General features: G+C 47.7%; 1 protein-coding gene and 1 long non-coding RNA gene across 2 annotated transcripts; both read left to right on the top strand.

Moving 5' to 3' along the window:
* The first annotated feature begins 21,027 nt into the window (after positions 1–21,027).
* THBS2 (thrombospondin 2) lies at positions 21,028–60,663 on the top strand. Its single transcript, XM_005551410.4, has 23 exons — positions 21,028–21,109; positions 21,203–21,375; positions 24,571–24,644; positions 26,086–26,642; positions 29,075–29,159; positions 32,852–33,048; positions 34,138–34,278; positions 35,041–35,137; positions 36,938–37,108; positions 37,387–37,563; positions 40,454–40,627; positions 42,222–42,349; positions 42,424–42,576; positions 43,046–43,264; positions 45,777–45,884; positions 47,138–47,297; positions 49,267–49,385; positions 50,483–50,717; positions 52,428–52,655; positions 53,559–53,830; positions 54,577–54,674; positions 55,805–55,944; positions 58,637–60,663. The coding sequence occupies exons 3-23, from the start codon at positions 24,593–24,595 to the stop codon at positions 58,642–58,644; spliced, it is 3,519 nt and encodes a 1,172-aa protein (XP_005551467.3). The 5' UTR covers positions 21,028–21,109; positions 21,203–21,375; positions 24,571–24,592; the 3' UTR covers positions 58,645–60,663.
* A 34,483-nt stretch (positions 60,664–95,146) lies between these two features.
* On the top strand, positions 95,147–101,185 carry LOC135970379 (uncharacterized). The gene is made up of 3 exons (XR_010586057.1): positions 95,147–95,203; positions 97,017–97,135; positions 100,820–101,185. It is a non-coding gene; the product is annotated as an uncharacterized lncRNA (long non-coding RNA).
* Positions 101,186–144,179: the final 42,994 nt, after the last annotated feature.

Below are 144,179 nucleotides of genomic sequence, written 5' to 3' on the forward strand. Positions count from 1 at the left end.
TCTAGCAAACTATTTCCTTGGTATTTAATTACTTTTTGTCCTGCTTGAGTTAATAGTTTTATAAACCAGTCACTCTTTTCATTAGAGTTCTGGGAATTAGAAATTCTTACCCAGTCTAAGCAATTATGAGTCTAAAGTAAGTTATCAGAAACTTGTATTTAAGAGTGCTTGTTAACATCCTTTCCATCCTTTCCATGAATTCCTTTGAATCTTACTTGCTAAAGAGCTTTCAGAAAATGCATCAGAATTAAGCAATTAACTGTGAAGAAGACTTAATATGGTCATAGTTAAAAATGCAGCTGACAAAAAAATCTGGTGATTTCTGTGGCCTGTAATAATCATAATTGTGACTAATAATATCTGCACAACATATCAGAATTTTAGGAATCTCCTATAATTTTGGGACACATATTAACATATCCATAAAACATATAATTTTTTGTGTGTATTGATCTGGTGCCCTAAAACCTTGCTAAACTCATTATTTTCAGTAGGCTTTTTTGGATAGGTTATTAGATTTTCTACATAGATGATCATGGTGTCTTCAAATAAAGACACAGTTTTACTTCTACCTTTCCAACCTGGACGTTCTTTTTTTCTTGCCTGTTTCACTGGCTAAAACTTCCAGCATGATGTTGAATAGAACTGATAGGAGCAGACATTTATGTCTGGTTCCGCACATAAACGTTCTGCATTTATATCTTTGTTTTGCCAACCAAACAAAGTTCTATTTGGGTGTATGCTATATCTTCAATGCATGTACTTAACCTTGTAAACATATGAAGCACTGTTATAAAAACTGTTTTAATGTCATTTTATGCTCATTCTAAAATCTGTGTTAATTCTGGGGCAGTTTCACTGGACTGAATTTTCTTCTCATTTTACATTCTGTATTCCAACATCATTGCATACTTGGTAATCTATGATTAGAAAACAAGATATTGTGAGTTTTGCAATGTGGAATGCTGGATTTTTTTAACCTCTATACATATTCTTGTATTTTATTTTAGGGTTCATCTAAACTAAGAACAATTTAAGCCTTTCAGGATTAAACTTAGAATTAATCCTTTCAGGATTAAACTTAGAATTCAGACTTTTATTACCAAGTATTATATTAGATAGAAGATTTTTATAGGTTCCCCTTTTCACATTGAGAAAGTTCCCTATATTTTTGGTTTCTTTCTAGCTGACAGACTTTCTTTGAGTGCAAGTCTGCTGGTGTTGAATCCTTTCCACTTTTGCATGTCTGAAAAAGTCTGTGATTTGCTTTTGTTTTTGAAAAATATTTTTGCTGGGTATAGAATTCTAGGCTGAAATGTTTTTAAAAAATTCTCCATGCTTTCAAGATGGGATTCTATTGTCTTCTTATTTACTTTGATAGTTTCGTAGAGAAAAGTCTTGTCTTAGCTTTGTTCTTTCGTACAGGATGCATTTTTTCTCTGATTCCTTTTAAGATTTTCTCTTTACCACTCATTGTAGACAATTCAGTTATTATGTATGTTGGTGTAGTTTTCTTAATTTTACTTATGGTTAGGGTTGATTCAGCTTCATCAATATGTTGCATAATGCTCAACAAACTGTGGACATTTTTTGCATTATTGTTTTCTTGTCCCCTTTCTTTTGCAACTCCAATGACATGTATATGTCTGCTTGAAGTTATCCTGTAGCTTGTTAATGCTCTGTTTATTTTTCTTAAATGCTTTGTTCTCCCTGTGTTTTCTTATGGATAGTGGCTGTTGCTAGGTTTCTAAGTTCACTAAACTTTCTGCAATGTCTAATCTACACACATGTATTTTTTGTCTTACACATTGTAGTTTTCATCTCTAGAAGTTCTATTTGGGTGTATGCTATATCTTCAGTGCATGTACTTAACCTTTTAAACATATGAAATACAGTTATAAAAACTGTTTTAATGTCATTTTATGCTAATTCTAAACTCTGTGTTAATTCTGGGGCAGTTTCACTGAACTGAATTTTCTTCTCATTTTACATTCCATATTCCAACATCATTGCATATTTGGTAATCTATGATTAGAAAACAAGATATTGTGAGTTTTGCGATGTGGAATGCTGGATTTTTTAACCTCTATACATATTCTTGTATTTTATTTTAGGGTTCATCTAAACTACTAAAGAACAGTATAATCCTTTCAGGTCTTGCTTTTAAGATTCATGAGGTGGAATAAGTGCAGTATAATATAGTTTAGGGCCAATTATTCCTCATGACAGGCAAGAGCTTTCCAAGTACTTTCCTCAGTCCTATGAAACAAAGCTTTTCACTCAGGCCAGTGAGGCAGGGATGACTCCAGTGCTGTGTGATCATGGGGCACCCTCTCCCACGGGGCGTGGTTTCTGCACAGGAATGCCCTGATGCTTCAGATCTCTGCAATTCTCTCTGCTTAGCTCTGTCTTCTAAAGACCTCTCTCCTGTGAGTCCTCACTTCTCCATGTCCCCAGGCTCTCACTTTTGTTGGCTCAATGCAGGGAGCCCACTGGGATTTCCCTGTCGCCTTCCTCCTGTGGGGCCTGGAGACAATCTCCAGGAGAAAATCCAGGTGATCACAGGGCCCAGCTCACTTGTTCCTCATCCCAATGGCTTCACTCCACTTAGTTGTACATATGTAGTATCTGGAAATTTGCTTCTTTACATATTTTGTTGAATATATTTTATACAGTCTTTTTTTGGGGGGAGGACGCTTCAGGTGGAAGGGCAAATCTCATTGCTGCTATTTAATCTTCCCTGGATGTAAAAGAGACCCTCCTATTTGTTGGTTTTTCTATTAGTGATTGGCCTTGGTGGAAGAATGATACTTTGTCAGGCACTATCTTGTGCGTAAAGAAGAAATAGTTCTAAAAAACAAGAATGAAAGGACAAAATGTTTTTGGTATGTGTTTTTCTAGTCCACTCTGGACTCAGAGGAGTTGGGATGTATAACCAAGTGGCTTCACTATACGTTCTACCTCTTAGGAATTGCCTAGCAGTGACTTTTTATCCCAGCCTGGAAATATGGGATGGAATTTTGCACAGATTTAGGAGGAATAAATCTATTAAGAAAATGTTTTTTTCTGCCTTATACAGTGTTATAAAGTTGAATGGGCTAATGATTATAAAGCACTTTGAAAGTCATTGAGTTGAACTCTGAAATATTTGAAGGGATTTATCTTGAGCCAAATATGAGTGAGCACGGCCCATGACACAGCCTTCAGGAGGTCCTGAGAACATGTGCCCAAGGTGGTCGGGGTGCAACTTGGTTTTATACATCTTAGAGAGGCATGAGACATCAATAAAATACATTTAAGAAATACATTGGTTAGGTCCAGAAAGGTCGAACAACTCAAAGGTGGGGCTTCCAGACTACAAGTGAATTAAAAATTTTCTGGTTGACAATTGGTTGAGTTTGTCTAAAGACCTGGGATAGATAGGGAATGTTCGGGTTAAGATAAAGATTGTGGAGATCAAAATCCTTTTGAAGTCTTATAGTGACTGCCCTTAGAGACAATAGGTGGCAAATGTTTCCTATTCATATCTTAGTTAATCTCTTTAGAATTAGGAGAGTCTGGAAGAAAAAGATCCAGCTATGTTAATAGAGATTCTTTACAGATGCAAATTTTCCCCCACAAAGAACAGCTTTGCAGGGCCATTTCAGAATATGACAAAGAAACATGTTTTGGGGTAAAATATTTGGATTTTCTTCTTTGTCTCATAATGTTATGCCAGAGTCAGATTGAAAGTAAAATTCATGAGAGGGCATGACTCCCCAGTCCCCTTAGATAGGAATTTGGGCAAGATAAAAACACCAGAGTTTAGCCCCCAGTTTCTTGTACGGACAAGTCTAATGCAAGTGAGATGTAGGTTGGTAAAGTCAGGTATTATTTTATTATTTGATATACACATTCACCTGCATTGTTCTACAATTTCCTATGAGACCTCGGCACATCATTCTGAGGAAGAGACGCTGGACTGCTTCTGGGACAGCAGAGATAAAACAGGGTTTAGAGATACTGAATCCCTTGTCTCAGGGCACATGGTCTGTAATGTTTGAATGAGGAACTGACTCATAGAGTTTGCTTCCAGTTTCATCTCTCTTACAACCACAGCAGTTTCCAAATTTTAACTTCTTTTCTAAGTTCAGCTACTTATTCTGGGATTTCTCTGTGCTGTCAACTCCCACATCACGAGCAGAAGGCTTTTTCCAACTTCTGCTCCAGCTGACGTACTCTTGTCCAGCTTACTTCCCACTTATTATAGTAAACAGGGGCCAGAGCCCCACCTGCCTCTGTCATTGCAAAACAACTGAGCTGGAACATGCATGAACAAATCTTGGAATTCACTTATTTTGTTAAATTTTATCTCTACTTTTATGGCAGGCAATGAAATGAACTTTACTCTCGGCAATGACAGCAACAAGGGTGTGTGGCTCCACGCAGGGTCTCGGCAATGATAGCAACAAGGGTGTGTGGCTCCATGCAGGGGCTTGGCAATGACAGCAACAAGGGTGTGTGGCTCCATGCAGGGTCAGTATCCCACAACCCATCTCTTCCATCCTTGGTTCCTGCACCAGCAGTTCTTAGCCCCTGGTTTGAGGAGTTGAGCCTGGACTTACAGTGAGAAAGGCAGCAATATTCTGGCCTTCCAGGCTCATTTTGCAGAGGGCATTAAAATCCCTGGGTTTCTGTGATTTCTCTACAGTTAATGATCTACTGTACAGGTCAGATGCAAAGACCAGAATAAGAACGTCATGGGAAAAATCACTGCTGCTACTTATTCTATGCCAGGCACTATTCTAGGCCCTGGAAGAAAAGAGACTAAAAATCTATGTTCTCATGGAGCTTTTGTTCTAGGGCAGCAGTTCTTTATAAACTCCAAAATTCCAGGTACCTATAGGCAGTAACATTTAATCCAATTAGAGACACGGACCTTTCTGTAGTATAATTGAAATCCGTAGACCTTCTCCCCAGAGAAACATCCACGTATCCACACCTAAATTTTCATTAAATCTCAGCAGTTTTAGTTGTTCAAACATTGATTCTACCCTAAAAGCCTCTCAGCATCTAACTGCTCTTCTAAATGAGTGAAATAAAATATTTGATGACAATCTGAGAAATTTCCATCTTTTCCATTTTTTATATCTTCAAAAATTAGAAGCACACAAAATGCATGTGATAGGAAGCACTTTCAGAACCAAAGATTTAAACGAAGAGGGTTCCTTTTAAATCCCTCCTGCTTTGGCTCATTTTTTATCCCCCCTCCCTTCCCTGTAGCTTTAAGGCAGTTGCTGGAGGAGTGAGTGTGCTCTCCATGAGTGTCATTGCCTGGCTCATGGCTGACCTGTGCTCACTGGGAAACCCCACTCAACAGAGGCCATTCGTTTGCTTTCTCTTCTTTTAGCTTTTAATTTTTGCTCATGTAAGGTGTGAAGGTTAATTTTTTGTGTCAACTTGACTGGGCCATGTGGTGCCCAGATATTTGGTTGAACGCTACTTCTGGGGTATCTGTAAGGATGCTCTGTATGAGATGAACCTTTGAATTGGAACACTGAGTAGAGCAGATGGTCCTCCCCAGTGTGGGTGAGCCTTGTCCAATCAGCTGAAGGCCTGAACAGAACAAAAAGGTTCACCCTCCTCCAAATAAGAGAACTCCTGCCTGATTGCCTTTGAGCTGAGACATCAGCCTTTTTCCTTCTTTGGGGCTGGAATCAAAGTATTGGTTCCTCCTAGGTATTGAGCCTGTCAGCCTCCAGACAAGAACTACATCACCAGCTCCCCTAGGTCAACAGTTTGCTGACTGCAGATCTTAGGGTCTTGTCAGCCTCCCTAATCATGTGATCTCATTCTTCACAATAGATCTCTTTCTCTCTCTCTACACACACATACACACACACACACACACTCTCTCTCTCTCTATTGGTTCTGTTTCTCTGGAGAGCCCTGGATAATACACAAGGTTTGCTAAGCACTTTTCAAAACCACCCAAAACTGAGTAGAAAATGAAAGACCTGAGGCCTCTTTATGAGGTCATACAGTTTAGGGGATCTTGCAAAATTTGGCCTTATCACTAACTTGCAATGACATTGAAAAGAAAGATGCTCTAAACTCTTTCCATGATTGCCTTTTGCAAAAGGTTAAGCTTGCTCAATATTGGGAGTCATATTTACCTCTGTCATGCCAGCTAGAGATTTTATAATCACTGAAATTCTTCTGCCCTTTTTGACTAAATAATAAATTCCACAGTAATAAAGCGCGCACATGCACACAGCAAGTGAGTGGCGAGCACACAGGGGATGGCTGAGCATCCTCAACTTGGTCTCCATGCTCAAATTCCTGGCTAATTACAAAAATATTGTGCAAATGTCAGTCACATGAATCTGTTTGTGAAAACCCCATGGCCATGTGTGCATCCTCCCAGGACACCACACAGAGGGTGACTCAGGACCAATGTATTTCCCTGCAGAAGACAAATGTTGAGAAAACGCCCCTGAAGTTATGCAAATGAGGACAGAATCCTGCTGAAACGCGACATGAATGTTCATGCTTCCTATCACATATGATGATAAGAAATAGACCCAACTGTGTCTAAAATCCATCCCCATTCCCAGATCTGGTTGGTGTGGCAGAACCTGGTTTTCTCTATATTATGGCCAATAGGATGACAGCCTTTAGGATTTGTAAACAGTAAAAGCACCGGGAATCTCTACCAAGTTAAACAACATGAACGCATGCAAGTGGACCCTTGTCGAAGACGTGATGCAAACCCTTTATTCTCACTGAACGAGGCTGCTGCTCTGCAGGTTCAACAGCGGATGAGACCTTATGAGTGTGAGCAGAGATGGCCCAGCCTGGGTTCTGCATGGAACAGAGATGGCTGCAGCCACCCCCGGAGGATCTCTCAGCCGACCCCTGTGTATGGGGAGTGACAGCACACTCCCTGCGCCACCCCCGGGGGACCTGGGACGCATGAGCTCCCACGCCGGAGAGAAGGGTACTGGCTTGTTCGTAAGAGGAAGAGGCTGCTCCCTTACTAACAACCAGCATAAGATCCAGTCACAGGAAATGCCCCTCATCTCTCTTCATTCTGGCTTATTCTTCCATCCCTGTGTTTCCTGTATTCTCCCAATTCAAGAAACTTCTAGAAATGGGGCCACCCTAAGCCCAGCCCTCCCCTTCTGCAATGGGTCCATCCTGACCAGGCCAGAAGTAGGTCTGCAAACCCAGCCCCAACATCTCCCAGTACCGGGGCAACGCTTCTGCACACCCAAACTCCATGCACGAGCCCACCTTGGATTTTCTCTCTTGAACTTGGCGTCCTCACTAAGCCAGAACCCTTTTAGAACCTGTGCTGGCTCCCGCAAGATCCTGGCCCTCAGCTGGGCCTGTTTCTCACTCCCTTCGTCAGAGGAGCAGGATTGCATTCCTGGTCTCTCCCCAAATGTTGCTGCCAGGGCCCAGGTGACCTCAAGATTTTACTGTGGCCTCAACGTCCTCCACTGCCCAGGAGACTTGCAGAATTAAAGAACCCAACACCAGGGTTTGCCTCCAGGAAGCCTGTATGCATTGGAGCCAGGTTGCCATGGGGCGTGGGCACCTGCCTTTCTGTCTCTAAGGCCAGGCCAATGTCTCCAGCTTCATCTGTTCAGTTTCAGCTGCTCCTCCTCTGCCCCTCCTCCCGGTCTCCTCCTTCCATGGCCTGTTTAGCTGAGGCCTCGTGTGTGGCCCCTGAGCCCACACTGTTATGAGACAACATCACAGAGTGATCACGGCTCAGAGATGGGAAGTGAGGAGCTGGGAGAGGCCCGGGTGGTGGAGAGACACTGCCCGGTGCCTGATGAGAACTCAGCCCTTCCCGAGGGCGCTGGCTGCTCCCCTGCTTCCCACAGAAGAACTCGACTTGAGACTCGCTCCCCTGTCCCTGCTGCTTTCCAACACACTGTCTGCACTCGCGGGGCCATAGGCACCTGTCTGGATTCTAAGGCTTTTCCTTTGGGTGCCTTCACACTCTGCCCTGTATGCCATCCCGAGCCAGGATTGGCCCCTCCCCTCAGACAGGGGCTAATGTTATGTGTGTGGACGCTGCACCTGAAGGTCTGATTCCTGCCACTTCATAGACAGGGCTTTCCCCGCACTTCCTTCTTCAAGTGCTTTCTCTGCTTCTGGCTGGATCCTCTCCCGGAGCCTGATCTACTCTTGTGGCACTGACGTCTGCTTCTGTGGATGTTGCTATCGGTCAGCCCATCCTAACTGCAAAGCTCAGCCCATCCTAGTTGCAAAGCAGTCCCCCCCAACCCGCCTTTGTGCCAGCTTCAGGAGTAGGGCACATGAAGGGACCCCCGCACCCTCAGGAAACGCACTGGGGGATCTCGGGGACACATTTGAAAATGGGTTTCCAGCCCTCCTATTCCTCTGAGGCCCATGCTGTGTTTTCCGTGGCATGGTGGGCACTCAACCTGGCATCTTCGCTAGTATTTCTAAGAACTCCGAACACCACAGTGATATTTGGGGACAGGCATGGGGCAGGGCAGGGGCAGAGACTGGTGCAGGTCCAGCAGATGCCAGCGGGCTCTTCCACCCTTGGCCTGAGCACATTACTTAGCGTCTTTGATTCTCAGTTTCTGTAAAATGCAGCCAATGATGCTCACTGCTTGTGAGGATCAGAGGAGATGCATTGAATGGAGGGCACAGCCCATCCCTGGACCTGTGCTCCTGTACCCACCCCTGTGAAACAGTGTCCACGGCACAGGAACAGACCCTCTGCTCCCTCTGCCATCCTCAGAGCCCCTGCCCGGTTCTCTCCCACCAGGCTGAGCAGCTGCCTTCTGGGGCCCCCCAGGAGTGGGGGTTCTGAGCCTGTGACAGTGAAACTTCTGTGGCGCCAGCGACGCTCACGAGATTTCCAGTGGCAGAAGCCGTCCTTCTTAATTCCAGAAAGCAGGAGCTCAGCTCTTTTCCTTAGATTTGAGATTGACATCTCAGATAAAGAACTCTAAGAAGCAGCCCCGAAACTCATCATTGCATTGGATTCTCCCTCCACAAAAGCAGGGTGCTGAGTGCTACGTTCATAGCTGGCACCTGCTCAGGGTGCTGTGTGCTACGTCCACAGCCGGCGCCTGCTCAGGGTGCTGTGTGCTACGTCCACAGCCGGCGCCTGCTCAGGGTGCTGTGTGCTACGTCCACAGCCGGCGCCTGCTCAGGGTGCTGAGTGCTACGTCCACAGCCGGCGCCTGCTCAGGGTGCTGAGTGCTACGTCCACAGCCGGCGCCTGCTCAGGGTGCTGAGTGCTACGTTCACAGCCGGCGCCTGCTCAGCGTGCTGTGTGCTGTGTTCACAGCTGGTTCATGCTCATTGACTAGCAGAGTCCCGGGTTTATGGTATTTAGTAAATTTATGATTGACTTAACAAATGAACAAAGATATTAGTTCATTCATTTCTGTGCGAAAACCAGAGTTTCTTCTCCTCTGACGGCATGTGGTGAGCACCAGTCAGATTCTGGTCGGATCAGTTTGGCTACTTTCCATCTCTCTCCGCTAAACATCAACACCAGGCTCACAGCCAAGAGTGGGCCCATCCCCGTCCACAGAGAGGCTCATGCCCTGAGTCAGTGTCCATTGCTGGCTCTGTGCTGCGCTCTGCTCCTGGTAGGGGATGCAGAGCAGCCAGGAGAGGAAGGTTGGGTGCTGGTCCCCGAGATTCTCTTCTAGAAGAGCTCATGCTGGTGGGCAAGAAGCCGGATGTGTGTGTTAGATGGCCAGCAAGTTGACCTCAGAGAGAGCCAGCTGACAGATGCTAAGGAAAAAGTGAAATGACCCAGAAAGGGACTGGGATGCAGAGTGGGGTATTTGGGGCCCCAGAGTGGTCAGAGAAGACCCTTGGAGGAGGATTTGGGCCTGGGGTCTGGGTGACTAAAGACCCAGCCTCTGAAGATGTGATGGGAGAAGGACAGTGAGCTCAAGGACAGCGTCTGAGGCACAGAAAGGCAGCCAGGAGGGAGGGGAAGCCTGGAAAGGCAGGACCAGACTGTGGTAGGAAGCTGTGAGAGTCGGCTCTTACTAAGTGCACTGGGAGGCCCCTGGGGGTTTTTTCCAGTGGGGTCTCCGTTACACATGTCCCTGTGGTCACTATGTGGGGAGGGGCTGGCAGGAGGGTGTGTGCAGGGACGGAGGATTGGGATGCCTGGCACTAGTGAGCCACTGACCTGTCTCTGCTGTTAGGCTGGGACCTGTTCTGAGCTTCCTGTGGGACGTGGCCTCAGCTCCCTAGGAGAGGGCCCCAGGCTCATCCCCATTTTATTATGATTGTGCCGGCACAGAAGGTGGCTAGGTGGCTTCCTGAGGACCCTGAGTGAGGATGTCTGCTGACCAATCCCATGGCCAGGATCCAGAGGGAGAAGATGGTGGAAGCCTGGCTTTGCCATAGTGGCCTTGGGTGCAGGAGGCTTGGGGGGCCTGGTGGAAATCTGGGTTTGCAGTAGTGGCTGCAGGTGAAAGAGGCTCGGAGGGTCCTGGTGGAACCCTGGGTTTGCAATAGTGGCCGCGGGTGCAGGAGGCTCGAGGGGGCCTGGGTCAGGGCTGTGCTCTTGGGACTTGCAGATGGATTGGACCCCAGTTCCAGGGAGAAATAAGAAGCAGAGGTGAAGCAGAGGTCTTGCCTTGTGATGAGGTGATCAGGACACTTGCTGGTTTGGAGGAGGTTGGGGTGGGGTCACCTCCGTTCCTGGGGAGCGGGGAGGAGTTTTACATCAGATGGGCATATTTCAGTGGAAGCCGGATGGATGAGTCTAAAGCCTGGGCGATCCTTTATTTGATGTGATGTTTAAACCCAGGGGCAGGAGACGTGTGAGGCCTCTGGAAAGAGGGCGTGGGGGAGGGGCAGACGGAGCCCAGGGCATGGGCCTCTGGCTGGAGCTGAACCACAGGTGTGGTAAGGGTGAGGGCTCCCCTCTCCCCCGGACACTCCTGTCCCTGACCATGGTTTCCGCTGTCCAGTTGTGCATAGACTGCATCAGAAAGAGCAAATCCTGGTGTGGCTCTGTCCCTTTCACAGTGACACAGAGGGGTTGAAAAGCAAGCGGACACATTGAATGGGCAGAGGCCTGAGCTGAAGAAAAGAGCACAGGCTGGGGACCAGGGCCAGGCACACTCGTCACAGCCCTTCTGACTCAGAGGTTTTTATATCACCTCCCCTTGCTCTTCTCTCTGGCCTGAACCTGCTTCCCAAGCACCCCAGGGTGATCTGGGGATACTTGCCGGATGGGCGCTGCTTGGAGCTTGTTAAAATTATCAAAAGAGCAAGCAGATGGACTTTCCCTGCACGACTTCTCCAGCTGAAATGCGCACACAGGACAGTGGGCCTGGCCCAAAGGCAGATTCTGACTCAGTAGGTGTAGGGTTGGGGAATCTGATGGTGGGTTTTGAACAAGCTCCCCTACTCCAAGATAACGCTTGGAGCAGCAAGACTTGAGTGACTGGAACTCACCAGGGCACTGTTATCCGGGCCACCACCCATTCTACAGAGGAGAAAGCAAAGGTTCCTGGCTCTGGCCTTGCCTTGCCGACCCTGGGATCCTCAGGACCAGGATCCTCCCGTGGAGAGGGGCCCAGAATTCCCAGGGCCAGGGCTGAGGCCAGTCCTTCCAGCTTTGATTCCACCCAAGCTGCACTGACTTGGAGCACACACAGGAAAAGGAACGGGGGACACGCTGTCAATTTGTTTAAGGCTCCGTTTCCTCATCCATTTGTTCAGAAAATACTCATTGAGTACCTGTGGCACCTAACACGTCCCAGACACTGCAAACAGCACAGTACGCATGAGGTGTAAACAGGTCCCTGCCCTTTGGGGCTCCTATGTAGCCCGGCCTGCTGCCTAATTGAATTCCCACCAAGCCTCGTGGAACTCTGGTCATCGGCTGGTGCTCTGTGTCTCGTGTGACTGCAGCCTCCTGCCTCACAGATGGCTGTTAAGGGGTGAGCAGGAATCTTCTGCTCATTTCTGTTGTGCATAAATTCTAATTATGTCCCAGAAACCACAGATTCCCTTTTCCAGGTGTTGTGCGAGCATTCCAAGGCAGTGGTAGGGCCTTCTAGGACATTTGCATGGCCTGCTTCTTCACCTGCCCGGCCATCACTCCTCTGGTAAACCCAGCATAGACCTGAGCCCATGTGCTCTACATCAGGGGGCCCAAGGGCTGTGTTCATGGCCCAGGCTTCCTGTGGGCACAGCCCACGCCCCCTCCCCCTGTCCCCTGCCCTGGAGTGGAGGTCATGCCTGGAGTGGAGGTCATGCCTGGAGTGGAGGTCATCCCTGGGGTGGAGGTCATCCCTGGAGTGGAGGTCATGCCTGGAGAGGAGGTCATGCCTGGAGTGGAGGTCATGCCTGGAGTGGAGGTCATGCCTGGAGGGGAGGTCATCCCTGGAGTGGAGGTCATCCCTGGAGAGGAGGTCATCCCTGGAGTGGAGGTCATCCCTGGAGTGGAGGTCATGCCTGGAGAGGAGGTCATGCCTGGAGTGGAGGTCGTCCCTGGAGTGGAGGTCATCCCTGGAGAGGAGGTCATCCCTGGAGGGGAGGTCATCCCTGGAGAGGAGGTCATGCCTGGAGTGGAGGTCGTCCCTGGAGTGGAGGTCATCCCTGGAGGGGAGGTCATCCCTGGAGTGAAGGTCATCCCTGGAGAGGAGGTCATCCCTGGAGTGGAGGTGATGCCTGGAGTGGAGGTCATCCCTGGAGTGGAGGTCATCCCTGGAGGGGAGGTCATCCCTGGAGTGGAGGTCGTCCCTGGAGTGGAGGTGATGCCTGGAGAGGAGGTCATCCCTGGAGAGGAGGTCATCCCTGGAGTGGAGGTCATCCCTGGAGTGGAGGTCATCCCTGGGGTGGAGGTCATCCCTGGGGTGGAGGTCGTCCCTGGAGTGGAGGTCATCCCTGGAGTGGAGGTCATCCCTGGAGTGGAGGTCATCCCTGGAGGGGAGGTCATCCCTGGAGTGGAGGTCATGCCTGGAGAGGAGGTCATGCCTGGAGTGGAGGTCGTCCCTGGAGTGGAGGTCATCCCTGGAGAGGAGGTCATCCCTGGAGGGGAGGTCATCCCTGGAGAGGAGGTCATCCCTGGAGTGGAGGTCATGCCTGGAGAGGAGGTCATGCCTGGGGTGGAGGTCATCCCTGGGGTGGAGGTCATCCCTGGAGTGGAGGTCGTCCCTGGAGTGGAGGTCATGCCTGGAGAGGAGGTCATGCCTGGAGAGGAGGTCATCCCTGGAGAGGAGGTCATCCCTGGAGTGGAGGTCGTCCCTGGAGTGGAGGTCATGCCTGGAGAGGAGGTCATGCCTGGGGTGGAGGTCATCCCTGGGGTGGAGGTCATCCCTGGAGTGGAGGTCATCCCTGGAGAGGAGGTCATGCCTGGAGAGGAGGTCATGCCTGGAGTGGAGGTCGTCCCTGGAGTGGAGGTCATCCCTGGAGAGGAGGTCATCCCTGGAGGGGAGGTCATCCCTGGAGAGGAGGTCATCCCTGGAGTGGAGGTCATGCCTGGAGAGGAGGTCATGCCTGGGGTGGAGGTCATCCCTGGGGTGGAGGTCATCCCTGGAGTGGAGGTCATCCCTGGAGAGGAGGTCATCCCTGGAGTGGAGGTCATGCCTGGAGAGGAGGTCATCCCTGGAGGGGAGGTCATCCCTGGAGTGGAGGTCGTCCCTGGAGTGGAGGTCATCCCTGGAGGGGAGGTCATCCCTGGAGGGGAGGTCATCCCTGGAGAGGAGGTCATCCCTGGAGGGGAGGTCATCCCTGGAGAGGAGGTCATCCCTGGAGGGGAGGTCGTCCCTGGAGTGGAGGTCATCCCTGGGGTGGAGGTCATCCCTGGGGTGGAGGTCGTCCCTGGAGTGGAGGTCATCCCTGGAGTGGAGGTCATCCCTGGAGTGGAGGTCAGCCCTGGGGTGGAGGTCAGCCCTGGAGTGGAGGTCATCCCTGGAGTGGAGGTCATCCCTGGAGGGGAGGTCATCCCTGGGGTGGAGGTCGTCCCTGGAGGGGAGGTCATCCCTGGGGTGGAGGTCATCCCTGGAGGGGAGGTCATCCCTGGGGTGGAGGTGATGCCTGGAGAGGAGGTCATCCCTGGAGAGGAGGTCATCCCTGGAGGGGAGGTCATCCCTGGAGAGGAGGTCATCCCTGGAGGGGAGGTCATCCCTGGAGAGGAGGTCATCTCTGGAGGGGAGGTCATCCCTGGAGAGGAGGTCATCCCTGGAGGGGAGGTCATGCCTGGAGAGGAGGTCATGCCTGGGGTGGAGGTCATCCCTGGAGTGGAGGTCATCCCTGGAGAGGAGGTCGTCCCTGGAGGGGAGGTCATCCCTGGAGGGGAGGTCATCCCTGGAGAGGAGGTCATGCCTGGAGAGGAGGTCATCCCTGGAGAGGAGGTCATCCCTGGAGTGGAGGTCAGCCCTGGAGAGGAGGTCATCTCTGGAGGGGAGGTCATCCCTGGAGAGGAGGTCATCCCTGGAGGGGAGGTCATGCCTGGAGAGGAGGTCATGCCTGGGGTGGAGGTCATCCCTGGAGTGGAGGTCATCCCTGGAGAGGAGGTCGTCCCTGGAGGGGAGGTCATCCCTGGAGGGGAGGTCATCCCTGGAGAGGAGGTCATGCCTGGAGAGGAGGTCATCCCTGGAGAGGAGGTCATCCCTGGAGTGGAGGTCAGCCCTGGAGTGGAGGTCATCCCTGGAGTGGAGGTCATCCCTGGGGTGGAGGTCAGCCCTGGAGTGGAGGTCATCCCTGGGGTGGAGGTCATGCCTGGAGTGGAGGTCATGCCTGGAGTAGAGGGAGGTCATCCCTGGAGTAGAGGGAGGTCATCCCTGGAGTAGAGGGAGGTCGTCCCTGGAGTAGAGGGAGGTTGTCCCTGGAGTGGAGGTCGTCCTTGGAGCAGAGGTGCCGGCGTTGCAGATGTTGAATGTCTCCCTCAGTTCCCCTCTTTGCCTCCCAGCCCCTGCATTAAGGTGCCTTCCATTTGGGGAGTTTGGTTTCCAGATTCTGGAGACTTTGATCTGGCCCAGTCTGGTGCCCCTGGAAGGTAAGCTTCCTCCTGTTCTGCATGGGCCATTCGGATGACTATCTTGGGCCGCCTTTTCCGCCTGCTGAGACGTTTTGCTCCTTCGTTATACACACGGACCTTGCCTCCAGGGCTGCCACAGATGCGAGTTTGCTTGCTGTCTCCTCTGCGGCACCGGTCACTGATGGCAATGCTCATGGCCAGGGCTGTGCACAGAGCCCACGATCCTCCTCATGCCGTTCTCAAATCACCGTCCTCTGTCTGCCTTCCCTCCTCCCTACGTTATCAGCACCACAGGCACCTGCTCCCTGGACTCAGAGTCTGTCTCTTATCACAGGGCTCAGAATGCTCTATCTCTTTTAGGGACTCCCACTGTAATGGGGGATCTTTGGGACTGCATGACCACTTTAGAAACATCTGGAATAATGGAAGTTTCAGGCAATGTATCTGCATGGATACTGCGTCTTTACAAACTGAAGGTCTGTGGCAAGTCTGCAGGTTTGATTTCTCCAGCAACAAGTGCTCACTTCATGGCTCTGTGTCATGCTTTGTAATTTTTATGATATTTCACGTTTTTTATTATTATTCTGTCTGTGCTGGTGATCTGGGATCAGTGACCTTCACTGTTAACTACCTTAATTGTTTTGGGCCATCAACAATTGCACCCATGTAAGATGGCGAACAAAATCAATGAGGATTGTGTGTGCTCTGACTTCCCTACCGACGGCCGGTCCATTTCTCTCCCTCTCTTTGGGCCTCCCTGTTCCCTGAGATGCAACAATATTGAAATTAAGCCAATTAATTACCTACAATGGCCTCTAAGAGTTCAAGTGAAAGGAAGAGTTTTGATTTCTCACTGCAAATAAAAACTTATTAAGTTTAGAGAGGAAGGCGTATCAAAAGCTGAGACAGGCTGAAAGCTAGGCCTCTTGCACCGGTTAGCCAAGTTGCAAATACAAAGGCAAAGTTCTTAAAGGGAAAGTGCTCCTCCAGTGAACACACAATTGATAAGAGAGCAGAACAGCCTTATCGCTGATTGACAGGGAGAAAGTTTGAGTGTCCTGGAGAGAAAATCAAACCAGCCACAACATTCTCTGAAGCCAAAGCCTAATCTAAGCAAGGCTCTAACTCTCTCCAATTCTGTGAAGGCTGAGAGAGATGAGGAAGCTGCAGAAGAAAAATTCGAAGCTGGCAGAGATTGGTTCATGAAGTTTAGGGAAGAAGTCATCTCCGTAAGATAAAAATGTGAGGTGAATCAGCAAGTGCTGATGGAGAAGCTTCAGCAAGTGATGCAAAAGATCTAGCTAAAATCATTGTTGAGGTGGCTACACTCAACAGCCGATTTTCAATGAAGATGAAACAGTCTTCTCTTAGAAGAAGAGGCCATGTCTAGCTGTCATAGCTTCAGAGGAGAAGTCAATACCTGGCTTCAAAAACTCAAAAGCCAGGCTGTCTCTTCTATGAGAGGCTAATGCAGCCAGTGACTTCAAGTTGAAGCCTGTGATCATTTACCAATCTGGAAATCTTCAGGCCCTTTAGCTATGCTAAATGTATTACTCTTGTGCTCTTTAAATGTAACAGCAAAGTCTAGATGACAGCAAATCTGTTCTCAGCATGGCTTACTAAATATTTCAAGCCCACTGTTGAGACCTACTGCTCAAAAAACTATCTATTTTAGAGTATTACTGCTCTTGGTCAATGCACCTAGCCACCCAAGAGCTCTGAGGGAGATGCTCAGTGAGACTAAGGTTGTTTTCATGCTTACTAACACAATATCCATTCTGCAGCCCATGGGTCAAGAGGTCATTTGGACTTCCAAGTCTTACTATTCAAGAAATACATTTCATGAGGCTATAGCTGCCATAGACAGTGATTCCTCTGATGAATCTGGGCAAAGTCAGCTGAAAACCTTCTGGAAAGGATTCACCGTTCTAGATGCCACTAGGACATTCATGAGTCCTGGGAGAGGGAAAAGTATCAACAGTGACAGGAGTTTGGAAGAAGCTGATTCCCATCAAGAGGGATGACTGTGAGGGTTCAAGGCTTCAGTGGAGGAAGTCACTGAAGATGTGACGAAATGAGGGAGAGAGGTGGCGTTAGAAGCTGGGCCTGAGGATGGGACTGAATTGCTGTACTCTCATGATAAAACTTGAATGGATCAGGAGTTATTTCTTGTGGATGAGCAAAGAAAATGATTTCTTCAGATGAAATGTACTCCCAGTGAAGATGTTGTGAAATGCTTCACTCCTAGGGAAGATGTTGAGATGGCAACAAATAATTTAGAATATTACATAAGCTTAGTTGAAAAAGCAGCAGCAGCGTTTCAGAGAATAGACACCAATTGTGAAACAGGTTCTTGTGTGGGTAAACTGCTATCAAAAAGCATGACATGCTACAGAGAAACGTTTTATAAAAGAGTCAATAGATGCAGCAAACTTCATTGTGGTCTTACTTTAAGAACGTGCCACAGACACTCCAACCTTCAGCAACCACCACCCTGATCAGTAAGCAGCTGTCAGCATTGAGGCAAGACTCTCCACCAGCAAAATAGGACGACTCATTGAAGCCTCAGATGACCATTAGTAGTTTTGAGCAATGAAATGTTTTAGAATTAAGATATACACCATTGTTCTCCTAGACATAATGCTACTGCACCCTTAATAGACTATAGTGGAATGTAAACGTCCTTTTTATATGCACTGGGAAAGCATAAATCCACGCAACTGACTTTATTGCAGAGGTGTGGAACCAAGCCTGCGGTATCTCCAAGGTGTGCCTGTGTTAGTTCCCTGGGCCTGCTGCAATGAAGTATCACAAACAACACATGTATTGTCCCGCAGCTCTGGAGTCCAGCAGTTTTAAGCGCAGCGGGTGGCAGGGCTGCACGTCCTTGGAATGCTCTGGCAGAAGCCCCTTCCCCATCTCCCACAGTTCTGGTGTTTCTGGCAGCCCTTGGTGACCTTGGCTCGTGTTTGCATCACCGCGTTCTCTGGTCCTTCATCAAGCGGTGCTTGTCCTGTGTCTCCATCTTCATATTCTCTATTCTTATTAGAACGCTAGCCATTAGATTTGGAGGTTGCCCTATGTCAGTTCGACGATGTCTACACTTGGTTTCATCCACAAACACTGTGGTATTTCCAGTAAGCTCATTCACAGGTTCAGGGTGGAGGTGAACTTGCGGGGGGGCATGATTCCACCTGCTGCGTGTCTGTCCCTCGTCCTCCCGCGCTCACACGCGATGATGCTTCCCTCAGCATCGCTGGCTTTCCCGCCGAGGCCTCTGACTGCTTTTTGTTTCATCCTCACATCTCCCTTCCTGCTCACCCCCAGGGGGCCCAGGGAATATGCTGACCAGGCGCTGTCCCCTGTACTCCCCCTCTAGCCCCCTGCACAGTGGGGCTGCAAAGTCCCGCCTCACCCTGCCAGGCACCTCTCTGTGACTTCCACCACCTATGAAGCCCTTTCCATGCATCTGGGCCTGGGTGCTGCTCCAGGAACCTGCTGTTCTCTGCACCATGAACACCTACCCACTCTCTCTGCCTGACATACTTTCTCAACCGGGGACGCCCCATTCATGGGCCATGTTCCAGTCGGTTTACCTTCTGTCTCCTCTAAACAGACTTCCCTGATTATGGGCTGCTAGATTCTACAGAAGGAGGCCCGTCTTCTCTGCACCCACCCATCGGCACATGGAGGGTCATTACCACATTCCTTCCTCCTCCCCAGTGAGTGTCACGGTCTTCACCGCATGCTCCCGAAGTGCTGAGCAGCAGAGCTGTGTGTCTTCACCTTTAATCAGGAAACATGCGTTCCGTGGACTGAGGAAGAGGGGAGGCTGTGGCACGCGGATGCCACCCTCCACATTCCGGCCCCAGGAAAAACTGACCTGGAGGCAGGAAAACTCAAACCGATGAATGGATAATTATCCACTGAAAATTCTTTAAGGGGAACTGGGTTATACTTTTCTTGAATTTGAGATAACATTAACCTATTTAAACTACTTTTTAATTCAAATGATGACTTTGTCCCCAATAGCTTAAAAAAGCAAAATAACGTACCTTAAACATGACACATACACTCTTGGAGTCTAGTCTCTTGTCTGTGCGTGTGTCAGAAACTGATATTTACCAAGTGATAAACAAACAAGTGCCATTAGGAAAAACAGAGGTTTTCGCAAATGAAAGCTCCTTCCCTCTCCCACACCTGCTCACATATCCTCCCTGAAGACAGAGGTAAGAAAGCGAGGCTTGATCTTCATGACGCCTGCCGACCTCTGCGGCGCTGGACCTCTGTGGGGGAAGGCCAGGAGGCTTAAGAGATGCTCCCCTGCCGCAGAGACAGTGAAAGCTGTGTCCATAGAAATTCTCTTTAATGTTCTCTAAGACTTGACAGGTCCATGGCCAGGCTGACAACTCCACACACACGTGAAGGAACCCAACAGGCAGGTGCCGACAGGAAGCAGGTGCAGGTGGCTCTGGGCAAAGCAGCACCTCCCCAGTCACCATTCACCCCACCTGGAACAAGTAGAACCTCCCCCATCCAAGGTCCACCCTAACCTGGGAGAAGCAGCAGCTCACCTGTCTGCCATTAACCCTGACCTGGGAGAAACAGCCCCTCCACCATCCACCTTTCACACTGTCCCGGAAGAAACAGCCCCTCCACCATCCACCTTTCACACTGTCCCGGAAGAAACAGCCCCTCCACCATCCACCTTTCACACTGTCCCGGAAGAAACAGCCCCTCCACCATCCACCCTTCACACTGTCCCGGAAGAAACAGCCCCTCCACCATCCACCTTTCACACTGTCCCGGAAGAAACAGCCCCTCCACCATCCACCTTTCACACTGTCCCGGAAGAAACAGCCCCTCCACCATCCACCTTTCACACTGTCCTGGGAGAAGTGGCACCTCCCCCATCCACCTTTCACACTGTCCTGGAAGAAACAGCCCCTCCACCATCCACCTTTCACACTGTCCTGGGAGAAACAGCCCCTCCACCATCCACCTTTCACACTGTCCCGGAAGAAACAGCCCCTCCACCATCCACCTTTCACACTGTCCCGGAAGAAACAGCCCCTCCACCATCCACCTTTCACACTGTCCCGGAAGAAACAGCCCCTCCACCATCCACCCTTCACACTGTCCTGGGAGAAGTGGCACCTCCCCCATCCACTGTCCAGCCCAAATTGGGAGAAGCAGACCCTCCCCCACTTACCATCTACCCCAACCTAGGAGAAGCAGCAGCTCCCTTTCCACCATGTACCCTGACTTGGGAGAAGCAGACCCTCCCCCATGTACCATCAACCTCCGCCTTGGAACAGCAGCTCCCCTTTCCACCATCCACCCTGACCCGGGAGGAGCAGCCCCTCCCCATGCATGGTTCCCCCTGACCTCTGAGAAGCGGCCCCTCCCACCCGCATGCAGAGTGCACCCTGATTGGCAGGTGTGGGAGGGGCGGGGGTTCGCTGCTGCCACTGCTTCTGGTTCTGAGTCCTTGCTCTGTGCGGCTGCACATCAGGCTGTTGCTGCGATGGGACCATGTGAAAGTGTGCACCGAGGGGACTTGGTCGGGTATTGCATGTCACTGGGAGACGTCCTTGTAGGGGATCTTCACTGAGCAGATGAAGCAGAATTTGGGTTAAAATGAATTTTCCCAAAGCTGCAGTACAGTTTTTCAGTCCTCTAACTGCCTGAGATAAATGTTGGCAACTTCCTTTGACATTACACTTCACTTTTGTCACATAATAAACTTGGTTATTGACCATAATAACTTTATTAATATACAGACTAATTATTGATACTCACCGATGTATTTTATGTGTTATTAAGAGTCAGTCATTTGGTTTAGAAAGACCAATATCACATTGAATAATTCGAAACATATTTAAGGCATAGAACTTGCATTTTTTTCTCTTAAGCAAAATGAGGAGTTCTAGCCAATCTTGCTAGTGTTATTTATAGCATCTTATTTCCTGAGAGAAGACAGGAAAAGTGAGTCCCTGCCTTCCCTCTCTCTCTGTCTGGCTCCTCCCAGGCCTGTCTGGCAGGGGCCGGGGTGCAGGAGGAGGAGGCGGCCTCCAGTGCAGAGGGGCTGGACTTGGACCCCTGCAGCAGGTACTCGGAGCAAATGGTGAGATCAGAAGGGGGATGATGTCATTCCTTCGAAGGAATGAATTAAACGTGCTTCCTCGTGTGTCTGATTGACAGCACTGCACAGGAGAAGCGGCATATAAAGCCGCACTGCCCGGGAGCCGCTCGGCCACGTCCACCGGAGCGTCCTGCACGGCGGGGCCGGTCTCTCGCTCCGGCAGAGCCTGAGCCTTTCTGACCCAGTCCGGAACACTGAAATCAGTCATCACTGCATCTTTTTAGCAAACCAGGTACGATTATTTCTTAAACTCAATTATTTCATCGTGCTCCAATTTTAAGAAATTAGAGCTCTTGAACCGTAAGCAGGGGAGAAGAAAAAAGAGCTATGGAGATTCTGAAGGTGGGTGGTGCGTCTATGAACACTAAACGGCAAGCCTTTCTTCACGTGGAGTTTTTACTGCCCACTGGAAGAGCAAGGCACGTGGCCGCCGCTAAGCTTTTCCTCCGGCTCCTTTCGCCGGCTGGCCCGGCACCCCTTCCTCTCTGAGGGTTGTGGTTGTTGCTATTGTAATGCATGTACCTACCTGGGAACCCGGTAAAGGCTTTATGTTTTCACCTTCAGAATAAGAAGATTCCACATGAGAGTTTGTTATTGAGGAGGGAATTAGAAACCACTCCCGGAGTATCTGAAAAGTAACCGAGATTAGAGAGAGACTCTAATTGTTAACATTATTAGTAGATTAGAGAGAGACTCTGATCTCTGATGAACATTATTAGTGGATTAGAGAGAGACTCTGATCTCTGATGAACATTATTAGTAGATTAGAGACTCTGATTGTTAACTTTATTAGTAGATTAAAGAGAGACTCTGATTGTTAACATTATTAGTAGATTAGAGAGAGACTCTGATTGTTAACTTTATTAGTAGATTAGAGAGAGACTCTGATTGTTAACATTATTAGTAGATTAGAGAGAGACTCTGATTGTTAACTTTATTAGTAGATTAGAGAGAGACTCTGATCTCTGATTAACATTATTAGTGGATTAGAGAGAGACTCTGATTGTTAACATCATTATTAGTAGATGACAGAGAGACTGATTGTTTACATTATTCGTAGCTGAAAAGTGTTTTGAACCTAACTAGAGAATATTTGTGGTAAGTCTATGCAAAGTCCTGTGACTGCCGGGACACACAGCGACTTTTAACAGTTTTGCGGCAGTTTGCATATGAAAAGCCAGCTGGCGGGTTGCCTGGCTACCACTTAAGGAAGGTGGGTTTGGCCTCCCAGGGCTGGGGGCTGAGCACCCAGGAGTCTGCTGTTTCATCAGACTGCTCTTGGTGGGGGATGGCCGGTAAACAATTAGCTCTCTGCAAAGTTATCTTTTACTTTGATTGTTCAACTGAAAAGAGTTTTCAAAGACCTTTGCAAATTCAAACTGTGTTCTGCTGCCGAGAGGCACTGACATCTTTCTTTTGGAGAGACACAAGCATAAACGTGGGTGCGTGGCGTGCAGAGGCTGGGGCAGGGGTGAGCGGCACTGGCTCGTCCGTGGCTCCATCCCTGCCCGGTGTCCCTGGATGGGCTGAGGCCAGGCAGCCCGGCTGCTCATCCTTCCTGTGGCATGGAGCCTCACTGTCCTTTGACAATCCTCAGCGGCGGATGCTTTGTTAGACTCCTGCTCCTGTAAGAATCCACCTCAAGGCAGAGACAGTAGGATGTGGTTTTGTCAGAGGAGTTTGCTTTACTTTTTCCAACCTGTCCTTATGAAGCTGGGCATCCAGAACTTTCGCGTTTGCCATCCTGTTCTTGGCTGGCCTCTGCAGGGCCAGCCCCACAGAGCTGTCCTTAGGGGACTTCAATGTGTCCGGCAGTGTGGGCTAATAAGGTGGAGAGGTGGGAAGAGCCTGCCAAGGCTGTACCTGAGCTGCGTAATTCTAACACCTCTCTGTGGTGCTTACTGTGTGCAGGCATTGTTCTAAGCTCATGGTCAAGTGTTCACTCATGTCATTAAACCCTCTTAAGAGCTCCATAGAAAGGTCCTGTCAGCACTACCATTATTACTGTGGCTGCCTCGGGCATTTACAGTAGAAAGTGCCCCAGACCCAGAGGCACATTCTGCTCCTGTAACCCATGTCTGTGGCTTGCTTGGCTAAGTCAGCCCCTGGTAAAGATTCGTTTGCTGAATTCATCTCTCATAACAACCCGATGAGGTGGGCGTTTTATATGAGGCTATGTTTCTACAGATGAGGAAACTGAGACAGAGAGGTTAAGTAAGTTTTCCTAGGTTGCACAGCTGGTGTTCAGCATTGCTCAGCCTGGTGCTGGCCTCCGCCGGCCCGCGGCCGTGCTGCTTCCGGAGCCAGGACAGATGAAACAATCACCAAGGACCCGGGGGGTGGCACTGGGGGCAGCAGATGGGTTGCCGGGGGGGGCGGGGAGCAGATGAGTTGGGGGGTGGTTCAGGGAGCAGATGGGTGCGGGGTCTGGAGGTGCTGCCAAGCATTTCTTCTGGGGAACGTTTCTCTATTTCTGGAAGGTGAGGATTTCCAGGTTACCAAATGTTGTTTCTGGAGAGGGAGAGTCCTTGGTTTAACAATGAGAAGTTAACAGCCTTTGCTATTCGAAATATGGGAAGAATTGGGGTCTCAGTCTTTGCTTCAACCTGGAGCAGGGTATGACCAATTGCTGGAAGGGACTTGGGGAGCCCCGGGACCCGCAGGCTCATGCTCCTTCGGGAGAGGAGAAGCTGAGACCCACAGGGTTAATTGTGCAGCAGGGCATTGGGCCATGTCTCCTGACTCCGGGTCCAGCCTCCACTGAGCTGTGCCAACTTAAAATCCCCAAGAATGGAAAAACAGGCCTGCAGGAAAATAAAAAGGCAGGGTCAAAATGATGGCTAAGTCAAGTGTTCTGTTTTTTTGTAAGTATAATTCACCAAATTAAGTTTATTTCTAACTTTTTTTACAGTTAGTATTTATTCTGTTTAATTAGGTTATGTGTAACTGTTTTTTTTCTGGATATTTACACAAAATGCTTTCACAGATTATTTTTGTCAGGCTGGATATTTTTCTAAATTCAAACTTTCCAGATCTAAGTCCTGTCTACGAGTCATATGAACAGAATTACTCCTGGCAAGCGCTGACCTTGCCCATCGTCCATTTGCTCATCTGTAAAACGGGGACAATTAGACCACCACTTACCTCCTCGGCTATTATGAAGATGAAATAATAGGAATATTTAGAACGTGATGAGCACAGTGCTTGCCGGTGAATGCCAGCCTAACAAATCTTAGTTATAGTTAGAAGAATCCTGCTTGAAAAGTAAATTTCCTCCTTAGCTCTTAGTTTCCCACAAATCCAGTTGGTGCTGAGTTTTATATGCAAACTGTTTTTCAATGGTCATGTGAGTCACTGGGCCAGTCTCCCTCATAGGCAGGGTTGCAGCTGTGGACTCATCACTAACAAGGGTTTCCTGTATCCCCAGGAGCTACACTGCAGGAGGCAGGATGGTCTGGGGGCTGGTCCTGCTGGCTCTGTGGGTGTGGCCCAGCACACAAGGTGAGTGTCCTCAGAGCCCGTGGTCTCTTGGGCTTGTGAGATGTGGCTTAGCTGCAAGGCGAGAGACGACAAAATAAAGTGTGTAGTAGGACAATTTTACCCGTGAGGACCTTCTAGCTCCTTAATAGTAACTTACTTCAGAGCCAATATGACATGAGAGAATTTATCTTTGGAAAATTCAGGTGTTAGAGAAAAATGCCATTCCACTTAGAGTTGCACAGTTTATCCTTTTTTTTCTGTAGAGGATGTTCACAGCACTGCAAGCATTTGGTGTTTGTTGAATTATTTTTGCTCCACTTTCTTCCTCCTTTAAATATTTTCCCACGTGTTTACTTTTCTACAGTATGATTTTTAACGACCACGTAATATTTCATCACAGATGAAGTTTGATCTTTTTCAATCAATTCCCACTTAGATTGGTTTATTTTCATTAGCATAAACGGTGACACAAAAAATACTGACGTGGATAAATCTTAAGTAGCATTTGTGATTATGTCCTTTGGATAGGTTACAAAATTAGAATTGTTGAATCAAAGCTTTTAATTCTTGCCAAGTAACTCTATGGAAAGTGGTCCCATGCCCACTTCTATCAGCAACACTGTGTATTATACTGTTCTAATTTGCCAAATATTACATGAAAAGGAAGGCTTTGTTTAAACTTTCCGTTCAGTGTATTACTTCGAATTATTTAAACTGTTATGATTTTGGTGAGGTCTGATCACTTTTCTTGCCAATAGCTTAGGTGGTGAGTTACAACCATTTGTTTCTATACTGGACACTGATCACTCTTTCAGATCCTTACCCACAGGGTGCATTAAGAGCTGGAGAATACATTTTTACAAAATAACAACCTGCTAACGTAACGGGTTTTAGGCAGTTGATCTCAACAAGAAAGCAACATACGAGTGAGCCGCTTTCAGACACTTTATCAATAGCAAGGCTAAAGATCCATGTCTTTCCTAGTTTATTCATTCATTTATTTCCTGAGCAATCAACTGGTAGAGAGGACGGCTGCTTTTCAGCCTCAGATCTGAGATGGAAGAGCCAGACAGAGTCACTTGGGACATGTGCCAGAATGTCAGTCGAGGCCCGGATTCCCTCACCACGAAGGTCGGGCTATGCAAAGGGCCAGGTGAAGGGACAGGGCGCTGCCTGGCCCCACCGATTTACCTTCTGGCACACGCTCCTCGGCCAGCCAGGGACAGAAGCTGACCCCACAGACCCGCAGCTGCGTTGGCACCACACTCTGAGTAGCAGCACTGGCAGTGGCTTTTCATCAGAGAGGGCTCTAGCACTCCTATAAAAGAGGGAGAGAAGTTGTGGGATATTGGGAGGCCTCGTTAATTTCCTTACACGCGAGGTTCTGGTTTGTCACCCTGGGTCTGGCCAACCTCGCCCTCTTCCCCTACGTCACCCTTCTGCACTGCGGTTCCCTTTGCAGCTGGTCACCAGGACAAAGGCACGACCTTCGACCTTTTCAGTATCAGCAACATCAACCGCAAGACCATTGGCGCCAAGCAGTTCCGCGGGCCCGACCCCGGCGTGCCGGCTTACCGCTTCGTGCGCTTCGACTACATCCCGCCGGTGAACGCAGAGGACCTCAGCAAGATCACCAGGAGCATGCGGCAGAAGGAGGGCTTCTTCCTCACGGCCCAGCTCAAGCAGGACGGCAAGTCCAGGGGCACGCTGCTGGCTCTGGAGGGCCCCGGTCTCTCCCAGAGGCAGTTCGAGATCGTCTCCAATGGCCCTGCGGACACGCTGGACCTCATCTACTGGATCGACGGCACCCGGCACGTGGTCTCCCTGGAGGACGTGGGCCTGGCTGACTCGCAGTGGAAGAACGTCACCGTGCAGGTGGCTGGAGAGACCTACAGCCTGCACGTGGGCTGCGACCTCATAGACAGCTTCGCTCTGGACGAGCCCTTCTACGAGCACCTGCAGGCGGAAAAGAGCCGGATGTACGTGGCCAAAGGCTCAGCCAGAGAGAGTCACTTCAGGGTACGCTCTGCAGGGAGGCGGCCACGGTGAGGGAGGAAAGAGCTTTGCTGGGAACTGACCCGCGAGTGCGTCTGGTGATGCGATGCTTAAGCAGGCGGAGCCTGGCCTTAGAGAAGCACACTGCACCTCCACACACGTGCTCACATGCACACATGCACACACTGCACACCACATGCAACCACAGGCATGTGCACACGTGCACATGCACCACACACCCATGAACACGCATGCACACAAACACATGAACACACATCCAAAGACATATGCACAAACACTGCATATGCACTCACACTCGCATGTGTATATACATCACACATGCACACACATGAACACACATCCAGAGACATATACACAAACACTGCATATGCACTCACACTTGTATATGTATATACATCACACATGCACACATTACACACACATGCGAACACACATGCACACAAACACACGAACACACATCCAGAGACATATACACAAACACTGCATATGCACTCACACTCGCATATGTATATACATCACACATGCACACACCACACACATATGTGAACACACATGCACACAAACACATGAACACACATCGAGACATATACACAAACACTGCATATGTACTCACACTCGCATATGTATATACATCACACATGTACACACACCACACAACACATGCACAGACACATACCTCACCACATACACATGCATGTGAACACACCCTCACATATGCATGCCCGTGTGCAAACACTGTACATGCGCATGCACATGCAGACCCACATAAACACCATTCACACACTCATGTGCATGCATGCACACCACAGACATGCATGTGAACACACACATGCACACACGTGCACACACCCTACATGGGCATACATGCACATACACAAATAAACACCATGCATACACTCACATTCACACAGATGTGTGCACGTGCCACACATGCACACACACACCACACACACATGTGAACATACTCTCACACATGCACATGTGGACACAACCATATATAGGCACTTATACAGACATGTGGACAAAACAGGTGTGCACACACCACACAAAGTCATTCAATGCACACACATCATACACATGTGAACACACACATACATGTGCACAAAAGCACCATACACAGTCACACACATGCACACACCTCCACACATAAACACACCATACATACACTCACATTCACTCACATCCCACACACACACACAAAAACACATATAGATGCACACACAGAACCACAGATGTACAGACGCATGAACACACATGCACACACACTCATACACACGTATACACACACAAACTCCACATGTGAACTCATGCATACACATACATCCACCATGCATGTGTACACACACAGGCACACATGCACACACAGGCACACATGCACACACAACACATGCAGAGCCACAGGCAGTTGTCAGCACATACATACTTTCACACATGCACTCACCCTTTCATGTGCAAACACCGCCCACAAGCGCGCACACACACACAATGCACGCCTTTCTAAGTCATGATTAATCAGAGAGGGCCGCCCCAGCTGTGCTTTCCTAACTGCACTAATAACCATCAGTTGTGATTGAGGGCTGGTTTGATGATCAGGGAATCAATCCTATTCCAATGTTTCTAGCAATCCCAGACTCTTTTGATCACGACCAAAACCACTCCTAAATGTTTGCTTTAGCAGCGAAATGATGGGAGAGCAAAGTAGCAGGTGCCCTTTTCCAAGGGAAAGGGCTACTGATTTATGAGGGAATGGTTTCATGTCCATTTTGGTGAAAATATGTTTGGAAATGAATCTTCCTTAAACTGCAGGTGTTTAGAATCACAACAGGGTGTGGTACCTTGCTCCCTCCCAGTCATGTAGGGCCTTGGAAATAAGTACATGCTTAAACTCAGTAATTTGAGTAAAAGGCCTAGAGATGCATAGCTTGTTTTTGAGTTAATCTCTCGTGGGTGCCCGGGAATTCCATACTATATAGGATTGGCCCAGCCCCACCGTAACTCAGCTGCGGGAGGCGCTCAGAGTCTGTGTCTCTGAGTAGACCAGTGGGCCTCTGTGAGCTCCTTTGCCCAATGCAGAAACTCGCTAATCATGGTGACTTGCAAGGAAAGAATGGCCTTGAACGTCCATGGGAACATGCCCAGAACCACACAGCAGGCCACACCTCTCCAAGGGCCATCTCACTCATTTGTGAAACATTTCCTTCTAGGTAGATTTCTTACATTACACTTCCATTTCTTGTGTCATGCTCAAAAGCAAAATTTCAAAAGTCCTATATATAGAAAATCTGATTATAAAGAGACTGCAAATCTGCTACGTAGAAGGAAATACTTTCACTACTTGAAGATTACATCTTGTGTTTTTAGAATGTCAGTGAGCTTGGCATCAAACGTTGGATGTTTATCTGTTGCTCTATTTTTCTGCTTGTATGTATTTACAGGGTTTGCTTCAGAATGTCCACCTCGTGTTTGAAAACTCTGTGGAAGATATTCTAAGCAAGAAGGGTTGCCAGCAAGGCCAGGGAGGTAGGTGTGTTTTCAAAAATGCATTTGATTTACTGGCTTGGATGGGTTTCTATTGTGACATGATGTATGTGTGTGTGTGTATGTATGTGCATGCATGCTTGTAAAAATTCAAGTAAAAATATTTGGAACTACCACTATTCTCTTTGAGTGAGTTAGCTGGTCACCTTAGACATGTCGATATCTGAAAATAATAAATTGATTAAACAGTTAATTTTAAGCAGATTTTAATAATCCAAACAATTTTATTATAGAAGATGAAATATAAATAGCTGGTACTTTAATATGACTTTAAATATAGGCGACTTTTCCAGCATATTAATGTGTGATGCTTGTCTGCCTAAGGAAAGTCATAGATATTTGTTGAACTTGACTTATAGAAGTTTTTTGTTTGTTTGTTTTGTTTTTTGAGACGGAGTCTCGCTCTGTCCCCCAGGCTGGAGTGCAGTGGCACGATCTCGACTCACTGCAAGCTCCGCCTTCTGGGTTCACACCATTCTCCTGCCTCAGCCTCCCGAGTAGCTGGAACTATGGGCGCCGCCACCTCGCCTGGCTAATTTTTTGTATTTTTAGTAGAGAAGGGATTTCAGTGTTAGCCAGGATGGTCTCGATCTCCTGACCTTGTGATCCACCGCCTTGGCCTCCCAAAGTGCTAGGATTACAGGCGTGAGCCACTGCTCTTGGCCTAGAAGTTTTCTTATACTGTTCATAGTTGTTATCTCCATCATATGATGGAAATCTATGCTACTTAAATCATTGACAGATGATCTCACCTTTTTTGTTAGTTACAGCTGTGAATGGTATTTCCAAGCATACTTTCCAATATTTTCTTGAGCATTTCATTCCGAAGGTTGCTACGACAGGTTCATTAAATGCCATACATCATTTAATCTTCAGAGTCACTACGTGAGATGCCTACTTTCACTTTCTTCATTTTACAAAGAGGAAGTCTGGCGCCCAAGGGGGTGCTGTGTGGCTGCCGTGTTCAGCTCCCCAGAGAGCAGGCAGCAGGGCTGCTGCCGGGGTCTGACAGCCTCAAAGCGGAGCTCACGTCTGCCACACGGTGTGGCTGTGTGCGCATGAAGGCCAGGCCATTTCAATTCCAAATTATGACAAGTGTAAATTGTTATGTCGTCAGGAAGATGTGGGATTTGGTATCTTTGATGCACAATGACTCTGTGATCCCATCGGCTACTTCAGAACTGGGGTGCATAGCCCACTCCTCAGTTACACGTTGCAGGTCCTGATTGCTGTGCATGTCCTGTGGGGAAAGAGAACAGGGAGACATTTGATCATCAGTGCAGGGAGAAGGGTGTTCTAAGACCAACCCTCATCCCAGCTCCGACTTTCACCCCGCCATGACCCTCGCTGTGCCTGTGACCTGAGGGGTAATTTGCAGCACAGGCAGCGTTATCTTGGCTCCAGCACTCCGAGTGCCAGGGCCTCAGCTTCATGAGGCAGTGCTCTTCCCCGGGCTCCTGGGGTGCAGGTGGCTGTGGGGCTTTTGGGTACTTTTTGTTGCAATAATGTTTTCAGTCTGATATATTTATATGTATATATGCAGGTGTGTGTGTCTGTGTGTGTGTATTTTCACTAATATAGAAAAATATTGTTTTTATAAACAAAACATATATGCAAATATTATTTGTATGAAAGAAAATATACCCTTTGTGGTGTTCCTAATCACACGTTCGTACCATAATTTCACGTGGGTTCAGTTAAACTAGAGCACAGGTTATCTATGGCATGTTGAATTCGTTGTCATAATGGTTAGGGAGTAAAACTAACCTACTATGACAAACACGACTTACAACTCTATGTAAGCAAACACCCTGTGTGTGTGTGTGTGTGTGTGTGTGTGTTACCAGCATACGCCCTAGCAGGTGCAGTCTCCTTCAGCAGGTATTTCCTAGTCTCATAGGTACCAGTGAATAATCCCTGGAACTATTAAAAGCAAACCTTTAAAACTTATGGGAAACTCTTAGATCTTCCAAAAAAAAAAAAAACAAAAAAACCCCCAGACTTACAGAGAAATCTAGATCTGTTATCTCCAGATGTAGAATAAGTATGGATCTCTATACATGTATCTACCTACCATATGTGGCAATCAGCCCTGAGTTAGTCTACTCAAAGCCAGGTGGATGCCGACGTCCCATTTGGAGATCTTTGCCAGCGAAGACTTCTTCACTGGTTAGGTCAGATTTGAGGAAAATGGGTCTTTATAGAAATAGCTACTTCATGGAGTGGTGCTTGGTAATGACACTCCCTTCTTCACTGTTTGTTAAAAGTGAGAGTAACCTTGTGAAGAGGCTGAGCCATTATTATTTTACAACTGAGAATATTGGCAGAAGCCTGGAGAAATACAAGCTAGTTGGAAGGTTTTACTACAAAGTAAAACTACATTCCTGTCAGAGCCGGAGCAGAAGCAAAGATATATGTGGTCTTTTGTTTAACTTTTAAAGGAATGAAAAGCAAATACCCTAGGTTAGCTAAAGATCAGTGTGCTGGGTAAAATCCACTCAGGGTGGTTTCTCTCTCTCTGCTTATACATTGATATTGACCTGATTGTACATGGTTATGGGCATGATGAATCTGAGGGGAAGCTTCTGAGCTTAATGTGAATTGCAGCACAGTTTATAACCAAGTGACAAAAACTCGATCACGGAATGCCTGACAGTGCTGTAAAATGTGTAAGTCATTCCTCAATAATGGACTGTCTGAGAGAAGTCAGGCATTTCAAAGACGGGATCCTCACCCCCAAAAGGGAGCAGAGTCCTAGATGGGGGTGAGGTGAGCTCCGGCGTAGAGCCTGGGCCCCTACTGCATCCGTGCAGGCCCCACTGAACCTGAGAACGGGACCTGCCTCCGACCCCAACTTGCCTTGGGTCAATTTGTAAATTACGTGCCATACCCATCCAGGTCCCACGATATAGGGTTTCAGACGGAGCGGTGGGAAGGTAGGAAGGTGGAAGTGGGGATAAGGTGGGAAGTTGGCAAGGTAGGAGTGGTGGAAACGTGGGAAGGTGGGAGCAGTGGGAAGGTGGGAGCGGGGGGAAGTGGGAAGGTAGGAGTAGTGGGAAGGTGGGAAGGTGGGAAGGTGGGAAGGAGGGAGCGGGGGGGAAGGTGGGAAGATGGGAAGGTGGGAAGGTGGGAGTGGGGGGGAAGGTAGGAAGATGGGAAGGTGGGAAGGTGGGAAGGCCGGGACCAGCAAGGCACAGTCTCGAGGGGACCGGCTGTTTCAGCAAGAGGATGAGTGAATTTTCTTTAAAGCAGAGCAAGGAGCCATAAGAAAGGGTGTTTGGGGATGAAAATAAAAAAGGATGAAGAGTCTAGAGGAGCTGTCAGAACTTGTAGGGGATGTGTTGTTCAAGAAGCAGATTTGTGGTCGGAAGCTTTGGAAAGAGGGGACCTGGGTCTGAGTGACATGCGTGGCTGCTCCTGCTTCTGCGTTTGGACCGTGTGGGCCTGTCCTATACTTCTGTGTCTCCCCACTCCTAAGCTAACCACGGCTCTGCTCCTTCTGTGACGCGTGGCAGTGTGGGAAACAGCCGCTGTCCCCTGTCCCTGCTGTTCCTGGTGTCACCCAGCACCAGGCCTCTCTGGGAACCAGGGCAGGTCATCCTCCCTGTGGTTCCGGCCCCTGCTGCTGGCCACGTCCTCCGTGACGCTCACGGCCCTTCTGTGCTTCCCCTCAGCTGAGATCAACGCCATCAGTGAGAACACGGAGACACTGCGCCTGGGTCCGCATGTCACCACCGAGTACGTGGGCCCCAGCTCGGAGAGGAGGCCTGAGGTGTGCGAACGCTCCTGCGAGGAGCTGGGGAACATGGTCCAGGAGCTTTCCGGGCTCCACGTCCTCGTGAACCAGCTCAGCGAGAACCTCAAGAGAGTGGTGGGTGCCCGCGCGGGGCTGCAGGGGTCACAGGGCACGGGCAGCTCCGCCACTGGCCCATCTCGGCGGATCTTAACACTCCTTGGCCTGGCAGTGCCTGGTGCTCGATTAAAAACCTACAGTTCTCAGGGGAGGCGTCTGCTGGGACCCTTGCTCAATATTCAGCCTTGTTAGAGGGAAGTTGGGTAGATCTAGGGAAGTATTCCCAAGGAAAACAGTCCTGGGCACAGTCTCCAAAGTACATTCTTAATTTGGGGAAATTTACCTCCTCGGTAAATCTGTAGGTACGAGTGTACACACACACACACACACCTGCAGAGGAAAATACTTTTATTTAAAGGACTGCATGTTGGAGTAGCTGAAGAAGCAGGATGAGAAGTCCCTGTGAGGCTGGCAGGAGTGAAATGGGTTTTAGCAGCACAGCGTGGCCAGGAAGAGTGAGGGATGCCTGCGGGGCTCAGGACGGGCAGCTCGCAGTTTAGAGAAAGGGACTGAACATAATGAGGTGCTCTGGGCCACGGTGCCCCACGATGTCCACATGGCTAACCAGGCTGCAGTGATGCTGACTTGTACCTAGAGGACACGAAGTAAATGATGCCAGGAGATGGAACCCGGGGCAAGGAGGGCCGCGAGGGCAGGAGCCCAGGTCAGGGAGGGTGGCGAGGGCAGGAGCCTGGGGCAGGGAAGGCGGCGAGGGCAAGAGGTTGGCTGTATCCCTGCCTGTCCTTATGGCTGCTGCCTGGGGACCTTGTTCCCACCCGCAGTCCCACCTTGGGTTCCCATTTGAAGGAGTCCCAGCATTGCTCTGCACTGACCCCGGTGTGATGTGAGCCGCGCAGTTTCCCCTCCCCTGGAAGGCAGGTGGATGGGTCGCCGCAGAAGCCCAGGCAGTGACAAGCTGTGGCACTGGCTCAGAAAGCTCCCTGAGGATGGAGGGCAGCTTCTGGGACTTCCTCCCAGGGATAAGTCAAGTCCTACTAGACTTTAGAGCTTTTTAATGAAGGAGGAACTTTGTTTTTCATCCACAAGCATGATGACTAAATATGTAGTTTTCTTGTCTGTACTTAAATATTTCACTTGATTTTCCAGTCGAACGATAACCAGTTTCTCTGGGAGCTCATTGGTGGCCCTCCTAAGACAAGGAACATGTCAGCTTGCTGGCAGGATGGCCGGTTCTTTGCGGAAAATGAGACGTGGGTGGTGGACAGCTGCACCACGTGTACCTGCAAGGTGAGGCCCCAGAACACGGCTCTGGGGGGGGAGGAGGCCACCACTGGACACTCGGCAGAGCTTGACTGCCTGGAAATGCCAGCATTCAGTGCGGATGTATAAAACCTGTTCAGCTATGTGAGGAAATCCGAGTGTAAGAACCACAGACGGGCCAGGAACCATATTTATGACTCGAATCAACCTTTTTGTTTGCACATAAAGAACCAGAGCCCAGATTGCGGGGAGCGACCTGGCCAGCATCACCAGTGGGTTAGAAACAGGAGGAACAGAGAAGCCAGACATGGCCCTAGACTCTACATTTAATTCCATTCGGTTCTGACAGAGCCTGAGGCTCAGCAGAAACATTTGGGGGAAATACAAGCCACTGCCTGAAGTCTTATAGACAGACAATTTAGCTTTTAGTGTTACTCTATTTCTGTAACAATGGCCTCAGAGTTGCCCTAGATAACGGGAGTTCCTGCTGCCTGTCTTTTCTTCCCTCCTTCCAGGAAACGTGGGGCTCTCTATTGCTTCCTTGCTGCTCAGTGAAGGGAGAAAGGAACGGAATGGATGCAAAGAGCCATCTGGGGGCCCTGTTGTTGTCAGGCTCTGAGCACTAATGGGAGAAAAAGATGCCCTTATTTTCACATCTCTGTTTGTAACGTACGGTCCATAGGATGGAAAACATTCAGCCATTCTGTCGACTCCTTCTAGTCTCAGCCCTTGTACCAATGTCGCCTGCTTTTAAATGAGTGTTTCATGCATGCCTTTCTTCACTTGTAGAAATTTAAAACCATTTGCCACCAAATCACCTGCCCGCCCGCGACCTGCGCCAGCCCGTCCTTCGTGGAAGGCGAATGCTGCCCCTCCTGCCTCCACTGTGAGTATCGCCAGCCGGCGAGCGCATCCTGCATTTTTAGGACGTCCATGCTTGTTTGTTTATTGATTCATTGGTTGGTTTTGGCGGAGAAGAGTGAGGTTCAGCCCCATGAGGACAGGTGAGGGAATCAGGGGGCCACCCTAGGCCACTGGTCGTCCGCTGAGGACTGACTCGTGGCCAGAAAGGAGTGTGGAAGCCCTGGGAACGTGGGGGTGGGAAGGCCTGTCCTGATGCTTCTCAGACGAGGAAGCTGAGCCCAGGGGTCATGCAGGTGAGCCCAGAACAGGCCTTGATGGGGCCCCAGCTCAGTCAGAGAACACACGTAGATCTGTGACTGTGTTACGGCGGCGAGTGATGACTGTACACACACTTCTGGATAAGAACCATAGGAAATCAGACAAACAAAAACCAAAGACTGTTACCCAAGGAATATGTTCTAAGTGATAGAAATACGTTCCAAGGAACAGAACCTGAGACAGAGAGGAACCATGCGTGGACACCCTGGGGGTCCCGGGCCACCCTGGAAACTCAGTGCACGTTCAGAGACTGAGTTGACCCCAACGCTGCCCTCGGGTCTCTGTGCTGCCTCCCACCCCTGCCCCAAGTTCCCTTCCCAAGTTGGCTCTGCTGACCCCACCCAGAGCTCCTGAGCCATCCATGGCTCCCCAGTGCCTTGCTATCCAGGCAAGGTGCTTCAGGTCCACCCCGCAAGTTGCTGCTGCACTAAGAGCAGGCAACGCTTCTCCCAAACTAAAAGTCACCATCCCCCAAACATTCCCAGAATGTTCCTGTGGCCCCAGAGCTCTGTCATCCTCAGGACACCTTAACTCTGATGCGGACAGAGAATGAAGGGACTCAGAGCTCACGCTCTGCCACTCTGTGATTTTGAATACAATGGGATTTTTCTGAGTTTCAGATTTATTGCCTGTAAAATGCAGAAAATATATCCCCTATATGGTTAGTCTTATAATGAAAATCAACAATTCAGTACGCATAAAAGTGCCTGTTAGGTATTCACAAAGCCAGATTGCTCCTGGCACAGCATAAAAATATAATCTTGATAATTAAATGGCCCACATTAGACTAGAAGGAGATATCTTATGTTACCAAGAGCATCATAACCAGGAAAAGATCGCCTTGACCATTTTTCTTTTCTTTTCTTTCCCTGCTTTCTGGAACTCTGAGTCATGGCACATTCATTGGGTTTCTCTCCTTACGGGAATGATTTCTTGCATCAGGTTGCTCTTTCTTTCCATTTGGGGGCTGTGATTACCTGTGAGGAATTTCTTTACAGGGAATCTCCTTTTTATTAGCTTGTTTCAGTTTACTTGGAAATAAGTGACCTGTAATTTTCACCAATAATTGAAATGTTTCACTACATTACGTAAATCAGTGAACAGAGGTTAAATGGAAATACATTAAGTCTTTATAACTTTAATGAAACCTCAGGTAGAAAAGATTCAGCAATGTCTTTGGCAAGCTATTTTATAAAATGGATTAGAAGACTTTCCTGGACACACACGGATTTAGCTCCCCGCGGCACCCAACAGTAGACCCAGAAATGCATTTCTGCTCTTCCCTTGAAAGGCAGCCCCTGAAGTCCTGTGCTGGTCACAGACTTGGGTCCCACAGAGCCACAGCCCAGCCACCGGGACGTCCACCTGCCCCAGCCAGGCAGTGGCTCCTCAGACTCCTGGATGCATGAACTGCGGCCCCACGCCAGCTGCCCTGTGCCTGTTCTGTTCTGTGGCACGTCTGCAAGGCAGGGCCTGATTCCACTGTGTTTGCTTCCTCTGGCAGCGGTGGACGGTGAGGAGGGCTGGTCTCCGTGGGCAGAGTGGACCGAGTGCTCGGTGACGTGTGGCTCTGGGACGCAGCAGAGAGGCCGGTCCTGTGACGTCACCAGCAACACCTGCTTGGGGCCCTCCATCCAGACACGGGCTTGCAGCCTGAGCAAGTGTGACACCCGCAGTGAGTGTTGGGCGTGTGACACCCGCATGCCTGTGGGGGTGGGGCTGGGCTTCCCTCAGCCTTTGAGACCTTTGCAAGGGACAAAGCTGTCCTCAGGAGGCGCTGGGCCTTTGCAAGGATTCTGGCCAGGCGAGGCTTTTCCTCCCGGCTGATGGGAGGGGTTCTCCTTCCCTCTCCTCGGCAGCTGTGAGATGCTTCTCAGTTAATAAGGCACATGGTTTATAGGCAAACGCCCCTCTACGCGGCACAGCCTGATCTCCCTGTGCTTCTTGTGTTAGTCCGGCAGGATGGCGGCTGGAGCCACTGGTCACCTTGGTCTTCATGCTCTGTGACCTGTGGAGTCGGCAACATCACACGCATTCGTCTCTGCAACTCCCCAGTGCCCCAGATGGGGGGCAAGAATTGCAAAGGGAGTGGTCGGGAGACCAAAGCCTGCCAGGGTGCCCCATGCCCAAGTAAGTGTGGTGAAGACGCGGCCCTGGGTAGGTGGGTTCGCAGGCGGCTCACAGTGATCCGGGGTGCCAGGGTCTGTTCCAGTCCAGTCCAGCTGAGCAGCAAAGGGGGCTGCTATCCCAGGCCTGGCTCAGTACTGGACCCATCCTTTGTGATTAATTCTGCTCACCTGTGCTCAACGCCAACCTCCTCTGAGATAGTCCCGTTTCATCCTGGTTCAGAAGAGACTCTAATTAAAAGAAGAATGAGCCAGCACTGCAGCTGTGTCATGGGAGTGAGTGTGGATGGGGAGTGACTGTGGATGGAAGTGAGTGAGTGTGGACGGGGGACTGAGTGTGGACAGGGAGGGAGTGTGGATGGAGGAGTGAGTGTGGATGGGGTGTGAGTGTGGATGGGGAGTGAATGTGGATGGAGAGTGAGTGTGGACGGGGAAGTGAGTGTGGATGGAGAGTGAGTGTGGATGGAGAGTGAGTGTGGATGGGGAAGTGAGTGTGGACGGGGGAGTGAGTGTGGATGGAGAGTGAGTGTGGATGGGGGAATGAGTGTGGATGGGGGAGTGAGTGTGGATGGGGAGTGAGTGTGGATGGGGAGTGAGTGTGGACGGGGAAGTGAGTGTGGATGGAGAGTGAGTGTGGATGGGGGAGTGAGTGTGGACGGGGGAGTGAGTGTGGATGGGGAGTGAGTGTGGACGGGGGAGTGAGTGTGGATGGAGAGTGAGTGTGGATGGGGAGTGAGTGTGGATGGGGAGTGAGTGCGGATGGGGGAGGGAGTGTGGATGGGGAAGTGAGTGTGGATGGAGAGTGAGTGTGGATGGGGGAGTGAGTGTGGACGGGGGAGTGAGTGTGGATGGGGAGTGAGTGTGGACGGGGGAGTGAGTGTGGATGGAGAGTGAGTGTGGATGGGGAGTGAGTGTGGATGGGGAGTGAGTGCGGATGGGGGAGGGAGTGTGGATGGGGAGTGAGTGTGGATGGGGGAGGGAGTGTGGATGGGGAGTGACTGTGGATGGGGAGTGAGTGTGGATGGGGGAGGGAGTGTGGATGGGGAGTGAGTGTGGATGGGGAGTGAGTGTGGACGGGGAAGTGAGTGTGGACGGAAGTGAGTGTGGACGGGGGAGTGAGTGTAGATGGGGGAGTGAGTGTGGATGGGGAGGGAGTGTGGATGGGGGAGGGAGTGTGGATGGGGGAGTGAGAATGGATGGGGAGTGAGTGTGGATGGGGGAGTGAGTGTGGACGGGGAAGTGAGTGTGGATGGAAGTGAGTGTGGACAGGGGAGTGAGTGTGGACGGGGGAGTGAGTGTGGATGGGGAGTGAGTGTGGATGGGGGAGTGAGTGTGGATGGGGAGTGAGTGTGGATGGGGGAGGGAGTGTGGATGGGGAGTGACTGTGGATGGGGAGTGAGTGTGGATGGGGGAGGGAGTGTGGATGGGGAGTGAGTGTGGATGGGGAGTGAGTGTGGACGGGGAAGTGAGTGTGGACGGAAGTGAGTGTGGACAGGGGAGTGAGTGTGGATGGGGGAGTGAGTGTGGATGGGGAGTGAGTGTGGATGGGGGAGTGAGTGTGGATGGGGGAGTGAGAATGGATGGGGAGTGAGTGTGGATGGGGGAGTGAGTGTGGATGGGGAAGTGAGTGTGGATGGAAGTGAGTGTGGACAGGGGAGTGAGTGTGGACGGGGGAGTGAGTGTGGATGGGGAGTGAGTGTGGATGGGGGAGTGAGTGTGGATGGGGGAGTGAGTGTGGATGGGGAGGGAGTGTGGACGGGGAGTGAGTGTGGATGGGGAGTGAGTGTGGATGGGGGAGTGAGTGTGGATGGGGGAGTGAGTGTGGATGGGGAGTGAGTGTGGACGGGGAAGTGAGTGTGGATGGAAGTGAGTGTGGACAGGGGAGTGAGTGTGGACGGGGGACTGAGTGTGGATGGGGGAGTGAGTGTGGACGGGGAGTGAGTGTGGATGGGGGAGTGAGTGTGGATGGGGGAGTGAGTGTGGACGGGGAGTGAATGTGGACGGGGAGTGAGTGTGGATGGGGAGTGAGTGTGGATGGGGAAGTGAGTGTGGATGGGGAGTGAGTGTGGATGGGGGAGTGAGTGTGGACAGGGAGTGAGTGTGGATGGGGGAGTGAGTGTGGACAGGTAAGGAGTGTAGATGGGAGTGAGTGTGGACAGAGGATACCGCAGATGCACAGAACTGTGTCTCTCTGAAATAGCCTTTCCCTGCGCCTGTGCAGACTGGGGTGGGGTGGGAGTTACAGAGCACTTGGTCCAAAGCATCAAGGGCTTCCCCAGGGAGACCTGGCTCAGGAAGTGCATGGACATGCTGAGAACAAAAGGGTGTGCAGGGATTGCTTTCAGCGGTGCTCACGCCTCGTGGATACTGCTTATGAGGACATCGAGTGTCACACCAGGCTTCTGAGTTGAGGTCACCCTCCATGACAGAGGGATACCTTGGCGAGGAGTTCTGAGCTTCTCAGTGTAAATGGTGGTGTGGGGCCGGGCACGGTGGCTCACGCCTGTAATTCCAGCACCGTGGGAGGCTGAGGCAGGAGGATTGCTTGAGGCCAGGAGTTTGAGAGCAGCCTGGGCAACATAGCGAGACCCTCTCTATTAAAAAAATTCTTTTATTAAAAAGAGGAGGTGGTATGATTTGTCTTCTGGAGGCCAAGAGATTGCAGCAAAACCACTGGAAACGCTGTCATCTGCACCACTCCTGGAATACACCGTTGCAGCAGGCTTAGTGGTGCGATCACGCTCTGACCTGTAGTCAGCCAACCCGGGGAGAAACCAGTTTGTGAGGCTGTATAGGGAACACCACGTCCCACCTGCTTTTCCCTCTCACTCAGCCAGCTCGTGTTCTCCACCCCGGGCCTTGCTCTGAGCTCTCCACGTTGGTTTTCCCCACAGTCGATGGCCGCTGGAGCCCCTGGTCCCCATGGTCGGCCTGCACTGTCACCTGTGCCGGTGGGATCCGGGAGCGCACCCGGGTCTGCAACAGCCCTGAGCCTCAGTACGGAGGGAAGGCCTGCGTGGGGGACGTGCAGGAACGCCAGATGTGCAACAAGAGGAGCTGCCCCGTGGGTGAGTGAGGGGTGGCAGTGGGGGCACTGAAACCGGCTTCCGTTCTGATGACAAATGCAAACGCTTTGGGAAACTAGATGAAAAACACAGAAAAGAAAAATCCATTTTAGTTGCACATGAGAAGATAACTGCTTTTCACATCTGTATTTCAGTCCTCCTGTATTTCTAATGTAAAAACAGAAAAGATGCCACGTGGCGTGACCTGTGGAATGCAGGTAGTTGTGTGGTGTAGAATGCGGTGTGTGAGTAATTGTGTGGCGTGGCCTGTGGAATGTGGGTAGTTGTGCGGTGTGGCCTGTGGAATGTGGGTAGTTGTGTAGTGTGGAATGCGGTGTGTGGGTAATTGTGTGGTGTGGACTGTGGAATGTGAGTAGTTGTGCGGTGTGGCCTGTGGAATGCAGGTAGTTGTGTGGTGTGGAATGCGGTGTGTGAGTAATTGTGTGGAGTGGCCTGTGGAATGTGGGTAGTTGTGCGGTGTGGCCTGTGGAATGTGGGTAGTTGTATGGTGTGGTCTGTGGAATGTGGGTAGTTGTGTAGTGTGGAATGTGGTGTGTGGGTAGTTGTGTGGTGTGGCCTGTGGAATGTGGGTAGTTGTGTGGTGTGGCCTGTGGAATGTGGGTAGTTGTGTGGCCTGTGGAAAGTGGGTAGTTGTGTGGTGTAGACTGTGGCATTTGGGTAGCTGTGTGGCTGGGAACATAGCATGTAGATAGTTATGTGGTATGGAACATGGTGTGTGGGTAGTTGCATGGTATGGAATGTGGCACATGGATAGTTGTGTGGTCTGGGATGTGGCATCTGGATAGTTGTATGGTCTGGAACATGGCATGTAGGTAGTTGTTCAGTGTAGAACATGGCACATGGGTAGTTGTGTGGTCTGGAATGTGGTATGTAGGTAGTTCTATGGTCTGGAACATGGCACGTAGGTTGTTCAGTGTGTAATGTGGCATGTGGGTAGTTATGTGGTGTGAAACACGGCATGTAAACTGTGATATGATCCGGAGCGGGGCATGTGGGTTGTGAAACATGGCATGTGGGTAGCTGTGCAGTGTGGAACGTGGCACATGGATAGATGTGTGGTCTGGAATGTAATATGTAGTTGTGTAGTGTGAAACGTGACATGTGAGTAGCTGTGTGTTGTGAAACGTGGTGTGTAGGTAATTGCGTGGTGTGGAACATGGTGTGTGGGTCGCGGTGTGGTGTGAAATGTGACACATGGTAGTTGTGTGGTCTGGAATGTGGCATGTAGGTAGTTGTGCGGTGTGGAAGGTGGCATGTGGGTAGATGTGTGGTCCGGAATGTGGCACGTAGGTAGTTGGGTGGTGTGGAAGGTGGCGTGTGGGTAGCTGTGTGGTGTGGCCCGTGGCGTGTAGTCATAGTGTGCGTGTGCTTCTGTAACCCACTGCACTGTGTCCAGCTGAGCAATGCATTCTTGGAAATGGCGCCCCTAGATGCTCATCCAGAATCACACCGCAGTATTCCTGACTACACAGTTTGATGACAAGGACATCCAGAGTGTTTGACAGCACGCAGGGCGGCCTTCCCTCTGTGCTGTGCAGGGTGCGTGGTTAACTCTGCTGTACCTTCTCCCACCCAGATGGCTGTTTATCCAACCCCTGCTTCCCGGGAGCCCAGTGCAGCAGCTTCCCCGACGGGTCCTGGTCCTGCGGCTCCTGCCCCGTGGGCTTCTTGGGTAATGGCACCCACTGTGAGGACCTGGACGAGGTGGGTGACCCCGCCCTGGGCTGTGGGCGCCCTGGAGGTCGGGAGTGGCCTCTCACGTCTGCTTGTCCCCACAGTGTGCCCTGGTCCCCGACATCTGCTTCTCCACCAGCAAGGTGCCTCGCTGTGTCAACACTCAGCCCGGCTTCCACTGCCTGCCCTGCCCACCCCGATACAGAGGGAGCCAGCCCACTGGGGTTGGCCTGGAGGCAGCCAAGACGGAAAAGCAAGTACGCAAGGCCGGCCTTCCTTGTGTGTTGTGGAGGCTTTGGAAAAATCAAATGAGTTCGCAAAAGAAGCAGGAGGAAGGAGAGGAAGGGGTGGTGTGGCCCAGGAGAGACATGGGAGGGGCTGGCCCGGGGAAGCTGAGCACCGACACGGCTTGGCGGCTCCTCTCAGCACGGGGTGAAGGGCTGAGTGCTCAGGTGAGGCCTGTGAAGGTCAGGCCACAACCTCTCAGCTATTAGCGGCATCCCTTGGTGAGCTGCAGCCGAGGCTCAGAAACGATGACTGAGTCACTCACAGAGCCTCAGGAACAAACAGCACCTGCAGTGCACGTCCAGAAAGCCCTTCCCACGTCAGGACTTGGGTCTGCTTGGGACGGGGCCTGCTGGGGGCCACGGTGCCCGACCTCCTGCCTCGATGCCTCCAGAGCCATCATCCTGCCTGTCACTAACCACACAGCCCTTCTCCCCTTAGGTGTGTGAGCCCGAAAACCCATGTAAGGACAAGACACACAACTGCCACAAGCACGCAGAGTGCATCTACCTGGGCCACTTCAGCGACCCCATGTACAAATGCGAGTGCCAGACAGGCTACGCGGGCGACGGGCTCATCTGCGGGGAGGACTCGGACCTGGACGGCTGGCCCAACCTCAACCTGGTCTGCGCCACCAACGCCACCTACCACTGCATCAAGGTGAGGCGCGGGGCTTGCAGGGCACCCAGGGCCATGGCGGTCAGCCCTCCTCCTGGTGCCAGGGACGCTACGTCGAGGAGGGGAGCACAGCGAATTTCGAAGCCTGGTGAATTTGGAGGGAGCGTCTCCAAGGCCTCTTGCCTGATCACCAGGTTGAATGCGTCCTCCCGGTCCCCTTTCTGGGGGTCCTTAGTAGACACATCCACACTCTGGCGCTGCCCGCTGCTGGGCACCAGAGAACAGCAGGCACCTTGGCCCATATTTGCAGCTGTGTGCATCGCATCACCCGAAAGTGTGAGTAGAGGGAGGACGCCGCCAGCTCCACGCTCAGCTCCAGGCTGTGCCGAGGCCGTTGTGTCTCAGGCAGGTCTGGCCAGGCTTTGTCACTTGGAAAGAGTTAGGACGTGGTTTTCTTCCCAAAGCCCAGGCGTGTTGCGGTATAAGGAGCAGCTCAGCTGGCTGGGAGAAGGAGCTCCTTCGGGGCCCATCACAGGCTGGACCGCTTTCCTGTGGCCACCGGAACGAACACCACGGTCCAGGAGGCTCAGAACAACAAAAATCTGTTACCTCGCAGCTCTGGAGGCCAGAAACACGACGTCATGGTGCTAGCGGGGCCATGCTCCCTCTGCTTCTCCCAGCTTCTCTGGCTCAGCCGTCGCTGGGCTTCTGGGGCTGGTGGCTGCATCACCCTGACCTCTGGTCTGTCTTCATACCACTTTCTCCAGTGCCTTTCTCTCCCGAAGCTTCCTCTGCCTCTCTCTGATAAGAACACCTGTGCTTGTGTTTAGGGCCCACCCAGATAATCCAGGACGAGCCTCTCTGTTCAAAGTCCTTAACCTAATTGCACTTGTTACCATATAAGATGAAATTCACTTCAGCCATGTCAGGTGACATTCCCAGGCTCCAGACATTACGACGTGGACATCCACAGTGGGGACCACTACTCAGTCCACCGCACAGGGTGCCCCAAAATGTGTTACTGCAGTTTTATGCCTTAAGAAAGTCAGACATGGAAATGCCACAAACTGACACAAAATACCACTTGAAAATATAACTATATTCATTTTTATTTAACATTTAATCACACTTGTGAATTTGTGTTAATTTTCCCTTTCAGTCCCTCTTGACTAAAGATGGCAAATACTGACTGAAATTTCTCTTTCAGTCCCTCTTGACTAAAGATGGCAAATACTGACTGAAAATACTGAAACAAAATATGAATATGTTTTAAAATCAATGAGGCACTGATCCCAACCTATGTTACACCCCTTGCCTACCCAGCCTACACTTCCTGAAGCCCCTGATTTCAGAAAGTCAGCTGTAGCTGAGACCATGCTGCTGGAAGATAGCCCGATTATTCTTTCCATTGTTGTGGAATTTTAGATGGAAATTTAATAATTTTGAAAATGGTACATAATTTACAAAGTTACGTGTGTGTGTGTGTGTGTGTGTGTGTATGGGACTGCCCAGAGTGTGCTGCCAGAAATGTTTTGAATAATTTTATCTATTTTAACTGCACAAAAATATATAAATATATACACACACGCACACACACACACACACACTCACACACACAAAATAATTTAAAAGAGAGACTTGACAAGGGACCCCGTGCCTGTTCCCATATTCACCTGACACACAGGTGCTGGATCCTCCCCATTGCCAGGGGCCCCCATCTGGGATCCATGTCCTCCATGACAAGCAACATGCTGTCCTTTCTTGATCTGTGAGTGCTGAAACTCTGGGCTCCAGGACAAGACTCCACATTCTGTTTTCTGATTCAATGAGTGATGCACTTTGAGCCACGGGGAGGAGACACCCGTTGGGGCTCTTGTACACGTGTTCAGGAAACTGAAACAGATGCTCTACTCTCTACCTTTTCCTAGATTTCCAGTTCCCTCGAGTTGTTAGTGTCTGTACAACTCAGCTTTAAATTATGGTATAATTGGGCTGAAATGAAATGAGTTTTTTGCCCTATTACATGCATTACCCACTCATCGTGAAGAGCTGAGTTAGCAGATAATTTCAAGTTCTCAGCCCTGGTTTCTGAACATATCACATACATATTTGAAAGACTGTTTTCTTTGAGATCTTTTGGCTGGTGAGGGTTAAATGTTTATAAGCTTTGGCATTTTGATTTATGAGCTGAAGTCTGTGGGAAGGAAAGCGCCACTAAAGCCTCTTTTCTCTCCCATGTTCTCTCAGAGCAATACCTTGTCATTCTCTTCTTGTTTCTGCCGTTGTTTGGCAACCTCACTGGGATCCTGGGCTCCGAACACTAGTTTCTTTTGTCTCCCTCATGAGTAGTGGTGACGTCATTTCCAGGGCAGGAGTTGAGAAGAAATCCATGTGCCTCTGGCCTCTTGGCTCCTCTCTTAGCTCCCACTCAAGATCGAGGACAGACGGGGGACGCTTCCTTCCTCAGAGCCAAGCTGGTTTCATTTCACCTGCATTCCTGAAAGAGGCGCTTTCCTGAATGTTTTTCCAAGTATTCTTCCTTCTCTAATTGCAGGATAACTGCCCCCATCTGCCGAATTCTGGGCAGGAAGACTTTGACAAGGACGGGATTGGCGATGCCTGTGATGATGACGACGACAATGATGGTGTGACCGATGAGAAGGTAGGATCGGCTCGTGCCGCGTACCTGTCCTGGGTTCCAGGAGCAGTGAGGTCCGCAGGAGGCTGCTTTATACCAAACAGCCCTTATCAACGTAACTGCCATTGTCTTGCAAGCGTTTGTGCATAAGCAGTTCCCAAAGGTCACTGTAAAGTCAGTCACTTGCAAAAGCGGATTACCTCAGTGCATGGGACTGCCCAGAGTGTGCTGCCGGAAATGTTTTGAATAATTTTTCTATTTTAACTGCACAAAAATAGAAGACCTCCTCTCCTTCTGCGGAGGAGCCAGTGATGGGCAAGGCTGACACCACCACGAGTGACAGACTTGCCTTTATGGCAACCTTTAAAATATTATCATTTTTCTGAGAAAATTGCTGCAAACACAAATGGTTTAACGTATTTGCACACAAAGCAGCTCTAGCAAGAATAGATTACGTTTTTACTCACTGCTTTCTTACATCTGACTTTGATGGAGACATTGACTCACTAATCCATTCATTTATTTGATATTTACATCTCTCCTCACCATGAAGTGTATGTTATACTGTTTTTGCCTCAGCAATCTCCGAATTTTCAACAGAAATGATGATAAAATTATTTTATATTGAAAAAGTGTTTGGCGAGGGCTAACCGGCTTTTTTTTTGTTTTGACGGAGTTTCAATTTTGTCACCCAGGCTGGAGTACAATGGCATGATCTTGGTTCACTGCAATCTCCATCTTCTGAGTTCAAGCGATTCTCCTGCCTCATCTCCCGAGTAGCTGGGATTACAGGCGCACACCACCAAGCCTGGCTAATTTTTGTATTTTTAGTAGAGATGGGGTTTCACCATGTTGGCCAGGCTGGTCTCGAACTCCTGACCTCAGGTGATCTGCCTGCCTCAGCCTCCCAAAGTGCTGGGATTAAAGGTGTGAGCCACCTCGCCTGGCCCTAACTGGCTTTTTGAAGTGCTGGGATTAAAGGCGTGAGCCACTGAGCCCAGCCCTGGTCTCGAACTCCTGACCTCAGGTGACCTGCCCGCCTCAGCTTCCCATAGTGCTGGGATTAAAGGTGTGAGCCCCCGCGCCCGGCCCTAACTGACTTTTTGGTGTGCTGGGATTACAGGTGTGAGCCACTGTCCAGCCCTAACTGGCTTTTGTGTTTGTTTGATTTCTATATTGATTTTCATCAGTTTTTAGTACATAACTTATAAGTGCTAAACGGCTTGACACACATTCCTATGATCTTCGTTAAAGTCTTCCCTTTCTTGTTTTTCCAGGACAACTGCCAGCTCCTCTTCAATCCCCGCCAGGCTGACTACGACAAGGATGAGGTTGGGGACCGCTGTGACAACTGTCCTTACGTGCACAACCCCGCCCAGATCGACACAGACAGCAACGGAGAGGGTGACGCCTGCTCCGTGGACATTGACGGGGACGGTGAGTGCTTCTGCTCCTTCCAACACATGCAGTTTTTTTTTTTTATTTTTTATTTTTTGAGACGGAGTTTCACTGTTGTTGCCCAGGCTGGAGTGCAATGGCACCATCTTGGCTCACTGCGATCTCCACCTACTGGGTTCGAGCGATTCTCCTGTTTCAGCCTCCTGAGTAGCTGGGATCATAGGCACGCACCACCACACTCAACTAATTTGGTATTTTTAGGAGAGACGGGGTTTCACCATGTTGGCCAGGCTGGTCTCAGACTCCTGACCTCAAGTGATCTGCCTGCCTTGGCCTCCCAAAGTGCCGGGATGACAGGCGTGAGCCACTGCACCCGGCCCAATGCATGCGTTTTAAGGGTCACAGTTGGAGGCATTTGCAAGCTTCATGTTTTATTCTGAATTTTGATAAGCTCCTCTCATTTTTACACTACTATAAGATTAAATGATTCGTTCAGTTATTCCCATAGGGGCCCATGCTTATTCTGCCTTGCCTTTTCCTGAGGGTCGGGGACACCGGCCACAGGACCGCCCTAGAGAAAGCTATGCATTTGGTATCCTCCTCTCTCTGACCCCCGCCTCGCAGTCCTGGGCCTCATGCTTCTTCATGGCATCTTTTCTAAAGTTCACCCTTCATTCAAAAATTCCAAGAAGCCATTACATGTTTTCATCAAACTGAGCTTCCAGGAGCCGTGGGTCTCTCCTGTGCCCCCATCCTGGGACATCTGTCTCTGCGCCCTTATTTCTAAATATGTATTGGAAAGCTCCTCCCACAGGGCTCAGTTAGAATAACATGGGTGTATTGTGGCTACCTCTGCCACTGCTCCCGGCTGATGCTTTACCTGGAGAGCTTTGCTGGTCTCGGTAAGCGAGCTCTGCAACCCAGTGCCACAGTCACCGCACGGCGAGCGAGCTCTGCAACCCAGTGCCACTGTCACCGCACGGCCGCTCCTTCTCTCGGGGGCCTGGAGACCAGGCGAGCGCTTCTGTAGAACCAGCAAGAGCTTGGGGCAGGCTCACGTCCACGCCGAGGTTTGACCCCAGCTCCTCCACACTGGGCCTCATGGGGTCCTCTTCCCAGCCCGGCGCCAGCCACACCCCTTCTGAGCCACCCCAACCTGCTGTTCGGTCTCACGGCAGGGTTCTCAATCTAATCTTTTCCCCTGATTTCTGCCTCCACCCTCTTCTCGGTCTCGGGAATGTGGTGGGTTGCTGTCTAAGGGCTCGTGGTGGCCAGGGGGCTCCTCGGCTCTCATCCAGGGTGGCGTCTGTGATGTGCTGGATGCAGATCTCAAGCTCCCAGTCCCTTCCGTTTTTATTTTTTAGGGGCTCCTTACTTCCCTTCTCCAGACCTCACCTGACCAAAGCAAGGCGAGCGTCTCAGCTCAGTTCTGGCTCTTCCTGTGGACTCGCTGCCGTGTCACGTTTTGCTCTGTCATTTGTGACACTGTCGCTGATGGGATTGTTTAGTTCAATGCTAGTTATATTTTTATAACTTCAGTATCAATGCAACTCATCATTTTCAGATTTCTTAAAATAAGATATGACATCGAAAAACCCTGCCACTGTCTGCCATTGTTTTTTCCTACTCATGTGCATGGATGATAAGCTCCTAGGAACTCAACGCGTACTTTCTGAGTGGGTATTAGGGAGAAAGAAGCAATTTAGCAAGCTCAGATTTACACGGCGACAGCACATTCAGCTGCCCCTCCTGCAACATTGCCCAGAAGTCTCCAAAAGTTGGTTCTATTTCAAATGAAAGGAATTTGAGTTGTAATGAAATACGTCGTATGTTCTTCTAAAATCTAATAGTCTTTATATTTTACTATATTCTTAGGCTTCTTTTTATTATCATTAAATAAAAGTGTGGCTGTAAGCAATTTCACGTGATAGGAACCCAGTGAGCTTCTCCTAAACTCACCTGTCCTTGTGGTTTGTTTTTGTTTTTTTCCCCCTTTGAACACCAACAGATGTCTTCAATGAACGAGACAATTGTCCCTACGTCTACAACACTGACCAAAGGGACACGGACGGTGACGGTGTGGGGGATCACTGTGACAACTGCCCCCTGGTGCACAACCCCGACCAGGTGAGGGCAACCGTGAACAGGCAGGGTTGGTGGGGTTGGGGGTCCTCATCAGAGGGACTTGGATGGTGACAGTATGGGGGGTCACTGTGACAACTGCCCCCGGTGCACAACCCCGACCAGGTGAGGGCAGCTGCGGGCAGGCGGGGTTGGGGGTCCTCATCAGAGGGACTTGGATGGTGACGGTGTGGGGGGTCACTGTGACAACTGCCCCCGGTGCACAACCCCGACCAGGTGAGGGCAGCTGTGGGCAGGCGGGCTTGGGGGTCCTCGTCAGAGGGATGTGGATGGTGACGGTGTGGGGGGTCACTGTGACAACTGCCCCCGGTGCATAACCCTGACCAGTTGAGGGCAGCTGCGGGCAGGCGGGGTTGGGGGTCCTCATCAGAGGGACTTGGATGGTGACAGTGTGGGGGGTCACTGTGACAACTGCCCCCTGGTGCACAACCCCGACCAGTTGAGGGCAGCCGTGGACGGGCGAGTCTCAGGTCCTCATCAGTCCCCTCCACGGGGCCTTGGCAGTCTTCCATGAGCTCCGCCAAGACAGGATAACATGGAGTTTTCAATGATTTCAATCAAACACATTTACTCAACTCAAATCGCAGCACAATTCTTGTATCTCAGTGGCCATAGGCCAAATGAATAAATGCCTTCGCCTCATCAGCTGGAGCGAGGTTGCATCTTCACAGAATTCTCTCCCCATTTTCCTGATGCCAACTAGAAACTGGCTTTATTCCCAGGTTTGCGTTTGAAAGAGACAAGGGAAGACAATCATCTTGATGCAGCCCATAGGACATATTCTAGCAAATGATGTAAAAAAAAGACATGATTACTTGGTAGTTCGTGCTTGTCTAGTGAAGAAGCACAACGTCTTCCTTTAGTGAATTACTGTGGAGAGGTGGCAGAGGGTGGAGAGGTTCCTGGCCCCAGTGCTGGTCCTGACGTCAGGGTCGGTGTGACCTTAGACCAGCTGCCCTTGCGTGACCCGGGGCTTGTGCTGCAGGACGAGGAGGCGGCTCTCAGGCTTGCGTCCTGCTGGTTCCTCTCCACCTCCTCAAATTGGCACTCCTCTGCTGTTTCCCTCACGCCCCATCCCCTAGACTGACATGGACAACGACCTCGTCGGGGACCAGTGTGACAACAACGAGGACATAGATGACGACGGCCACCAGAACAACCAGGACAACTGCCCCTACATCTCCAACGCCAACCAGGCCGACCACGACAACGACGGCCAAGGCGACGCCTGCGATCACGATGATGACAACGATGGCGTCCCCGACGACAGGGACAACTGCCGGCTTGTGTTCAACCCAGACCAGGAGGACTTGGACGGTGGGTGCTCTCCCAGCTCATCGGGTGTGGAGGAAAACGGCTTCTGAGCAACCCACTAGGGCAGAGACATGTATACACAGAGATCAGCTTAAATCTGCTGCTGGAAAAAAGGCAGTTACTTTGGGCCTCTTAAAGCTATGGGTCCACGAAATATGAGTTTCCTCTGCCCTGACACTCAGCACATTCTTGACTGTGTGTACCCTTCAGCAGGTGTGCTGCCTCAAGTGTGTGTGCGCGTTGGGAGGAGGAGAAATCCCTGCCCCCATGTCACTGCTAGATCATTGATGATCTCCTAGAAACAAAGCCAGTTATAAACATAGGATGAATTGGAGATTTGGCACATGGGGCCAGGCAGAGGACAGGGAGGATTTTTTTAAGAGCATTTTTTTAAGAGCAAAACAAACAAAAGTGGCACGAGTGTGAAGCGTGAGAGGAAGAGCTGCTTTGCTCAGGGGTGAGCATAAATAGGTAGCCCATAGGCACGGGGGGTGCTGAGGAAGGAGCTGGATGGGCTGCAGTCCTCAAAGTCAGAGTCCCTGAGTAATAAACAAGGGCACAGCTGTGCTCTGGGGATTCCTGGGTGGCTGTGAGAAAGTGGTCCTCACTCGGAGTTGGGCTCTGGCTGACACAGGCTCTTTTTGGAAGCTGTGTCCTTGACAGATGGAGATAAGGACTTGAGGGGCATCTGAGACAGCATGACTCAGAAGTACGTGGGAGACGCTGGGATCAGAAGGGCAGCTCCCGGGTTCTCCCTGAGCAGCATGAAGGGATGGAGTGAGCACAGGAAGCCTCATCTGGACTCCGTGCTCTGGTGGGCAGGGGCTTGCTCCCCAGGCAGCCTTTCCACAGAGAGGGCCTGGGATGGAGAGAAGCTGACAGGGAGAGCAGCATTTCAGCATTTCAGAGTGCCCTGATAGCAACTATGTGCCTGCCACACGGTAGGTGGAGTATGTTCTTGAACAGAACGGAAACTAGTTGAAGAATATGATGAGATATTCAATCCAACTTACCTTTCCTCCTAAAACAGCAGGCAACGTGAAAGCTAATTCAGTACGTTGCTATCTGCCTGTCAGGTTATCGTCATTGCCGTAGGCTGACTGGACACATGTGGCAAATTCGTGGTCCCCCCTGTTTGCACCAGGCCCACCTCATCCCCACTCCCCACTATGCCACAACCCTGTTGAAAACTTGACAAGGACCTCCTAAACAGCAGAAGTCCATGTCTCCCTAGGAAAAACCATTTTAGTGTGAGTTCCGCTTTGATGCCCAATAGACTATAAAAGGCAGGGATGACTAAGAAAAGTAATAACAGACATTCAGAAAACTATCCAAAAAGAAAGCTGGAAATGCAGGTTGATATTACTTGACAGCCATTCAGGTTTTATACCCTCAGCGTTGAGTTTGGAACACGGTGAGAAATGGCTTTATGTGAATTTGCTGTGCTGGCCTTTGCTGTGTATTTATCACAAAAATGTTGTGAAAAGAGTTGAGGCTCCTCACAGCAGTGAAGTCAAATGTTTTGGAGATTGCAGAGCATGAATCCACAAAACACTGCAAAGCACTCAGTCTTAGATGTTCGGGGAATGACACACTCATGTTTCTCAGACATAGAAAAGCAAATGGCAAACCACCAACTTTGCTTCTTTGTTTCGTGTGTGTGTGTTTTAGTTATTTTTATTTTTTATTTTTTGGCTTGTTCTTTGTGCATAGGTGATGGACGGGGTGATATTTGTAAAGATGATTTTGACAATGACAACGTCCCAGATATTGATGATGTGTGTCCTGAAAACAATGCCATCAGTGAGACAGACTTCAGGAACTTCCAGATGGTCCCCTTGGATCCCAAAGGGACCACCCAAATTGATCCCAACTGGGTCATTCGCCATCAAGGCAAGGAGCTGGTTCAGACGGCCAACTCGGACCCTGGCATCGCTGTAGGTGAGTCTCTGAGTCACGGCGGTGGTGCAATTGCTCTGGGGGAGGCACCCACAGAGGATGCAGACTGTGCTTTAAGATCATGCAGGTGGGATGCTGTGTGGTCTTTCCGGAAGCCCCCAGCCTTCCATGGTCTGTGAAACTGTCTGCCTAGATAAGCTTGACAGGCACATGCACCTGCCGCTCTGAAGTCTCTGAAATGTCAGTAAACCATTTTATTTTATAGACTTGGTCTATGAAATGGGACCTCATAACCCCCTCAGAACTCTTGTAAGTTGACTCTTAAATCCCTTCAATTCCAATAATCTCATGGTAAAAGAGCCCACTGGGTATGAAGAGGGGAGCCCGCCCCGCCCGCTGGGCATCCATTCTCAGATGGTCACAGGGCCAAGGATTGCCTGAAACCTGTTTCTTTTTTTCTTTTCTTTTTCTCTCTCTCTTTCTTTCTTTCTTTTCTTTTCTTTTCTTTCTTTCTTTCTTTCTTTCTTTCTTTCTTTCTTTCTTTCTTTCTTTCTTTCTTTCTTTCTTTCTTTCCTTCCTTTCTTTCTTTCTGAAATCTGTTTTTTTCTTTTCTTTTTCTCTTTCTTTCTTTCTTCTTTTTTTTTTTTTTTTTGAGATGGAGTCTTGCTCTTGTCGCCCAGGCTGGAGTATAGTGGTACAATCTCAGTTCACTGCAACCTTTGTTCCCGGGTTCAAGTGATTCTCCATTACAGGTGCCCACCACCATGCCCGGCTAATTTTTGTATTTTTAGTAGAGACGAGGTTTTGCCATGACTGGTCTCAAACTCTTGACCTCAGGTGTTCTGCCCGCCTCAGCCTCTCAAAGTGCTGGGATTACAGGCATGAGCCACCGCTCCCGGCCACCTGAAAGGTGTTTCTAACAAAACCTTATGGCATTGCATCCAGGTTTTGACGAGTTTGGGTCCGTGGACTTCAGTGGCACGTTCTATGTAAACACTGACCGGGATGACGACTATGCCGGCTTCGTCTTTGGGTACCAGTCAAGCAGCCGCTTCTACGTGGTGATGTGGAAGCAGGTGACGCAGACCTACTGGGAGGACCAGCCGACACGGGCCTATGGCTACTCCGGCGTGTCCCTCAAGGTGGTGAACTCCACCACGGGGACGGGCGAGCACCTGAGGAACGCGCTGTGGCACACGGGGAACACACCGGGGCAGGTGAGGATGGCCGGCCGGGCCCGTGCATCTCCTGTGTGCCACTGTGGCTGCGGGTGTTTCAGCAGGACTAGCCCAACCCCACTGTGGCTGCGGGTGTTTCAGCAGGACTAGCCCAACCCCACTGTGGCTGCGGGTGTTTCAGCAGGACCAGTCCAACCCCGAGACCCCAATTTTGTTTTTATCAATTTTAACTCCAGGCACAGTTATTTTAATAATCTTACTTTATTATAGACACTGTGCCTGGGGTTACAACTCAACACATTTGATTATTACCCGTTAAACACAGTTGCTAATCCCCTTACAAATTAAACCTCTTTTACCTTCCTCTGGAGAACAGGAGTGAGCACAGGACATAACGATCAGATATAATATGAAAAACATTTTTTAAAATTGGAGATAGGTAGAACTGAATATCAAAACTTTAAGTATTTTGCCCGACATCCCGTATCAAGGAAAGAGAAGATCCAGACATGAACCCAGGAATCTAGGGTCAGGTGCCTGGGCTCTTCAATCCAGGAATCTGAGGGTCAGGTGCCTGGGCTGTCAGCCCTGAGTCACACTCTCTGTCCATGGGCTTCAATCTACAGTAGAGATTTGGATGATAAACACATCAGAGAGAGATGGAGCACCATGAGCCTTAAATGTGAACTTTCAGAGTCATGTTTTTGCTTCCTGCTTGGTGTTACGGGGCTGTGGTTAAGGTCCTGGGTGCCCATGGCACTCAAGAGTGCTGTGTTCTTCCTCAGGTGCGAACCTTATGGCATGACCCCAGGAACATTGGCTGGAAGGACTACACAGCCTACAGGTGGCACCTGACTCACAGGCCCAAGACTGGCTACATCAGGTGAGGGCAGGTCAGCACAGCTGCATTTCTTCCAAGGGGCTTCCCATCGGATGGCACATTATATAATGTTTGAACATTAGTAGACAAATAAGCTCAAGTGAATTCTAACTTTTTGTTTTACTCTAGATTTTTCAGCATTAACTGCCTTCTCTTTTCTATCCTGCATCTCTACTAAATATTACATAGTTTTAAAAAACGGTTGAAAAGGAGAACATACAATCTGCTTTGTTTTTAAAATGACTTTTGGGATGATAACCGTATTTTCTCCTAATGAATAGCCTAGGCAGGGGAGAACACCTGCAATTAGAATAACTGCATCTTTACAGAATTAGCATGTGCTTTATTGGAGACTAGATTTGTACCTGTTTCTGATGATGTAGATGGCTGAATTTAAAACACGGTTGTATGAAGTTTTGACACGGTTAGCCCAACAGAATCTTTTCCCTTGGCTTAACAGCTTTTGTAATTGATTTTTATTGAAACAAAATGTGGTCAATTTAAAATCAAGGTATTTTCGTTTTTGTTTCTTCAAAGTTAATAAGCACCAAGATCAGGCCAGACTCTGTACAGATGCCAGGAGTGTGTGAGTCCCTGGCAATAGTGGGCAGATCTGTGTGGGTGAAGTGCAGGCTCATGGCCTGGCTGGAACGTCTCCCTAGAGGGCCTCCCATTTATTCACACTTACGCCCCATCCTCCCGTTGGGGGCTTGGTGTATCTGGTCCTGCTCCCACACAGCTTCTACAGTGGGGAGGAAAGTCAGTGAGCTCATGATTTTAGCACATGGTGAAGTAGGGAGAGTCCAGTGTGGCTTCCCAGGAAGTGGGAAGTTTCCTCCTCACCCCACCAAAGGCAGAGTCTCCTCTAAAGCCCTTGCCCGGGTAACTGTAAGTGAACTCACAGATTGTGACAATGGTGTGGTTGCAAGAAGGGAGGCGTGCCCTGGATCAGTGCTGCACCAGGGGTGGCTGGAGCTCCAAAGGAGAAAGCCAGTGATGCCCCCTGGGGCACTGAAGCCCTGGGCAGGGTATCCACAGCTTGTGTCGGGAGCCGACCTGCCACCACTGGTGAATGCTTCATGGAGTTCATGTTTTCTTTCTTTCCTCTTCTTCTTTTTACAAACCATTTTTAGAGTCTTAGTGCATGAAGGAAAACAGGTCATGGCAGACTCAGGACCTATCTATGACCAAACCTACGCTGGCGGGCGGCTGGGTCTATTTGTCTTCTCTCAAGAAATGGTCTATTTCTCAGACCTCAAGTACGAATGCAGAGGTGAGTGTGAGTGCTTCAGGTTAGTGGGGAAGGCATGTGGCACCCAGAAAGGGAAAGTGCACTTTTCCACTTACAAAAGCTGTACATCAGGGCAATAAACCTAATGCACGATACCACATGAGACCCTCGCACATTCCAAGCAGCCATTTCATTTGGTCAGCTTGGATTGTTGTTTGTGGTAATTGCATTTGGATGCCTCTGGTAGAACACTTTCCAATTATTTACAGGTCCCACCCATCCTCATTGTGCCATATCCTAGAGTTTCCTAGATTTCCTCCACCTTCCAGGCTCCTGACGCCATTTTAGATTGGTACCCTTGCATTAACAATGGCAGGCAGGCAGGAAGGAAGGAAGGAAAGAAGGAAGGGGTTTCTCTATAGTTATCTCACTACAAGTATATTTGAATCAAAATATTATAGACCTGGAAGATAACTTGAATCCCATCTGCTCTAATTCCATGACTTCACGTGCACATTACCCTTCCACAGATGCGGGAAATAAGGCTCAGGCTGCTTCTCAAAAATTACACATTGAAAATCATGTGTTTGGCTGGGGGCAGTGGCTCATGCCTGTAATCCTAGCCCTTTGGGAGGCCAAGGCGGGTGGATTCCCTGAAGTCAGCAGTTCAAGACCAGTCTGGCCAACAGGGCAAAACCCTGCTGGGGTTGATTTCTCTGTTTGTTCTGTGGAAGTTTTCTTCTTATGTTAGGATGACTTTCAAGGCATCTCATTTCCTCCCATCCATCCATATCATTCATCCACCCACCCATATATCTCATCCATCCACCCATCCATCCATCCATCCATCCACCCATCCACCCATCCATCTCATCCATTCACCCAACCATTCACCTCATCCATCCATCCATTCATTCATCCATCCACCCACCCACACACCCACCCATCTCATCCATCCATCCATCCATCCATCCACCCATCTCATCCATCCATCCATCCATCTATCCATCCATCCATCCATCCATCCATCCATCCATCCATCCACCCATCCATCTATCCATGTAATCCATCCACCCACCCACCCACCCACTCATCCATCTCATCCATCCATCTACCCACCCATCCACACAACCATTTCATCCACCCCCACCCACTCATTATCCCATCCATCCTTCCATCTCATCCACTCACCCACCTACTCACCCATCCATCCACCCACATATCCATCCATCTCATCCATCCATCCATCCATCCATCCATCTCATCCATTTACCCACCCACTCATCATCCATCCATCCAGCCACCACTCATCCATCTATCTTATCCATCCATCCATCTCAGTCACCCACCCACCCACTCACTCATTCATCTCATCCATCCACCCACCCATCTATCTCATCCATCCATCCATCCGTCTCATCCACCAACCCATTCATCCATCCATCCATCCACCCACCCACCCATCCATCCATCCATCTCATTCACCCACCCACCTATCTCATCCATCCATCCATCCACCTATCTCATCCATCCATGTCATCCATCCATCCATTCATCTCATCCATCTCATCCATCCATCCATCCATCCATCCATCCATCCATCCATTCATCCACCCATCCGCCCATCCATCTCATCCATTCACCCAACCATCCATCTCATCCATCCATCCATTCATTCATCCATCCACCCAACCCACACACCCACCCATCTCATCCATCCATCCATCCATCCATCCATTCACCCAACCACCCATCCACCTATCCATCTAATCCATCCACCCATCCACCTCATCCATCCATCCATCCACCCACTCACCCATCCACCTCATCCATCCATCCACCCACCCACCCATCCACCCATCCATTTCATCAACCCCCACCCACTCATCTATCCCATCCATCCATCCATCCATCTCATCCACTCACCCACCTACTCATCCATCCAGCCAGCCACCTATCCATCCATCCATCCATCCATTTCATCCACCCACCTATCTCATCCATCCATCCATCCATCCATCCATCTCATCCATCCATCTCATCCATCCATCCACCCATCCACCCATTCATTTCATCCACCCCCACCCACTCATCTATCCCATCTCATCCACTCATCTATTTCATCCACTCGCCCACCTACTCATCCATCCATGCACCCACCTATCCATCCATCCATCCATCCATCCATCCATCCATCCATCCATCCATCCATCCATCTCAGCCACCCACCCATCCATCCATCCATCCATCCATCCATCCATCCATCCATCCATCCATCTCAGCCACCCACCCATCCACTCATCCATCCACCAATCTAGCCACCCATCCATCTAATCCCCCACCCACCTATCTATCCCATCCATCCATCCATCCATCTCATCCACCCACCCATCTCATCCATCCATCCACCTATCTCATCCATCCATCTCATCCATCCATCTATCTCATCCATCCATCCATCCATCCATCCATCCATCCATCCATCCACCCATCCATCTCATCCATCCACCCATCCATCCATCTCATCCAGCCACCCACCCACCTCATCATCCATCCACCCATCCATCCACCCATCCATTTCATCCATCCACCCATCCATCCATCCATCCATCCATATGGTAGCTCTCATTTTTAATTAAAGTAGTTATATTTCAGGTTCTAGGTGAAACAAAATAAAACACTACCCATGGCCCAGTCATCCTAACTCTGTTTATTGCTTTTTTTCTTTTTGTAGATGTTTAAACAAGATTTGCTGCATTTCCGGCAATGCCCCGTGCATGCCATGGTCCCCAGACACCTCAGTTCATCGTGGTCCTTGCGGCTTCTCTCTCCAGCAGCACCTCCTGTCCTTTGACCTTAACTCTGATGGTTCCTCACCTCTTGCCAGCAAACCCAAACCCAAGTGCCTTCAGAGGATAAATATCAGTGGAACTTAGAGATGAACATCTAACCCACTAGAGGAAACCAGTTTGGTGATATACGAGACTTTATGTGGAGTGAAAATTGGGCATGCCATTACATTGCTTTTTCTTGTTTGTTTAAAAAGAATGACGTTTACATATAAAATGTAATTACTTATTGTATTTATGTGTATATGGAGTTGAAGGGAATATTGTGCATAAGCCATTATGATAAATTAAGCATGAAAAATATTGCTGAACTACTTTTGGTGCTTAAAGTTGTCACTATTCTTGAATTAGAGCTGCTCTACAATGACACACAAATCCCATTAAATCAATTATAAAGAAGGTTCAATTCAAATTTGAAGTAATGTTATAATAAGGAGAGATTAGAAGACAACAGGCATAGCAAATGACATAAGCTACCAATTAACTAATTGGAACATGTAAAATAGTTATAAAAATAAACGAACTCTCCTCTTGTCCTACAATGAAAGCCCTCATGTGCAGTAGAGATGCAGTTTCATCAAAGAACAAATATCCTTGCAAAATGGGTGTGACGCGGTTCCAGATGTGGATTTGGCAAAACCTCATTTAAGTAAAAGGTTAGCAGAGCAAAGTGCTGCGCTTCAGCTGCTGCTTGTGCCGCTGTGGTGTCGGGGAGGCTCCTGCCTGAGCCTCCTTCCCCAGCTTTGCTGCCTGAGAGGAGGCAGAGCAGACGCACAGGCCGGAAAATGCACATCTAACTCGTATCTAGGCTTCGGTAACTGCAGACAAGTTGCTTTTACCTAATTTGATAATACATTTCATTAAGGTTCCAGTTATAAATGTTTTGTTAATATTTATTAAATGAATATAGAATGCAGCTCCATTTACCAATAACTTATTTTAAATATGCCTAGTAACACATATGTAGCATAATTTCTAGAAACAAACATCTAACAAGTATATAATCCTGTGAAAATATGAGGCTTTATAATATTAGGTTGTCATGATGAAGCATGCTAGAAGCTGTAACAGAATAAATAGAGAATAATGAGGAGTTTATGACGGAACCTTAATATATAATGTTGCCAGTGATTTTAGTTCAATATTTGTTACTGTTATCTATCTGCTGTATATGGAATTCTTTTAATTCAAATGCTGAAAACGAATCAGTATTTAGTCTTGCCAGGCACACCCAGTAATCAGTCATGTGTAATATGCACAAGTTTGTTTTTGTTTTTTGTTTGTTGGTTTTTTTTTGCTTTAAGTTGCATGATCTTTCTGCAGGAAATAGTCGCTCATCCCACTCCACGTAAGGGGTTTAGTAAGAGAAGTCTGTCTATCTGATAGGGAGCAAATCTTTTTCCCCTTTCTGTTAATAGTCATCACATTTCTATGCCAAATGGGAACGATCCATAACTTTAGTCTTAATGTACACATTGCATTTTGATAAAATTATTTTTGTTGTTTCCTTTGAGGTTGATCGTTGTATTGTTGTTTTGCTGCACTTTTTACTTTTTTGTGTGGAGCTGTATTCCCGAGACCAACGAAGCGTTGGGAGACTTCATTAAATGTAGCGACTGTCAACAGCGTGCAGGTTTTCTGTTTCCGTGTTGTGGGGTCAACCGTACAATGGTGTGGGAATGATGATGATGTGAATATTTAGAATGTACCATATTTTTTGTAAGTTATTTATGTTTTTCTAAACAAATTTATCCTATAGGTTGATGAAACGTCATGTGTTTTGCCAAAGACTGTAAATATTTATTTATGTGTTCACATGGTCAAAATTTCACCACTGAAACCCTACACTTAGCTAGAACCTCATTTTTAAAGATTAACAACAGGAAATAAATTGTAAAAAAGGTTTTCTATACATGATCTCTCTCCCTTTTTTAAAAAGAATTAGCAGGGTTTCTACTGGGGGGAAAGGGGTAAAAGGAATTGGCATTTTGCCTCCTCTAATGTAAGCAGGCCTGCGGTGTGATCACGGGCTATCTCCTCACAAGTCACAGGTTAAAATGCAGGCTGAAGGGCCTGGTGGAGAAGGAAGCCCTGCTTGACACAGGTCTCTGTTCTGCTGAGCCTCCCAGCGCGGTGTGGGATACAACCATTTAGCAATTCATCTCTCCTGCCTCTGCTCATTGTCAAACGAGGGAACAGAACTTTGTAGGGAATTTGGCAAACATGATTGAAATGATTCAGAAAAAGGCAACAGCACAAGGGACCCTCTCCCTAATACTAAATGTTCTTCCCTCTTGACTCATTCTTCTGAGTCAGGCGGAGGGAAGTAGCAGACCCCAGAGGAAGGGCCCATTTCCAACCATAGCACTGTCTAAAAACGGGCCAATCAGGCTCACCAGTTGGAGGAGGCAACGGCAGCAGCACAGGATGCTGGGGTTTCTTTAGCAGTTCCAGCTGTTCTTGTTGGGATTTCTGAGTAGTATGGAGCCAGACACAGGAAAGACACAGAGAAGAAAAACAGGGAGAGAGGGAGAGAGGGCATCCAGAGAGAAAGGGGAAGAGAGGGAGGGACTGGGGAGAGAAAAAGAGACAAAGAGACAGAGGGGGAGTGTGGGGGAGGGAGGAAAAGAGAGCGAGATGAATAAAAACAAGTATATTTGGCTGAAACACGCTGGAGTGAGTCAGACAGTGAAGCAATAAGATATAGGAAAGGCCATCTGAGGCAACAGGCTGTGAACTGAAGGCCCTGGCTTTGAGTTGTGAAATGGGTGAGTTTCATTTCATCAATATGGAGGAAAGAGCTAGATCTACATGTGTAAATGAAAAGTTTAGAAACAAAATAATGATGGCAGTGATAGTGGCTGGTGTATGGACAGCTATTGGAGGAAGCTCAATGCACATTTTACTCATGAAACAAAAAATACATAAACTGTATTCAATAAGGATGCTTAGAAGTCAGGCATTAAATTAGATACATTTCTCGTGCATTCAGGTTTTGTTGTCATTTATCAAAAAGTTGAGGTTTGCTGACAGCCATATTCCCTGTCGATGGCCTTAGACACATCAGAATGGTTGTCTCCAGGGATTAATCTCTGGTGCCTTTGTGAGCTGACCTGGGAGGAAGGTGTCCCTGGACCTCAATGACTCCGTGCGAGGGCCTGCTCTGTGCCCCTCCATCTCCCTTCTGCGAGCGGCTGCCAGCACAGCACCCGAGCTCCGCACCTTCCACCGTGGACAGGGAGGGCCATCGTTCTAGACGCTGCTGCCACTCACAGGGAAAGGTTCAGCCCAGGCCCACGCTCTGAGAGTCGACTGCACCAGGCTCAACCAGCTCGCCCTCAGGGCAGGCACAGGCCTTGGTCCTGTGGAACGAGTCGGTGGGTGAAATAACACATCTTCATTCCCAAGTACCCGAGCTTGGGATCTGTGATTGCCGGGAGGAGAGAGGCCCTTCAAACCGTGACCGACTCACTGGCTGCTGCGTGTCCCAGCTGTCGGCTACATGGCGGGAAGGGGCTCCTTCCATCATTCCTGGAGGACCAAAATCTTAGGCCAGCTTTGCTCAGCCTGAGTTTCACAAAGTGATGCTTTTGACCATGGAGCAAGTAGTGCCTAGGCCTTGAGGAACGCAGGTGTGGGGTGATCCAGGAGCTGCCACTCAGCTCCATGGCCACAGCCCCGTGGGCTGCCAATACCCAAATGGGAGGGCCCTGCTGAGGGCTGAGATCACCCAGACGAGGCCCTTAGCCCAGGGCAGGTACTGCACTGGTGCTTCCCACCCTCTTACGAAGCTCCTTCTGGAGCCACCAGCCCGGGGGCCCAGGTGAGGGGCTGAAGCAAGCCTGGACACCCCTGCTTCGCCCGGGTGTCAGCCCTGTGCCCAGCGGAGTGAGCTGCGGGTCCAGAGCAGCTTGCGGCCCACGCAACCGGCGTTAGTTTTGGGGACCGCGTGGGCATTTGTGCCGAGAGGTCTCGGCCCCCAGCTCCCCCCGCCCCGTGCAGTCCCACAGGGGCCCCCGATTCACCCTTCCCCAGCCCTCGCTCAGGGGCCCGGCCCCTCTGGCTCCCCCGAGTCTGCGCTTGGCACCTCACGGGTAGGGTGGGCGTGGAGCCACGGCTGTCCCTGCCGCGTGGCCCACCCAGGACACCCGCCGACCCTGCAGCCGTGGGAGGACCTCCTGCCAGCTTCTCAGTTCCTGTCTAGGTCATTTTCAGGCCCTTGAAGACTTTTGCCACTTTTCAGACACTTTTTACCACATAATGGCTTTTTCAACCCCAAAGCACAGCAGATGCAGGATGGGAAGTGATCTTCAACTTTCTGGCTTTCAGCGGACACCCCAGACGCGCGTGGACTGCAGGGCTTGGGTCGGCGCGTCCCTGGGAAGCTGAGTGCGTTCAGTCCGGGCGAGCCCCGCCCGTGCGCCTCCCCCGGAGCCCGAGGCCCCGCCGAGCGCATGCCCAGCCCTCCCTGCGCGCCTGCGCCCTCCCTGCTCTCTCTCCTGGGCCCTGACTGTGGTTGAGTGACAGCTTCACTGCAGGGAAACCAGGAACCTTCAAAAGGTCGATTCTGCAAACAAAATGGTGTAGAGAGAGGAAGAAAGTATTAGTGCAACAAAACCCAATTGCGCTTCGCTTTACGTACGATTTATTTACTTTTAAAATATTTATTATTTTTTCTGTTTTTAGATTTATTTTTCTACTGAAAAATTGTTTCGTTATCTTGAGGTGGGACAGAATTCTTCATATGACTTTTCCCATTTAAAAATGTAATTATTTTAAAATATGGCTTTAGGAATAAATTACAGTTGTTAAAATGGAGATATGCATTATTTATATTTATGTATTGATTACTGAATGGTATATATGCAAGCAACATACACGTGACTAACATGCATCATGAATACACAAACCTCCGTTGTCTCAGGCCATGCTTATTCTGAATTTTTAAAAAGTAGAAAATTTGACAAACTTTCAGAGAACAAGATCAACACACAGAAATCAGTTGTGCGTCTGTATACCAGACAGAAACAATTTAAAACGGAAGTTAAAAATACAATACCATTTGCAATAACGTACAAAACAATAAAATGCCTCGTAATAAATCTAACTTGGGAGGCGAAGACTTGTGCTATGAAAACAGAAAAACAATGCCAAATAAATTAAAGGAAACCTATATAAATGGAAAGATACCCTCTGTGTATAGTTTGGAAGATTTAATTCTAATTGATTACAATATCTGTAGTATTCTTGGGTTAGATGTGATATTTTGATATCTGTATAAAATGTGTAATGATAAAGTCAGGGTAATCAGGATACCCATGACCTCATACATTTTTGTATTCTTTGTGTTGAGAACATTACAATTCTTCCAGCTATTTTGATATGTACAATAAACTATTAAGTTTAATTTTCCTACTATACTGCATGTGATAGCTCATTCCTTCTGACTGTATTTTTGTACTCCTTAACCAGCTCCCCTTCATCTTCCTCTCCACCATTCCACCCGAGCAACTGGCATCCACCATCCTGCTCTCAACATCCACAAGACCCACTTTTTTAGCTCCCACATATGAATGAGAACATGTAATATTTGTTTTTCTGTGTCGTGCTTATTTTACATAACAAAATGATCTTCATATCTATCCATCCTGCTGCAAATGACAGGATTTAATTCCTTTTTATGGCTGACTAGTATTCCATTGTGTAGATATACATTTTCTTTGTCCATTCACCTATTGATGAACACTTAGGTTGATTCCATGTCTCGACTGTTTAGTGAGTAGTGTTGTAAAAAACATGAGAGGGCCGATGTCTCTTTGATATACTGATTTCCTTTCCGTGGGATGTATATCCAGCAGTAAGATTGCTGGACCATACCAAACGTAGTTCTAGTTTAGTTTTTTGAGGAACCTCCATACTGTTTTCTCTAGTGGGTGTACTACTTTACATCCCTACCAACAGTGTATGAGTGTTCCTCTTTTTCCACCTTCTCATATCAGCATTTGCTATTTTTTGTCTTGGTGATAATTCTAAATAGGGTCAGATAATATCTTCTTGTGGTTTTGAATTGCATTTCCATAATGACTAGTGATGTTGAGCCTTTTTTCATATATGTGTTGGCCATTTCTTTTGAGAAATGTCTATTAGGTCTTTTGCCCAGCTTTTAATTGGGTTGTTTGAGTTTCTCATATATTCTGGTTACCAATCCCTTGTTGGATGGGTAGTTTGCAAATATTTTCTCCCATTCTGTGGGTTGTCTCTTCACTTTGTTGATTGTTTCCTTTGCTGTGTAGAAGCTTTCTGGTTTGATATATATATTATTTTTCTATTTTTGTTATAGTTGTCTGTAATGTTGAGGTCTTACCAAAAAATCTTTACCCAGATCAATGTCCTGGAATTTTTTCTCCCTATTATTTTTTAGTAGTAGTTCTATCGTTTTGGGTCTTCCATTGAAGTCTTTAATCCATTTCGATTTGATGTATGTATATGGTAAAAGAGGGGGGGTCCCGATTCATTTTTCTGCATGTCTAACTTTCCCAGCAGTATTTATCAAAGAGACTGTCCATTCCCCAATGTATGTTCCTGGTGTCTTTGCCAAAAATAGTTGGCTATAAATGCGTGGATTTATTTCTGAATTCATCATTTTATTCCATTGGTCCACACGTCTGTTTTAGTGTTGGTACCGTGCTGTTCTGGTTGTAATAAACACGAGAGGGCCGATTTCCTTTTTCCATTTTTCCTTGTTGACTGTGATATTAAATGTGGGTGTGTCATATATGGACTTTCTTGTGCTGAAGTACATTCCTTCTATACCTTATTTGTTGAGAGTTTTTTAAAAATCAAGAATGGATGTTGAATTTTATTAAATACCTTTCAACATCTATTGAAATGATCATATGGTTTTTGTCCTCAATTCTGTTGATATGCTATGTTACATCTGCTACTATATAGATTTGTAGCAACATTTGAAATCAGGCAGTGTGATGTCTTCAGCTTTGTTCTTTTTTCTCAGGATGGCTTTAGCTATTTGGAGTTTTTTGTGGTTTCCTACACTTTTAGGAATGCTTTTTTATGTTTCTGTGAAGAATGTCATTGGTATTTTGCTAGAGATTACATTGAATCTATTGATCACTTTGGGTGATTTACAGTATTCATTCTTCTAATCCATGAGCATAGGATATCTTTCCATTTGTGTCTGTGTACCCCCTTCTATCTCTTTCATCAGTGTTTTATAGTTTTCCTTGTAGAGATCTTTTACTTCCTTGCTTAAATGTATTCCTAGGTATGTTTTTTGTAGCTATTGTAAATGAGATTGCTTTCTTGATTTCCTTTTTAGATTGATCTCTGTTAATGTATATAAATGCTACTGATTTTTGTATGGTCATTTTTTATTCTGAAACTTTATTGAGTTAATTTATTGGCTCTGATTTTGTGTGTGTGTGTGTGTGTGTGTGTGTGTGTGTTGTCTGTGTAGTCTTTAGGTTTTTCTAACTATAAGACTGTGTCATCTGCAAACAAAGATAATGTGATGTCTTCCTTTTCCAACGTGGATACTCTTGCTTGCTTTCTCTTGTCTAATTGCTCTGGCCAGGGCTTTGGGTACTATATTGAATAAAAGCAGTGAAAATGGGCATCCTTGCCTTGTTCCAGATCTTAGTGAAAAGGTTTTCCATTTTTCCTTGTTCAGTATGATATTAAATGTGGGTGTGTCATATATGGACTTTCTTGTGTTGAAGTACATTCCTTCTATACCTTATTTGTTGAGAGTTTTTTAAAAATCAAGAATGGATGTTGAATTTTATTAAATACCTTTCAACATCTATTGCAATGATCATATGGTTTTTGTCCTCAATTCTGTTGATGTGCTATGTCATGCATATTGATTTGCACATGTTGAACCATCCTTACATCCCTGTAAAGAATCCCACTTTATTACAGTGAATGATCTATTTAATGTGGTGTTAAATTCAGTTTGCTAGTGTTTTGTTGAGAAGTTTTGCATCCATGTGTATTAGGGTTATTGGCCTATAGTTTGTGTGTGTGTGTGTGTGTGTGTATGTGTGTGTCCTTGTCTGATCTGGCAACAGGATAATGCTGGCCTTACGGAATGAGTTTGAAAGCATTTCCTCCTTTTCAATTTTTTGAAATAGTTTGAGTAGAACTGGTATTACTTCCTATTTAAGTGTTTGACAGAATTCAGCAGTGAATCCATCAGGTCTTGAGGGCTTTTTCTTTTGATGGGAGATTTTTCATTAGTGCTTTAATGTTGTTACTTATTATTGGTGATTTCTTGATGGTTCAATATTTGTGGGTTTTATGTGTGTAGAAATTTATTCATTTCTTACCATTGTTTTCCAATTTGTTGGCATGTAGTTGCTTAGTTTCTAATTATCTTTAGAATTTCTGTGGAATCAATTGTTATATTTCCGTTTTTATCTCTGCTTTTATTTATTTGGGTTTTCTCTCTTTTTCACTCCGTCTGGCTAAGAGTGTCAAATTGTGTATCTTTTCAAAAAACTAACACTTTGTTTTGTTGATATTTTGTATTATTTTAGTTTCAATTTTATTTATTTCTCTTCTGTACTTCATTACATCTTTCTTTCTATTAATTTTGCTTTTAGTTTATTCTTACTTTTCTAGTTCCTGCAGTGCATTGTTAAGTTGTTTATTTGAAGTCTTTCTACTTTTCTGATATAGACATTTATCACTGTGAAGTTCCCTCTTAAAAATATCCCATAGCTTTTGATGTGGGTGTATTTCCATTTTTGTTTGTTTTAATACATTTTGTAATTTCTTTCTTAATTTCTTTATTGATCCATTAGTCATTCATGAGCATGTTGTTTAATGTCCACATATTGTACAGTTTTGAAAGTTCCTCTTGTTATTGATTTCCAGTTTTATTCCATGTGGTCAGAAAAGATACTTGATATGATTTCAACTGTTTTAAATTTCCTGAGACTTGTTTTATTGCCTAACATGTGGTCTATCCTGAAGAATGTTCCATGTGCTCAGGAGAAGAATATAAGTTCTTCAGCAGTTGGATAAAATATTCTGTAAATGTCTGTTGGGTCCATTTGATCTAGAGTGTAATTTAACTACAATGTTTCTTCATTGGTTTTCTGCCTGGATGATTTTTCCCCTGTTGAAAGTGGGGTGTTGAACTATCCAACTATTGTTGTGTTGCAATCTATGTCTCCCTGTAGTTCTATTGGTATTTGCTTTATATATTTGCATGCTGTGGTGTTGAGTGCTTATTTATTTATTTCCTCTGGCTGAATTGATAAATTCCCTTTATCATAATTTTCTTTGACTCTTTCTACAGTTTTTGACTTAAGATCTATTTTATCTGATATGAGTACAGTTACTCCTGCTCTTTTTTGGTTTGCATTTGCATGAAATATCTTTTTTTATTCTTTCACTCTCAGTCTATGTGTGAATTTATAGATATAATGAGTTTCTTGTAGGCAGCACATAGCTGATTCTTCTTTTGAAAAAAAAGTCATTCAGCCACTCTATGTCTTTGAAATGGATAATTATTCCATTTACATTCAATGTTATTATTCATAGGTAAGGACTTTCAACTACCATTTTGTTACTTGTTTCCTAGTTCTTTTGTAACCCTTCTCTTCCTTTCTTCTGCTTTTTTCTGCCTTCTTTTGTGGTTAAGTGGTTTCTTCTGGTTGTATGTTTTAATTCATTGCATTTTATTTTTAGTGTACCGATTATAGGCTTTGGCTTTGTGGTTACCATGATTCTTACAAAAAGCATTCTATAATTTTAAGTAGTTATTTAAAATTGATACCAACTTAACTTTATCACAAATGAAATAAATAACCAGGAAAACCTGTATACATTAACTCCCTTCTCCCACCACATTTTAAATCTTGATGTCACAATTTGTATTTTTAATATTGTCAATTTCTTAAATATTGTTGTACTCGTTTTTACTTCAATTGCTTTCCCTTTTAGTCTTCTTAGTAAATACACAAATAGTTTACACACCACGATTGCTATATTAGTGTAGCAATCACATTAGCATTATTTTCTTTCAGTTTTAAGAACCCCCTCTAGCATTTCCTATAGAACATGTTTGGTAGCAACACATTTTCTCAGCTTTTGTTTTTCTGGTCAAGTTTTTATCTCACCTTTATTTTTAAAGGGCATATTTGCTGGGTTTAGTATTCCTGGTGGGCAGTATTTTTTCTTCAGCACTCTGAATATATTGTCCCATTCCCTTCCTACCTGTAAAGTTTCTGCTGAAAACTCTGCTGCTAGACATATTGGATCTTCCTTATATGCCATTTCCTACTCTTCTCTCACACTTCTCTCACTTTCAAGAGCTTACCTTTGTTTTTGACCTTGGAGTGTACTTGTAGCATGTTTTGGGGTATTTTTAATTTGGTGGAAACTGACTGGTGACTTTTGACCTTCCTATACCTGGATATTCATATCTTTCTCCAGATTTGGAAAGTTTTCTATTATTATTAATAAGTAATAATGATAATTATTATTTTAAGACAGGATCTCACTGTTGACTAGGCTGGAGTGCAGTGGAGAGATCCTGGCTTACTGCAGCCTTACTCTCCCAGGTTCAAGGGATCTTTCCACCTCAGCTTCCCGAATAGCTGGAAGTACAGGCATAAGCCGTCATGCCTGACTAATTTTTTAAAAAGTGATTGGAGACATAAGAACTCACTTGTGTTGTCTAAGGTGGTCTCAAACTCCCGGGCTTAAGTGATTTTCCTGCCTTGGCCTCGCAAAGTCTTGGTATTATAGGGATGAGTGACTGCACCCAACCTTATATTTCTGCATAAGGTTTCTACCCCTTTTTGTTTTTCAGTTTTCTCTTTATCTTCAATAACCTGAATATTTGATTTTTGCCTGTCATCCTATAGAAACTCTAAAGCTTTCTTCATTCCATTTCACCTTTTTCATCTCTTTTCTTTCCTTTTTTTTCCCTCAGTTAGTCTTCAAGCTCACTGATTCTTTCTTCTCTTTAGTCAATTTCTGTTATTGATACTGTTTATTTCATTTCTCATATTATTCATTGTTCTTCACAGGATTTCTGTTTGATTTTTTTTTCTAAAATTTATATCAATCTCTCTGTTAACTTTCTCTGATAAATTTCTGAATTGATTCTTGTATTTTCTTGAAGTTCATTGAACTTTCTTAAAACAGCTATTTTTACTTAATTGTCTGATAGATTACATATCTCTATCATTTTAGGGTTGATCTCTGGCACCTTGATCTGTCTATTTGGTGAAGTCACATTTTTCTGAGTGTCATTGATGCTTATGGATATGTGGTAATGTCAGCACATTGAAAGATTACATATTTATTTTAGTCTTCACAGTCTGGCTTTGTTTGTGCCTGTCCTTCTTCTAAGTAGAAAAAGTATATTCTAAGTAGATTGACTGTTGAATTCCCTGAGCCTGTGACCACTGCAACCATATTTGCACTAGAAGACACTCTAAGTCTAGGCTTGCTACAAGTCTTGTAAAGACTTTGAGGTTGACATGGCTTTCCACCTGAGATTAATTTGGGGAAGACCCAAGGAAGGTACTTGGGCTGTGTGGGAATGCCGGCCAGGAAGCTGAGTCCAGAAGACTGTGTCAATGGCCCAGATGGATGTGCCACCAAACAGGTCTCTGCACAGTTGGGCTGGGTTCCCAAGTGCAGCAAGAGTGGCTGAAATTGAGACTGGGTCCCCTAGAAATCTGCTGTTGAAAGAAGGCTTATGGGTCTTTCACATTGGCTCAGGTGGGTATATATCTCTCAGGGAGTTCTTGCACAGATAAAATCATTCCATAACTGTAGCAGAAGGGGCTGGAGCTTGGAATGGGCCCCTTTGGAATCTGCTGTGGCACAGAGGCTGGAGAGCCTGATCTTGGTTTAGAGTGATGCATGTTGCCTAGCAAGTTCCTGCATCAATGAGGTAGTTCATCAACTATAGCAGGAGGGTCCAGAACTGAGCCTGGGCCCCCTGAGGATCTTCTGTGGAATGCAGGCTGGAGATCCTGGTCTCACTGGCTCAGAGGGGTGCACATTTCCCTGCAGATCTTAGTATAGATGGGATAGATCTCTGATTGTATCAGAAGGGGCCAAGCTGAGACGGGGTCCCCTGAGGATCTGCTGTGGCATGCAGGCTGGAGAGCCCGGTCTCACTGACTCAAAAGGGTGCAAATATCCCTGCATGTCTCAGTATAGATGGGATAGTTCTCTGATTGTAGCAGAAGGGGCCAGAGCTGAGACTGGGTCACCTAAGGATCTGCTGTGGGAGACAGGTTGGCAATCCTATCAGGCAGTCTCAGACACCTGGGCTGCCACAGATGGGTGAATCTCTCTCTGGGTCCTTGTGCAAGCAGCTCTGAGCTGGCACCTCAACTGGGGGACACTGGGACCGAACCACAGGGAAACTGTCAGGTTCACCACTGAGACTGATGTTAGCAGGCAGATGAGCCCTTCTGCCAAGGCCCTAGTGTGTGTGATTCCTTCCAGATCCCTTGGCAGGTGGTTTGGATTGCAGCCTCAAGCCCAAAATGGGGTTGTAGCCAAACCCCTTGGAAGACTGAGTCATTTCTGGGTTTGAGCCTGGGAGCAAGCTCAGCAGACCAGCCACCCGAGCGTGGGTCTAAACTCTTAAAATGACCCTCCACAGTGTTGGGCTTCAAACTTCTACCCGAATCCTGAAGCTCCAGCAGAGACGTGACCGTGGATGCATAATTCTTATTGTGGTGGGAGGATATGAGCTAGTTACCTTCTATTTTGCCTTATTGGTGACATTACCTACTTAATATTGTAAAGATGGTAATATTGCCCCACAGTAATCCACAGATTTAGTACAGTTGCTATCAAAATTCTGATGGTTGGGTGGTTTTTGGCAGTATTAGAAAAAATTATACTCAGATTCATATGTAATTACAGTGTCTTCTAAAAATTCAAAACAAGATTGAAAAAGAAGAACAAAGTTGGAGAATTTATACTTCTTGATTTCAAAACTTACTACAAAGCTACAGTAATCAAATAGTGTAGCATGGACATACAGATAAACATAGAGACCAATGGAGCATAACTGAGAGTCCAGAAAGAAACATACATATGTATAGTGAATTGATTTCAACAGAGTCTTAAGACCATTGAATGAGGAAGGAGCAGGCTCTTCCACAAGTGGCCCTGGGACAACTGGATCTCTACATACCAAAGAAAGAAATGGTTCCTACCTCACATTATATACACAAATCAACTTAGAAATGTATTGGTGACCTACTGTAAGGGCTAATACTATAAAACTCTTAGATAAAAACATAGGGGTAAATTTTCAAGACCTTAGATTTAGCAATGGATTCTCAGATATGCCACTGAAAGCATGAGCAACAACAAACAAAACTAGATAAATTGGTCTCTATTCAAATAAAATTAAAAACTTTTGTGTAATCTCATAAGCAAACTATTTACTTTTGAAAGTAAAACGATGTATGACTGAATGGGAAGAATATTTGCAAATTATATGTTTTATAAGTGTCTAGTGTCTCAACAATGAAAAGACAAAGAACTCAACTCAAAAATAGTCAGTGGATTTGAATAGACATTTCCCCAAAGAAGTTATACAAATGGCCAAAAATCACATGAAAAAACTCTCGACCTCATCAGTCATTAGAGAAATGAAAATGGAAACCACATTGGGGTGCCACCTGCCACTCACTGGGATGGTGATAATAATAATTAAAAAGGGGAGTATTTGTGAGAAATTGGAACCCCCGTGTACCACTGCTGGTGGGAATGTAAAATGGTGCAGATGCCTTGGAAAACAGCTTCACATTTCCTCAGAAAGTTAATCTTCAGGAAAGATTAACTTTGATCCAAAAGTTTCACTCTTAGGGATATATAGCCAAAATAATCGAAAACAGATCTACAAACATAGTTCCATACCTGAATGTCCATAGCAGCATTATTCACAGTAGCCCAAACATGTAAACAACCCAAATGTTCATCCATGGATAAACGGCTAAGCACAACATGGCGTGGACATACAGCCGCATTTTCCTCATCTGTAAAAAGTAATTTAATACTGATACACCTACAGCATGGATAATCCCCTAAAACACTGTGCAAAGTGAAAGAAGTCAAACACAAAGGTCACAATAGATATAATTCTGTTTATATGAAACATACAGAAAATGTAAATCCGTAGAGACAGAATGCTGATTGGTATTTGCTGGGGCTGGGGGCAAGGGAAAATGACGGTGACTGCTAATCGGGTACAAGATTTTCTTCTGAGGTGATGAATATGCTTGGTGATAGTTTAACAACATTGTGAATGTACTAAGTGCCATTGAATTGCATACTTTAAAACTGTTACTTTCATATTATGTGAATTTCACCTTAACAAGAAAAAAGAGGCCAGTGTGGTAACTCATGCCTGTAATCCCAGCACTTTGGAGACCCAAGTTGGGTGGATCTCCTGAGGTCAGGAGTTTGAGACCAGCCTGTCCAACATGGTGAAATACCGTCTCTACTAAATATACAAAAAATTAACCGGGCCTGGTGGCAGACGCCTGTAATCTCAGCTACTCAGGAGGCTGAGGCAGGATAATTGCTTGAACCTGGGAGGTGGAGGTTGCAGTGAGCCAAGATCGCACCAGTGCACTCCAGCCTGGGCGACAGAGTGAGACTCCATCTCAAAAAAAAAAAAAAAAAAAAAAAGAAAAGGAAAGAAAAAGAAAGAAAGAAAAAAACAGGAAGCAATCGTAACTACAGTAAACACTCAGCAAATGAAACTGTCAGACTAATAAACTGACCTTAAGACATGTTTTTTTCTTTGATTGAGAAAAGGCCTAAGCCTTTAGGCCTAAACATTTATCATCTTACACATATAAAATAAACAGTTTCTGAGAATCTAGTGTACAGAGCAGTGACTACATCTCACACTAATGTATAACGTATTGAATACTTAAAATTTGCTGAGAGTAGATCTTATATTCTCACCACATGCATGCACACACATGCAATAACTATGTGAGGCGATGAACACGTTAAGCAGCTGGACTAGGGTCAGCATCTCACAATGTATACGTATATCGAAACATCACATTGTACACCTTGAATGCAAACAATTTTCATTTACCAATGGATATGATTTGGATCTGTGTCCCCACCCAAATCTCATGTCAAGTTGTAATCCTCAGTGCTGGAGGTGGGGCCTGGTGAGAGGTGAATGGGTCATGGGGGTGGAGCCCTCATGAATGGGTTAGTGCCATCCCCTGGGTGCTGTTTTTGTGATAGTGAGTTCTCATGAGATCTGGTTGTTTAAAAGTGTGTGACACCTCCGCTTTCCCTCCTTCCTCCTGCTCCAGCCACGTACAATGCGCTGGCTTCCCCTTCGCCTTCTGTCATAATTGTAAGCTTCCTGAGGTCTCCCCAGAAGCTGAGTAGCATCATGCTTCCTGCATAGCCTACAGAACCGTGAGCCAATGCAACCTCTTCTTTATAAACTACCCAGTCTCAAGCATTTCTTTATAGCAGTGTGAGATCAGCCTCAAACACCAACTATCCCTCAATATAGCTGAGAAACCAAGGTAAGTGTGTGGACCACGGCAGACCTGGCTGTGAGGAGTCCGAGTCTCCCTGCTCCCCTAGGTCCAACTGTTCTCACACCTGCTGCTCTCCGGTGGTGATGCAGACATGGAGGGAAGGATACATTCTGGAGTGGGGCATCCATGTGTGATATCAGCTCCACCACACCAGCCACACTGTAACTTATGTTCACTGAGCCTCGCTGCTCCCATCTCTAAGATGGGAACACACTGTCTGCCTCCCTGAGTTTCCGCGAGGCCAAATGAGGCTGTATATTTAACGCATGCTTGTGCACAGTACAGAGTTTTCCACACGTGTATGTTCTTTCCCCTCCACTCAGGTTTTGTGCATAGACAAGTTTTGAGAGACAGAGGAGAAGCAGTGGCGGGAGGTCTGTGCTGGAGGCAGAGGAGTGCAGGTGGCTGTCTGGGTCTGCCTCTGTTTGCGAAGGAAGTGCTAGGAAAGTAGCTAAGGAGAAAATTGTAGGCTGAGGATCTTCACTCTGAGTGATGTTGGGCCTCCTGTGGCCTCCCCTTAATTGTCCCAGGGCCCCCTCTGCTAGGCCCTCTGCAGTTCCCATCGGGGGTCTGCGCCGTGTGACTAAAGGTATCAACTCGTCTCATTCTCACGGAGATTCTTCACCTGCCGCCAGGCTCCCCGAATGCTCCATACTGGATTATTATATATACAGGGCCTTTTGTTTTTCTGGCTGGTGGTTCCATTGCTTTCGTTGTTTCTTGAAGGGGTCATGATCTTAACATTTCTACAAGCTGTTGTATTGGACAGAGTGTTTCTTGACATACCATAGTGCTTCGTGTGTGTGCACATGCCTGTGTGTGTGCATGTGTGTGTACGTATATTCAGTGACTGAAGGCTGTGTGTCCAGCCCTGAGATAGATGCTACATGCCCACTACATTTTCAAATCATTCCTGTGTTCACTACCTGTTTCTGGGTCTCCCATGAGGAAGCTGGGGCTCAGAATCATGGAGCCCCTGTCTGAGGTCCCCCAGCCCGTGCCCGGCTGTGGCAGCACAGGGATTCTGGACCTTGCCGTGGGCACTGTTTTGTGTGTCTCATCCAACAGCGCAGACCAGACAGTGCTGAGGACGTTCTGCCGGAGAGCAAGCTCGGGGGCATCTGGAGTTTTCTTATGAAGAATTCCATTGTCTCGCCAGTTTGGATTTTGGGAAGCCTTTCTCTCCTGCCAGAGTAATCATGCTTTCTTTCGATGAAGAATGAGGGTGTGAACTTCCAAGCTGGCCTTTGGGATGGATGGTGTTGGCCGGGGCTCCCGGGCTGTGTCCAGAGGGCTGTTTGATGACTTCTCCATCTGCCCCCGTCTCCTTCCTGGCCTCTCAGGAGTGGGGTGGGGCTTCGTGGCTTCATTGGAGGAGAACGTGCTTGCCTCACCTGGAATCCTGGCATGTCTAAACGTTAATGCATCTTATACCACCCAAAGCTTAGCTCAGTTCAAGAGTCGCCTGGGTAGGTAATGATTACACAACCTCTGTGTACCTGGGGAGGCTGATGGCACGAGGGTAGGACTCCTGCCCGAGGTAGGGTTGTGTAAATCCCAGCGTGTCCGCTGCCTGGCTTTCGGGTACCTCCGTGTTCTCATGCGTGGCGTGGGGATGCCCATTTCGGCACCCGGCTCACTGTTTTGATGCCAGAATGACGGGACATGGGTGAAGCTCTTTGCAGATTCCCTGACACATAACATGTAGTCAGCGGAATTTAATTATTATTTGTTATTTGCAGGGAAGTGTGTTACTGACCTCATCTTTGAGGAAATGTGAAGCTTTTTGGGAGTGTGTATTGTGTTGAGGCTGGCAAGCACAGGGGGCCATGTCCCTCAGTCTGCCTCAGCCATTGACTGCCTGTGTAGTTCCTGGGAAAGTCACTAGCCTCCCCTGAGCTTCAGTTTCCTCATCCGCGATACGACAGAAATAACATTCCTCATGGGGCTATTGTAAGAATTAACCTAAATTAATGCAATAGAAGAATCAAAATGGCTCATTTGAGGTGTTTTGGAGTAACTGTTAGATGAATAATAAAACAATGGCTAGCGGGAGCTAGAAGGTGGGCAGAGGGGTTTAGGGGAGGGAGCTGTGCATAGAGCCCCCCTTGGAGAGGGTGACAGAGAGTGGGGGCAGGAAAGCACCTATCCATGGGAGAGTTGCATTGAGGACACAAGGCAGGGTCCAGCTATGGGGAGTTGGAAAAATGCTTCCCAGAGAAATGGGAACCGACACAGAGTCACGTGTGCCGGGAGCTTGGCCCCTACTCACGCTGGCCCCTAACCCAGTCCATCAACCCTGGACAGAGCCTGGGATCTCAGCCTGCAGGTACTGAGCAGGGGAAGATGCTTCCCTCAGAAGAAGTGATGGGACCGGAGGAAGAGATGGCAGCACTGACCAGGCTATCTGTGGGGACTTCGACCCCTGGAGTCCCCTCTCAACAGCGTTGGGAGGCAGGTCTGGTGCAGCCTGCACCAGGGCAGCTCTGAGGGTGGAGATGAGCAATATTTACCAGACCCCCAAGACGGCCGCATGGGAAGCAGAGGCCACACGCTTGGTCTCACAGCTTTGCAGTTGCATAGGGTCAGCACACTCATGGGGAATGCAGAAAGGATCTGTGGGATCTTGAAGGGGAAAACTGTCTCCTTGAGACATGTCGCAGCCCAATGTCTGCACCCCTGAGGCTAAGAGGAAAAGAGCAGAGGACACATGTTCCCGACGTGGCGTGAAAGCAAAGGTCTTGGTTGTAATTCTGGAACACGGGTGTCTCCGAGGAATACTCAGGAATATTCACCTGCCCTAAAGCACTTCCCTCAAAGAGGGAGCAGACATGCAAAGGTGATTGACCGTTCATCGACAGAACCTTCTGTGCTTACATGCTTTCAACATGTGCGTTTACCTCTGCATCAACAAAGCTACCACAGAGAAAAAGCACATTGATTCTGCCCCAGATCAAAAGATGTCAACAGCAGAATACATGGTCATTTTCATCTTGACCATCACATTGTCGTGTTTCTGTGTGTGTGTGTGTGTGTGCGCGCGCACGCACAAGTACTTGTGAAGGTTCATGTAAACCTGCTTATGAGGAAAACTGTAGACTCAGATTAAAAGCATCTTTGTACATCACATGTACTCCAGAAATACGTACAATCATTGCTCACCAATAAAAACTTAAGCTGGATATGGTGGTTCACATGGTGGCACTTTGGGAGGCCAAGGCATGAGGATTGCTTGAGTCCAGCAGTTTTAGACCAGGATGGGCTATGTAGGGAGACCCTGTGTCTACACAAAATTTAAAAAATAATTAGCCGGGCATGGTGGTGAGCACCTGCAGTCCCAGCTGCTTGAGAGGCTGAAGCAGGAGGATTGCTTGAGCCTGAGAGGTCAAGGCTTCAGTGAGCCATGATTGCACCACTGCATTCCAGTCTGTGTGACACAGAGAGACCCTATTTCCTAAAAACAAAATTAAAAATTTTTAATAGAATTTCTAAAATAATTAAAAGCAAGCAAGAAGAGTAAGGAGCAAAGATCGCCAGATGCTCAGTTTTCTTGTGAAACCACCTTGCATAGACGGTGTATATCAGTTGTAGGCTGCTTATTCACAAGTGGAACTCACAAACAGCCTTTTATACTGTAGCCTCTTTATTTTTTTTTAAACTTTTATTTTAGGTTCAGGGATACAAGTGCAGATTCGTGTAGATGAATTGTATGTCACATGGGTTTGATGTACTGATTACTTAGTCACCCAGATAATGGGCACAGCACCTGATACGTAGTTTTTGGATTCTCACCCTTCCCTTCAAGTAGGCTTCAGTGTGTGTTGTTCACCTCTATGGGTCCATGTGTTCTCATCATTTAACTCCCACTTACAAGTGAGAACCTCTGGTATTTGGTTTTCCGTTCCTGTGTTAGTTTGCTATGGAGAGTGGCCTCCATCTCCATCACGCTGCTGCAGAAGACGTGCCCTTGTACTTCACTATGGCTGCATCGTATTCCATGGCGTGTGCACGTATTCCATGGCGTGTGCACGTTTTCTTTAGCGTCGTATTCTATGGTGTGTGTGCACCACATTTTCTTTAGCGTCGTATTCCATGGTGTGTGTGTGCATAGTTTCTTTAGCGTCATATTCTATGGTGTATATGCACCATATTTTCTTTATCCAGTCCACCAGTGACGGGCATTTAGGTTGACTCTGCGTTTGCTATTGTGAACAGTACTGCAATGAACACATGGGTGCATGTGTCTTTCTGGTAGAATGATTTCTATTCCTTTGGGTATATACCCAGTAATGGGATTGCTGGGTTGAATGGCTAAGTTCTTTGAGAAATCACCAAATTGCTTTCCATAATGTCTGAACTAAGTTACATTCCCACCTGTGGTATGTACATGTCCTCTTCTCTCTGCAACTGTACCAGCACCTGTTATTTTTTGGCTTTTAAATAATAGCCATCCTGCCTCCTGTGAGTCAACTCAAGATACATTAAAGGCTTAAATGTAAAAGCTAAAGCTATAAAAACCCTGGAATATAACCTAGGAAACACCATTCTGGACAAAGGCCCTGGCGAAGATTTCATGACAAAGATGCCAAGAGCAATTCCAACAAAAACAAAAATTGACAAATGGGACCTAATTAAACTGAAGCGCTTCTGCACGACGAAACAAACTATCAACAAAGTAGACAGACAACCTACAGAACAGGAGAAAATTTTTGCAAACCACGTCTGATAAAGGTCTAATCTTCAGAATCTATAAAAAACTTAAACTTATAATCTAAAAGTAACCTCATTAAAAAGTGGGCAAAGGACATGAACGGACACTTTTCAAAAAAAGACATACATATGGCCAACAAACACGAAGAAAAGCTCCACATCGCTGATCATTAGAGAAATGCAAATCGAAACCACAATGAGGTACCATAACCTCTTTATAACAAAAACTTTCATCACACTTTCAGCAGGAGTAAAACTAGGCCGCGGCTGTTTGGAAAGGGTACATTTCAGGCCTCGGTAGCCTGCATGGCACTTTCCCTTTGCCTTAAGCAGTCAGGCATCTTGAGGCCCCTGTCTCTTGCCGGACTCAGGCAGAGGTGGGAGGACCACAGACAGGAGCCTCTAAGCAGGAGCAAAAGGTGGGACCCTTGGAGAATTTGCTCAGGATAAACCAGTGTGGGGCAGATGAGCTCAACCATCACAGAGGCAACTCCCATGCAATAATCTCTGAATGGGACGCTGAAGAGTTTAAGAAACACCCAAATCTTAATGTGTCCTGGGTGTAACTTTCCAATGGAATGCACTTTCAAAACTTAAATGTGCTCCATTGTAGCCGACTTGGGAAAAAAAAAAAAAAAAAGAAAAAACAACAACAAAACTGTGTTACTGGAAAAAGGATTGCCTGCCCTAGGGCTGAGGGCTGGGGGGAGGTGGAGAGTGAAGGTCCGAGCCCAGCTGCAGGGGAGAGGCCTTTCCAGAAGGCCCATGAGCATCCACGTGGGAGCGCTCTCTGGGGCTTGGATGATCATGGTTTCATGTTGATGAAAGTATGATAATTATAGCCTTGATAATAATACAATTAGTTTCCTTGTGTTGATTCTCTAACCACCAAGAAAACTTTCACTGGGGTTTGTCTTAGAGCAGAGCATTGGACCTGAGCTTGGGGCCAAGTCATTTATTTTGGAGGTGACCCCAGGAAGCTGGACTCAGGGAGCAGGGAACCTACAAGAGAGATTTAAAGTGTACATTATTGAGTTGGTTACTGCTGTGGGCAACTGAAGCTCAATTTTCCCAGGATCCTATTGAGAAACCGGGAAGAAATGTTCCTCTGAAGGAGTCTGGGGTGTTTATTCATCAGCTCACCTTCCACCCCCTCACCCTCCGTGCCTTTAATTGCCCATAGTTCTGGGCTGCATCCACCTGTAGGCTTAGAAAATGTGAGAAACACAGTGTTTACTTGAGGTAGGACGCCGTCAAGAGAGATCGGAATGTCCATGGTCACTGTAGCTCATGCCAGAGCTGGTCGAAGAAGACACAGTCCAGGGAACTAAGAGGGTCTGCGATAGGCAGACTCTCCTGGAAAGTGAGACAGCGCTGATGGGGGCTCCAACCTGGCTTAGGGCAGGGCACATTTGCGCGTCTACATCCTGGTTTCCAAGCAGTTCTCCTCCAAGAGTGGCTGGTGCTCAGCAAAGGCCTCTGAGTGGACATCTAAGACTTCAGTGATGCTGAGTGTTTTCTGGTCTCTCAGCTGTGTTTCTCCCACTTTCATCCAAAAGAGCTTGAATCTAACGTACCTAACTTAGAAGAGTCTTCTGAGAGGTTCACCATTTTGAATTCAAGACGGCATCTCATATCATGGATTGGGATTCCCTGGAAAGCATGGAGTCTGTTTTGGCAAAAAGATTGCCCAGTTATTGGAAGGGGCTCTGCATGATTTGTTGAGGAACACTGACCATCAGAATAAGGGAACAGGAATTGATTACAGGCAGCAAGAATGACGTTGGAATGGGTGTCTGTGCAGCCCCTGCCGCCTTTCCAGCTGTGCACAGCTCCTTTTGAGTCTGTGCTCCTCTCCTCTCCTCTCCTCTCCTTTGGAGCAGTGTCCTTCTTGCAATTCTTAAGCATTTCTTCATTGGCAGACTCCACAGGTTCCCCACTGGGATGAGCCGTGGGAGAGATCTCTTTACCTCCTGCTTCTCTTTGCATAGAAGTCAACAAAAGTGAGATCTGAGGAGAGATTGTTCTGCCTGGCACCTTAAGAGAAGGCATTTCCAGGGACTGCTGAGCACAGATGCTGAGAACTGGAGTTGTAGAAAAAGGGGTTAGAGGAGAGGTTAGGGAGGTCTGTGTGCACCACCTGCCCTGAAGAAGGTTCATTATGAAAGACGAAGGAAATACAGAGTGGGCTTGGGGAAGCAAAGGCATAAAGCCCAAGATACAGGAAGATGGGGAGATGGGAAGAGGAGTGGGCAGAGGAGAATTCAAAGGAGTAGAAGGTGGAAAGAGGGAGAGAAACACTCCTCTGATTCTGAGAGCATGATCAAGGGGTTTGGTCACCAGAGTTCGGTTTTAGGAAAAACAGACATGTCATCTTCTGAAGCTGCTGGTAAAGAGAGAATTGGGGTACAAGGGGAGAGGGAAGTCATTGAAAGCAAGAAGCAGGCACTGGAAGGACATTCCAGATGCACCAAGAGCAGTGACTTCAGTCCGCTCCGGGCACATCTTCCAGCCGAGAAAAAGAGGCGCCCCAACGTGCAGCCATGATTATCACCTCCCAGGGTTAGGTGGAGCCATGATTATATCCTCCTAGGAGTACAGCAGGCCACGATTCTCTCCTCCTAAGATTACACAGATCATGATTATTCCCCCCAGGATCACACAGGGCCATGATTATCTCCCCCGCAGAATCACACGGGGTCATGATTATCTCCCCGCCAGGTCCACACGGGGTCATGATTATCCCCCCCAGGATCACACGGGGTCATGATTATCTCCCCCCAGGATCACACGGTTTCATGATTATCTCCCCCCCACGTCCACACGGGGTCATGATTATCCCCCCCAGGATCACACAGGGCCATGATTATCTCCCCCAGGATCACACGGGGCCATGATTATCTCCCCCCAGGATCACACGGGGTCATGATTATCTCCCCCAGGATCACACGGCGTCATGATTATCTCCCCCCAGGATCACACGAGACCATGATTATCACCTCCCAGGATCACACGGGGTCATGATTATCTCCTCCCAGGATCACACGGGGCCATGATTATCCCCTCCCAGGATCACACGGGGTCATGATTATCTCCCCCTCAGGATCACACGGCGTCATGATTATCAAAATATATTCCAGATGAAATGAAATTATATTTGAAGCATCAGTCAAATACAAAAAGAAAGTGACCTATCTCACTACCTTGTGTTCTTACTTAACTCTGACAACAAATGAGCTGGTGCAGTCAGTGGAATTACCGTCTTCTGTAAGCAAAGGCCCTAAGAGGAGGCGTAGAGGCTGAGTGAACCATGTAAGGTCTTAAAGCAAGTTTTTGAGGGGCCAGGATCCCTAACTTCTGTCCCTGACTCTTAGGTAGCTGCTACAACCTTTTCCTTAAAATACCTTTCATGCACAAATGAAAGCGAATGTTTGTACAAGGCAGGCACTATTATGTAATGAGAGGCACAGTATTGGAACACATGCTCTAGGTCTGTGTGACTCTAAACCATTCAGCTCTCTGGAAACTCAGTTTTCTCATCTGTGCAGCAGGTCTGCAGAGACAGGGTGAGAATTTCAGGAGACTCACAATGGGTGACTAGTGAGATGGCTTTTCTGTCCTGCCTTCAGTGAATTCCTCTTGGGATGCTCACAGTTCCACACTGACTGTTATCAGGGCCATGTTGGGGTTTCAGAGACCATACCTACTGTTTTATGGCCAGAATTAGAGATTTTTGAGTTACTTTAGGTCCATTTTAGTTGTAGCCACTTTGTGTAGCTTTTTCTGAGTTTGGGTTTCTCTTACAGTTTAATAAGCTGCAAGTTTTACACATTTTAATAACATTAAGTTATGCAGTATTAAACTTTTCATAATGTTCTGCTTTTTTTTTTTTTTTAGTTTTAAAATTGAAATAGTCTTCAACATTTTAAATCCAGAATTCTTATTCAGGAAAAGCTCCAAAGCCAGAAATAGCTTTACATTTTCTGCCAACACATGACATAAAAATATTTCTTTGAAAAAAAATAGCAAATCATTTGTGGTTCTCTTAATGGCTAGTAAGAATATGTCTAGCTTTTACTTGATTATGAAATGGAAAATTGCAACACTTACCTTAAATAAGTAATATGACTTTTGTCAGACACCAAGATCCCAAATTTCCCAGAAAAGCTCAATAACGATGACCCAAGGCAGGAAGAACTCAGATTCCTACGGTTGGGCTGCCTTTGGCTGCACACATGGCTCCCACAGGCATGTCTGGCGCGGTGCTGAGGTCCACTGATAGGGGAGAGGGAACTGCCCGGGGGAAGGGCCAGGAGACTCAGGGCTTTGTTTGGGACTGGTGCAAATCAGGGCCTGGGAGACACTGGGCAGGACCAGAGCATTCACGTCTCAGCTTCAGGGCTTGGGAAGCTGGAGATGCTCAGCCTGTCGTAGGAAGCCTCGCTGTGTGTGTGGGAGGGTGGGGTTGAGTATTATGAAGGTGGATGAATCCTACAGTAAGGGAGTCATTGCGTGTGGCCTGAGAAAATATTTTAAAGTCAAATAATCATGAGAATCCATTAATTCATCACTCAACCCTTCTGCCATATTTTGTTCATGCCTGTGGCATCCCAGAGGATGCAGGCTAAGGCCCTGCCTGGTGGCTCTGAGGCTCACAGGTCCTTAGGAGCTAGGATGCGAATAGAGCAGGGACGAATTCAGGGCTCAGGATTTGGTACTTTCTCCAGAAACTTTTTTACAGAGAAGCCTCCCAACATCTGGCAAACATCGACAACATTCGACAACACAAGGGAAGGTCGCAGGGGCGTGGTGCTCGGGCTGGGGGGCGCCACGGGTCCCACAGAGCTGCTTTTATTAACAATAAGGAATTTCATGCCCCCGTCTGCCCATGAGAAGCAGAATACTGTCTGATGTGCTGAGTATCCCACACATATTCTGATCCTCTTAACTCATCATTTGCTTAACAAAGCACAGAAAATGAAAGGAGTAAATAAATTCCACCTTGCAAAACAGTACAATTTTGCAGTTTACAAAGTGTTGCGGTGAAGCTAAGGGATCCCAAATCAACTCCTACACCCCTGCGTTCCCTAGCTTGCCCTCGTTCTGCAGCTCCTGCAGGCCCATCCTCACCCAGACCCCAGGCCTAACCTCATCCCACTTGGCTCTCTGATGATCCCACAGCTTTGTGTCTGATTGGCTGCTCCAGGGCCCAGGGAGCAAAGTTTCCCTCTGACTTCACCTTTGGGGCCCGGATGCTGTGACCAGTGGTGTTTCCCCAACAGCCAACACAGCGGCAGGTGGTTTTCCTGGAGAGTAGAGCCCTGTCCTGGATGCCCTTCCCTGTCTGGAGTCCAGAGTTCCCCTGCAATTCAGTGTGGAGTCTTTCCCTGGTCCTGGACTCTGCTCAGCGCCCCAGGGATTCATCTGCACCCAGAGATGCCTGGAAGTCCCCCGAGGAGACCCGTGCTGGTCTCACAGCTTTGCACTCAGGAAATGGCCAAGCCCATGGACAGGGAGGCCGGGTGTACATCCCCTTCACTGCACTGTCAAAGGAACCTGGAGTTTTGGGGCATGAAGGCTCCTCTCCAGGATGAGGGTTCTTCAGCACAGAGCAAGGTTTGGAAACCACATCCTCCGTCACAACAAAAATATCCCATGGAAATCCTTCTGGCAAAAACATGGATAAACGTAAGCATAAAGCACAAAACAAGTACTAGACAAAGTTCCAAATTTCCTGAATCCTTATTTCTTCCTGTTTTAACTGTCAAGTCTTCCTCTAACTCTTGGCTTTTACGTATACATTATATTGTCTAAATATGCACATATTCTCTTTAATATATTACATTAAACTGTCATCACTATTTTCCTGTAAACAAACTAAATCATAGGAGCAAAATACTTCTGTCTACTTTTGATCTCAAGTACGCGACACTTTCTTTCAGATAACTGCAGATTTTATGCCAGATATAGATGTTTTTACAAGTCATCTGAGATTTTCTTAAATGTTGTTTTTCTTTCAAATGAGCTATGCTTTGGTATAAAAGAGAGGTCTTTGTAAAATGTTCGTAGGCGAATGTATTTTCAGCAGCATGCACTGATATAAATTGTTTCCTGTCCCCCTCTACCCACACACAAGTGCACACTCATTTACACACACAAGAGAAACAACATCTACACAGAATTCATGAACTAGCACACGCGAGTTCACAAACTTGCCAGTTTTCAGATAGGAAACTCTCTGAAGAGTGGACTAAAATGTCTACATTTTGAACGACAGAAATCCCGTGAGTCAACGGGAGGGGCAGGGCAGAACTGCTCACGGAGATGTGGAAAGGGACTCATGTATCCCAGCTGTTGAAAGCAAGACCCCAGAAACCTAATGGCTTCTCTGGCCCCTAAAATGTTTTCCAGACTGGAGCAGTCACCAGTGACACATTTCCAAAGAGGAACCCCTGGTCTGCGCCTACTTACGTCGAGACTTGTTTTTGTAAAACAGATGCGACTGCTGGTATTCAGATTTTGATAAATTGAAAAATCCCCTCGTTTCCTCTGCAATTGCTCATGCAGGTGAATGTACAAAATGTAGACAAGGAACAAAGAATGAGGAAAACAGGTAGTGGATGGCACAAAAGCAATATTCACGCAAAAGCAGTGTGCATACCGCTATGTGTTTTCATTCACACGTCATACTTTCTCGTTTTTATCATGATGAAGCACTGGGAGTTCCAATATCATTGGTGGAAAAATTATGTATATAATTTATACATTTCTGTCACTTACTATTTTATCTTCAGAATGGGACAAAAGGGCTGTTACTGGCCTGGCGAGGTGGCTCATGCCCATAATCCCAGCACTTTGGGAGGCCAAGGTGGGTGGATCACCTGAGGTCAGGAGTTCGAGACCGACTTGACCAACATGGCAAAACCCCATCTCTACTAGAAATACCAAAATTAGCTGGACATGATGGCACATGCCTGTATTCCCAGCGACTCGGGAGGCTGAGGCAGGAGAATCACTTGAACTCAGGAGGTGTATGTTGCAGTGAGCCATGCCTGGGTGACAGAGCAAAACTCTGTCTCAAAGAAAAAAAAGGCCATTACTAAGATGAATTATATGAATACTGGGGACAACTGGGATGGGCTTACATATTTCAGTTTAGTTTTTTCCAACAAAACTCATCTTATAATTTCCAGGCAATTTTGCTTCAGCAAATGCACACAGATATTTACACACTGTGCTGTGTGAAAGGAAAATAAATCTTGGAACCCTAAAATCACTAAAATCACTAAGCCACAGGGAAAAGTCAAGCTGGGAACTGCTTAGGGCAACCTGCTCCCATTCTACCCCTTAAAAAGATAGCTATACTACGATATAAAGCTCCACACCTTCCCTCACAAGGAATTTCCTGTAGACAAAGGACAGACGGAAGTCAAACTCACCCCCGTTCACTGAGATAAATGCACGCCTGATTCCTCCTTTGGAGAAGCTAATCAGAAACTCAGAAGAATGCAACCATTTGTCTCTTACCTGCCTATGACCTCAAAGCCTTTCCCCGCTTCAACTTGTCCTGCCTCTCCCAACAGAGTGAATGTATGTCTTAACGAATGCACACCTTACATATACTGACGGATGTCTCAGGTCTCCCTAAAATGTATAAAACCAAGCTGTCACCCGACCTCCCTGGGCACACGTCGTCAGGACTTCCTGAGGCTGTGTCACAAGCACGCATCCCTAACTCTGGCAAAATAAACTTCCTCAATTGACTAAGACCTGTCTCAGATATGTGGGGTTTGCAACTGAAATTAGGTTTGCAGGTCTGCCCTTCACTGGACAGAAATTCATCAAGAATAAGACCCATATACACATAGTTGTTGAGAGTGATACCCCCTCCAGTCACCTTGAGGAGACAACCTGGCTGTAATGGGACCTGTGCTGCGGTGTTCACTGTGCCGCAGTGTTCACACGTGTGCTGGATGGCAGAGGTCCTGGAAGGGGGCCAGGGACGATTCAGAGCGCTATGGTCTCCTTAACTTCTGATTCTTAAAACCAAGACATGTTTCCTGAAAGAGGCTCTTCAAGGCTGTTACGGCGTGACGCATACCAACATGTTCCATAAAGCAAGTGGAAAGACCAGCATTCTCATGGTGGTCTCTGAGTCAGAGGGTGCATGTGTGCTAGAAATGGTTGATGTTGAAACACAGACGCTGCATGTAACACACGCTCTTTTTGGTTGTGAAGTCTGAAACTTCCCTGAGAGGCGAGCAGATGGAGGAGAAGGGCTGGGGAGCAGATTCACCCTCCAGTGTCTTTACTGACAGGGTGGAGCACGGGGCACTGGCCCGTTCCCGATGCCTGGGCAGTGCATTTCTCTGAGTCGCTGCGGTGGGCTGGAAGAAGGCTCCAGCACCTTTAGTGCTTCCCGGTCCCTGCAGGTCAGCTCACTGGATGCTGGTGATGGGGCCGTCGAACGGAACACAACAATTGGGATATTGTTCAGCGACTGTCCTGGCAATACCTGGTGACAGAAAATAAAATATTTCAACAGTCACCTCTGCTCAGTGACAGGTCATCCATGTCACCATGACACAGGCTTCCACCAGTCACGTGTGGGATAAAGTGAAGGCCTCCAAGGTCAGCAATAAATGCACCCAATTCTGTGGGCTGTATGTTTCCGGGCAGAGATGTCCGAGCATGGTGCAGCTACTGGAAAGAGCCCCAGGAGGCAGCCGCCACTTTCGTAGTCCACATTTGGAAGACCTGCAGGTCGAGAAGAGCACAGAGCAGCCGTACTCACAGACCAGGGACCACCGCATCAGCACACAGAGCTCAGTCAGCCCAATGCCACCTTGAGCTTCCATGCGGGCAGACAGACCCCACCGCGGGGTGTCATGGGATATGCACTCGGCCAAGGGCTGCCGAAGCCAGGGCAACGATGTGGAATGAGCTCTGAAACGAGCGGAGTGGAAGTGGCATTTCACTCTCAGCTGCTGGCATGTTGCTGTCCTCGCCAGGACTCAGGGACTGATGACTTGCAGGCACCCGGGAGCTGATGCTCTGCCCAGCACGCCCTGCCCACGCCTCAGCTGCCATCGTGTCTCTTTGCCTCGGTGATGAGTGCAGCGCCTGCCTTTCTGTGTAAGCTACGCTGAAGCGCCCAGGAGGATTTCCGTGAGAGGAAAATACGCAAAACCCCACTGATGTCTGTTCCCGGTGATCTAGAATGGAAAAGGCTCACTATTCCAAGAGGTTGCAGAAGTTTTTCTATCACCTTAATTGATATGTGTCTAGTGTAACATTTCAATGGCCAAAAGGTACAGGAAACGTTGCACTTTCTTCAGTCTAGCCCAACAATGTTTCACGTGCTACCGTGAAACAGAACTTCTGTGAAAGGGCTCCTGGCTGGGCGCGGTGGCTCTCGCCTATAATCCCACACTTTGGGAGGCTGAGGAGGCTGGATCACCTGAGGACAGGAGTTCAAGACCAGCCTGACCAACAGGGTGAAACCTGGTCTCTACTAAAAATACAAAAATTAGCCAGGTGTGGTGGTGTGTGCCTGTTATCCCAGCTACTCAGGAGCCTGAGACAGGAGAATTGTTTGAACCTGGGAGGTGGAGGTTGCAGTGAGCTGAGAGGGCACCACTGCACTCAAGCCTGCGTGACACAGTGAGACTCCATCTCCCAAAAAAAAAAAAAAAAAAAACCACCTCTGTGAAAGGACTCCTAAGCAGGTGCTCAAGGAAAACAAGCTTGCCCCTTACCGGGCAGCTGCCAAGTGAGTCAGCAACTCGCACCATTTTCTGAGCCTCTGGTTTAAAAGCTGAGGTTCACCGTGAATTATGACATCACCAGACTCCATGTGGCTTTGATATATATAAGTAAAAGTCTCAAAATGTGAGCTTCCTTGTTGTCGTGCTTTGCTGCCGCTGGGGACTCTTGTGGGTAGCACTGCAGGGAACAGCTGCAAATCCGCTGCTCACCTGTTTCCAGACTGAGGGCCCGAGATCCACCCAGCAACCCAGATGGAGTCTCCAGACTGAGGTCCCAAGATCCACCCAGCACCCCAGATGGAGAGTCTGCAGACTGAGGGCCCGAGATCCACCCAGCAACCCAGATGGACAGTCTCCAGACTGAGGTCCTGAGATCCACCCAGCACCCCAGATGGAGAGCTGTCAGTCTTCCTCCGGCATTCTCCCTCCCTCCCCTCCCATCCAGCCAGTCTCCAAGGCCTCCTGGGACACCTGGGCTCAGTTTCCTTCCCTCCAACCCCATGGCCGCTCTGCAGCTTGGGCCAGAGCCAGTGGGCTTTCTGCTCCCAGGCCCACTTCCCTCCATTCTCCAGCAGCAGAGGGAGGAATCTTCTAAAAGCAAAGCTCTGAGTACGCTTCTCACCTCCTCAAAACCCTTCAAAACCCTTCCTTCAAAACCTCATGTGACTCAGCGAGCACCACAGCGGCCGACACCCCACAGCACCTCCTCCCTTGCTGTTGCTGGAGGCAACCTCACCAGCAGGCCTCTTTCATCTCCCTGAGCATCCAGAGACCCCCGTTGCCCCACGCTGTCTGCTCGGGATGGTGGAGGCTCTTCCCTCCGCAGAGCTCTCCTCGGTGTGGACGTCGGGCAGCTGTGGGAGGGACCAGCTACGTGCTGTCCATGGCTGGTGGCCTTCTTGTGGGGACAGGGATGGGAGACAGGGGAACGGGGGGTGGGGGGACAGGGACAGGGGGATGGAGGGGCAGAGGGACAGGTGGACAGCCTGCCTGCAGCTTCATGGTCATTGGCAGGGTTTACATTTGCTCAATTCTTTTTACTTTTTAAATCTTTTTTAAGTGCATGGCTGTGTTGGGCTCACAATTATTTGAATAAACGATCGTTTAATTAGTTTAGTTTTATCCAGTTGTTAACTCTCAGTAGATATGTGATCTGATCCAAGCTTATCCAAGGAGAAGTTGCTCTTTGTTACTGTGTTAACGGTATTTCTTCTACTTATAAATAGATTAATCCAGTAAAATGTAGAGCGTTTAGAGAGAGAGCTGAAACTAAGGTCTGCTGAGTGTTGAACTTGAATACACTCTTATTTGGTGGCTGCTTTTAAATAACTCTAGAAATTTAATAAATTGATCCGGATAAAAGGTTGCTTCCTGGTTCTAAGGAGCTGTCCCTCTGTGGATCAACATTTAAACTCACAGTAAGATGAATACTTCTTCCGGTCATTTGAAGTTGAGCTGAGATTCTCTTCTGGATAAGCACGATCACCAGGTTGCGATGGCTTTTCTCTGCTCTTCGTTCTGCTCACGTTTTGCCACATTGGAGAGTTTGTTCTTGTAACTGTCCGTGAGTCACTTGTCTGCTTTCAGAGGTTTTAGCTAAATTTCTCTTTGTAAAATCATTCTAGCAAATTTATTATGCAAATGGCATAAGGGATTCGCTTTGCTTTTTTTGTATTTTAAATTGTTCTGTCATCTTTCTCTTACAGTACATCTCCTGTAGCACCTAAATACATTTCTATCTCCTGTACCTTTTGTTGTGAATACATGCTTTGGTCTGAATATGTATAATTGCTAAGTTTTGTTGATTTGGGACTAGTTTGTGTTCAGAGTGGCGCAGTCGATGCGAAGTCTTCCGGGTGTGAGCAGGTGCCACGCAGAGGCTGCGATGGACTTCCCCGGACCCTCTCTCCAGGATGCCCACCTTGTCAGGCTCACCCCCGCTGCACTTGAGCTTCTGTCTGTGGAGGTGGCTGAGACGGCTGGCGGGTGACGTGTGTGTGGTCACGGTCCTGTTCAGTTACGCTGTCTGTTCCTAACTTCTGCCACATCCTCCTTTGGCTTTTCATTTCATGAGGGTTGTTGAGGGGGGAATGTTCTGCGGCCCATTTCTTTCCACCTCAGAGCTACCCCTGGACCTGACGTTTTCGTGTAAATGCTGGTGCTCACTCTGCGGCCGTCATGGGGTTTGCTGAAGATGGTGGCGTGTGGCTGGGTCAGCAGCAGCCGGTGGGGGCTTCGGGGTTTGCTGGTTGTGGAGTGGTCTCCTCCGAGGAAGTGAAGCTCTGCCCTCAGTCCCAGCTGCTGCTGGCGGCACTCGGGCCTGTGGCTCCACTCATTTTGTTGAGTTCATGGCGAGGCGTAGTGGGGTAGCTGACCCCAGCGTGGGTCTTAGCTATCATGCTCAGAACACACTAAAGTCACTTTCACAGTTTATTTTTGTTTTAGCTGTAGTTTTTCATGGCTTAGTTGGGTTTTAACTTTTGTGTATAATCTGAAACACGATTTACACTGGGCTTTATTACTTTGGGCTAAGCCCATGGTCATGGTGGCTGGCATGAAATTTACCAACCCTAAGGAAAACTACTGTAGCTTCTCACACTTCTGCTTACCACCGCATCTCTATCTCCGCTGTTTCCCGCAGGGCTGTGGCTGAGTTGGGAGCTAGGAGCTGCTCCTGAGTGAGCCTAAGGCCCACTGCTTTGGGTCCTCTGCGAACCTAGAGGCCTTCATGCAGGAACGCAGATACCTGGATGTGTGGTCTTGCAAAGAACTCGTGAGGAGGCCGAGACCAGGCTGTGTGCTGACCACGTTGCACGAAGCCAGGCTTGGTCAGTGCCAGGCTTCAGAGATGTCAACGTGTACTCAGAGGAGAAATTGCTGAGCTTCAGTTCTGTGTGAGTATCCTGGACTTTCTTGTTTTGAGATGGAGTCTTACTCTGTCGCCCAGGCTGGAGTGCAGTAGCACAATCTAGGCTCACTGCAAGCTCTGCCTTCGTATCCTGGACTTTCTTAGTAATTATAGTAAGAAACAAAACAAGTTTTAGTCCAAAAAGCCTACTTTTAAGTATTTTTTTCTGGCAAAGCAGGCTGTGGTCTGTAGGGGCCCAGCTCTGATGTCACAGCAGGTGACACAGGTCAGAAGCAGCCTCCTTGGAATGGAGTCAGCATGCTCGGGCCACCTCCCTGCCACCTCGCTTGGCCTGGCATCACCATGGCACACAGTGAGGGACCTTCTGATCCTGGTGGCAAGGGCCTTGTCTCCAGCCTGCCCCTGTGGCCAGCCCTGGGCACCTCTTTTATCTCAGGTTTCCAGCGCATTGAAACAGTCTCTGACACCACCCTGGAGAGAGAAGAAGCCACGCTGGAGTGACCGGCCCTCTCAGACCACAGGGGTGGACATCGCAGTGGCTGTGGCAGCCTCAGGTGGACACCTCCCCTTCACTCCACGTGCTCCCCATGGCCTCTCTCTGGCACTATGAATAGCACTGACCCCACAAGTGGGGAGGGTCCCTGCGAGTACAGGGGCCCCTCCCCACCGTCAAGCATGGACAGCCAGTCCGGTACAGCCCCATTAGTAAGAGGCTTGGGAATAAAGGGTGGTACCAGGGGGTGGGGGGCTGAGGGTCTCTGACCTCTGTGGGGTCACAGTGGGTGTCACAGTGATTGTCACGTCCAGCTGGGCCTGCCGGCTGTGGGACCCTCTAAGGCATCACGAGGTTGCTAGTTTTGGCAACGGAGAGGAGAATTTGTGGAAATGGGGTGCCATAGAAGAAAAGTAGACTGGGCTTGGTCCTCGCAAAGGAATCGTTGACTGTTCCTGGTAGAATTTTAACCCTTATATTTGAGAGAGGGAGCAAGGAAAGATAAAATCTCCTAACTGCTCAGGCGACTGTGTGGATAGCCTGCTAGGGTTGGTTTTTCGATCTCAAGCGTCCCTGAGGGAGTTGGGGGGATGGTGTTGATAGGGCCCCAGCTGCTGGCATGAGCTGGTTATCCTGATCCCTCGTTAGAAGCTGTTTCTGTTGAATGATATCCCAGAGCTATTAATTCTGGGAGCTTGAAAACCACTTATGTAATGTCTTCAGAATAATATTAAGGGTTGGTCTCCACAGGAGAAATCTGGGCCACAGTTAAACAGGATCCCACCCTGTTTCCAGGGAGCATTTGCCTCTTAGTATTTGCTAAGAAGAAATAATAGTTTATAGCTTGAAAAAAATTAAGGATGGCGAGCGAGACCAATGGGATGTTTCAGCTTTTCCGTGATTCTCTGAAACTTTTCCTCGTCAGTTCCCCGTGAATCCCGGGAAACTTTCCTGAGAAAATAAAATTAATTCACAAGATAGACACATAAAATTAACGCATAAATTAACACATATGGAGATATTTATGAAGCTTAGAGAAAACTTTATTGCCTGAGGCACGTGCTCCAGAAATGTGGTGTGGAATAAACAGAAGGACAGAATGACGTCTGAAAGGCTGCCTCCACGTTTAACAACTGGCCTTTGACGATGGACGACCTTCCAGAATCTAAATTCTCCTGGTATTAATTAATAGGAAGAGTTAATAAGACAATATAGGAGATCATAAAGCCAGATTTTGCTCATTGGAGCATGATAAAATGTTTTGCTCATTGTAGCAGTAAATAAAAGGTGTAGCATCAGAAGGAGTTCAGAGCTGGGTTTAGATGAAAGAAAATGTCATCAATCGCATGTCCCAAAATAAAGCCTTTCAAGCCAATTATGTAATTGTCTTGTAGAGAGTTAATGTTTATTCATCCATATTTTATGCATTCTTTATTAATTTTATTTATTTATTTATTTATTATTATTATTTTTTTTGAGACGGAGTCTCGCTCTGTCGCCCAGGCTGGAGTGCAGTGGCCGGATCTCAGCTCATTGCAAGCTCCGCCTCCCGAGTTTAGGCTACTCTCCTGCCTCAGCCTCCCGAGTAGCTGGGACTACAGGCGCCCGCCACCTCACCCGGCTAATTTTTTGTATTTTTTTGGTAGAGACGGGGTTTCACCGTGTTAGCCAGGATGGTCTCGATCTCCTGACCTCGTGATCCGCCCGTCTCGGCCTCCCCAAGTGCTGGGATTACAGGCTTGAGCCACCGCGCCCAGCCATTAAATTTATTTTTATGGGATAACAGATAAGATAAATAGTGCTTTTCAGATGTCCTCACTCTTGTTTCTCATCACACACCATTGTAATAGCTGTAACCATCTTAGCACATTTCCTCTGGAAAGACAGAAAGGATGAGCTCACCTTAAAACACTCATTTCCCAAATGGCATGTTTTTACCCTCTGTGGTTTGGATCGGGTTGTTGGGAGGAGGTAGTTCTTATAGGTGAGTGTCAAGGACAGGAATGTCAATATCAGGAATATCTGTTAGCCACATAGAAATAATTTTCATCACTTTCACATATATTATTTTATGACATCAGTACTTTCTGTTAATTTTATCAGGTAGCAAAGTCTATTTTATCATCAAATATAGGAGGTGATTAAATAGGGTGCACCCTTCTACCTGGGATGCCCAGTGGAGGCTCAGCATTCACCCAGACCCACAGGATTTGTGAGGCGATGAGGGGTGTCAGCCTGGCTGCCTTCACATCTGGGCTCTTCCTCAGCCTGATCCACCCCACATCTCACTGAAGCCACAGAACATAAGACACCAGGCTACGGACTCATCAGCTGGAGGTTAATCTAGTGAGAAACACCATCTGTGGCCACTGACTAGAGCAGAATTCAAAGATCTTCTGCAAGGGATTGCTCTTTAGAATTTGTCTAAATGCTGCAGAGCCCATTCCTGTTTGACATGACAGGTCCATCAGCTTCAAGGCACTTAGATCTGGGAGAGGGACCTAAACCTCAGCAGAGGCAGAGGGAACTTGGGACAAAATATTAGAAATGTTAGCGATGCTGCTTTTATCTCTCCTGATTTGCTGCTATTAGGAAAGGGCTTTCTATTTTGCAGGCACAAGTTAAAAATCACTACCAACCTTTTTTCAATAAAATTCAAAATTCTTTTTCACTGTTTCCATAGACTTTACCAAGCCACTTTGTGAGACTGACAACAAGTAATAGCTTTTAAAATAGTTTTGGCTCTGATGTGGTTTGGCTTTGTGTCCCCACCCAAATCTCATCTTAAATTATATTCCCATAATTCCCATGTGTTGCGGGAGGGACCCAGTGGGAGGTAACTGCATCGTAGGAGTGGTTCGCCCTGTACCGTTCTTCTGCTAGTGAGTAAGGCTCACAAGATCTGACGGATTTATCAAGGGTTCCCACCTTTGCATCTTCCTCATTTTCTCTTGCCGCTGCCACGTAAGAAGTGCCTTTCACCTCTCACCATGATTCTGAGGCCTCCCCAGCCATGTGGAACAGTTAATCCAATTAAACCTCTTTTTCTTTGCAGTCTTGGGTATGTTTTTATCAGCAGCGTGAAAACAGACTAATACAGTAAATTGGTACCAGTAGAGTGGGGCGTTACTGAAAAGATACTCAAAAATGTGGAAGGGACTTTGGAACTGGGTAATAGGCAGAGGTTAACAGAAGAAAACAGAAAAATGTGGAACAGTTTGGAATTTCCTGGACACTTGTTGAATGGCTTTGACAAAAATACGGATAATGATATGGACAGTGAAATCCAGGTTGAGGAGGTCTCAGGTGGAGACGAGGAACTTGTTGGGAACTGGAGCAAAGGTGACTTTTGCTATGTTTTAGCAAAGAGACTGGTGGCATTATGCCCCTGCCTGAGAGATTTCTGGAACTTTGAACTTGAGAGAGCTGATGTAGGGTATCTGGGAGAAGAAATTTCTAAGCAGCAAAGCATTCAAGAGGTGACTTGGGTGCTTTTAAAGGCATTCAGATTTAAAAGGGAAACAGAGCATAAAAGTCCAGAAAATGTGCAGCCTGACAATGTGATAGAAAAGCAAAACCCATTTTCTGAGGAGAAATTAAAGCCAGCTGTGATATCTGCATAAATAACCAGGTGCTGAATGTCAATCTCCAAGACAATGGGAAAAATGTCTTCAGGGCATATCAGAGACCTTTGAGGCAGCCTCTTCCATCAGAGACCCAGAGGTCTAAGAGAAAAAAATAGTTTTGTGGGCCCTGAGCTGTGTGCAGCCTAGGGACTTGGTGCCCTGTGTCCCAGCCGCTCCAGCTGTGGCTGAAAGGGGCCAATGTATAGCTCGGGCTGTGGCTTCAGAGGTGGAAGCCCCAAGACTTGGCAGCTTCCATGTGGTGTTGAGCTTGCAGGTGCACAGAAGTCAAGAATTGAGGTTTGGGAACCTCTGCCAAGATTTCAGAAGATGTATGGAAATGCCTGGATGCCCAGGCAAAAGTTTGCTGTAGGGGCAGGACCCTCACGGAGAACCTCTGCCAGGGCAGTGCAGAACGGAAATGTGGGGTCAGAGCCTCCCACACAGAGTCCCTACTGGGGCACTGCCTAGTGGAGCTGTGAGAAGAGGGCCAAAGTCCTCCAGACCCCAGAAGTGTAGATCCACTGACAGTTGCACCGTGAGCCTGGAAAACCCACAGTCACTCAATGCCAGCCCGTGAAAGCAGCCCAGAGGGAGACTGTACCCTGCAGAGCCACAGGGGCAGAGCTGCCCAAGACCATGGGAACCCACCTCTTGCATCAGCATGACCTGGATGTGAAACCCGGAGTCAAAGGAGATCTTTTTGGAACTTTAAAATTTGACTGTCCCACTGGATTTCAGATTTGCATGGGCCCTGAGCCCCTTTGTTTTGGTCAATTTCTCCCCTTTGGAACTGCTATATTTACCCCAACTGTATCTAGGAAGGAACTAGCTTGCTTTGGATTTTACAGGCTCATAGGTGGAAGGGACTTGCCATGTCTCATGTGAGACTTTGGACGGTGGATTTTGGATTAATGCTAAAATGACTTAAGACTTTGGGGGACTGACTGTTGGGAAGGCATGATTGGTTTTGAAATGTGAGGACATGAGATTTGGAGGGGCCAGGTGCAGAATGATATGGTTTGGCTCTGTGTCCCCACCCAAATCTCATCTTGAATTAAACTCCCATAATTTCCACATGTTGTGGGAGGGATCTGGTGGGAGATAATTTGAATCATGGGGGCGGTTTCCCCCTTACTGTTCTCGTTATAGTGAATGAGTCTCATGAGATCTGATAGTTTTATCAGGGGTTTCCGCTTTTGCTTCTTTCTAGTTTTTCTTTTGCCGCTGCCATGTAAGAAGTGTCTTTCACCTCCTGCCATGACTATGAGATCTCCCCAGCTGTGTGGAACTGTTAAGTGCAATTAAACCTCTTTTTCTTCCTGGTCCCAGGTATGTCTTTATCAGCAGCATGAAAACAGACGAACACAGGTCCTAATAGAAAGCATGTGCTGTTTTAATCCAGTTGACAAAGGCACACCCTGGGCGTTTCACAGGACTGAAGCATTAGGACCTGTGCAGTGTGTGTTTATTTGTTGTTACCCTGGCACCAGCACAGGGGAGAGGATAATCCACTTTCACCCACAACCTTCCCAAGGCTCCCCCACTGAGTGCCAGCAATGGACGTAGCTAAGCCCCAACCTCTCTGCCCAGGGAACCAGCCATCGGCACCCACCAGGCTCCAGGGCCTCTCGGCAGGAGGCCCTTCAAGTTGAAGGAGTGATGTGTCCTGTCCCTGCTTCAGTGGAAGTCAGATTAAAATGTATACCAGAAGGACACAGAATATCTACCTGGGACAAGAGACCCCAAAAGAGAATGAAAAACCAAAATCAAAACAAAAGGAACCTGTGTTATTGGGTATTTAGAGTTGACCGCACGGCTTTTGCTGGCCTGTGTCTCATGCTTGGGAGCACTCGGCTCTGTGGACGTGACAGCTTGAGGGTGTGACCCAGGTCTTATTACTGCTGGGTGTTAGGAAGCAGTGATCGTTTCCTCCAAAAACAAAGACTTCCTCTAATTTCTTCCCATGTGTGAGGTGGAAATCCAATGTCTACATTTCCTATCAGTTACAGAAAAATTACTACTTTTAGATTCTGGCTAAATCTTTACCAACAATGTAAAGAAGGGTCATTTGGACTTATTCTTGTTTAGAAACCAAAAATCTACCCAAATAACTGATTTCCAAATTACATGGGTCTGGTAGTTTTGTCTTGGTTTGCTTTAAGAGGGTAATTTCTCCGTATCCTTCAAGAAGTCTGATATACAGTAGGTGATTAATAAATGTTTGTTGAATAAATGAATGAATGAGACTGTGACATATACTGTTAGAGACATTGTGTTGTGTCAGTATCAATGATATTTATGATACAAGACAAGGCATTTTACTTCCGCCTTTAGAGATGCGGAAGTAAAATTTATGATACAAGACAAGGCATTTTACTTCCGCCTTTAGAGATGCGGAACATACAATTTATTGTATGTTACCATCATATTTATAAAGCCCCTTTCCACCTCTGTGTAGGGGAACTCAATGCTCTTTATCAAGAGCAATCTGTGAATTTTGAAGAAACAGCAGACATCAGAAGAAGGAAATCTCCATCTAAAGATAAAATCACCTAGAAATTGCCTAGCGCATGATGAAAACTCATGCTTTGCTTGCTGGCTATAAGTATTTCTCTTGGGGTGGTTGTACATGTTACTTTCTGGCTTCCCACCCGCTAGGACGCATGCCACACTGAACTTAAATTCCGTGACTAACTGCCATGCACAGATGTCCTGGAGACAAATACACACCAGAAAATATGCCGAGTATCATAGTCACACGAAACATTATAGAACTAGCAAATATTTGCTGCTTTTGGCTGGGTTGGAAATTATCTTCTGTGAGATAAATCTTTTGGCTAAAATATGATTTTTAAAGATTCTCAAATGTTTGAGTCTTCATTTCTGCATTAATTAAATTAAGATGGAGCCAGCGTCTCAGAGAAAGCTCACATGCTCTTAACTCATGAGGTTGCTCTGAAGTATCTCATTCTGTTTACACTCATCCTCCTGCGTGGCAAGGAAGAGAAAGAGCCAATAAATAAATGAAATAAACGAAAAGTCCTTCAGCTTCAGGCCCAGAACGGAGGTCTCAAGCTTGGTAGAAAATGGACTGACCAAGAAACAAGCCATGGTGTCTGAGCACACGGACGCCTACAAATGAGAGGTCTGTTCTTTCCCACTGGTCCACAGGGGCCCCAAAGTCTCGCATTTAGACTTTAGGCTCTTTCATCTTTGTTAAACATATATTGATGTATTGGTCTTCGAGTTTTATTTTGCTTTCTATGAAGACAATGCCTGTAACCATCTGTTGTACGTAATAGAATGCCACAGTGACTAAAATACGCAAAAAGAACAAGACCCAGAAAGGTGAAATCAAAAATCCTTGTTGTAGTAGCCACTAAGAAGAAGTCCGACGTCTATCTCTCATTTGCATTGACCCATTTGTGTATTTATGAACTCATTTGCCTGACAGGTACTGCACGTTTCCTGTGCACCTTCAAAGCTGTTTCATCTCATTTCCCTTCCTCTCCGATTTGATTGAGGGGCTCTTCCGAGCCTTCGGCACCGGACTCAGTTCTTGTTGAAACACCGCCCGCCACTCTCAGCAGTCCCTGTGTTGAATGGTGGAGCAGCCAAAGTGGGTTCTCAGAGCCCGTTGCACCCCTCTGCAGACCCCACCTGCCAGCTCCCTCCTCTTGGCCCTCAGAGGCCAGGCCCAGCCTGCTCCAGCGCAGTGACCCCAAAGCCTCTTTCCTGCAACGGAACACCTCCAATTACCCCCTTGTCCTGTGTGTTCCTTTCTCCTGAAGTTTGCCCTCTCCCACAGCATAAGCAAGCTGCAGCCTCTCCTGCTTCTGAAACCTCTCCTGGACCCTGCAGCCTCCTCCCTCTGACCCTGTCCCTGCCATGCTGCTTCTGGCAGCTCCTCCAGGCTTCCGCTTGGTCATGCTTTCCAGATGTTCCCCTGACTTCTGCCCACATGGGGCTGAGGCTTCACTGGAGCTCGGGGATGCCCTGCAGAGATTCCTGCTGCTCCCTCTCAGGCCTGGGCACCTCCCATGACTCCAGGGACAGAGCTCCTCCTGCCTCCCAGACAACTCGCTCTTCCCTGTGCGGGCTTGGTGCCCTGCAGTTGGTTCTTCTCTGTACCCTGCTGGCCTCGTTGCAGCGAGCTCCTCTCTTCAGCCTCTGCCGTGCACGGTGAGTGGCTGTGGGCACGGGATGCCCACAGGCAGATGCATCTCAAGCCAATGCCAAACCGCCCTCTCCCCTGGGAATAAGCCCATCTTCCCACACCTTATTCCCACCCACCACCGTCAACCGGGGGGTGTCAGTCACCCCAGCCTCCACCAGGCCCCACATCCTGATGACTTCATTTTGAAAACTTATTTTTAAAGTTTTCATATTTAAATATTAAACTGATAACTTTGCAATTAGGGATAAAATTCAAAACCGTAAAGAAAGAAAAATTAAATTATCCCAATTTTACCACCCAGAAATCACTGATGCCAGTGTTCAATGAGTGTTATCACAAACCTCTCCATGAATGGGAAAGAATAAAAGAAGGAAAAGCACATTTAAAAATGTGATTATACCATAAATGCTAAAGTATAACAAAGCAGAGAATTTAATTTTAAATGAATTTGACCAACAAAACAGAGAACTGGACGATAAGTGAAGGAGAATCAGAGTTCAGACACATTTTCAGTTACAAAAGAAATAATAGCTCCTAAAAATACAGCTCTGAAGTTCGTCAAAATGTTAACAAAACTGTGAAGAAGATGGAACTTTTTAAAGCCAGCGGTTCAGGTTTGGGTCACACTAAGGGCCACTGGTTCTGAATGAGAAAATCAGCATCTGTGAACATTCTTTTATCCCCTCTCTTCCCTGAGCTCCGGTTGTGTACACGTCTCCAGCGCATTTCCCATGATCAACATTTTTTATCTTCGTTCCACATTTAAACAGATTCAGTTGTTTTTCTGTAGTTCAGTCTATTTTGGTGCACTTCCTGTTTCTGACCGCTTCATTCAGGTGGTTCTCATTCGTGGCGGGATCACACCAGCAAGAAGGATGTTAAAGGACAACTCCTTGGGGCCGTCCTACACTGAAACCACCTGAGTGCTGCAGTCTCTGTGCTTTCAGAAAATCACGGTGGGCACACAATTTTAGACTAAGACTTTGATCGCATGCGAGTTACTGTTCACGAATCCAGGGCCAGCCTGGTGACTGTCTTCCTTTAAAGCACCTGGCTGGGTACCTAAAATGTTCCATTAAAAAAAAAAATTCAATAACTTCATCAGAACAGGCCTTGATATAGACAGATCTCCATTTCTTTGGTTGTTTGAGTGAGTTTTTGCTCTGCAGGCTCAATTCTTTAGAATTTAGTTCTGAAATCACCCTATTGTTGAATATTCGTTTCCTAGCCATCTGCCGCTGTCTTTCTTTCTCTGCAACCTTGGTGGGTCTGATGAGCAGAGAGAGTGTGGGCAGCAAAGCCGCCAGGAAAGCCCAGAGCAGCAGAGCAGGGATGGAAGGTGGTGGCGGGGGGAAGGGGGGGGGGATGTGGAGCAAGGGGCTGGAGCGGCGGTAAGGAAACATAGGGGAAACCTAAGGGCATGTTTATCATTGACAAGAGTAGTGGGGAATAGCAGAGCAGAGCTTGAAACATTTATACATAAGTTTATAGCTGATGGAGAAAGGAAGAGAATTCCCAGTGTCACATCCCTGAAGGCTATTCAAAATGGAACCTCATATCACATCTGAGACAGTAAATGTTCACCATGGAATAGAATTTGAAACAAAAAAGTACAAATAGCTTCCTTGCAGCACACCCACTGGATGTCTGACCATGTACCAAGTGTTCTGCAACATTTACGTTATTTAAACTCCACAGTACTTCCATTGCTTTTCCTTTACAGATGGGGAAACTGAGTCACCAAGGAGGTGATTAGCACGCAGAAGGTCACATTGCTGGTAACTGGAAGGGCCTGGATTTGACCACAGGTGTTTTATGACAACTCCAAAGACAAAAAATCAATACAGATAGTTTCAACAAAAAGAAAATAAACAATCTATTTATACTATTCATCATTGATAAAATGAAAGGTTTTGAGAAAAACAAAGCAATGAGCAGAATCTGAGACAGAAATATAGAGGTTCTGCCTTGCACTCACCTGGGGCTGTGGAGTGAGATGAGACAGGACCAGAGCCCCTACCAGCTGTGTGACCTTAGGGAACCTCTGTAATGATTAAAGTCATGCAAGTAATAACTCCACTAACACCCAGAGGGTACTTGCCAGGTGCCAGGCCCCAGGCTGTGGACTTTAGTCATACCATTGTTACCCCACTTTCTCCCCAGTTACTAAACATGCCAACCTCACGGGTTAATTGAGAGAAGTGTGTGGGTATTCCTGGTCAAACACTCAACCTAGGGCCGGCTGCTACCAGCGTTCCACTCCAATGACTGCAGGGACGTGTTTTATATCCATAAAACGAAAAGGGGAGGCCTGTGTTTGAGTTAGTCACAAAATGTACACGTCCATGTCCCGCTGTCTCCAGCGGTGGAGATTCGGAAGCCTCTAAACACACCCGCCCTCAGGTGACATGGAGACGTGGGTCTCCCCATCTGGAGGTGTGGACAGATCCCACGGTTGGGTAGAGACGCTTGGGATGGAGGAGGAGCTGGGCCTGGTGTTAGAGCAGCTGGGGTTCTGCAAGCGTTGCCACTGTCCAGGGAGAAGATGTGGAGAAAACCGAGGCCTGTGGTGGGCAGGAATCGGGAGGGACAGGGTGCTCAGAGGACATCCCTGCTTAGTGGAAGCCACAGGATTTGCCGGGAATAAACAGGAAGTAAAAACCATACCCCCTTCTAACAGGGTGTGTGTGCTGCTGAGAGAACATCTGTGTCATTCCCCAGCACAATTTGGAAGTGATCATTGAAGTCTTTTTCACCTTTCACAGCATCAGACAACACTGAATTATTAAGGTGATGGGGGTTCCAGATGGTTCTATGAGACATAATGTGATTCAACCAAAATGGAGGCCCACTCTTCACCTCAGCAGGTGAGTGCAGATGAGAGAATCGCAGGCTTGGCCTTGGGGCTGGTCACGGAGGATCCTGTGGTCTACACCCCAGTTTCAGCGGCTCCTGAAGTAAAACTGTGCTTGAGGAGAGCCCACCTGTCTTTGGGGAAGCACAGTGGAACTCTGGAGGCCGGATGCTGGCTGTCGCCTTCTAGGAGTGGAGAGGTGGATAATAGAAGCTTAAGGGCATTTTAAGGTCAAAGGTCTTATTTTTTAACTTAAGGTTTTGCTTTGTATTGATTTTGGACGGAAGAGTCCTGGAAAAATTAATTGCCAAGGGTCACTTGGAAGAGAGTGGGTGCCGTGACGTCGGTGGGGTCACCCAGTGTCAGACTGGCGAGCATTTCGAGTTGCCCGTCAGCGTTGTGCCTCAAGCTCCTGGTGTTCCCGGAGGCTGTGCCCTGGAGGCCTGTTGCAGAGGCCATGAGGCACATTCTCCTGCTGTGAGGTCAGCCTGGGCAAGGCAGGCGTGGCAGCCTGCACCACGAGGGCAGGGAAACGTGGAGAGGGAGGTTGGTTTCATGTTACAAAATGCGGGATGAGTTGGTCTGGCCAAATTATACTTTTAGGTTCAGGCCTGTACTTTATATTTTAAAAGCTCAAATTATTTTATAATCTCCTGAAAATATATCATCTTGCCATTTGCTTTCAATACTGCACTGTGACCTTTTATAATCTTTCAAAAACATGTTCTCCCCTTGGATAAATGAGGAAATAAAGAGGATTCAGTGAAGACCAACTACTGAATTTTTTTTTTTCTTTTGAGACGGAGTCTCGCTCTGTCGCCCAGGCTGGAGTGCAGTGGCCAGATCCCGCCTCACTGCAAGCTCCGCCTCCCGGGTTCCCACCATTCTCCTGCCTCAGCCTTCCCAGTAGCTGGGACTACAGGCGCCACCACCTCGCCCGGCTAGTTTTTTTAAAATTTTTTTTTGTATTTTTTAGTAGAGACGGGGTTTCACTGGGTTAGCCAGGATGGTCTCGATTTCCTGACCTCGTGATCCTCCCGTCTTGGCCTCCCAAAGTGCTGGGATTACAGGCTTGAGCCACCGCTCTTGGCCTGAATTATTTTTAAATATCTTGTTTATAAAATGTTAGTCCTGAGAGGATTTAAGAGTTGCTTGGCTCTTGAAGCCAGCGGAGACCTCTGCGTGCATTGCTTCATTTGTGGGGGAGGACTCTAGCCCCAGAGGGCAGATGAATAAACTGTGTCCCGGAGGAATTAAGCAAATTGCTGAGGATGGTACCACAGTGAATGCCCATAAGCTTCTATTGTCCTAATCTCCACTCTCAGGCTCCTAGAAGGTGGCCATGTGTCTGCCCGGCCTCCTCACACCTGCCTACCCCTTACCTCGCTACGGGACCTGGTGTTCACCCTGCCCTTCTAACACAGTCTCTACAGCCTTGTCAAGGTGTAGCCCACTGACGGGCAGCATCAGTGCCATCTGGAAGCTTTTATACGAAAAAAACCCCAAAACCCAGGGCCTCACAAACCCCAAAACTCTTTGCCTCCCAGAAGCTTTTTTCAAAAACCCCAAACACGGTACCTCCCAGAAAAACCCCCAAACCCGGTGCCTCCCAGACCTTCGGAGTCTGACTCCACCTGCAGGATGTTTGCGTGACCTGTAGGCAAACTAACATTTGGAAAGTATCGTCCAAGAACATGAGGAACCTCTCAGTCACCAAACACAGCAGTGTTTTCTGAAGCCGTCTCCTCGTCATTTTTTGTTTTGTTTTGTGTTTGAGATGGAGTCTCGCTCTGTTGCCCAGGCTGGAGTGCAGTGGCATGATCTCGACTCACTGCAACCTCCGTCTCCCAGGTTTAAGAGATTCTCCTGCCTAAGCCTCCCCAGTAGCTGAGATTACAGGTGCCCGCCACCACGCCTGGCTAATTTTTGTATTTTTAGTAGAGATGGGGTTTTGCCATTTTGGCCAGGCTGGTCTCGAACTCCCGACCTCAAGTGATTCATCCGCCTCTGCTTCCCAAAGTGCTGGGATTGCAGGTGTGAGCCACCGCGCCCGGCCTCTCCTTATCTGTCGTTTGCAGGACGGGCCTGGGAGTGGCCACCACGTTTCTAAGTTGTCACCTCCTGAAACTCCCCATCCTTTCTGGTCTACTTTTCTCAGTGTGCTGCTGCACCGCACGCTCTGTTGTTAAACATCTACTTATTCCTCCTCTCCAATTCTATTTTTTCCTATAATTTCTATTTTTTTCAATTAATAATAATAAAATCAAAAGCTTCCACAATTGTCTAAGGGCAGTTAACTCCTAAACCACTGCCTCTTACTCTGCTGCCTGTCCCAGCTGCCCACAAGACATCTCAGCCTGGAAGCTGTTGGCAGCACAGGCTCAGCATTTCCCACATGGAAAGACCCCGTTCCAGTTCCATCGCCTGCTCGAAACAGAAAGACCCTGTTCCCATTCCATCGCCTTCCTGCCTGAAGTCACCGAGCTTCCTAACCCCCGATTCTGCGGAAGGGCTCCCGCACGCTGGCCTGGAAACGCGGTCTTGTTCCCTGCGTTCGCTTGAGTCCTTGGCTTGGTCCCTTGTAGGGGCGTTTTCTCCATGAGCCTGAGTATAAACCTCTGCAGGAAGCCGCTTCTCAGCCCCCACCCGGATCACATCTCTGTAACTCTCTGTGTTTCCATTCTGTCTGTTTAACATGAGCACAGAAATAGGTATTTGACCCTCATTTGATGCTCAAAGAAGAATATATTACTGGAAACCTTGTCAAATGCTAAGTATTTTCAACTTTCACTCCTGGTGTACTGTGAGATGTTTCTGCCTCTGCTGCCTCCGCCTAGTTCACATGTTTCTGTGTGGCTCCGTGCATCCCCCAGGCTGCTCACTGGGGCCCACCGTGCAGAGGTTGATTCTGTTGCAGCAGATCACAGAGGACAGGGATCGGGCGCCCCTCATCCTCACACATCTTCAGTTCTCACCACGGAGTCCCACGTACCATCGACCGCTCTGGAAATTCAGCACCCAGTGGTGTCTGTAGATAGAGCCTTCTCCGAGCTGGGCCGTTTCAGGCTCTGCAGTCACAGCAGGGAGCAAAGCAGAGGGGTCTCTGTCCCCATGTAGATGAAATCTAGTGAGGGGGGATGTGGCAAACATGCACGTACAGTTGATAAATCTAAAAGTAAAAAACTCCATGAAGAAAGTCGAATGTGGTGACTTGCTGGAGGCTGAAGGCGGCCGGGGCCGTGGCAGAGGCTGCAAGGAGAAGGCGTCTGAGTGAACACCAAGCGCTGGGGAGAAGCCAGGAGAGGACAAGAGGAGGATGGTGAACCAGAGAGGGCAGGGCCTTGAGAGGGAGTGGACAGAGGAGGGCGGGAAGAGCAATGGGGGAGGGAAGGGTAAGGGAGGAGGGCAGGAAGAACAATGGTGGGGAGGGAAGGGCGAGGGCAGGCCTCAGGGTGGGAGCTGAAGCGTGCTCAGGAACCAAATTAGGAAGACCTGCCTGGAGGTGCCAGGGGGACCTGACCCAGAGCACATTGGCCTCTGAGCAGTTCTTACTACGAGTCAAAGGAACACTCGCTTCCTCAGGCTGAGTGCCAGCCCTCGGTCAGTCGCCCCGGATTTGATTGCGCCGGGAGCACCTGAATTTGGAGACTGGCCCCTCACCACTGTTTTCTCAGTCCTCCGAGAGTGGCTGACATGGGAGGATGTTCGGTGAGGGCTTTCTGGACACATCAGGTGTGGGACAGTGTGGACTGTGGGGCAGGAGGGGAGGGGGGCAGGGAAGCCAGGTGCAGGCACGCAGGGCTGAGATGCGCTGGGACACACACACCCAAGTGTGTGCAGATGTGTTTAAACTCAATCCGCACCAGGGTCTACGTGCTCCTCCCCCACGTCTCCCGTCTCTAACACTTCTTGTGTTCATGAAAACCAGCTCCTGGAACCTCCGGAGCTGCTGAGGCGCCGCCTGCTTCCAGACGGTGCCATATAGACATTCCCCGTGTGCCCACAGTGTTCTCTTAGTGACCTGTGACGCCTGTCACACAGCATCCTCGCACTTACCAGCCGCAGAGCAGCGGGGGCTGGACTTGGCTTGTTTCGGCCCTAGGTAGAATATCCTCCTGTTACCTGCTGCCCAGAGCCCAGGTTCTGTCCTGGGTGTGGCTGTGACTCTGTCATGGTGAGCGGGGACTGAAGATGGGTGTGACTTGAGAGAGGTGGAAAGTTCACCGGGAAATCCACCCATCACATCATCAGGTCACTCCCGTCCAGGCTGCACAGGCCTGTCCGCAGTGCTCCTCTGAAAGGGACGCTCCCGGTGGTCTGTGTCCCCTTCCCCCCCGAGCTCTCTCCTCATCTGCACGCTTTTCTCTCCTCCCCACGTCCCGTCTCTCGGGTTCTCCCTCTCTGTTTCTTGAACAGCTCTCTTCTTGCCTTTTCCATTAACCTTTTACAAAATCCTCCCCTCCCTTTCCCCGTACTTTATCCATCCATGGCATGGAACTGCAGAATGGTGGCTATTCTGTATTTTTCAACAAAGTTTGAAGAGGCAGCTTTTTAATTTAAAATGAAATGATTCGGTGTTTTATCTTTCTCAAGGCAGAGAAAAAGCTGCATTCAGTGGTGTTTGGTAAGACATCTCTCATGACTCAGCCCCCACCCTCCACTGTGCTCTGGGGGTCTGTGGGGGTCTGGAGAGCGCACATCTCCCCATCTGAGAGCCGCAGGGCACCAGAATCTACAGGGAAAGCGCTTTCCAGCCCAGGATGTGTACTTACTTCTGCACATTTTTGCTGTCTCTGGGAGACAGGCCTAATGATCCACTCGGTAGACGCTGGCCAGCCAGTACGCTGTAGAGATAGGATATTGTCCTCAGTGGACTGAGCGTTCCCGGCCAGCGTCCTGGGAATGCAGCCCCAGTGGAAATTCCTGTGGGAATTGTCCACCCTTTTCTCTCTCTCCTTATTTTGTTTAGCATTGTTTGCTTACCCTTTAACTATTTAAGACTAGATGATGACAAAATTTTGATAAATTCAAGGTATACTTTGCCAATGGTGCAAGCAAAACTGCACTCACCACCCTCAGTGCCCCGAATTTCTACATTTTTGCCCAGCTAATAATAGTTTTGAGAAAATTTAGATATCTCGGTTCTCCCATTTCCTTTCTCAGACTTTTATAATTCACTTAAGCATTCCTTTTAATAGGCCGCTTTTCAAATATTCTTCTGATAAGCAGAGCTCCCTGCGGCCCCGGGTCAGCAGGCAAGTCCCTCGCAGCGGGACCCGCGCCTGCCTGGCGCCGTCGCTGCCCTGGGCACACACAGCAATTTCACTGTGGGCTTTCTGTCCTGGCGCGGCTGTTGCTTTGGACTTAGTTTTTGCTTAAACTTTCAATTTTCTACTTGCCTATGGTAACGTATCATTATTCACCACCTTATGATTTCTAGTTTGTTCAAATTTGGTGTGGAGGTAGGCTCAATTTTGACGCTGCGTGTTGGGCCCTGCGGGGACAGGATTGCACCCTCAGAACACCGCCTGCCCCGTGCAAGGCTGGGTGCCTGCAGGCGCCCTGCCGCCCATGGAGACAATGCAGTCCCTGGAGCATCCAGGCCGCCCCGTCCAGAGCCTTTGATCAGTTCCTGAGTCAGACCAGGAAATGCTATGACGTGGCTAGAAAGCCATGGAGTGAAGCTGAGCTCCCTTCAGAAGGGAAAGCTGGGAAGAAAAGTGACAGGCAGCTGGGAAAGGGCTTGGGAAAAGCCATGTCCTAAGTGTAGAGAAGCAGCCACCTGAGAACCAGCCTGAGGCTGGGCGGTCTCCCTGGCACGGGTGGTCTCCCTGGCAAGACCAGGCCTGGGAGTTCTTCAACGGCCCCACGGGGAGCCAGTGCCAGCCGTGCTGAAGCGGGACCAGGGGATAGTGAGCACCCTATGATGCCATTGTGGTGGGAGACACACCCCAACCCCACACCGTGGCCTCATCTGCTGACAGTCAAGGCTCCAGCCGGAGATGCGGCAGGGCCTGCTGGCGGTACAGAACCGCTGGGGTGTGGCCCGGATCCCAAGGCCACCGCCCCACACTGGGCCTCCTCTCTGGGGCTCTTCCTCATCAGCTACCTCGTCCGGCCCTGTTACTAGCTGAAAGTGAAGAGGATTAATCTACATGGATCTGCGGATCTGCCTTAATATCATGCAAGGAAACACTCCTAAGTCAGGTGTCAGAACTATTCCTAGATTTACCTCTGGGGATGTGGAGAGTGGCTGATCGACGTCATCCTTTTCGTGAAGGATGGAGCTGCCCAAATTCTGGCCCTCCTGCTTTTCAGCCCTGCTAACATGGGGTTGCACTCACGGGGTGACTCCACCGTCATCCCCATTCCCTGTCTGCTTAGGGCTGCCTGTGTGCCTGTACTGCACTGAGATGCCACACATCAATGTCGCTTCGTCCCCCACGCTCGCGTGCACAGGTGAGGAGTGAAGGTGCCGGTGGCCACACAGTGCGCCCAGCCATTGCCTTGTGTCAGGGAGCCCGGGGCCGGGCACGGTGCACGCCCAGGGATTCCACCCAGCTCTTAGGAAGCCCATCTGCCGGGGCCGCCGTGGAGCTCAGCCTCCGTCCAGTGTGTGGCCTTGGACATGCCACTCCACAGTCTCACAGCAGTTCCATCATCAAGGGATGCTGAGTGACGATGGCACCCCAGGCGCGTGTCTTTCTAGAAGGGAATGAGCATGTCTGCATAAAGTAATGTCCGCGGTGCGCTCTCAGGAAGCATTGCGGGGCGCTCTGCCGCCTTGCCTGGAAGCACATCTGTGAGCCTTGGCTGGGCTGGGCTGCTGTCCTGCCGTCGTTTGCCCTGTCCTCCCTGGACCCAGCTCTCATGCTCAATCCCCTGAGATGTCCAGAGCAGGGCTGTTTCTGCTTATTGCAGCCCCTCTTTCTGATTCCTGGGCCTTGTTGTGATGAACTGAAATAGATGATCCAACCTCGAAACCTCTGCAGTCTTCCTGACCAATCAACTAGACGCTAGAGCTCCAATCCGGATAATATCTGTTCTCTTCCTCTACTTCACCATTCTGGCACTATTTTCTTCTCTAACATCTTATAGGAGGCAAAGTTACAAACAAAAATATGTCCACCAAGAACTCTCTCAGTGTCCCTGTTTTTCACCTTTCCTGTGGGACTCACCTGCCATCTGCACCAGCCACCACGCGAGCGGAGGCTGAGGGGTTTCTGCCTTACGGTAAAATCCTGTGGTGTGTGCAATGCAGGGATTTCTCAAAGTCACCGTCACCCTGGAAACTGCAGATCAATCACTCCATCCCTTACAGGGCATGGACAGAAAGCAAGTTGTCTAAAGCCAGGCAAAGCGGAAAGCTCTAGAGACAGACCAGGAGACAAGGCACCTGGATGCACCCGCTACTCAAGTTGCTGGCTAAGAGGATGCCTGGTAGCAGGAAAAGGGAATCGTCGTCTCTGTGTCGCTAAGGGCTCATCTTCATGATCTCTAAACCTTCCCTATTCAAATTTACAGGGAGACAGAAACAGGTTTGTAGGCGCAATTTCCAGCTCTTTGCTGCCCAGATGTAGCTCTAAGGCCTACCCAGGACAGTGTGTGCATAAGATGTTCTGGTGGCAAAGCCGCGGCACACAGGGTAATGCTCGGTGATGAAGACATTGCTAGAGCATGACCTGCAGCCATGGGTGCCGGAGCCACTGAAAACAGCACACTTGCTGCGGGCGGGGGAGCCGACGCGCTCGGCGGATAAGACGACGGATTTCAGTTTTATTTATTTATTTTTTTGAGACTGAGTCCCGCTCTGTCGCTGGGGCTGGAGTGCAGTGGCTGGATCTCAGCTCACTACAAGCTCTGCCTCCCGGGTTTACGCCATTCTCCTGCCTCAGCCTCCCGAGTAGCTGGGGCCATAGGCGCCCGCCACCTCGCTGGGCTAGTTTTCTGTATTTTTTAGTAGAGACGGGGTTTCACCGTGTTAGCCAGGATGGTCTCGATCTCCTGACCTCGTGATCCGCCTGTCTTGTCCTCCCAAAGTGCTGGGATTACAGGCTTGAGCCACCGCGCCTGGCCAGATTTCAGTTTTATATTGATCCGGTGGGGGAGCTGACGCACTCAGTGGATAAGGAGAAGACGGATTTCAGTTTTACACTGATTCCTATCTCCCGCTGACTGTGAAAGGCTTTCCATGCCATGGAGAGCATCCCCACAGCCCATCCTATCTCCCGCTGACTGTGAAAGGCTTTCCATGCCATGGAGAGCGTCCCCACAGCCCATCCTATCTCCCGCTGACTGTGAAAGGCTTTCCATGCCATGGAGAGCGTCCCCACAGCCCATCCTATCTCCCGCTGACTGTGAAAGGCTTTCCATGCCATGGAGAGCGTCCCCACAGCCCATCCTATCTCCCGCTGACTGTGAAAGGCTTTCCATGCCATGGAGAGCGTCCCCACAGCCCATCCTATCTCCCGCTGACTGTGAAAGGCTTTCCATGCCATGGAGAGCGTCCCCACAGCCCATCCTATCTCCCGCTGACTGTGAAAGGCTTTCCATGCCATGGAGAGCGTCCCCACAGCCCATCCTATCTCCCGCTGACTGTGAAAGGCTTTCCATGCCGTGGAGAGCGTCCCCACAGCCCATCCTATCTCCCGCTGACTGTGAAAGGCTTTCCATGCCATGGAGAGCGTCCCCACAGCCCATCCTATCTCCCGCTGACTGTGAAAGGCTTTCCATGCCATGGAGAGCGTCCCCACAGCCCATCCTATCTCCCGCTGACTGTGAAAGGCTTTCCATGCCATGGAGAGCGTCCCCACAGCCCATCCTATCTCCCGCTGACTGTGAAAGGCTTTCCATGCCATGGAGAGCGTCCCCACAGCCCATCCTATCTCCCGCTGACTGTGAAAGGCTTTCCATGCCGTGGAGAGCGTCCCCACAGCCCAGAGACCCAGAAGAGATGTTGAGGGCTTCACCAGACAGTGCCTGGCAAGGTGAGTGACGACGACTGCCTTTGGGGGCCACAGGGGGTTGGTCCCTAACACACGGTGGCCAGGCTCTCGTGCACCCTAAGCCATCACCCTTTCAATGGCCTCAATGCAAGTTCCTGCCTAATTCAAGGATGAAATGCGGGAGGAGGTTTTGACCCACCAGCACTGCGTCAGAGCAAGGGGAGCATCTGTGTAGAGATGTCAGTTCCCAGGAGGCAGACTTGGCAAGCTTTACAGTCTAGGACTAAAAGCCACACACAAACAAGGAATATGCAGTCAGGAGTTTTAAAAGAAAAACGTTTATATCCAAAGACACAAGTAAAATAAGACACTCTGACTCTTCAGCCCCCTAAATTTCATTCTACAGTTGGAAATATGCAAAGTAAACCTGGCTTATTTTATACAAAATTTATTTTCTGTGAACTTTGGGTACAATCCCACTACCGAAGGCATTCCACTGGACCTGGATTGAGTCCGTCTCTATCTCTTAAGTATTAACCTAAGAAATTGTGGATACACTCCACACCTAACAGAATCAACCAAGAGAAGGGGCTTTGGTGACAAAAAGGGAGCTCACAATGAGGACAGCTGCATTCAGCACCCACAGATCTTTGGCCAGCCTGAGCACTGCCTCTGGGCATAGCAGGAAAATGCTGGCAGGTTGCAGAGCCCAGCCATCCACCCCATCACCATGGACGGCCCCATATGTAGGCAGATGTGAGAAGAGCAGATCAGAACTCACCCACAAACTCTTCATGGCATGAATATTGGAAAAGGTACTTCTAATTCTGTGAGAGAAAAAAGTTCTAGAATCCTGCTAAGTTAACATGTGCTGATAATATGCAAGTGACTGCTGAACTCATACCGCCTGTGTATATAAAACATGGAAAAGTAAATCATCATCATCAACATAACTCAGAATGCTTACTTCCAAAATGTGAGCACTACTCATTTCTGTTAATATAAGGCCATCATAAGCAGATAATTCATTTTTGGTATTTTTTTAAAAATAAAGATTTAAACTAAGATTTCTCTCATGATTTAAACCAGGGGTTCCCAATCCCAGGAGCATGACTAGTACCGGTCAGTAGCTTGTGAGGAACCAGGCCGCAGAGCAGGGGGTGAGCAGCAGGTGAGCAAAGCTTCACTTGTATTGACAGCCACTCCCATGGCTCCCATTACCCCCTGAGCTCTGCCTCCTGTTTACAGCCGCTCCCCATGGTTCAAGTTACCCCTTGAGCTCCACTTGCTGTCAGATCAGTGGCAGCATCAGATTCTCACAGGAGCTCAAACCCTATTGTGAACTGTGCATGTGAGGGATCTAGGTTACGTGCTCCTCATGAGAATCTAAGGCCTGATGATCTGTCACTGTTGCTCATCACCTTCAGATGAGACCATCTCATTGCAGGAAAACAAGCTCAGGGCTCCCACTGACTCTACATGATGGTGAGCTCTATCATTATTTCATTATATATTACAGTGTAATAATAATAGAAATAAAGTGCACAATAAATATAATGCACTTGGGCTGGGCGAGGTGGCTCACGCCTGTAATCCTAGCACTTTGGGAGGCAGGTCAGTCACTTGAGTTCAGGAGTTTGAGAACAGCCTGGCCAATATATGGTGAAACATTGTGCCTACTAAAAATACAAAAATTATGCAGATGTGGTGGCAGGCACCTGTAGTCCCAGCTGCTCGTGAGGCTGAGGCAGGAGAATCTCTTGAACCCGGAAGGCAGAGGTTGCAGTGAGCCGAGATCGTGACACTGCACTCCAGCCTGGGCAACAAGAGCAAAGCTCCTCAAAAACAAACGAACAAATTAATTAATTAATGTAATGCATTTGAATCATCAAGAAACCACCCCCCACTGCCCCCACTGCCAGTTGATGGAAAAATTGTCTTCCATGAAATTGGTCCCTGGTACCACAAAGGTTGGGGATTGCTGATTTAAACAACACATTAAAAAGGCAGACCCCACTTCTGGGGCCACTTCTGTTTCTGGAGGCAGCGTTCTTGGCTGGGTAAATGCAGCTTTCCCAAAGACAGCCTCTGAAGATATCAGCAAAACAGGAAAACTGAGCACTCAGCCCAGTTCCTGCTTCTCAGTGGGCAGTTCCTGCCCCTTAGAAGGCTGTTCCCACCTCTCAGTAGGCAGTTCCCACCCCCTAGCCAGCAGTTCCCACCCCCCGGCCAGCAGTTCCCACTCCCCGGCCAGCAGTTCCCACTCCCCGGCCAGCAGTTCCCACTCCTCGGCCAGCAGTTCCCACTCCTTGGCCAGCAGTTCCCACCCCCTGGCCAGCAGTTCCCACCCCTCAGCAGGCAGTTCCCACACCCTGGCCAGCAGTTCTCACCCCTTGGTCAGCAGTTGTCACCCCCCGACCAGTAGTTCCCACCCCTAAGCAGGCAGTTCCCACCCCCGGCCAGCAGTTCCCACTCCCTGGGCAGCAGCAGTTCCCATCCCTCAGCCAGCAGTTCTCACCCCCCGACCAGTAGTTCCCACCCCTCAGCAGGCAGTTCCCACCCCTTGGCCATCAGTTCTCACCCCCAGCCAGCAGTTCCCACCCCCGGCCAGCAGTTCTCACCCCTCGGCCAGCAGTTCCCACCCCCAGCCAGCAGTTCCTACCCCTCAGCCAGCAGTTCCCATCTCCCGGCTAGCATTTCCCATCCCTCAGCCAGCAGTTCCCACCCCTCAGCAGGCAGTTCCTGCCCCTAGGCCGGCAGTTCCCACCCCCGGCCAGCATTTCCCACCCCTCAGCAGGCAGTTCCCACCCCTTGGCCAGCAGTTCCCATCCCTCAGCAGGCAGTTCCCACCCCTCAGCAAGCAGTTCCCACCCCTCAGCAAGCAGTTCCCACCCCTCGGCCAGCAGTTCCCACCCCTCAGCAGGCAGTTCCCACCCCTCAGCCAGCAGTTCCCACCCTCGGCCAATAGTTCCCACCCCTGGCCAGCAGTTCCCACCTCCAGTCAGCAGTTCCCACCTCTCAGTGCACAGTTCCTACCTATCAATGAGCAGTCCAGTGCCACATCTTATCCATAGGATATAGCCCTGTGAGGGTCAGGTCTTTGGCCTGGGGCACCCAGGCCTGAGCAGCATCTCCTCAGGGCAGCCTGTCCTGCAGTGAGAGACTCTTACAGACCCTGCCACTTGGTCATTTGGTTCTTCCATTTTCCTTCGTGACTCACAACAGCATGGACACATGTGCAAGTGCCAGTGATCTCAGAACTCAGCCATGAGTCAGTAAAGTCCATCTAGTTTTCTCTTTTGGAACACATTATGCCTTTCCTGCTTATGCCTTCAGGGGCTGTCATCTGTGCTGCCGTGACTCAGGTTTGACATTTCATGATTTTCCCCCTTTGTGAGAACCAGCCCCTCCCAGAAAGGAGCCTGGGAACTGCATGGCCTGAGGCAGGACCTCCCCAGGGCGGTGCCCCAGCCCCAGGTCCTCTGGGCTGAGGAGAACAACCAGGTCTATGGGTCTCTATACTGCTGGTGCCAAACAATAAGAAAAACCAACAAAACACTGACGTTGGTCCACAGACAACACCCGTGTCCATGTGGTGGGTGGGCTGGCTCCGTCAGAGGATAAGACAAGAAGTGGTTGGCACAGGGCCTGGAGATGGGGACGAGCCACGCGTGCAGGGGATGCTGCCTCTCCTCCATCCAACAACAAGCCTGCGTGTGCCCAGCCCCCTCCCATACATGCCTCGCTCCACATCCTTAGAATTGATCGATTGAAAATAAGACCTTGGAAGAATCCTTTGTGAAGCTGACACTGTACAAGCCAAGGCAGGTAATAAAGCATAGATACGGTGAGTGAGGGGCGGATGGCACGACACGTCAGAGGGTGACACCTGCAGTGGGGATGCCCTGAGAATAGAGAGAGGGCAGGTGGGGGGCTGGAGACGTGCTCCCGAGAGGGAGATGGGAGAGAGGGTGCTGCGTGGATCCCGAGGAAGGCTGCAGACAGGAGGAGGAAGGGGTCGCACACATTAAACGCTGCCTAAAGGCCAGGAGAGATTAATACAGAAATGAATCACTGGATTCGGCCAGGCTGGGGTTGTTGACAACAGTGGGAAGAGCGGGTTTGGCGCCACGGTGCCCGCATTTGGGGTGGCGAGAATGTGAAGGAAGCCCTGGCCGTGGGGTCAGCCACACAGGCCAGGAGCTTGATGGTGCTGGCTGGCAGAAAGTGCAGTACAAAGTGCTCTGTTTCATTTTGATTGTTTTAAAATGGGACAAATAACAGCATGTGTGTTTGCTGATGGGAAAAATCCAGGAGAAAAACAGTGAAGCTGAGGAGTGAGCAGAGCTGTGTTGGCGGAAAGCTGCGGGGGGTAGTAGGGGGTGGGTGGCGGGCAGGCCAGGCCACGAATTGGCTCTGCAGGGCAGGGATGTACGTCCTGGTCCCCGGTGTGGAAGGCAGGGTCCTGGGTACAGGGGCCAGGGCACCCGTGGACAGGGCACGGGGACGAGAGTGGGACTTCCTCTAGATCACCCCCACCTTGCAAGGGACCAGGAGAGAGCAAGGTTGGAGCTCAGCATGAGGGTGAGGCCCGAGCTGGTGCAGGTTAAGGAGAGGGAGAAGGCACCAGTGTTAGCCAGGAGATGGGCAGGAGACAGTGAGGGAGATGCAGGAGGCTGGCTGGGGGCATGATGCAGCCTGCTGGGCTGTCTCTCTGGGTGGTTCTGAGCTTTTTACCAGTGATGACCAGTTGTGTAATTGCACACAGAGATGGAAGAGAATCCGATTTAGCCAAGCAAGTTCAACAAACAGAAATTCAAAAATGGTAAGATTGCAGGCAAGGTAGTGTTAAAAATGATTTGTCATGGAATTCAAATACGGTTAGGTGGGGAGATTGGACACCTGGAGGATAGGGGACTGACCTCCAAACAGTGATAGGATCAATGGGTTAGAGCTGGCAGCAGGGCCAACAGACTGTAGGAGCCCGTTTCCCAGAGGGTGAGTGGGGAGGACAGGAGGAGGTCACCAAAGTGCGGGTGCAGATGCTGAGCTGATGGGGGCTGTGCTGAGGATAAGGCAGTTCTGCAGTGGAGCCGAGGTGGCTGGAGGACACGGTGCCGGGCTGGGGGCCTGAGGCCAGACTTCGAGAGAGATGGTGCAGACAGGGACGCCACCAGGAGATTAGGCAAATCCGCATTGGGTGGTCCCACGATTTCTTAGGATCTCCAGTTTATGGCTTTAGCAGAAATGGAACTCCCTTCCCCTCACAATGAGCCTCACAGGGTCAGTGGGGAAGACGGGGGATCCCGAAGATAACATTTGCTACGAACTCAATTGCATCCGCCCTGGTTCCGATGCTGAAGCCCGAACGTCCGCCCCGGTTCAGGTGCTGAAGCCCTAATCCCCGGTGACTGCATTTGGAGATCACCTTTCAGCACGTGCCGGGGGTAAGTGAGGTCACCAGGCTGGGGCCCTCATCTGCTGCGGGTCCTTCTAAGAAGCGGAAGAGGCACCAGGGTGAGTGAGCATCGAGGAAAGCCAGGCGGGCACGCAGCCAGGGGAGGCCGTCTGCAGCCGGGAGGAGATCCTTCCCCAGGAACCAGCCCTGCCCACAACTCGACCCCCAGCTTCCAGCTGTCTGTGCTGGGTCCAAAGGCCCTTGTGTGGGTAAAACCGCCCAGCCTTCTGCATTTTGTTATGGCAGCTCCGGAAGACAAAGCCCGTTCTCCTCTATCCCTGACTTGAAGGTCCCTCGCTCAGATTCTCTAATCAGTTTGGATGATGAATTACTCACTCCCAACCTGGGATTCAGGCCACACTGTTCAGATGACCTGGGTTTGAAGGAAGGGATGTCCTCAAAGCCAGATGACCTGGGTGATGTGAGCATCGAGGGGGGGCTTCCCTGCCGTGAAACACAGCAGTGCCCTCCCTGCCCTTGTCGGTGGCGCCCTGCAGATGCACCTGCACCAGCTTCAGCACCAGCCGGGGCTGGATTTGCATCCCGCCTCTTCCCTTCTACTCTGACGTTTGAAAACATGGCTTTCTCCTCTCAATGGTAAACTCTGGAAAACAGAAGGGGCTGCGCGTTCGCCTGCTGCGAGGATCGCATGAGAGGAGTGGGAAGCTCTTGTCACATGCAGGGCCTGGAACTCGGCCAATTCTTGTTCCCCTGGGCCAGGATCAGTGGTGTGGCAAAGGGTCCAGCAACACAGGCTCCCCCGGAACCCGTGGCGAATTCTTGCCACATCGCTGTCCCATGAAAGGCAGTTGCTGCTGTGGCTGCTGAGCCGGCAGGTGTCTCCGTTCCACCAGGTCACCCCACCTAGGTCCCTGCTGCTCTGACATCCTTCCGGGCATGGTCCTCATTGGGTCAAAGCTGCCCGTCACAGCAGCAGGTCCAAATTCCAGTCCATGTGGAGATAGCATTGCTGACGATTCACTATTCGTAACGCATTTTGCAGCATGAGACCAATGCCTCTTTCCACTTTTCTTTGCCCGCCCTTCCGAATGGCTGCCCAGTCTCAGTTCCTGCAATCACGATGCGTGAGCTCTGCTGCTGGGGCTCCCAGCCTGCTAGCACGCAGGCAGGGAGGAGAAGGAAGGGTCTCGCCACAAGGAAAGTGCGTCTTGGCAAGCATGTTTAGTCAATGTTATATTTCTGTTTCTTACACATTTTTTAAAGTCAGGGATTTGCTGGGCTGTGTCCAAGAACACAAGCGTATTCTTCACGAAACTGCCTTTCCCTGGAGTTGGGCTGGGATGTGTTCTCCTGTGGAAATGATGCCGTGGGGTGTTCTTACAAAAACCTCCGTGGCCAAGTGCAACTGGAGGCTCCTCCTCTCCAACAAGCAGTTGTGGAAGGTAGTGAAGGAAGAGGCAATGTTGTAACAACCAGCGGGCTGTGTTGTATTTGTTAAGGACATCGTGCATTGTGGGAGGCTGCACTGACCTGTGTGAAAACAGTCAACGGCCCATCAGGGAGATGGCACCAGTCGTGCCGAAGCGGGACCGGGGGATAGTGAGCGCCCCACGATGCCGTTCTGGTGGGAGAGATACCCCGACCCGTGGCCTCATCTGCTGACAGTCAAGGCTCCAGCCCAGAGATGCGGCAGGGCCTGCTGGCAGCACAGAACCACTGGGGTGTCGCCCGGATCCCAAGGCCATGGCCCCACGCTGGGCCTCGTCTCGGGCGCTCTTCTTCATCAGCTACCTCGTGGGGCCCTGCTACTAGCTGAAAGTGAAGGTGATTCATCTATGTGGATCTGCGGATCTGCCTTAATATCATGCAAGGAACTCATTCTTAAGTCAGATGTCAGAGCTGTTCCTACATTTAACTCTGGGGATGTGGAGCGTGGCTGATCAGTGTTATCCTTTTCGTGAAGGACCGAGTTGCCCAAATCCTGGCCCTCCTGCTAGACTTTTATTTTAAAGAAAAATAAAATTAATGTTAACTTCTAAGCAGCTTCCAAGCTCCGGTAAGGTGATCCAACCCTAAATCCCCAGTAGTCACTATTGGAATATGGTGAACCTCTCTCTTTGAAGCCTGGATTGGCCTTGTGTCCCTCCCAGTGGACGGAATGCACTGTTTCTGGCAGAGGGGAGTCTCCCGTCTCAGCAGGTTTTCAAACACAGGCTAAGGACGTGTCAGAGATGCTTTGACAGCTTTAACAGTTCTAGTGAGCCCTGTGCCCAGACAGCCTGGAAAGTTCAGGGGTGCCTGTGCCTTTTTGGGTACAGTTTGAAGACTCTTATGAGCACCCACCAGGAATAAAGGGTCCTCAACATCATCCATAGCTTATGACTGGAAATCCCGAATACATCTACAAAATGGTGACACTGCTGAATAATCTGTCCCCCTGGGGAGTCGACACAAGGAAAAACCCAAGCCATCCTTTAGCAAGATGGTCAGCAGAACAATCGCTGAAGGCTGACACGGGGTTTGGAGTGTTATAAACCACACTCGGCTTCTAGGCTACCATTGTAACTGCCCCTCTTCAGGATTCAAGTTTACTTCGTTTTGCATTGTTGAAGCCTATGCTTTTCTTCTTGTTTTGCAGCGGCCCCAGAGAGGGTCAGCGAGGGGCCTCCGCTGTCTGAGTCCGCTCCTGGCAACGCCTGCTCTCTGCACTCGGAGGCCTGGTCCCGGCAGCTGCCACGTTGCTCAGAAGTTTTGGCAGGGGGAGCCTGAAACCCCTGTCTGCTGGCGACACTCCCGGAGCTGCAGGAAATCTCTACATTTTATTTTTTTTTTCTTAACAGACAAAAGTATTTGACTCCAGAATGATTTCCAGGAATTACAGTATGAGAACTTAGTCCTTGAGATTTTTATTTTCTTCTTAAAAAAAATGAAAATGAAATCAAAGCCGAGGACACCGGGTTGAGCAGACGGCACACTAGCACATTCCACTTTGCACCAAAACATGCGTGCTTCCTGCCCGGTCTACCTCAGACAGGGACCGCAGGTTTCACAGCCTCTCCTCTGGAAGGACTTCAGGGCGGGAGGGAAGTGCTGGGGTAGGAGGGGCAGGCAGAACCTGGAAACGGCGCCCCGTTCTTTCTTCTTTCCTTTCTTCTCGGAACTCCACTGCCAGAGGGCTTGGAGTGCTTCTTGGGGATCTGGCATCTGCTTCTCCTCTGTCCCTCATTCAGAGTTCTCACTGCACGAAAAGCAGGGGAAAGGCTCAAAAAGCCCTTCAGACTTGGAGCCACTCCACGGTGATGATTAAACCACCAAACAGAGGTGCTGGCAGGGCCATGTCAAGAGGCACCTCTAGGAAATCTCACACAGCCCACACCGCTCCCCTCTCCTGCACGGCAGTGACCCTCCGGTAAAAGGGTACAGCCTGTTGTGCCAGCTTTGCTCTTGGGATCATTGCAGTCTCTGGCTTTGTGACTCCAGCTGGGCTCCGTGCCCTCCGGGGCCTCTTTGTCCTTGTCAGGCCACTGGGGGCCACAGAGAACTCACTGGCGTCCTATGAATATTAAATGGGATTCTCTGTGGAGGAAGCTTCCATAAAGCAGAAAGGGGTCCCTGGTGTTGGCTATTAGTGTTATTTTCTTTTAAATCATCTGTGCTCCTTCAAAGACGACATAAGAAGCTTGTGCCTGGCGTTGCTGAAATCTCTGGCTGTAGGAATTAAAGCCTACGTGTCCTCCCAACGGGGTGGTGAGAACGTAAACGGTGAATAGTGCCAGCCACAGGGAGCACTGCAGAGAGTAACCAAGTGTGTAATAAACATGCTGCCTTATGTGTGTGAACGGCCAGGAGACCAATGCTCTTGCCTGAGTAACCTCTGCAAAGGCACAGAAATAAACTATACAAAAAAGTTGGCTCTGAGTAGTCTAGAATCTTCCATCTCCGTGTTTTCTTGGTGGAAACTAAGCCTCAAAGAAAACCTGTGCTTCCAGTTGACAAGATCTCTAGTCTCCCAAGCCTGTCTGCCCCTGAGAATTGGTTATCTGTTGTTGCATAACCGTTCACCTCCAACCTTAGCAGATTAAACAACCCTTTCTCATCTCACACAGTTTCTGGGCTCCAAAGTTGGGGAGCAGCCTAGCTGGCTGACCGAGGCTCAGGGGGTCCCTTGGGTCTGCAGTTATCTGAAGACTGGATGGGACTGGAGGTCAGGCTTCCAAGTGCACTCCTGCGGCCATCGGAAGCTTCAGCTTCCCAAGTGAGTGATCCAGGAGGGCAAGGATTTGCCTGGCAGGAGGCTTCGGTCACTTGTGGGCTGGTCTCAGAAGCCCATTCCCCCACTTTTGCCATATTCTGAGCAGACAGATCCCAGCATGAGGCGGGCAGGCTGGAGCAGGGAGAGCTGCAGTAGCCAGGACCTGGGAGGACTGTCTTGGACGCCGGCCGTCACTCCCAGATAGCCGTATGTGGCTGATTGCATCAAACAACCATGGCTTTCCTGCTTTGAGAATGTGAATCACAAGGCTGGTGAGGAGCCTCTGAAATGCACGAGGGAGGGGCGTGTGTACAGCATCCTGGGAGCCTGTTACCAGCAAAGGAAAATGAACCACTGATGCCAGATCATTCCCGACGGCAGATAGACGTGTGATTTCACCCATCGTAAAACAAAACAAAACAGATTCTCCCAACCGACGCTCTCAGTAAGCTACGTCCCCATTGCTCTGTACCCACTCCCATCAGCCGTCACCCCACCGTTTAGTCCACACCACTCTGTGGGGGCAGCACTCAGGTGATCCCGGCGGTGCCTCTCGGTCCCCTTCCATGGGCATGTCACCACACAGGGTGACTCGGACAGCGTCTTTAGCTCACGCCTTGCTCTTCACTTGGCCTCTAGGGTCCCGCTCTTTGGTTCTCAGCTGCCTCTGCTGATCCCTCTGTTCCCAGCTTCTGAATGTCGAAGAAACCAGACTCATTCCCTGATTCGCTCCTTTTCTCTGTCCACATGGCTTTAAACACTGTCCTCAGGCCACTGACTCCAGAATTCATACCTCTGGTTCAGACCACTCCCCTGACCCCAAAACTCACATAGGGTCTCCTCTTAGACCAACCTCTCCTCTCAGTAGTCATTGAGAATTCAAAATGTCCAAACTGAACTCTTGATCTCCTTCCCAATCCGTCCTCACCTGCAGCCACCCCACCTCAGGTGAGGGCAATGCCGTCCTTTCTGTTGCTTAGGCCGAACACCTTGAAGGGCCCCTGGATTCTCCCTTATCTTACACATCACATGCAATCCGCCCAATTATCCTCCCAATGCATGTCCAGACACACCTCCTTCTCTCCTTGGTGATGCCCTGGTGGAGCCACCATCGCCTCCCACCTGGGTGAGTGCAGTGGCTCTCCCATGGCTGTCCTCTTCCTCTCCTTCCTCTCCATGGGGAGTTCCTTCCATCATGAAGGCCGTGCCACCCTGGCTCCTCACTCCCCCTTGAACATACTCATCGGTGTTCCTGTCTGGAGGCCTCAGCACTGCTTTCCTCTCTTCCTGGAGCTCTGTCCGCTGGGATCACCACCTACCTGATTTCCCCATCTGTTCCTCGGTTTATACAAAAAGTACCTCCCAACAACGAAGATCATGGTAAAGGCACTGCCTGCCCTGCTCACTCTGCACCCTGGACCGCTGGTCTTGCTCACTTTTTCTCTTTGTGGATGCATCTCTCACCATTCTCTAAAGAACTGGGTCATTTATGGCCTTTATATCTGGTTTTTGTAATCTCTCCCTTTTTGATTCATTAAAATATCAGTCCCTATGAGGGCAGGTTTTTTTTTTCCCTTTTTTCTTTTCCATTGTCATGTTCCCCGAACCTACCATAATGCCTGGCACATAGTAGGTGTTCAGTAAATATCCGGTGCATGAATTCCCTCAGGGATGAGGGAAGCATGATAGTTTGAGGGTGCTATAACAGGAGCCTACATGAATTAATTGTACTAGTTATTGCCTATTGTAGAGAGATTTCCATACTAAGTTGGCTCCTTTAAAAGTGCTTCAGTGAACTCTCTCCACATTTAACTTCATCCCGGGAGAGTGAGTCAAGGCACCAGACAGGCGGCGCTGAGAGTGAGCAGCGAGCGTACGGAGGAGCACTTCTGCTCTTGCTTAGCATGCGTTTTTAATGTCAACACCCTTTTATATTAAAAATATATTTTCCAGAAAGCTGGTAGAGACTGAAATCTCCCGAGCATCCGCAATGTATCAACTACCAGTTTGGAAGCCCTGAAGGAACAGCTTTCTGCCACCAGAAATGCAATCCCCTTGCGGTGGCCTGTTTCATCAGCAACCTCCAAACCAGCAAAGTGTGTTTTCCCATGACTTTCCCACAAGGTAAAATACACCATTTCCCCAGCGAGCCTACTGTTTCAATGGTCAGACTGTTCCCATGAGGATGCCAGCCTTTCCACGGCTACTCGCGCCGTTTCAGACATGGGGGATGCATTCGGAGAATGTTTTAGGCCTTCCCTTTTATAGAAAGCATGGTAAACCAAAAAGTTTTACTGTCAGTGTAATCCCTGATTATCATGGTACAACATTCAATTATAGGTTTTAATGGCTTTCTTTGTTGTGTATACATCCGTACAAATTCCATTGAACATCGTGTTTGAAGATGATGTTTCCCACTAGGTAAAAGAACCAGGTATTTACCATGTTGACTTGTAAGTGATTCGTAGAATACCACTGGACTCTATATATAGCTGCAATGTTTTACATTGTGGTGGCATCTAGGACTTCCACAACTCAATAGCAAAAACAAAAATAAAAGCACAGCAAAAAAAAACCAAAAAAACAAAAAAACAAAAAAAAAAACTTTAAAAATGATTAAAGGGCTTGAACATACGTATCTTTAAAGATGACATGTAAATGGACAACAAGCATGCGAAAAGACACTCAATGTTATTAATAATCAGGGAAATTCAAATCAAAGTCACAATGAGTTATCACCTCGCACCTGTGAGGATGGCTAAAAAACCCACAAAACTAGAAAACAACAAGTGTGGGTTGATGATGTGGAGCAGCTGGACCCTTGTGCACTGTTGGTGGGGATGGAAAGTGATGGAGCTGCTCTGGGAGACAGTGGAGGTGCCTCAAAACTTTAAGAATAGAGTTCTCCAAGGATCCGGCAATCTCACTTCTGAGCATATATCCAAAGGCACTGACACGAAGACCTCAAAGGAGAGCTGCACTCTCTTGTTAGTTATAGCATTATTCATAATAGCCAAGGCATTGATGTAACTCCAATGCCCATTGATGAATGTATGGTAAAGACAATGTGGTATGTATGTAGAATGGAATATTATTCAGCCTTAAAGAAGAAGGATATCCTGCCATTTGCAACCACATGGATAAACCCCAAGGACGTTACTCTGAAATAGGACGGATATAGAAGGACAAATACTGCTTGATAGATACCATGTTGTAATGAATTTAAAACAATGAAACTTACAGAAGCAGAAAGCGGAAGGGTGGTTGCCAGAGGCTGGGAGGAGAGGGAAACAGGGAGGTGTTAATGAAAGATGAACAAGTCCTAGAGCTCTACAGTTCAGCACAGAGCATACAGTTAACAATATTGTATGATACCCTCAAAGATCTGCTAGGAGGGTACAGCTTATGTTAAGTGTGCTTATTGCAAACATCATCATCATCATCATCATCATCACAGAGTGGGAAGAGACTTTTGGAAGTAATAGAAAGGCTTAGGGCATAGATTATGGTGATGGCTTCGTAGCTGCCTACTTCTCTCCAAACCCATCAAGCTGTATTTATTGAATATGCAGTTTTTATATGTCAACTACACCTCAGTAAAGCACTTTGGGGGAAGAAAACAATTGAGTTTACTGAAATTTATGAGTCTATTCACATGTTAATTCTGAAAATAATTTAACATTTTTATGAATGAAGTCCTCATTCTTGTGCTAGGTTTGTATCTGTGTCAGTATTCTGAGATTTTTCTTAATTACAGAAAACCTGTTTTCATAATTAAATTTTCTTAGATCCAGTATTCAAATACTGACACATAAAGAATGGGACAGATATGAGCAATCTTCGTATGTGCCACCACTATTATTTAAATGCACAGGAATGATTCAAGATGTCGAAGGAACACAATAAAACACATTCGACCAGGTGATCTTCTCTGGACAAACTGCTTAAGGAAGCGTTCTAGCAAAATAATTACTTAAACATAAGAAAGATAAAAATCAACAACAGCCACATGGCTGTGCAATAAGCCATGAGGATGGCGGGTATGCATTACACCTGGAACGTGATCTGTGTAAACTAGAACAGGATTGAATGCTTTCCAAAATGAATTTCTTCAAAGGCAATGGACCCAAGACAAACGAAGGAAACTGCTTTCAATCACACCATTGCTAGGGAGAGGGATGATTGAAGGGAGCGATGCTAGAGAAAGGATAATTGAAGGAAGCGGTCTTCAAGCTCTTTGCTCATGAATGTAAAAGACTGCACATTTGTAAGTAAGTATCTAAATTTTTCTCCAAAGTTTAAGTAGTTGCAAACAATGTCATTGACATATCAAGTAAAACTGTCACACCAGTTTTATATACATACAGGGGCATTGAAATACCACGTCTGCTTTACACCAGAATCATCCACATGAAAAAATATCAGGAAAAGCTTTTTAACAGTCAAAATGTTAAATTATTACACGTTTCTTGAATTTGCAAGCCCCTTCTATTTTCCTAATTATTATTTTTTAACCTTACACAATAAGTTTTAGAATAGAAACATTTAAGGAATCACTCTATCATACTCCTCTTCAACACAAATAGGTAATTGAGAAATATAACTTAAAATGATGTCATTAAGACTGCATATTTTTAAAGTTTCTGATTGTGTTATTACTATTGCTTTTAATGCTTAACTTGTTAAAACAACATAAAAATCACGTATTTTAAGAGTATTAAATATAAAAGCAAAACTTGATGAAAATGCATCCTTAATTATACAGGTAATTCTTGATCAGTTCATGTTACCTACTGCTGTAACTAGAAAAGACTGCAAATCAATTACCCTCTTATCATTCATTCTTGTGTGTGTAAATATTGACATATTTTGTTCAAATACTGAGTGGATTAGAATCAGAATGTGGTTATGGTGTTTATCCATCTGATGATGATGAAGTAGTTCCTGCTGGGAATGACTCTAAACATGAACAATATTTTGTTTATTTTATTTTATGTATTTATTTATTTTATTTTAAAGTCTGGGGTACATGCGCAGGACATGCAGGTTTGTTGCATAGGTAAATGTGTGCCATGGTGATTTGTTGGACCCATCAACCCATCACCTAGGTATTAAGCCCAGCATGCATTAGCTGTTTTTCCTGATGCTCTCCCTCCCTCCACACTCCCCAACAGACCCCAGTGTGTGTTGTTCCTCTCCCTGTGTCTATATGTCCATTTTCTAAAGAACTGTTGGAAGATTCTGGAGAACAACCAGAGTAGCCATAAATGGAAAAGCCAGAGAGAAGGAAATTACGCAAGGCTGGATCCAACTTTCTCTTCCAGTTTGGTCAATTGTGGGTGCTTGGAGCACAGCAGCTGAGGGTAAGAAGATCAGAACTCTTGGCACCTCCCACAGCTGAGGAGGCAAATGCTGGAAAGTAGAGTGACCTCAGTGGCAGGACTTGCAGGACAATGTCCTGAAGAACAGAGACTCTCTCTACTAACTTTAATATCCTGGAGAAAAGAGACTCTCTCTACTAATTTTAATATCTTGGAGAACAGAGACTGTCTCTACTAATTTTAATATCCTGGAGAACAGAGACTCTCTCTACTAATTTTCTTTTGGAAGCTTATAACAATTCCTAAACTTCAAGGAATTAAAGAGAAGAAAACATGCAAGAACTGGTATCTGAAACTCCGTAAATCTAAGGAGAGATTTCTTAAGGTGTTGAATGGAAAATATTGAGGTTTAATTTCCATCAAAAAGGACACTAGTTAATAGCCAAAGTAAATCTAGTCAATTTTGTACTTTCACCTGAGATCCCTGAATGACTATTTCCTAGGAGTAAAAGAAAATACAAATTATACCAATCATCAAAAAGGGCAAAGCAGAAGGGATTTCTATTATTCATGCTACTAAAGCATCTAGAACTGTGGGGAAATTGGCCCCACAGCCTTAAATAAAGGTAATTTGTGACTACTCAAAACTGCATAGAAAATTAGCTTTTCTCTGGAGCAAGATAATATTCTCCAAAGCTTCTATAATTTTTCATAAGATAGTGTCAATATTCAAACAAAAGTTACAAGCCATAGTAGAAAACAAATTTAAATTATAGTAAATGAGGGGAAAAAACCAAAATATGGACAAGAACAACAAACCCAGTAATCTAGATAAAAGAGTTATCAGAAAATGGCATTAAAATAATCAAAGTATGTATAAGAAAACTGGTGATATTATGGGGAATTACATGAGAGAACTGAAACCCATTAATTAATATCATAGAACTGAAAATTAACTGAAATCAATAACTGAAACCAATAGATAGATTTAATAGCAATGAGATGGAGTTTAAGAGAGTATTGATGAATTAGAAAACAGGCAAGAAGAAAATATCTGGAAGGAAACACAGAGTAAAAAAAAGTTTGGAATGTATACAAAAATAAACTAGGAGAAATGGAGAAAAAGTCTAAACAGCATTAACTGCAGACCCAAAAAGAGAGGAGAGAAAAAAATGTGACAAAAACAATTAGAACTATTAGCCAAGTAGTTTCCAAAACTGCTAAATCCATCATTCCAAAGATCCAAGACATATAGGCAGACAGATAAATAAGTCACACCTACTCACATTAATGTAAAGCTTTTGAAAGCTAAAGTCAAAAAAAAAAAAAAAATCTTTCTACCAGAGGAAAACCAAAAGGCTATGTGAGCAATAATAAGAATGGTAACTGACATTTAAGAAGAAGAAAAGAAGAATGGGTGTTTGAAGACACTGGAATGTGATATTTAAAATGCTGAAAGAAATAACTAACACTAAAAATATTCTTCAAAAACAAAAATAATAATTTTAGGTAAACAAATACTTAGAAAACTTTTAGCAGCACAGCTACACTACAAGGATGACCAGAAAGTCTGTAGGAAGAAGGCAAATGATCCCACAGAAATGCCAGATAGGAAATAGAGCAAGTACAGAGTTAAAAAAAAAAAAGTGGATTCTATCAAATGGGAATAATACAGTTTTGATGATGTTAAGATCAAATAGAGCTGGGTGTGGTGTTGTGCACCTATAATCCAAGCTGCTCGGGAGGCTGAGGCTAGAAGATCACTTGAGGACAGAAGTTCAAGACAAGCCCTGGTAACATACTGAAATTCCCATCTTTAAAAAAATAATAACATGAAACAAAAAGACCAAATGCAATGGAAACACATTTCAAATAGCAAAAACAAGAAGTGTTTGTGGTAGGTGGTTAGCATAGCTGTCTTCCAAAAAGCACAAACAGCAAAGAGGACTGATCATGCTAAAGTGTTCTAAGGTCCTTCATCATTTGGAAGTGGGAATGGTAATAATTAACAGCAGTGAGAAATAAATCAGGAATGGATGTGTTAATCTTTAGAATAGCCATTAAGAGAAGAGTGAAAACATAATTAGAATATAAACACTTGATTAATGCAAAAATAATTAAAGAAATAAGAAAAATGCATTGAAACCAGATGTCATACATTAAAAATGAAATATAAAAGAGTAGACTCACATCCAGATATATTGTAATGGTATGAAAGTATGGATGAACTTAGCTTGCCAGTTAACCAATAATATTGTTGAATTGAATTAAAATAACAAAATTTAACTATGTGTTCTTTACAGGAGACATACTTTATGTAAAAAAGGACACAGAAAAAGCAGGGAAATGTATCATCAAAGACAGAAAATTTCCAGCATTAGTAATTAAGGAAGTTTTTGTAATGAAAACAAAGAGTCATACATAGAAGACATACCAATTCTTAATCTAAATAAAATTTAGATTTTAATCTAATAAAATTTTAGTGCACCTAAAAAATAACCTCAAGATATATACAGCAAAAATGGGAAAAAGCCTGAAGGAGAAATAGATAAGCCCACAACCATGTTGGAATAATCCAGTATACTTCAGTAACAGAAAGGTAAAATAGACCAACTAAATATCAGTGGTAACACAGAAGAGATGAACAACTAGATTGACAAAATTGATCTAATAAGCAAACCCAGTGTTCTAGTCCATTCAGCAATTAAAGTGCAATAGATTGGGTGGCTTATAAACAACAGAGACTTATTTCTCATTGTCTTGTGAACACAAAATATTTGAGACAAATCTCAGTCAATTTAGAAAATTTATGTTGCCAAGGTTACAGATGCACACATGACAAAGCCTGAGAAGTCCTGAGACGTGTGCCCAAGGTGGTGGGGGTACAGTTTGGTTTCCTACATTTTACGGAGACATGAGACATCAATCAATATGTTTAAGATGTACTTTCGTTTGGTCCAGTAAGAGAGGAAAACTCAAAGTGGGGGCTTCCAGGTTAGAGGTAGATAAGAGACAAAAGGTTGCATTTTTTGAGTCCTTGATGAGCCTTCCACTGAAGATACTATTTAGTCTGGCTCAGTGACTGCATTTTTGCATAAACAACAGGGGATAGGAAGCAATCAGGTGTGCATTTGTCTCAGGCGAGCCTCAGAAGGATAACTTTGAATAGAATGGGAGGTAGGTTTGCCCTAAGCAGTTCTCAGCTTGACTTTTCCCTTTAGCTTAGTGATTTGGGGATGCCAAGGTGTATTTTCCTTTCACAGTCTGGATGCTGGAAGTCTGAGATCAGAGTGCTAGCACGGTTGGCTTCTGATGGGGGCCCTCTTCCAGGATGCAGACAGCATTTTCTCACTGTGCCCTCACGGGGCAGAAAGAGGACTAGGTGCTCTCTGGTGCCTTTTAGCATCATCCGGCCCTGTTCACCTTTCCTTCCTCGCAATGCCCTCGGCCTTCAGTTTGCATGAGACTTTCATTGGTTCTTCCTCCTACATCTCCAGTCACTCCCTCTCAGTGCCTCATACCTGCTCACAGTCTTCGAATGGACCATAAGTAGCTGGCATTCTTTGAGGCTGACCCTCAGCTCTCTTCTTTAACTACACCTGTTCCCTCCAGGAAATCTCCAGGCTTCAATTTTAGGGATCATGAATCAAGCTGGCCCCCTCGTATTGTGCGCCCACAGCCTCTAAGATGGCATTTCTCCCCGTACAAGAAAATGCTGTGAGTCCAAAGGTAAATTCATGACTTTCTCCACCCAAACCTATGCAGCTCTATGTGAATGGCACTACCAACCATGACATTACCCAAGCCAAAAAATCTCACTTGACACCTTCCTCCCTGACACGATGCTACATTCAATCAACTACGAATTTCAGTTTTTCCTCCTAAACATCTCTTCACTCCTCTTGTCCCTGCATCTCCACTCCCTCCCGGGGTCAGGGGGGAGCCACCTCTGACTTGTGCGTGGAGGCTGAAGTAACCTCCTCACTGGTCTCTTCGGGTCAACTTTTGCTTCCTATTGTTCATGTTTCAAATTGTATTCAAAATACACATGCTGTTCAGGTCATTTCCCACAAGGTAACACAGCTCAACGTCTCTCCCTGAACAACATCACTAAACAAATTCCAGCACTGCCTCAACCTGCCTCTTGGAGGCAATCCGGCACTGCAGCCCCCCTGTTCCTGGTCCTCAGCCCCTCAGACTTATGTCAGTTCCCTAAGTGATTTTATGCCACTCCAGCTACAGGATATTTGCACGTGCTGTTCTCTACCTAGCACTCTCTTCCCACTCTCTTCGTCCAGTTACTTACCTCTCAGCACTCACTTGTTAACCCAGCGATCATTTCTTCCTGTGTTGTTTCTCCAGCCTCCTGAGCTGGGCCTGGCTCCTGAGTTTATATTGCAGAGTCCTGATAAGTTAGCAACAATGAGGAAGGGGAGAACAACTGTCCCAAGAGATGGCTAACCACAAACAACCCACTTGCACGGCAGCCTGTTCCCAAATACCTCGCTGTGTACATAGTCCCAGCAGCACAATCCTGTCTGTACTTAGCCCCTCCAGCACCACCCTATAAAGCTTCCCTCCAGCCCCTGCCTCTCGGCAGACAGGCCCTTCTCTGCTGTGCTCTCTTGCAATGAATCTTTGAACTTTCTCTAATAAATCTGCCTTTTTTTTTTTTTTTACCCAGGTCTATCTTGGTAAATTCTTTTACCACCTGCAACACCAGCCACAGCCAGTCATACCCATGACATATATATTTCCCTGAGCACTGATGCCATTGTTTGACTAATGGCTCCTCACTCTCTCTCTCTCTCATTGGATTCTCCACGAAGGCAGAGATTATCTATGTACCTGCTCACAAGTTTATTCCAGAATGTAGTCTTGTATTCAGTTTTTTTATTTTATATATTTTTTAAATTATACTTTAAGTTCTAGGGTACATGTGCACATCATGCAGGTTTGTTACATAGGTATACATGTGCCATGTTGGTTTGTTGCACCCATCAACTCGTCATTTACATTAGGTATTTTTTCTAATGCTATCCCTCCCCCAGCCCCCCACCCCTGGCAGGCCCCGGTGTGTGATGTTCCCCGCTCTATGTCCATGTGTTCTCATTGTTCAACTCCCACCTATGGTGTTTGGTTTTCTGTCCTTGTGATAGTTTGCTCAGAATGATGGTTTCCAGCTTCATCCATGTCCCTGTAAAGGACATGAACTCATCCTTTTTTATGGCTGCAGAGTATTCCATGTTCTTTGTAGATTCTGGATATTAGCCCTTTGTCAGATGGGTAGATTGCAAAGATTTCCTCCCATTCTGTAACAGCAAAGAAACTATCATCAGAGTGAACAGGTACTCAGTTTTTAGTACACACTCAGTGAATGTTTGTTAGATGAGTCAGCAGGAGGATCCTGTACGTTGTCTAGTGCTAAGTTCCTGCAATGGCCCACCCTCTTTCGCCTCAGTCTCCCATTCTGACTTTATCCTCTGTGGGCCTTCAGTTAGGAACTGCTCTAATATTAATACCTTCTAAACTGCAGACATTATGCAAGGTTAGCTTGGGGAGGATGATGCCTTACGTATATTGACTCTTGGACCATCCGTCTCTTTGACTACTCGTCTGTATGTGCATTTATCAGCATCACAGCTTCAGATCCTCCGCTGGGTCCTAAGTGAGGCTGTGCCCGACTCTGCTTTTATGTGCCCGACTCTGCTTTTATGTCTTCTGGTTTTAGACAAAAAGGATCAAACTGTAAAATATCTGAAGAGATTTGCTCTGAGCCAAATGTGAGTGGCCATGGCCCATGACACTGCCCAGGAGATTCTGAGAACATGTGCTCAAGGTGGTCAGGCCACAAGTTGATTTTATACATGTTTAGGGAGGCATAAGGCATCAATACATGTGAAATGTACATTGGTTTGGTTGGGAAAGGTGGGATAACTGGAAGTAGGGCCTTCCAGGTTATAGGCGATTCAAAAGTTTTCTGATTGGCAATTGGTTGAAAGAGTTATTATCTAAACCTGGAATCAATATAAAAGAATGTCTAGGTTAAGATAAGGGGTTGTGGAAACCAAAGTTTTATCAAGAAGTTGAAGCTTTCAGGTAGCAGGCTTCGGAGAGAATAGATTGTAAATGTTTCTTATCAGACTTAAAGAGTTTGTTCTATCAGTAATTCCAAAAGAGAGGAGGGTATGATAAGGCACGCCAGACTCTCTTTTCCCTTGATGGCCTGAACTAGTTTGTCAAGTTAACTTCCGAATGGCCTTGGCCAGGAGGAGGGGTCCATTCGGATAGTTGAGGCTTAGAATTTTACTTTCGGTTTCCACATCCCTCTGGCTCTCAGCCTTCATCTTGGTGGGCCTCACTGCCTGAGCTGGTTGGGGGATGAAATGAGCGTCGAAAGACTGGGCTGGTTTTGAGAAAAACGACAGAAAGTGTCAGGCATTGCAGTGGACTGTCTGGAGGCTATGGAGAGGGGAAAGGACAAGGGGTAGGAACCGAGCTTCAAACTTGAGAACACGGAGGATCCAGAGCATGAGCCCTGAGTGTGTGGGGACACTGAGAAGGGGGAGGGGGTGTTAGTCCATTTTTATGCAGCTGATAAAGACATACTTGAGACTGGGAAGAACAAGAGGTTTAAATGGACTTATAGCTCCACATAGCTGGGGAGGCCTCTGAAGTGACGGGAGGTAAAAGGCACTTCTTACGTGGTGTCAGCAACAGAAAATGAGCCAGAGGCAAAAGCGGAAACCCTTGATAAACCCATCAGATCTTGTGAGACTTACTTATATCACGAGAATAGCATAGGAAAGACCAGCCCATGATTCAATTACCTCCTCCTTGGTCTCTCCCAAAACATGTGGGAATTCTGGGAGATACAATTCAAGATGAGATTTGAATGGGGAGACAGCCAAACCATATCAGGGGGTCTGCTTGTGGGGAAAGCATAGGCATCTCTGACCACTAACACGCAGCCTCCGGAGCAGCCACAGATACAAGGCAGAACCTGCTGCCACATGCAGTTGGCGTGGAAAGAACACACGGATGTTACATTTAATAACTGCTGTGTTTCTGTGGATGGTGAAGGCATGCAAGGCTCCAGCTTGTTTTGAAGACTTGATTTTAGAATCCCTTGACCACCCATTCCTTTTCTCTAAATCTGAAATCCTTTTCTTTCTGGATTGCATCCAAAGAGAAACTTGTGATGAATTTTACCGTGTGCTGTGCTGACTCCCAGCCACAAAGCACAGGCCGTTGCTGTAGCCACAAGTGCAGGTGGTGGCTGATGGGGAAATGAGGAAAGTCACTTGCTCCCACCGCAGGGAAAAATGCATCTTTGTTATTTCATTTCTGAAAGAAGAAAATTATTCCACTGTGCTTTGATGAAATAGATGATCCTTTCACTTTAAAGAGAATGAAATAAACAACTGTGAGGTTAGTTGCTTTAAAAAATCTGTTTACATATCAGGTTCTGCCAAAGACCTTGAAAAAGTGCGTTGCTGGTGGTGGTGATGTTTCTCTCCTCCCCGCCTCCAAAACACATTGTATTCATTATACGGTCTGCATTCTGCCTGGGGTTAAGAATCCACAGGATTTTCTCTTGAGTCCAATTCAGAATGTATGTTTTAATTCTTCAGAGAATTTATCTCCTGCCTGTGTGGAGGTTTGAGATGTGTAAACATCTCTCCAAATCACCACTACCGGCCTGTGACAGACACAGCCAGCGGTTATTCCAGGCATGTGGGAGACGGTTGCTGATCCCGCCTGGAAGTCACTGATACCAAAGGAGCATGTCTGTGTCGGTGGGGAATCTACCATTCGGACTCATGTCTAGAAGCCATTTTTTGATTGTTTCTGTAACTCTGAAATACTTCAGAGATCATAATCCCCATAAAATAGGAGTTTGTGACGCTGGCTCCAATGGAGGTAGCTTAAGATTCATTTCTTTTTTATGTTCTGTGATCGTACATATCCCTTAAAATGGGATACGTTTTTTAGTTGCTGACTATTTAGTAATGGGCTCAGCAAGAGGGTCCCAAAAAAAAGAGCTTATTCAGCACATCATCTCGGTTCTGTGACTGCAGAGTCTCAGCCATGTGTTTTACAGTGTATTTATTAACCTATTAATACATCATGTGTTAATTTAGGTTTTAAATTAATTAACATATGTTTATTCCAGAAAATGGAGATATAGCAGTGAACAAAACAGTCAAGTTCCTTGTTATTATGGAGTTTACTTTCAAGAGGAAAGGTGCATAGTAATGTGTATCAGAGGCTATGGTCGAAAAGACAGAAAAGTAGAGTCAGAGAGAAGGGCATGTTACTGTGGACAGAGACTCCTATCGAGTGAAGACCTGAACTGCTGGAGCCGGTGCACTCAGCCCCCACCGGAGCTGCCCAGGCAGAGAGAGCAAGTGCACACCTGCCTGCGAGCTGCTTTGCAAAGGGCAGGAGGTGGCTGAGTGAGATGCAGAAGTTTAAATACCACCCTATGGTCAGCTTGTGCCTTGGATAAGCTCTCTTGATAGGCAATCACAAGATTTGTCTTTTCTATTTTCTCTTGAAAACAAAGAAAATAAGTTCTAAACTGATATTTTAATAAAAACCAATTCCTGAAGCCAACTCTCTGTTCCTTCCTGAATACCTGGACCCATAGAGAAGGGAAGGCTGGGCTTATGTGTGCGGGTGAGCAGGAATGAGGCTGAGGAAGTTAGTAGGAAATGCTTTCTAGATCACTGGCCTCCTCTGCCTGGTGAATAGCAAATGCTGGAAGAATTATTTGCAGAGATGCACAACATATGTTGTCTTTGACAGCATAACCTCTTGGTAAAGAATTCTGCATCTCAGCCATGGGGAAGCACCCACTGCGTCCAGATAAATCAGGAACAGCAGATGTGCACAGCTCTGTCATTTACTCTGCTTAAGGTGTTTTAATCCTGAAGAGGTAAGAAGAAATTAAGATAAAATCTAAGTCACCTGTATTAAAAGAATCAAAGCACCCTGGAAAATCGGGACATTTTCTCCTGGCAGCCCTCACTGCAGGGTGGGCCTGGGCGTCTTCTGTGCCTCCTGTCCTCTCTTCATGGTTTATTTCATTGTAAAGGGGACACCTGGCAACTGAAGTGTGTTTGCTCAAATCAGCTAACTGGATTCTACTTTTTCAAAATGTGAATTAAATAAAATGTAAATGAGGTAAACTCTTGTAAAAGGTTGTGAAATTGGTTTTCATTACACAACAGTATCAATATAATAAAAAAATAAATTCACTGTGTGTTCTTAAGATTTCAATTAAGGAAATTCTTATGAAAACGTAAGCAACTCTTGCCCCATACATTTCTGAGCTCCGCTAAGAAGAAGAAAACTATTTATGCTTGATAGCTTCTCTTGTCTCTCCACAGTTCACAGCAGAACTCGTTGCAAAAATATTTTCCTAAACTAAAATGTAATTCAACAGAGAAGCTGCTTCACCTGTTATAGACAGGAGACAAGAAAATACTGAGTAAAAGAAAGCAGTTCCCCAGCAAAGGCCCCACCCTCAAGCCTGGAGACCCACAGCCCTAAGTGGGAAAAGGCTTTTCTGTTTTTGAGCCCAGAAAGTTGCCTTTTGGCCCACCAACCCCCCATTCTGTACCCATACAAACCCTGAACCCCAAGCTCCAGAAGCAGACGAGCAGGTGAGGAGCCAAGCAGACAGACAGCAGAACAAGGCAGCAGAGAAAGAGAGAAGAGGAGGAAGGTCTGAATGACGAGAGGAGTTCAGCTGGGGGCGGCTGGAGAGGACTGCGGCTGCTGGACAGCCAGACTCCAAGGGAAGATCAACTTCCCACTCCATCCTCCCTTCCAGCTCCCCATCCATCCCACTGAGAGCCACGACCACCACTCAGTAAAACTCTCATTCGTCCTTCAAATTTGTGTGTGGCCCGATTCTTCCAGGATGCTGGGCAAGAGCTCAGGATACAGAAAGCTGTCACACTTGCAAAAGGCAGAGGGTCCATTGGGCTGATTAACATTTAAGCTGTCTGTGAATGGCAAGGCTAAAAGAACATTGTAACACTGGGACTGCAGGCACCCACCCGTAGACACTACTGCAGGGCTGGAGCCCAAAACACTTGCCTGGGTCTTGCACCTGCTGGTCTGCATGCTCCCACTCCAGTCCTGGGTCTTGCACCTGCTGGTCTGCATGCTCCCACTCCAGTCTGGGGTTTGGATGGTGTGGCAATCGAACAGGCAAGCCACACCCTTGTCATACGTTATTTGAGGGGTATCAGGAGACTCCTATTTCACCCATAGACATTTATTTCAAGAGAAGCATTTCAGGAATACATGTACTTTATTAAAGATGTATACCTATTTTTAAAAATGGCTTTGTAATTAGCTTAGTTGGTATCTTCGGAAGCCTTAGAGTGAGAAAAAAAAAATACTGCATGTTGGACTGGGAAAAGAGGGATGAGAACCTCACAATTCTATGAAAGAATTAGTAAATTAATTGCATTCAGTCCGTATTTACTGCCTTACCTGCTTCTGTTGTGGGTTTATACACGTGATGACAACTGACGTTTGGATAGAAGCATCATCATCTCTGCTGGGATCAGCACCCATCCTGGTTTAGGCATCAGCTTCCTGTGGAACATGGACCCTTTGTTGCTGGGACAGGTGGCCCACCTCAAGGACTCTGAGAAGCAGGTGTGTGCTTTGGTGGGGTGGGAGTACCAAGGGGACAAGGAACAGGAGGAACTGCTGGCATTCTAAGCCATCAGATGAGGGAATGGAGGTACGAGATTTGCCATAAGCGATGTCCTGTCTAGGGAGCTGTGGCCAACTTGCTCAGGCTTCCTTGACCACCATCTGTCCGAATTAGGGCTGCTGCCCTCCTCTGCACCACAGCCTCCAGAACAGATCTAATTATAGCGCTTGGCATGCTCTAGTTCAGTTCACTTCAGAAACTTCCTTTTTACTTGCTTATTCTCAGTGCTTCTGCAAATGCATGACCCATAATTGCTACAATGATCCCTTGGAGGGGAATACATGAATGCAGCCATCCCCATTGCTGGGGAAACAGTGACGCTGGGGATGTGCCCTTCTGGCAAAGGCCTTAGTTGGCAATTCAGGGCTGGGGCAGAGATAGAATCAGACCTTTGTCACACGTGTTGAGTTGTGCTGGTAACTGGTTTCTGAGCAAAGGCTCCCTGTGCGTGTTCCAGTATGATCTGTGCTCAGCCCCACATGTATGCCAATGCTGCTGGTGACCTTCCAAACCCATGACACCACCCCACCTTGGCCGGCTCACACTGTGGACGAGGAAGAGGCCCTGTGCCCTGGGGAGGGAGGCTCTGCTTGTCAGGAACAACTTGCATCTATCATGACTCTTGAGTTTGGACAAACTTCTGAAAGTAAACAATCCTGTCCTGAAGCAGGGTGAGTGGACGACCTAATTGGCCTCTGACCATCCCCACTTTAGTGCCTGTGACTTTGCTCATCCTGTTGGAGTGTCTTTGCGAATTACACAGAGGACCATCAACAGCCGATCCCAAGAGCAGATGTGAGTCGTCATGTTAATTCTGCATAGAGAAGGAAGAGCTCAGCTGAAAAGCATGTAAGTTTACTTTATTTATTTTTTTACGTAACCCAAGATTGGGTCAACATTGCAGTATTTCAAAAGTGAAAAACACCAGAATTATGATAGGGGTTGCTTGGAAAACCCTGATTCCTCTCCAGTATTCTCTTCTTATCATAACTCCATGGAGGGCATCTCTCTTCGTCATACAGGAGAAGCCACGGAAGGCTGGCACGCTGTCCGTGGGACAGGAGTCCGATGGGATGGTGTCCTGTGACAAAGCACTTTAACAAGACCTGAAGTGGTGTGGATTTTTCAGGGATGGAGAGAAAATGAATCCCTAACCTAAATGGCATTCTAGTGCCATCCATGCACACAGGACTGCACTGGCCAACCGTCCATCCATCTGTTCCCGGAGCCATTTCCCCACTTGTGAACCATCTCACTGTGCAATCTTTATGCCAGGAAATATTCTCCCCACCTGTCGCCCATGGTAGTAAGGGATTCAGAGCTCCAATACAATGCCACTTTGGTTACTTTCTTCTCCCCAACCAGCCTGGAATCTGATGCTAACCTTAATTGAATAACAGAATCATAGCCCCTCAGGGCTGGGCAAATTGATAGAGGAGAGCGATGCACAGAGAGTCCTTGGGATTAGTTACCCGATCAGATTCACCCTTAGAGAAAGTGATGACAATGTGAGCCCAAAACCAAAGGACACACAGATTCACCCTTAATTTAGGGAGCATGTATATCAGGCACATAGATTTCCAAACATCATTCCAAAATTTGCAGACAAGTTGCTTAGTCTTTCCTTGAAACCAGCATCAACTAAAGCCAAAATCGTGTGTGATCTTATCAGCTAGTATGCTGCATGAACGTTTAGAACAAGGAATCCAAGATCAGCAGTCATCCTTACCTATACAAAGTGTGCTTTGAACTTTTTCAGCATTTGGGTTTGACTTTAATCTTCTGATACTAACCACAGCCCTGTGGAGCGGCTGAGAACAGGGACTGCCCAGGAAGATGTGAATGTGAATTGTCGCCATCCTGGGGGCGAGCCCACAGGAGGTCCCTAGGACTGCCTGAGCCACCCCAGCAGGCGCACAGGAGTCTTGACTTCTGTACAACTTACTATGCTGGGCTAATAATCTTCTTTTTTTTCTTTTTTTCTATCTTTTTTTTTTTTTTTAAAGGAGTGATTGTAGATGCTAAGGCAGGGATTTAAGTCTTTTCAAATGGCAAAGTAAGAGCACACATACACACACCACATATGTGCACACACCTGAAAACGCACGTGGACACACAGCCAGGGGCTCAGAGCATGGCTCTGCCTCTCACGGAAGCACTTTAGAAAGTAACTTAAGGCTGGGCGTGGTGGCTCAAGCCTGTAATCCCAGCACTTTGGGAGGCCGAGGTGGGCGGATCACGAGGTCAGGAGATCGAGACCATCCTGGCTAACCCGGTGAAACCCCGTCTCTACTAAAAAATACAAAAAAAAAAAAAAAAAAAAAAACACACTAGCCGGGCGAGGTGGCGGGTGCCTGTAGTCCCAGCTGCTCGGGAGGCTGAGGCAGGAGAATGGCGTGAACCCGGGAGGCAGAGCTTGCAGTGAGCTGAGATCTGGCCACTGCACTCCAGCCTGGGCGACAGAGCGAGACTCCGTCTCAAAAAAAAAAAAAAAAAAAAAGAAAGAAAATAACTTAAGATTCCTGCCCTCAGCTTTCTGTCCTGTAAAATGGGGGTAAGACCCTCCCATTCCTGAGAAACTAGGTTTTGGCGAGTGGCAAATAAGTCGTCCACTACAGAGCACATGCGTGTACCTGGTATTATTGCCACTGAATGCAAGAAGCTGGGAGCTGAGGAAATCAGAATAGAACGTGGGGCTCCGGAGGCCCCGGGCCGGGATCAGCAAAGCTTTCAGGGGTTTGGCTGCGCTGCAATGGGAGAGCAGCTCCGTTCCAATGAAACTTTATCTAGAAACACTCGGCAGACTGGATTTGGCCCTGGGTCGTGGTTTTCTGAGGATTCTAGGCCAAGACAAGCCCAGCAGCTGCAGAGTTTGGGAGGACGTTGGAGTGCGGCCTCCATAGTGGTTCCTTCCCCTCCGCAGGTGCGCGCGGGCCCGGGGCGCAGAGCTGAGTCCGGTGCAGGAGGTGACGCGGTGGCTGAGTTCCAGGGGCCTGGGCTTGCGGCCTAGGAGAGGAGGCAGGAAAAGCCGGCCCGGGCGTCCTCGGCGGGGGAGAGCTCCGTGGAAAGGTCGTGCCGGGGCACCCGGCGTCCTGCCTTGAGGGTCCCCAGCAGGGCTGGAGCTTGGCGGTCAGGGATGAAGGAGGTGTCCGTGCGCAGCGCGGGTTGCCGGCTCCCAGCTCTGCAAGGCCGAGCTCAGGCCACTGTCCTGGAGGCCTTTTCCACGGCGCAGCAGAGGAGTCGGCCAGGACCACTCCGCAGGAGCCTTTTTAAAACTCCAGTCCACTGAAGGCCTCCACAGGAGCTGCTCAGCACCTGTCCCGGTTCCCCTGGCCCCGACCTCCTCGGCCTTACGTGCGGGGAACGCGGAGCACTGGGCATCTGGAGGGCCGGGGCATGGAGAGAGGCTGACCCAGCAAGGGGTGCTGGACTCACCACAGTGAACCCCAAAGATGCCCGCTGGCAGCTTCCAAGAAAATGCTTATGAAAAACCTGGCCTTGTCTCCACGCGTCAGCCTCGTCTCTGTCCTCCTCCCCAGCGAACCCTTCCTCCTTCAGGCGTGTTATTTCCAGACTCAGCCCGGTATCCAATGTGTAATTTAACCTTTGCCCTGCACCCCTCCCTGACATCAGGCTGAGCGGCCCTGCCTCTGAGCCACTAGGATGAACTGAGAAGGTATAAGCGAAATCTCCCAACAAGAATTTTTTCCGTAACAACAAATAGTATGTTCTCTGCATTGTTGTATTTTGTTTTCCATTTTCCAATGAGATTTTCCAGAAACAGCAAAAATTTTCTTCCAAAAATGGATTTTTTTTTTATTTGGCTGCTACATTACAGGCATGCAATGCTTAATAATCATATCATAGAAAATTAGGTATCCCTCCCTTCAAGCATTGTTACAAACAATTCAATTATACTCTCTTAGTTACTTTAAAATTTGCAATTAAACTAAATTATTATTGACTATAGTCCTCCTGTTATGCCTACAAGTACTAGATCTTATTCATTCTTTCTATGTTTTTTGTGCCCATTAACCATCCCCTCCTACCTCCTCATCCCACACAGCACTACCCTGCCAAGACTGGTAACCATTTTAAAATTTGCAATTAAACTAAATTATTATTGACTATAGTCCTCCTGTTATGCCTACAAGTACTAGATCTTATTCATTCTTTCTATGTTTTTTGTACCCATTAACCATCCCCTCCTACCTCCTCACCCCACACAGTTTTTTTGTTTTGTTTTGTTTTTGTTTTTGAAATGGAGTCTTGCTCCGTCACCCAGGCTGGAGTGCAGTGGTGCAATCTCGGCTCACTGTAAGCTCTGCCTCCCAGGTTCATGCCATTCTGCTGCATAAGTCTCCTGAGGAGCTGGGACTACAGGTGCCCACCACCACGCCTGGCTAATTTTTTGTATTTTTAGTAGAGATGGGGGTTTCACCATGTTAGCCAGGATGGTCTCGATCTCCTGACCTCGTGATCCACCTGCCTTCACCTCCCAAAGTGCTGGGATTACAGGCATGAGCTGCTGTGCCCAGCTGCTTTTGTAGTTCTTTAAGATGCATCATTAGGTTATTTATTTGAAGCTTTTCTTCTTTAATGATGTAGGCACTTACAGCTATACATTTCCCTTCTAGTGCTGTTTTCACTGTATCCCATAGATTTTGGTATGTTGTGTTTTCATTATTATTTGTCTCAAGAAAATTTTCAATTTCCTTCTAAATTTCTTCATTGACCCACTGGTCATTCAGGAGCATATTACTGAATTTCCTTGTATTTGTGCAGTTTCCAAAATTCCTCTTCTTATTATTTTCTAGTTTTATTCCATTGTGGTCAGAAAAGAAGTTTGATATTATTTCAACTGTTAAAAATGTTTTAAGACTTGTTTTGTCACCTAATATATGACCTACCCTTGAGAATGATCCATGTGCTAAGGAGAAGAATGTGTATTCTGAAGCCAATGTAGGAAAAGCTCTGTAAGTATATAAGTCAATTTTTCCTATAGTGCAGATTAAGTCCGATGTTTCTTTGTTGATTTTCTATCTGGGAGATGTGTCCAATGCTAAAAGTGGGGTGTTGAAGTCTCCAGCTATTATTGGGGTCTATCTCTCTCTTTAGTTCCAATAATATTTGCTTTATATATCTGGGTGCTCCAGTGTTGGGTGCATATAGATTCATAATCATTATATCTTCATGCTGAATTGACCTCTTTATCATTATATAGTAACATTTTTTGTCTCCTCTTACGATTTTTGTCTTGAAATCTTTGTTTTTCTGATTTAAGTATAGCTACTCATATTCTTTTTTGGTTTCTGTTTGCATGGAATAACATTTTCCTATGCGTTATTTTCAGTCTAGGTGTATCTTTTCAGGTGAAGTGTGTTTCTTATAGGCAACAGGTCATTGGGTTTTGTTTTTTCATCCATTCAGCCACTCTGTGTCTTTTGATTAGAGAGTTTAGTCCATTTACATTTAAGGTTATTATTGATAATTAGGGACTTACTCTTGCCATTTTGTTATTTGTTTTCTGGTTGCTTTGCAATCTTCTCTTTCTTCTTTCCTGTCTGTCTTCCTTTTAGTGTAGGTGATTTTCCCTGGTGGCGTGCTTTAATTTCTTGTTTTTTAAAAAAGTTTTATTTGTGTATCCATTGTATGTTTTCTGATTTGAGATTACCACAAGACTTGCAAATACTATCTTATAACCAATTCTTTTAAACCGATGAAAACGTACCACTGATTGCATATACAAACATACAAAAAGAAAACTAATAACTCTACACTTCAACTTTCACCCCCTCCTTTTTAACTTTTTGTTGTTTCTCTTTATGTCTTATTGTATTATCCGTGTCTTGAAAAGTTGCCATAATTTTCATTTTTGATTGATTCATCATTTAGTCTTTCTATTTAAGACAAGAGGAGTTTACACACCATTACAGTGTTATATTATTTTGTTTTTTTTGTGTGCTTGTTATTGGCAGTGAGTTTTATGCTTTCAGATAATTTCTTCTTGCTCATTAACATCCTTTTTTCAGATTAAAGAACTGCCTTTAGCATTTCTTGTAGGACAGGTTTGGTGTTGATGAAATCCCTCAGCTTTTGCTTGGAAAGGTCTTTATTTCTCCCTCATGCTTGAAGGATATTTTTGCCAGGTATACTATTCTAAGCTAAAAGTTTTTTTTCCTTCAGCACTTTAAATATGTCATGCTACTCTCTCCTGGCCTGTAAAGATTCCACTGAAAAGTCTTCTGCCAGATGTATTAGAGCTCCATTATATGTTATTTGTTTCTTTTTCTCTTGCTGCTTTTAAAATCCTTTATTTATCCTTGACCTTTGGGAGTCTGATTATTAAATGCCCTGAGACAGTCTTCTTTGAGTTAAATCTGCTTGGTGTTCTATAACCTTCTTGTACTTGAATGTTAATCTATCCCTAGGTTTGAGAAGTTCTCTGATATTATCTCTTTGAATAAACTTTCTACCCCTATGTCTTTCTCTGCCTCCTCTTTAAGCCTGATAACTCTTAGTTTGCCCTTTGGAGGCTTTTTTTCTAGATCTTGTAGGCATACTTTATTGTTTTTTATTTTTTCTCCTCTATCTGTGTGTCTTTTCAAATAATGTGTCTTCAAGCTCACTAATTGATTGATTCTGCTGTTAAGAGAATCTGATC

Source organism: Macaca fascicularis, chromosome 4, assembly GCF_037993035.2.
Source record: "Macaca fascicularis isolate 582-1 chromosome 4, T2T-MFA8v1.1".
Lineage (NCBI taxonomy): Eukaryota > Metazoa > Chordata > Mammalia > Primates > Cercopithecidae > Macaca > Macaca fascicularis.

What these genes read in the sequence shown, in the direction of transcription:
- THBS2 (XM_005551410.4), top strand. Translation starts at nt 24,593, where the DNA reads ATGGTCTGGGGGCTGGTCCTGCTGGCTCTGTGGGTGTGGCCCAGCACA. An exon ending in CCAGAGAGAGTCACTTCAGG is followed by an intron (nt 26,643 to 29,074) that starts GTACGCTCTGCA and finishes ATGTATTTACAG; the next exon opens with GGTTTGCTTCAGAATGTCCA. An exon ending in CCAGGGTGCCCCATGCCCAA is followed by an intron (nt 37,564 to 40,453) that starts GTAAGTGTGGTG and finishes TTTTCCCCACAG; the next exon opens with TCGATGGCCGCTGGAGCCCC.